The 133,531-nt window shown below is 42.3% G+C and overlaps 3 protein-coding genes and 1 pseudogene across 8 annotated transcripts; all 4 read right to left on the reverse strand.

Moving 5' to 3' along the window:
• Positions 1-8,215: 8,215 nt before the first annotated feature.
• LOC118365751 (calmodulin-regulated spectrin-associated protein 3-like) lies at positions 8,216-52,600 on the reverse strand (annotated as a pseudogene).
• On the reverse strand, positions 15,020-16,188 carry LOC118365126 (calmodulin-regulated spectrin-associated protein 2-like). Its single transcript, XM_035747084.2, has 2 exons — positions 16,119-16,188; positions 15,020-15,937 (listed from the first exon to the last, which is right to left on the reverse strand). Exon 2 carries the CDS (start codon positions 15,868-15,870, stop codon positions 15,022-15,024), a length of 849 nt encoding a protein of 282 aa, XP_035602977.1. The 5' UTR covers positions 15,871-15,937; positions 16,119-16,188; the 3' UTR covers positions 15,020-15,021.
• Positions 52,601-54,779: 2,179 nt separating the features above from the next.
• Positions 54,780-77,803, reverse strand: LOC118365088 (pre-mRNA-splicing factor SYF1-like). Of its 3 annotated transcripts, none has more exons than XM_035747030.2 (19): positions 77,637-77,687; positions 77,181-77,329; positions 74,430-74,553; positions 74,019-74,216; positions 71,871-72,005; positions 71,608-71,772; positions 71,129-71,273; positions 68,987-69,138; positions 68,357-68,476; positions 68,111-68,242; positions 67,562-67,693; positions 66,717-66,830; positions 66,253-66,415; positions 65,585-65,775; positions 58,306-58,428; positions 57,639-57,804; positions 57,277-57,403; positions 56,884-56,990; positions 54,780-55,375 (listed from the first exon to the last, which is right to left on the reverse strand). In XM_035747030.2, exons 1-19 carry the CDS (start codon positions 77,670-77,672, stop codon positions 55,308-55,310), a joined length of 2,547 nt encoding a protein of 848 aa, XP_035602923.1. In that variant the 5' UTR covers positions 77,673-77,687; the 3' UTR covers positions 54,780-55,307. The 3 variants fall into 3 exon arrangements, with proteins under 3 accessions (XP_035602923.1, XP_052346642.1, XP_052346643.1); XM_052490682.1 differs by lacking the exon at positions 54,780-55,375 and adding an exon at positions 55,399-56,450 and having other exon boundaries at positions 77,637-77,803; XM_052490683.1 differs by lacking the exons at positions 54,780-55,375; positions 77,181-77,329; positions 77,637-77,687 and adding exons at positions 55,399-56,450; positions 75,684-76,795.
• A 1,475-nt stretch (positions 77,804-79,278) lies between these two features.
• LOC118365093 (syntaxin-binding protein 2-like) lies at positions 79,279-100,275 on the reverse strand. Of its 4 annotated transcripts, none has more exons than XM_035747041.2 (18): positions 100,159-100,275; positions 96,241-96,290; positions 96,033-96,114; positions 95,582-95,658; positions 95,374-95,449; positions 95,057-95,160; positions 94,722-94,870; positions 93,090-93,174; positions 91,817-91,947; positions 91,404-91,511; positions 91,049-91,172; positions 88,810-88,890; positions 87,307-87,448; positions 86,838-86,944; positions 86,589-86,687; positions 84,451-84,536; positions 81,857-82,014; positions 79,279-80,131 (listed from the first exon to the last, which is right to left on the reverse strand). In XM_035747041.2, exons 1-18 carry the CDS (start codon positions 100,193-100,195, stop codon positions 80,052-80,054), a joined length of 1,776 nt encoding a protein of 591 aa, XP_035602934.1. In that variant the 5' UTR covers positions 100,196-100,275; the 3' UTR covers positions 79,279-80,051. The 4 variants fall into 4 exon arrangements, 2 of the variants coding, with proteins under 2 accessions (XP_035602934.1, XP_035602933.1); XM_035747040.2 differs by having other exon boundaries at positions 81,857-82,017; XR_008088495.1 differs by lacking the exons at positions 79,279-80,131; positions 81,857-82,014 and adding an exon at positions 84,632-84,769.
• Between the last annotated feature and the right edge of the window lie 33,256 nt (positions 100,276-133,531).

The raw sequence follows: 133,531 nt of genomic DNA on the forward strand, positions 1-133,531 counted from the left end.
CTAGAGTGCATCAAACATGATTTAGAGCTTGTTTATGGAAAAAAAGTTTTTTCTGTATTTCAATGTTGCAACTTGCTGAAAACTGTCCACAATGTTCATTTCATCTCAAATATACAGCACAGCAAAAATTGGACATCTAGAGTGCATCAAACATGATTTAGAGCTTGTTTATGGAAAAAAACGTTTTTTCTGTATTTCAATGTTGCAACTTGCTGAAAACTGTCCACAATGTTCATTTCATCTCAAATATACAGCACAGCAAAAATTGGACATACAGAGTGCATCAAACATGATTTAGAGCTTGTTTATGGAAAAAAACGTTTTTTCTGTATTTCAATGTTGCAACTTGCGGAAAACTGTCCACAATGTTCATTTCATCTTAAATAGACAGCACAGCAAAAAATTGGACATCTAGAGTGCAATCAAACATGATTTAGAGTTTGTTTATGGAAAAAAAGTTTTTTCTGTATTTCAATGTTTCAACTTGCGGAAAACTGTCCACAATGTTAATTTCAATCTCAAATATACAGCACAGCAAAAATTGGACATCTAGAGTGCATCAAACATGATTTAGACCTTGTTTATGGAAAAAAAGTTTTTTCTGTATTTCAATGTTGCAACTTGCGGAAAACTGTCCACAATGTTTATTTCATCTTAAATAGACAGCACAGCAAAAATTGGACATCCAGAGTGCAATCAAACATGATTTAGAGCTTGTTTATGAAAAAAAGTTTTTTCTGTATTTCAATGTTGCAACTTGCTGAAAACTGTCCACAATGTTCATTTCATCTCAAATATACAGCACAGCAAAAATTGGACATCTAGAGTGCATCAAACATGATTTAGAGCTTGTTTATGGAAAAAAAAAGTTTTTTCTGTATTTCAATGTTGCAACTTGCGGAAAACTGTCCACAATGTTCATTTCATCTCAAATAGACAGCACAGCAAAAATTGGACATACAGAGTGCATCAAACATGATTTAGAGCTTGTTTATGGAAAAAAACGTTTTTTCTGTATTTCAATGTTGCAACTTGCTGAAAACTGTCCACAATGTTCATTTCATCTCAAATATACAGCACAGCAAAAATTGGACATCTAGAGTGCATCAAACATGATTTAGAGCTTGTTTATGGAAAAAAAAAAGTTTTTTCTGTATTTCAATGTTGCAACTTGCTGAAAACTGTCCACAATGTTCATTTCATCTCAAATATACAGCACAGCAAAAATTGGACATCTAGAGTGCATCAAACATGATTTAGAGCTTGTTTATGGAAAAAAACGTTTTTTCTGTATTTCAATGTTGCAACTTGCTGAAAACTGTCCACAATGTTAATTTCAATCTCATATAGACAGCACAGCAAAAATTGGACATCCGGAGTGCAATCAAACATGATTTAGAGCTTGTTTATGGAAAAAAAAGTTTTTTCTGTATTTCAATGTTGCAACTTGCTGAAAACTGTCCACAATGTTCATTTCATCTCAAATATACAGCACAGCAAAAATTGGACATACAGAGTGCATCAAACATGATTTAGAGCTTGTTTATGGAAAAAAACGTTTTTTCTGTATTTCAATGTTGCAACTTGCTGAAAACTGTCCACAATGTTCATTTCATCTCAAATATACAGCACAGGATAAATTGGACATCCAGAGTGCAATCAAACATGATTTAGAGCTTGTTTTGGAAAAAAACGTTTTTTTCTGTATTTCAATGTTGCAACTTGCGGAAAACTGTCCACAATGTTCATTTCATCTCAAATATACAGCGCAGCAAAAATTGGACATCTAGAGTGCATCAAACATGATTTAGATCTTGTTTATGGAAAACAAGTTTTTTCTGTATTTCAATGTTGCAACTTGCGGAAAACTGTCCACAATGTTCATTTCATCTCAAATATACAGCGCAGCAAAAATTGGACATCTAGAGTGCATCAAACATGATTTAGAGCTTGTTTATGGAAAAAAAGTTTTTTCTGTATTTCAATGTTGCAACTTGCTGAAAACTGTCCACAATGTTCATTTCATCTCAAATATACAGCACAGCAAAATTGGACATCCAGAGTGCATCAAACATGATTTAGAGCTTGTTTATGGAAAAAAAGTGTTTTTTCTGTATTTCAATGTTGCAACTTGCTGAAAACTGTCCACAATGTTCATTTCATCTCAAATACAGCACAGCAAAAATTGGACATCCAGAGTGCATCAAACATGATTTAGAGCTTGTTTATGGAAAATGTTTTCTGTATTGCAACTTTTTTCTGTATTTCAATGTTGCATCAAACATGATTTAGAGCTTGTTTATGGAAAAAAACTGTCCTGAAAACACAATGTTCATTTCATCTCAAATAGACAGCACAGCAAAAATTGGACATCAGAGTGCATCAAACATGATTTAGAGCTTGTTTATGGAAAAAAAAAAAGTTTTTCTGTATTTCAATGTTGCAACTTGCTTTGTCCACAATGTTCATTTCATCTCAAATATACAGCACAGCAAAATTGGACATCCAGAGTGCATCAAACATGATTTAGAGCTTGTTTATGGAAAAAAAATGTTTTCTGTCAATGTTGCAACTTGCTGAAAATGTCCACCTTGTTCATTTCATCTCAAATATACAGCACAGCAAAAATTGGACATCCAGAGTGCATCAAACATGATTTGAGCTTGTTTATGGAAAAAAAAACTTGCTGAAAATTGTTTGTTCATTTCATCTATTTCAATTGACATCCAGAGTGCATCAAACATGATTTAGAGCTTGTTTATGAAAAAAAGGTTTTTCTGTATTTCAATGTTGCAACTTGCTGAAAACTGTCCACAATGTTAATTTCATCTCAAATAGACAGCACAGCAAAAATTGGACATACAGAGTGCATCAAACATGATTTAGAGCTTGTTTATGGAAAAAAAGTTTTTTTCTGTATTTCAATGTTGCAACTTGCTGAAAACTGTCCACAATGTTCATTTCATCTCAAATAGACAGCACAGCAAAAATTGGACATACAGAGTGCATCAAACATGATTTAGAGCTTGTTTATGGAAAAAAAAGTTTTTTCTGTATTTCAATGTTGCAACTTGCTGAAAACTGTCCACAATGTTCATTTCATCTCAAATAGACAGCACAGCAAAAATTGGACATCTAGAGTGCATCAAACATGATTTAGAGCTTGTTTATGAAAAAAACGTTTTTTCTGTATTTCAATGTTGCAACTTGCGGAAAACTGTCCACAATGTTCATTTCATCTCAAATATACAGCACAGCAAAAATTGGACATCTAGAGTGCATCAAACATGATTTAGAGCTTGTTTATGGAAAAAAAACGGTTTTTTCTGTATTTCAATGTTGCAACTTGCTGAAAACTGTCCACAATGTTCATTTAATCTCAAATATACAGCGCAGCAAAAATTGGACATCTAGAGTGCATCAAACATGATTTAGATCTTGTTTATGGAAAACAAGTTTTTTCTGTATTTCAATGTTGCAACTTGCTGAAAACTGTCCACAATGTTAATTTTTCATCTCAAATAAACAGCACAGCAAAATTGGACATCCAGAGTGCATCAAACATGATTTAGAGCTTGTTTTGGAAAAAAACGTGTTTTTCTGTATTTCAATGTTGCAACTTGCGGAAAACTGTCCACAATGTTCATTTCATCTCAAATATACAGCACAGCAAAAATTGGACATCTAGAGTGCATCAAACATGATTTAGAGCTTGTTTATGGAAAAAAGTTTTTTCTGTATTTCAATGTTGCAACTTGCTGAAAACTGTCCACAATGTTCATTTCATCTTAAATAGACAGCACAGCAAAAATTGGACATACAGAGTGCATCAAACATGATTTAGAGCTTGTTTATGGAAAAAAAACGTTTTTTCTGTATTTCAATGTTGCAACTTGCTGAAAACTGTCCACAATGTTAATTTCAATCTCAAATAGACAGCACAGCAAAAATTGGACATCTAGAGTGCATCAAACATGATTTAGAGCTTGTTTATGGAAAAAACGTTTTTTCTGTATTTCAATGTTGCAACTTGCGGAAAACTGTCCACAATGTTAATTTAATCTTAAATAGACAGCACAGCAAAAATTGGACATCCAGAGTGCAATCAAACATGATTTAGAGCTTGTTTATGGAAAAAAGTTTTTTTTCTGTATTTCAATGTTGCAACTTGCTGAAAACTGTCCACAATGTTCATTTCATCTCAAATAGACAGCACAGCAAAAATTGGACATACAGAGTGCATCAAACATGATTTAGAGCTTGTTTATGGAAAAAAGTTTTTTTCTGTATTTCAATGTTGCAACTTGCTGAAAACTGTCCACAATGTTCATTTCATCTCAAATAGACAGCACAGCAAAAATTGGACATACAGAGTGCATCAAACATGATTTAGAGCTTGTTTATGGAAAAAAACGTTTTTTCTGTATTTCAATGTTGCAACTTGCTGAAAACTGTCCACAATGTTAATTTCAATCTCAAATAGACAGCACAGCAAAAATTGGACATCTAGAGTGCATCAAACATGATTTAGAGCTTGTTTATGGAAAAAAAAAACGTTTTTTCTGTATTTCAATGTTGCAACTTGCGGAAAACTGTCCACAATGTTCATTTCATCTCAAATATACAGCACAGCAAAAATTGGACATCTAGAGTGCATCAAACATGATTTAGAGCTTGTTTATGGAAAAAAACGTTTTTTTCTGTATTTCAATGTTGCAACTTGCGGAAAACTGTCCACAATGTTCATTTCATCTCAAATATACAGCACAGCAAAAATTGGACATACAGAGTGCAATCAAACATGATTTAGAGCTTGTTTATGGAAAAAAAAGTTTTTTCTGTATTTCAATGTTGCAACTTGCTGAAAACTGTCCACAATGTTAATTTCATCTCAAATAGACAGCACAGCAAAAATTGGACATACAGAGTGCATCAAACATGATTTAGAGCTTGTTTATGGAAAAAAAAGTTTTTTCTGTATTTCAATGTTGCAACTTGCGGAAAACTGTCCACAATGTTCATTTCATCTTAAATAGACAGCACAGCAAAAATTGGACATCCAGAGTGCAATCAAACATGATTTAGAGCTTGTTTTTGGAAAAAACGTTTTTTTCTGTATTTCAATGTTGCAACTTGCGGAAAACTGTCCACAATGTTCATTTCATCTCAAATAAACAGCACAGCAAAATTGGACATCCAGAGTGCATCAAACATGATTTAGAGCTTGTTTATGGAAAAGTGCTTTTTCTGTATTTCAATGTTGCAACTTGCTGAAAACTGTCCACAATGTTCATTTCATCTCAAATAAACAGCACAGCAAAAATTGGACATCCAGAGTGCATCAAACATGATTTAGAGCTTGTTTATGAAAAAAATGTATTTGCAACTTGCTGAAAATTGCTTGTTCATTTGTCTCAAATAAACAGCACAACAAAATTGGACATCAGAGTGCATCAAACATGATTTAGAGCTTGTTTATGGAAAAAATGTTTTCTGTATGATGCAACTTGCTGAAAACTGTCCACAATGTTAATTTCATCTCAAATAGACAGCACAGCAAAAATTGGACATCCAGAGTGCATCAAACATGATTTAGAGCTTGTTTATGGAAAAAAGTTTTTTTCTGTATTTCAATGTTGCAACTTGCTGAAAAAACTGTAAACACAATGTTCATGATTTCATCTCAAATGAAAATTGTCCACAGTTCATACGAATAAACAGCACAAAAAATTGGACATCAGAGTGCATCAAACATGATTTAGAGCTTGTTTATGGAAAAAAATATTTTTCTGTATTTCAATGTTGCAACTTGCTGAAAACTGTCCACAATGTTCATTTCATCTCAAATAAACAGCACAGCAAAAATTGGACATCCAGAGTGCATCAAACAAGATTTAGAGCTTGTTTATGGAAAAAATGTTTTTTTCTGTATTTCAATGTTGCAACTTGCTGAAAACTGTCCACAATGTTAATTTCATCTCAAATATACAGCACAGCAAAAATTGGACATCCAGAGTGTATCAAACATGATTTAGAGCTTGTTTATGGAAAAAAACGTTTCTGTATTTCAATGTTGCAACTTGCTGAAAACTGTCCACAATGTTCATTTCATCTTAAATAGACAGCACAGCAAAAATTGGACATACAGAGTGCATCAAACATGATTTAGAGCTTGTTTATGGAAAAAAAATGTTTTTTTCTGTATTTCAATGTTGCAACTTGCGGAAAACTGTCCACAATGTTCATTTCATCTCAAATAGACAGCACAGCAAAAATTGGACATCTAGAGTGCATCAAACATGATTTAGAGCTTGTTTATGGAAAAAAACGTTTTTTCTGTATTTCAATGTTGCAACTTGCTGAAAACTGTCCACAATGTTCATTTCATCTCAAATATACAGCACAGCAAAAATTGGACATCTAGAGTGCATCAAACATGATTTAGAGCTTGTTTATGGAAAAAAGTTCTGTTTTTTCTGTATTTCAATGTTGCAACTTGCTGAAAACTGTCCACAATGTTCATTTCATCTCAAATATACAGCACAGCAAAAATTGGACATCCAGAGTGCATCAAACATGATTTAGAGCTTGTTTATGGAAAAAAGTGCTTATTTCTGCATTTCAATGTTGCAACTTGCTGAAAATTGTCCACCTTGATCATTTTGTCTCGAATAAACAGCACAACAACAATTGGACATCCAGAGTGCATCAAACATGATTTAGAGCTTGTTTATGGGAAAAATGTATTTCTGTATGATGCAACTTGCTGAAAACTGTGCACAATGTTCATTTCATCACAAATATACAGCACAGCAAAAATTGGACATCTAGAGTGCATCAAACATGATTTAGAGCTTGTTTATGGAAAAAACAATTTTTCTGTATTTCAATGTTGCAACTTGCTGAAAACTGTCCACAATGTTCATTTCATCTCAAATAGACAGCACAGCAAAAATTGGACATACAGAGTGCATCAAACATGATTTAGAGCTTGTTTATGGAAAAAAAAAAAACGTTTTTTCTGTATTTCAATGTTGCAACTTGCTGAAAACTGTCCACAATGTTAATTTCAATCTCAAATAGACAGCACAGCAAAAATTGGACATCTAGAGTGCATCAAACATGATTTAGAGCTTGTTTATGGAAAAAACTTTTTCTGTATTTCAATGTTGCAACTTGCTGAAAACTGTCCACAATGTTCATTTCAATCTCAAATAGACAGCACAGCAAAAATTGGACATCAGAGTGCAATCAAACATGATTTAGATCTTGGTTATGGAAAAAAAAGTTTTTTCTGTATTTCAATGTTGCAACTTGCTGAAAACTGTCCACAATGTTCATTTCATCTCAAATAGACAGCACAGCAAAAATTGGACATACAGAGTGCATCAAACATGATTTAGAGCTTGTTTATGGAAAAAAGTTTTTCTGTATTTCAATGTTGCAACTTGCGGAAAACTGTCCACAATGTTCATTTCATCTCAAATAGACAGCACAGCAAAAATTGGACATACAGAGTGCATCAAACATGATTTAGAGCTTGTTTATGGAAAAAAAACGTTTTTTCTGTATTTCAATGTTGCAACTTGCTGAAAACTGTCCACAATGTTAATTTCAATCTCAAATAGACAGCACAGCAAAAATTGGACATCTAGAGTGCATCAAACATGATTTAGAGCTTGTTTATGGAAAAAAAAACATTTTTTCTGTATTTCAATGTTGCAACTTGCGGAAAACTGTCCACAATGTTCATTTCATCTCAAATATACAGCACAGCAAAAATTGGACATCTAGAGTGCATCAAACATGATTTAGAGCTTGTTTATGGAAAAAACGATTTTTCTGTATTTCAATGTTGCAACTTGCGGAAAACTGTCCACAATGTTCATTTAATCTTAAATAGACAGCACATCAAAAATTGGACATCCGGAGTGCAATCAAACATGATTTAGAGCTTGGTTATGGAAAAAAAGTTTTTTTCTGTATTTCAATGTTGCAACTTGCTGAAAACTGTCCACAATGTTCATTTCATCTCAAACAGACAGCACAGCAAAAATTGGACATACAGAGTGCATCAAACATGATTTAGAGCTTGTTTATGGAAAAGTGCTTATTTCTGCATTTTAATGTTGCAACTTGCTGAAAATTGTCCACCTTGTTCATAACGTCTCGAATAAACAGCACAGCAACAATTGGACATCCAGAGTGCATCAAACATGATTTAGAGCTTGTTTATGGAAAAGTGCTTATTTCTGCATTTCAATGTTGCAACTTGCTGAAAATTGTCCACCTTGATCATTTTGTCTCGAATAAACAGCACAACAACAATTGGACATCCAGAGTGCATCAAACATGATTTAGAGCTTGTTTATGGGAAAATGTATTTCTGTATGATGCAACTTGCTGAAAATTGTCCACCTTGTTCATATTGTCTCGAATAAACAGCACAACAACAATTGGACATCCAGAGTGCATCAAACATGATTTAGAGCTTGTTTATGGGAAAATGTATTTCTGTATGATGCAACTTGCTGAAAACTGTGCACAATGTTAATTTCATCTCAAATAGACAACACAGCAACAATTGGACATCCAGAGTGCATCAAACATGATTTAGAGCTTGTTTATGGAAAAGTGCTTATTTCTGCATTTCAATGTTGCAACTTGCTGAAAATTGTCCACCTTGATCATTTTGTCTCGAATAAACAGCACAACAACAATTGGACATCCAGAGTGCATCAAACATGATTTAGAGCTTGTTTATGGGAAAATGTATTTCTGTATGATGCAACTTGCTGAAAATTGTCCACCTTGTTCATATTGTCTCGAATAAACAGCACAACAACAATTGGACATCCAGAGTGCATCAAACATGATTTAGAGCTTGTTTATGGGAAAATGTATTTCTGTATGATGCAACTTGCTGAAAATTGTCCACCTTGTTCATATTGTCTCGAATAAACAGCACAACAACAATTGGACATCCAGAGTGCATCAAACATGATTTAGAGCTTGTTTATGGGAAAATGTATTTCTGTATGATGCAACTTGCTGAAAACTGTGCACAATGTTAATTTCATCTCAAACAGACAGCACAGCAAAAATTGGACATACAGAGTGCATCAAACATGATTTAGAGCTTGTTTATGGAAAAAAACCTTTTTCTGTATTTCAATGTTGTAACTTGCGGAAAACTGTCCACAATGTTCATTTCATCTCAAACAGACAGCACAGCAAAAATTGGACATCCAGAGTGCATCAAACATGATTTAGAGCTTGTTTATGGGAAAATGTATTTCTGTATGATGCAACTTGCTGAAAACTGTGCACAATGTTAATTTCATCTCAAATAGACAACACAGCAACAATTGGACATCCAGAGTGCATCAAACATGATTTAGAGCTTGTTTATGGAAAAGTGCTTATTTCTGCATTTCAATGTTGCAACTTGCTGAAAATTGTCCACCTTGATCATTTTGTCTCGAATAAACAGCACAACAACAATTGGACATCCAGAGTGCATCAAACATGATTTAGAGCTTGTTTATGGGAAAATGTATTTCTGTATGATGCAATGCTTGCTGAAAATTGTCCACCTTGTTCATATTGTCTCGAATAAACAGCACAACAACAATTGGACATCCAGAGTGCATCAAACATGATTTAGAGCTTGTTTATGGGAAAATGTATTTCTGTATGATGCAACTTGCTGAAAATTGTCCACCTTGTTCATATTGTCTCGAATAAACAGCACAACAACAATTGGACATCCAGAGTGCATCAAACATGATTTAGAGCTTGTTTATGGGAAAATGTATTTCTGTATGATGCAACTTGCTGAAAACTGTGCACAATGTTAATTTCATCTCAAACAGACAGCACAGCAAAAATTGGACATACAGAGTGCATCAAACATGATTTAGAGCTTGTTTATGGAAAAAAACCTTTTTCTGTATTTCAATGTTGTAACTTGCGGAAAACTGTCCACAATGTTCATTTCATCTCAAACAGACAGCACAGCAAAAATTGGACATACAGAGTGCATCAAACATGATTTAGAGCTTGTTTATGGGAAAATGTATTTCTGTATGATGCAACTTGCTGAAAACTGTGCACAATGTTAATTTCATCTCAAATAGACAACACAGCAACAATTGGACATCCAGAGTGCATCAAACATGATTTAGAGCTTGTTTATGGAAAAGTGCTTATTTCTGCATTTCAATGTTGCAACTTGCTGAAAATTGTCCACCTTGATCATTTTGTCTCGAATAAACAGCACAACAACAATTGGACATCCAGAGTGCATCAAACATGATTTAGAGCTTGTTTATGGGAAAATGTATTTCTGTATGATGCAACTTGCTGAAAATTGTCCACCTTGTTCATATTGTCTCGAATAAACAGCACAACAACAATTGGACATCCAGAGTGCATCAAACATGATTTAGAGCTTGTTTATGGGAAAATGTATTTCTGTATGATGCAACTTGCTGAAAATTGTCCACCTTGTTCATATTGTCTCGAATAAACAGCACAACAACAATTGGACATCCAGAGTGCATCAAACATGATTTAGAGCTTGTTTATGGGAAAATGTATTTCTGTATGATGCAACTTGCTGAAAACTGTGCACAATGTTAATTTCATCTCAAACAGACAGCACAGCAAAAATTGGACATACAGAGTGCATCAAACATGATTTAGAGCTTGTTTATGGAAAAAAACCTTTTTCTGTATTTCAATGTTGTAACTTGCGGAAAACTGTCCACAATGTTCATTTCATCTCAAACAGACAGCACAGCAAAAATTGGACATACAGAGTGCATCAAACATGATTTAGAGCTTGTTTATGGAAAAAAACCTTTTTCTGTATTTCAATGTTGCAACTTGCTGAAAACTGTCCACAATCTTCATTTCATCTCAAACAGACAGCACAGCAAAAATTGGACATCTAGAGTGCATCAAACATGATTTAGAGCTTGTTTATGGAAAAAAACGTTTTTTCTGTATTTCAATGTTGCAACTTGCGGAAAACTGTCCACAATGTTCATTTCATCACAAATATACAGCACAGCAAAAATTGGACATCCAGAGTGCATCAAACATGATTTAGAGCTTGTTTATGGAAAAGTGCTTATTTCTGCATTTCAATGTTGCAACTTGCTGAAAATTGTCCACCTTGTTCATATTGTCTCAAATAAACAGCACAACAACAGTTGGACATCCAGAGTGCATCAAACATGATTTAGAGCTTGTTTATGGAAAAGTGCTTATTTCTGCATTTTAATTTTGCAACTTGCTGAAAATTGTCCACCTTGTTCATATTGCCTCAAATAAACATTGATAAATATTGATGTTGACTTATTTTCCCTTCTGTACTTTATCTATTTGCACATCGTTACAACACTTTATACAGACATAACGACATTTATTGAAATGTCTTTATTATTTTGGAAATGTAATATTTACTGTTCACCTTTTATTGTTTATTTCACTTTTGTAAACACATGTTTCCCATGCCAATTAAAGCCCTTTGAATTGAATTGAGAGAGAGGAGGTAAACGGGATATGAACAGAGGCAGTGGGGAGGCTCCAACCAGGTAGACTGACAGCCAGTCCAGCCAGCGGAGCGGAGAGGGGGTTTGTGTCAGGAGAATTCTATACTCCTGTTCATTATCCTCAGTCTGTTATATCAGGATTTGTAAGATACTGATAGAAACAGAAACAAAAACAGACAGAGGCCCAGTCTACCATCAGTATCTTACAAATCCTGATATAACAGACTTAGGGTAACATAATTTAATTGGTAAATGAACAGGAGTATAGAATTCTCCTGACCGTTAGAAATGTTGTTGATTTAAAGGGCTCTAACAGGGGTTGTTTGCATCCCAAATGGCACCCCTATTCCCTAAGTGCACTATAATGGATTATGGTGGTGCCATTTGGGATGCACACATTGATTTAAAAGGATCTAAGGGGAGTTGTTGATTTAAAGATTTCTGACCTCTTCAGTCTTGTTTTTCTGCAGTTTGTTGACCTTTGCCGGCAAGGCAGCAGTGGGAGATGGCGTTGTGGATGATGAACTTGTTGGACTTGAAGCTGGGCTCATTGTACAGCTTGGGCCCTGGAAGCCAACACAAATCAACACCGAAACACAATCAATACAAATAACATGCCATATATCAAAGACCAAGTACGTTCCCATATGGGCTTTCTGTTAATTTGTGGTGGATTGGTTCAAACAGATACTTATGATGACATCGTGTTCCCATATCCATACTAGCATTCCACTTATGATAAAGTAATCTATCGTAAACATAAATGGTAGCGTAGATCTGTCATGATTACAAAGGGATGCGTGAGATAACGAGCAGCATTAGTTCTGGTACTTTGGACAAATCACGATTTTGCAGGTCTTAGCATCTTTCCTTTCCATATTCGGACGGGGAGGGAAAATTTAAAGAGAGGGTTCTTTGTTCTGGTTCGCTTTCTTAATCGAGCATCTGGCCAATAACACAATACTTTAGTTCTGGGTTAAGTAAGATTATTGATTAATGCTAGTGTGGATATTATTGGAACAGGAATATTGGAAGAGGGTATGTCACAGTCATGGACCCCGAGTGATGGTTAACAGTAAGCTGTAATGTAAGGTAAACATACCGGTGTATTCTGGAATGGAGGTGGGAGACGAGGCCGTGGAGGCGTTCTCCCAGTCCTTCTCTCCGTTCTGATTGGCCATTCGTCCTGGTGACATCAGCCTTGAGGGGGAGTGAGATCGGCTGTAGGGAGGAGAGGAAATGTGTTGTGAAGCATAACAACAAAACAATCTATATACTGGTACATAAAACAGACAGACACTGAATCACATATTTATTTTAAAAAACAGGCCGATAGTGAGGACGGGAGCATAGTCGGGCAGCTACAGGTCCCTGTGGGGGGGGGAAATACAACTCGTTATGATTAACCAACTGTGCGGTATAGTTACCTGTGCAGTAAAATACAACTTGTTATGGTTGACAGTTAGTTACCTGGGAGATTTCCTGACGGCCAGTGTCCCGCTATTGCCAGTGTCGTTAGCCATTGAGGACAGGTTCATGGTAGAGTGGGAATAGACCTTGTTGAGTTTGGAGCCTAGTGAGTGAGTGAGTGAGTGAGTGAGAGAGAGACAGAGAGACTGAGAGAAACACAAACACAGAAAAAAAACACATTAATATGACAAATCGCAATCTACTGATATACGCAGCAACAACAAAAAAACAACAAGGAACAGCCCAGGACTGACTCAGCAACGGGAGAGCAGGCGGTGGAGTTTATATCTACCCATTAATCCCTTGGTGGGGCACCGGACAAGCACTGAGTCATCCCGGAACATGGTCTTGGGTCTCTGCTTCTTCACGCCACGCACCGTGGTGGGCTTCTGCCGCAACACCTTGTCCTCCATGATCTTCAGCTGCTGCCTCCGCTTGTACTCCTGCCTGGTAAAGGTGTCTCTAAGCTGGGTCGTGCTATCCGAAGAGTGGGTACAGGGGGTCCGGGGCTTGTCCTCACCTCCGCCACCACCACTCTTGTCTCCACATCCCTCGATGTTAAACCACTCAGGTCGGCTACAGGTATAGAGAGAGGAGAGGGGGTAACCAATTGATCAATCAAATCAAGAAACATAAGCAGCTCCATCTAGTTGATTCAGAGAGTCGACTATTGGACAATGCAGTTCTATAAGTGGCTTGAAAACACAACGCACATCGCATGCTCTTTCTCGCTCTTCTCCTCCTGCTCGAGTCTGCGTCTCTTCCGCCCTCTTCTGCTGTTTCTCCATCAGGGCTGGTTTCCTCTGGGCCATTTTGTCCTCCGGCCGTACCCTTCCATCCTGATGGAGGACACAAACATACAGATACAGAATTAGTCAGGCTTAAACACATACACAGACAAACAAACACACACACAGTCCGACTAACCTTAAAGAAGAAGCCGACCCCTCCCTTCATCTCAGGTTCGGTCACGTCGCCCATGGAGTCATCCATGACATTCAGGTCATCCTCGTCCCCACGCAAGGCTGATAGAGAAATCTCGATCAGGCTGCTGCGCTTGCCATTAAAAAAAAACGCCGCCAGAACATCACTCTCAAACGAGCACTCTGAGGGCGCCCCAGAGCTCCCACAACCCACACGCTCCTTTCTCCCCGAGGTGGAAGAGTTCTGGTCCCTGCACTGCCAGGGGGAGGCGCGGTGCAGGCGGGGGATAGTGTCCACATTCTTCGGGGGGGTGAGCACGCGCGACAGGCCCTGCACTTTGAGGTCCTGGGGGCGGATGTGGTGGTAGTGGGTGGCCTGGTGCTTGGGGCTCTTGGGAGGCACAGACTTGGCCCGGCGCTGGACCTGGGGCGACTTGGATGTTCTGGTGGGACTGGTGGCATTGCGGCGGGATGACGAGGGGGAAGAAGAGACAGAGGCGAGGTCACGGGGGGTGGACGCGCGGGACATGCGGGTCGAGGGAGGGGCCGAGGATTTGAGACTGGGCAGGATCACCCAGGACTTGTTGCTGGTGGGAGCGACGGGCTTCTCCCTGATGAGTTGGTCCTGTTGTTTGGAGAGGCGCTGCATGTCACTCTGCAGGGAGCTTAGTGCCGCGTTCAGCTTTGATACGGCGTTGTTGTAATCCCCCAAGGGCGCTGGCTGATGCCCTGCCACCCCGACCTGCTCTCCTCCTGGCCCTGCCACCCCTGCACCCTTCTCCCTTCTGAGTAAAGAGGCCTGCTTGTTGTCGAGGTGTGATGAAGGATTGACGTTCCCCTCCTGCTGATCCTCGTCCTCCACGCGAGCCGGCCCCCTTAGGTCCTCCTCTGTGGAGAAGGTGCTGACTTGACCGCCCTCCTCCTCTCTCTCCCCCTCTCCGTGCTCCTTCTTCAACTGCAGGAAGGCGCTCTTGCCAAGTCTCTGGCGGTGCTTGGCAAAGATGGCCTCAATACGTTTCTTCTGGGCCTCGATGGCTTTCCTCTTCTCCTCCAGCCGGGCTCCCAGCTCAAACATCTCGGTGGTCAGTCCAGGGGCTCTCCTCTGTCGACTTCTGGGGCTGGGCCACCCAGCTTGTCATCGGAGCCGTTTCTGCCGGGGCGACGGGTTCACTGCGGCTGGCGCCGCCGCTTTTAGGTGAATTGCCCACTGTCGACGGTTTCTTCTTGAACTCAGCAAAGCTGGTCATCCTCACGCCACTGTCCGGCACGTCGTCGTCCCCTCCCTGGCCTCTAGTGTGGACAGCAGGAGTGGACTGGGCATTGGGGAGGAGAAGGAGGTCCTCAGAGGCGTCAGAGTCCATGCTCCCGTCCCTCAGCACAGAGTCATCGTCTCGCGAGCCCTCCGAAGTGTGTCGGGTATGGGAGGAGGAGGGCTGATCCCTGGGTGCCTGTGTCTTGCCCCCCATGGGGAGGTGGGGGTGGGGGTGGTACATCATCCCAGAGCGGGACGGGGCGGAGCAGCTGAGGGGTATGGGGTTAGGCGGGTAGGAGGGGTGAGTGGCGTGACCGTTGTGTCTGGTGCTGGCCGGGTCATCGGGCGAGTGCAGGAAGAATCCGTCGGCCGCCCCGTCGGGGTGGAGCCGGGGCTCCATCTTGACCTCGTTGTGGATGATCTGCAGGGCCTCCTCGATGGTGGGCAGCTCCCCGTCCCAGTCTCCCAGGCAGTTCTCCTTCAGCAGCAAGGGCACCACAGAGGAGCTCTGGGTGGCCCAGGAGCCTCTGTGGGAGCCGGGGGTGGCTGGAGGCTTGTTGAGCAGATGGCTAAGGTCCTCTGGGGGAGTGTAGGGCACACGGGTCACAGTCTGGCCGGGGGCCACGTTGTCAGAGCTGACCGAGCAGGTGATGGCTCTGCCCATCACGACGTCCACGTCGCTGTCCAGGCCGAAGGGAATGCTAAATGACACGTCTGGGGACAGGGGATGACTGGACAGAGACGGAGGGAGACAGGAAGAGAGAGAGAGTTTACTTCCTGAATTGACCTCAACCGTTGTATTCTCAATACAACGGTTGAGGTCAATTGAAATATGGAGCTAACACAGAGACAGAGAGAGACAGAGAGAGACAGAGAGAGACAGAGAGAGCAAGACAATGAGATGGGGCCTACCTGAAAGGCTTCTTGGTCCATGTTATTCAAGCTCCCTCTACATGAGACATGGAGGCAGACTGAGTCAGAGATCCTGTACACATTCACACACACACACACACACCAACAAACAAACAAAAAGCACAAAAAACAGAGACAGAAAAATATTGCAGATAGAAATGTAATAACTAGAGCTGACATAATTCCCTATTCTACTTGACAGACCATCTGTTCTATAGGACACATTTCTACATGTCAAAGACCCCATCAATAGACTGTTCTCTCTACTACTGCATGGCAAGCGGTACCAGTGCCAAGTCTAGGACAAAAAGGCTTCTCAACAGTTTTTACCCCCAAGCCATAAGACTCCTGAACAGGTAATCAAATGGCTACCTGGACTATTTGCATTGTGTGCCCCCTTCACAAACCCTATTTTCTACACTGCTGCTACTCTCTGTTTATCATATGCATAGTCACTTTAACTATACATTCATGAACATACTACCTCAATTGGGCCGACGAACCAGTGTTCCCGCACATTGGCTAACCGGGCTATCTGCATTGTGTCCCACCCACCACCCGCCAACCCCTCTTTTACGCTACTGCTACTCTCTGTTCATCATATATGCATAGTCACTTTAACCATATCTACATGTACATACTACCTTAATCAGCCTGACTAACCGGTGTCTGTATGTAGCCTCGCTACTGTATATAGCCTGTCTTTTTACTGTTGTTTTATTTCTTTACTCACCTATTGTTCACCTAATAAATGTTTTGCACTATTGGTTAGAGCCTGTAAGTAATCATTTTACTGTAACACCTGTTGTATTCGGCGCACGTGAATTTTTTGTTGTTGATTTGATTGGAATGTTTTGTAACATTGCATCCTCCTGAACAGGGCCCAGCAAAACACTTACCAGTGGTGTTCAGTGGCTGAACAAACTCTGGCCTCCGTACCTCAAACCAACCCAATAGCTCTGCTAGGAAACTCATCACGTTGACCTGAACATACCAGAGAAACAGTTAAAGGGCCCCTGGAATGCTGTTTCGGGCTCCATAACAAATCATTCCTGGGTATCAATAAAGTTATATGCTCTAATAGTTTTATTTCATGTATGGCATCCAGCCCCAGGTGGCCAAACACTCTCTGTATAAGACAGTCTAGGCAGTGACCTATATTTAGCCATATATTTCTAAATGCATGGCTCTGAGGCAAAGATAATGTGTAGATCAGAGCTCTCCAACCCTGTTTCTGGAGCGCTTACCATCCTGTAGGTTTGTACTACAACCCTAGTCTAGCACACATAGTAATAAGCCAAATTAATCAGGTTAGTTACAACTGGGGTTGAAGCAAAAACCTACAGGAAGGTAACTCTCCAGAAAAAGGGTTGGTGTAGATGTGACTATATGGGCCCACAATGAGGTGGAGGTGTAGTACCTGGAGCTCCTGTGGGGTGTAGAGCAAGTCCTCCAACACCAGGGGGCAGCAGCTCTTCAGACAGCTGTCACAGAACTCTCGGATCAGCTTTGTACAGGCTGTTGTACAGGCTGTCTGCCACCGCCATGGACTCCTTCATACACACATCTGAAGAAGAAAACAAGGATTACTTTATTATCCAATTATACACGGAAGAGCGATGGAAATTCGATTCCTGCTTTATCCCAACCCCTCCGAAAGTCACACACAGAGGTTGGAGAGGCTAGGGCACAGGGAAGTCGTATTGCGACACCCATTTAACACAGGAACGGTACAATGAGCAGGTAGTCAGGTCATGGAGTCTAAACATCTAACACAGGACAATGAGAGGGTAGTACAGTAAGTGTTATGATACACTGCACACAGTATGTTGCTGTATTAAAGGTAGTGTGGTTTAAACCTAATTGGAACCTTGTGTGACATAGTAAGCCAAGCTTTTTAGACAAGCCCCCAGGCATGTACTATATTATATTGGACAACTGTACACTAGTCCAGTGTTTTTAATTTGTATTTTCATATCAAATACTGTCAAGTTCATTTTTATCATGTGGTTTTATGTATGTGCGTACCCTCTAGTCGCAACAGGCCGGGGCAGTAGTAGTGTACAATAGCAGCGATGGCACAACCGTTGGAGGTTTTTGACTTCAGTCACCACTGGAAATGTAGGCTTCTGTTTAGACAGCGTCTTGTCCTTTCTGTAGCGGATCTTAGATGGGGTGTGTGTATGTGTGTGAGAGAGAGGGAGAGAAAAGAGAGGGACATCATTGAGTGAGTATGTGAGAGTTAGGGAGATGTCCAGGTTGTACAGTTCAATGAGAGTTCAATGCAATACCTTTGATGTTTGCATTTGGAGAGCTCGTTCAAGTCCAATGTTCTTAAAAAACACAGGTGGACATACAGCGCAAACAGTACACACAATCGTACGTACATGTATGTATGTACAGCATGCATGCATACATGCATACATACATACACCACCCAGAGTCCAGAGACAGCGAGGCCTTTGTCAGTGGAAAGTAGGCCAGGAGAGAGAGTCTCATCGGAGGAAGATATTTAACCCAACCTGACGCAGGTGAGACTATTCAGGTTGAAACTATTCAGGTATTAGACAACGACTGAACTAAACACAGCCAGCACAGTGTCAACGCTATCAGCAGACTAATTACTGGGGTCTGTTCAGGAGAGTGTAATGTTACACAATAGTCCCAATCAGATAGCTGTTTCACATTATACGTTTCTATGATTATCAGCCATGTTAGAATTGGGAATCTGTCACATCTACTTGTTGTATCTGCACTGTTCATAATGTTTCACCTCACATAAAAGGCCTACACCACAAGCTCATTACTTCTTACTCTATGGGCCCTGGCTAAAAGTAATCCAAGAAATAGGGAATACGGTGCCATTTGGGACTCAAAACAATGAGTGGCTGGTGGCTAGAAACTAAAACCTCCCTCACACAAGGTCCTTTTTAAGACAGAGCCGACCAGAGGGAATGGTTTCTAGCAGGAACGTTTTTTTCACATTGACGATATAGTGCACTACTCTTGACTAGGATTACATGTGAGTTATGTCCAACAACAATTCCCTACCCTTCTCTGCCACACCCCTGTGACATCAGCCCAAGGAAATGTACAGAGAAGCAGTATGCCTGCATTATTTATTGTTCCAACAGGGGGAGAGGCAGAGAGAGAAAAACAGAACAGACCTTTAACTTGAAAATCTAATAGAGAAAATATGAAGATGGAGAGAAAGATAAGAAATGACAACAGAGGAGAAGAAATAGGAGGAACTTACAGGGACAAGTTTCCAGTACCAGCGAGTGGGACACTGTCAGAGAGGAGGAACGCGTGAAGGAAAGGAGGTCGGAGAAAGAGAGGAAAGTGGGGAAGGAGAAGACAGGAGGATAAGTATGGCTGTATTAAGGCTACTTTAGTAGGATAGTTAAGAGGAAATAGACAGTTTTGAAGAAGGTAAAAATCATATAACCAGTTAACGTTAGGTTGAGATACTGGTAACTGCCAAAAAAAGGAAACACTTGAGTAAATGAGGGATACGAAAGCAGGTGCTTCCACACAGGTGTGGTTCCTGAGTTAATTAAGCAATTAAAACATTCCATCATGCTTAGGGTCATGTATAAAAATGCCCAGCTGCCTGTTATTCTGGCTATCATGGCTAGAAGATATCTCAGTTACTTTGAAAAAGTATTTGATGTCAGGCAAAGCATTTTCCAGGGTTTTCACCTTGCCCCTATCACACTTGAGTTGAGAGTTAATGCCATCTAATTTTATGTTGAGTTCTGTACATTGAGATCTCAGCTCAGAAAGGATGCCTTCGACAGAGTGCGAGGTTGACATTTGTTGTGCCTGGGGGGTCCTCTTGCTCCTGGCTAATGGCGCTAGCTTTTTTTGAAGCTAGCTGCTTCTTGGAGGTTTTTTTCCATCGCTGATGCTCGAGTCTGGGTAAAAATGTCACCTGTAGTGTAGCCTTTTTTTAGCCGCAATGACTTTTTGACTAAAGCTAAAGGAGTTAACTTGAAGTGGAGGTAAGATTAAGAATTGGAAACCACTTGTGCGGAGCTCTTTGTTCATGCGGCCATCACGATCACGTGATCCCCGGGTGCCATTTTTGACACAGACAATGTGTAGTACATGTGTGGTGTAATACTTACTAAAGGCGGAACAGGCTGTGGCTCTGTGCTGTCCTGAGATGGGTCACACCACTCTGTTTTCTCTCTCAGCCTCTGATTCAACTGGGGGGTAGAAAGCCACACGTTACAAGTAGCTATATTTTGTACTCGCATATAAATTGGGTTATGAAATCATGACTCAGCGACAGAGAGCGAGACAAAGAGAACGAGAGAGACAGACAGTGAGTCCTCCTTGTCCTTACCCCGTTGACCCAGTGGAGCAGGGTGTTCTCCCAGCTGGCTCCTCCCACTCCACCCAGAAGCTCCTCCCCCGCACCGGACTTCCTCACTGCGCTCACCATCTCCATGGCGCCAAACGACATCAGGGCATCCACCACCGCCAGGTGGGCACTCTGCACCAATCACAGCAAAGAGAACAGGAAACTGTCAGCATTGGAACAGTCAGGGGAGGTAGCTGCGGGATTGGTAGCTGCGGGACACAGCTCTGAGTCAGCAGAAAGCGTGGCAGTGACAAGAGGAGAGGAGTAGAGAGAAAAATAGAAAGTGAGAGCTTGTCTGAGTGAACTTTGGAACATCTGTGCTATCACGATAACAGCCCTTTTTATTCTGTGTACTTTCTCCTCTCTGCCCCATCACTGTATACTTTCTCTTTCTTCCTCCTCCTCCTAATCATTGTGTGAGTGTGTTTTCTTCCTCCTCTCTGCTATGAGATATGGCAGCATGACTCATGGATGACAGGTGGTTCTGTTACAGTGTTGTTCTGTAATCAACTCACTAGGGATGGGTCAGTGAGAAAGCAGCAGGAATCCCAGGAATCCTGTGGCACAGTGTGTGTGTGCAAAACTATACACTCAAACCCCCTTTCACCCCTTTCACACCAAGAGAGACAGAGACAGGGGTTGAGGGAAGAGACGGAGACAGGGGCTGAGTGAAGAGACAGGGGCTGAGGGAAGAGACGGAGACAGGGGCTGAGTGAAGAGACTGGGGCTGAGGGGAGAGACAGGGGCTGAGGGGAGAGACAGGGGCTGAGGGGAGAGACAGGGGCTGAGTGTATCAAATTACACAACATTTAATTTTTTACCTTTATTTAACCAGGCAAGTCAGTTAAGAACACATTCTTATTTTCAATGACGGCCTGGGAACAGTGGGTTAACTGCCTGTTCAGGGGCAGAACGACAGTACCTTGTCAGCTCGGGGGTTTGAACTCGCAACCTTCCGGTTACTAGTCCAACGCTCTAACCACTAGGCTACGCTGCCGCCCCATAAAACATAAAAAAGGGCACAACAATAGCTTCCCTTGACACATCCCTAACTGAAACTGGGGTATTTCAAGACAACCCCCAGTGCAACCCCCAGTGCAGGGTGCATTGCTTCTCTTCCTCTCCTTCTCTCCTTCTCTCAAAATAATGATAGTTCCGTTTCTCAAAAGCTCAAAAGGTAGCTGGAGCCCCAGTACCTTTTCTCATAGCCAAACCTATTAGTGCCTTTAGTTCTCATGGCCAAACCAATTACATTGTGCTCTCATGGCCAGAGCCCATTAAAACACACCAACACACCAACAACATGATCAGCTCACTCAGGGGAGAGCTCCTTAGCGCCCATAAGAGGGTTAGCTCGTTATCGGTCTACTGCTGCCTCCCTCCATGCTTTCCATGGGGCTAGGTCAGGGATGGGCAACTTTGATGGGATCGGGGTCCAAAAAAGTCTGAACTCATCATAAGGGCACACAATTTGCCATGAGGCGGAGAGAAGATTTTGCAATTTTATAAATCCCTCAATGCAATTCTATTCATTTTGCAACTCAACAAGAAAAACTGCCCTTTTCAGGACCCTGGTTTTAAAAGATAATTCGTAAAAATCCAAAAGACTTCACAGATCTTAATTGTAAAGGGTTTAAACACAGACTCTTGTTCACAGACACAGATGCTTGTTCAATGAACCATAAACAATTAATGACCATAAACCTGTGGAACGGTCGCCAGGGGCTGAGTGGAGAGACGGGCTGAGTGGAGAGACGGGGGCTGAGTGGAGAGACGGGGGCTGAGTGGAGAGACGGGGGCTGAGGGAAGAGACGGAGACGGGGGCTGAGGGAAGAGACGGAGACAGGGGCTGAGGGAAGAGACAGGGGCTGAGGGAAGAGACAGGGGCTGAGGGAAGAGACAGGGGCTGAGGGAAGAGACGGAGACAGGGGCTGAGGGAAGAGACGGGCTGAGGGAAGAGACGGGCTGAGGGAAGAGACGGGCTGAGGGAAGAGACGGAGCCAGGGGCTGAGGGGAGAGAGGGGCTGAGGGAAGAGACGGAGACAGGGGCTGAGGGAAGAGACGGAGACAGGGGCTGAGGGAAGAGACGGAGACAGGGGCTGAGTGGAGAGACAGGGGCTGAGGGAAGAGACAGGGGCTGAGGGAAGAGACGGAGACAGGGGCTGAGGGAAGAGACGGAGACAGGGGCTGAGGGAAGAGACGGAGACAGGGGCTGAGGGAAGAGACGGAGACAGGGGCTGAGGGAAGAGACGGAGACAGGGGCTGAGGGAAGAGACGGAGACAGGGGCTGAGGGAAGAGACGGAGACAGGGGCTGAGGGAAGAGACGGAGACAGGGGCTGAGGGAAGAGACGGAGACAGGGGCTGAGGGAAGAGACGGAGACAGGGGCTGAGGGAAGAGACGGAGACAGGGGCTGAGGGAAGAGACGGAGACAGGGGCTGAGGGAAGAGACGGAGACAGGGGCTGAGGGAAGAGACGGAGACAGGGGCTGAGGGAAGAGACGGAGACAGGGGCTGAGGGAAGAGACGGAGACAGGGGCTGAGGGAAGAGACGGAGACAGGGGCTGAGGGAAGAGACGGAGACAGGGGCTGAGGGAAGAGACGGAGACAGGGGCTGAGGGAAGAGACGGAGACAGGGGCTGAGGGAAGAGACGGAGACAGGGGCTGAGGGAAGAGACGGAGACAGGGGCTGAGGGAAGAGACGGAGACAGGGGCTGAGGGGGAAGAGACGGGCTGAGGGAAGAGACGGAGCCAGGGGCTGAGTGGAGAGGGGCTGAGGGAAGAGACGAAGACAGGGGCTGAGTGCAGAGAGGGGCTGAGTGCAGAGACGGAGACAGGGGCTGAGTGCAGAGACGGGCTGAGTGCAGAGACGGGCTGAGTGCAGAGACGGGCTGAGTGCAGAGACGGGCTGAGTGCAGAGACGGGCTGAGGGAAGAGACGGGCTGAGGGAAGAGACGGGCTGAGGGAAGAGACGGGCTGAGGGAAGAGACGGGCTGAGGGAAGAGACGGGCTGAGGGAGGAGACGGGCTGAGGGAAGAGACGGGCTGAGGGAAGAGACGGGCTGAGGGAAGAGACGGGCTGAGGGGGAGACGGGCTGAGGGGGGAGACAGGAGCTGAGGGAGGAGACAGGAGCTGAGTGGAGAGACAGGGGCTGAGGGAAGAGACGGAGACAGGAGCTGAGTGGAGAGACAGGGGCTGAGTGGAGAGACAGGGGCTGAGTGGAGAGACAGGGGCTGAGGGAAGAGACGGAGACAGGAGCTGAGTGAAGAGACAGGGGCTGAGGGAAGAGACGGAGACAGGGGCTGAGTGGAGAGACAGGGGCTGAGGGAAGAGAAGGAGACAGGGCTGAGTGGAGAGACAGGGGCTGAGGGAAGAGAAGGAGACAAGGGTTGAGTGGAGAGACGGGCTGAGGGAAGAGACGGAGACAGGGGCTGAGTGGAGAGACAGGGGCTGAGGGAAGAGACGGAGACAGGAGCTGAGTGGAGAGACAGGGGCTGAGTGGAGAGACAGGGGCTGAGTGGAGAGACAGGGGCTGAGGGAAGAGACGGAGACAGGAGCTGAGTGGAGAGACAGGGGCTGAGGGAAGAGACGGAGACAGGGGCTGAGTGGAGAGACAGGGGCTGAGGGAAGAGAAGGAGACAGGGCTGAGTGGAGAGACAGGGGCTGAGGGAAGAGAAGGAGACAAGGGTTGAGTGGAGAGACGGGCTGAGGGAAGAGACGGAGACAGGGGCTGAGTGGAGAGACAGGGGCTGAGGGAAGAGAAGGAGACAGGGCTGAGTGGAGAGACGGGCTGAGTGCAGAGACGGGCTGAGTGCAGAGACGGGCTGAGTGCAGAGACGGGCTGAGGGAAGAGACGGGCTGAGGGAAGAGACGGGCTGAGGGAAGAGACGGGCTGAGGGAAGAGACGGGCTGAGGGAGGAGACGGGCTGAGGGAAGAGACGGGCTGAGGGAAGAGACGGGCTGAGGGAAGAGACGGGCTGAGGGGGGAGACAGGAGCTGAGGGAGGAGACAGGAGCTGAGTGGAGAGACAGGGGCTGAGGGAAGAGACGGAGACAGGAGCTGAGTGGAGAGACAGGGGCTGAGGGAAGAGACGGAGACAGGGGCTGAGGGAAGAGACGGAGACAGGAGCTGAGTGAAGAGACAGGGGCTGAGGGAAGAGACGGAGACAGGGGCTGAGTGGAGAGACAGGGGCTGAGGGAAGAGAAGGAGACAGGGCTGAGTGGAGAGACGGGCTGAGTGCAGAGACGGGCTGAGTGCAGAGACGGGCTGAGTGAAGAGACGGGCTGAGTGAAGAGACGGGCTGAGTGAAGAGACGGGCTGAGGGAAGAGACGGGCTGAGGGAAGAGACGGGCTGAGGGAAGAGACGGGCTGAGGGAAGAGACGGGCTGAGGGAAGAGACGGGCTGAGGGAAGAGACGGGCTGAGGGAAGAGACGGGCTGAGGGAAGAGACGGGCTGAGGGAAGAGACGGGCTGAGGGAGGAGACAGGAGCTGAGTGGAGAGACAGGGGCTGAGGGAAGAGACGGAGACAGGAGCTGAGTGGAGAGACAGGGGCTGAGGGAAGAGACGGAGACAGGGGCTGAGTGGAGAGACAGGGGCTGAGGGAAGAGAAGGAGACAGGGCTGAGTGGAGAGACAGGGGCTGAGGGAAGAGAAGGAGACAAGGGCTGAGTGGAGAGACGGGCTGAGGGAAGAGACGGAGACAGGGGCTGAGTGGAGAGACAGGGGCTGGGGGAAGAGAAGGAGACAGGGCTGAGTGGAGAGACAGGGGCTGAGGGAAGAGAAGGAGACAGGGCTGAGTGGAGAGACTGTGCTGAGGGAAGAGACAGGGGCTGAGGGAACAGACGAAGACAGGGGCTGAGTGGAAAGCTGTCATGATGTCTGCATGGTCTAGGTTGAGCTGGGCTGTCTGAGGGGGGATGGGGATGCCATTTCCAGCAAGCAGCTCTCTCTAAATGGGGAGAGAGATTCAGTCACACTTATTCAGTCAGAACACCACTCTCTGACATTGATTACACACAACAGATCAACTGGAATGGATGTGGAGCTGAGCCATTTGCCATCATGTAGCAGCAATGGCTGCCTTTTCAAGTGTTCAATTTATAAACACAAAAAGTAGGGGGAAATGCAGTAAAGCATCCAAAGAGACTCCGACACAGTTCACAAACAAAAGGACCATTAACATAATGTTCATGTTAAAATTAGAGAGTCAGAGTGTGGTATTTTGGACAGAGAGAGAAAGAGAGAAGGACTGAGAGTAGAGAGGAATGTGAGAGAGTGACAGAATGGGAGGAGGAGGAGACTGAGGTCGGTTTCACATTGACAATAGCAAAGGGACATTCGAGAAGGATCGATTCAAGAGACTTACTTCCGAAGGTCACACTTGACAGTTTCCCCCCTCTTAGCAGGGCAGTGTAAACAACTGTCTCGTTGAGCTCAACACTCCAACATTATAAAATGGTAATAGCAGAGCAATGTTTTTGAAATGGCTGAAATTGAAATTTTCCTCATATTTGAGTTTACATTAAATATTTTGTTTTTACCTTACATTTCCTGTTACATTCTGAAATTGTCTCAGTAGCTGCTGCCTGCTGAGCCACGTAAAACTATGGGCGCCCATTCCCACCACCATAAAAAGTCTATGTCCACAAAATGTTGAGATGTGCAAGTCAAACTACATAAGTCAACATTTTTGAGATAGAATAAATGTTGTTTCATTTGAAACATGTGGTGATTTCGGGGGTGGCACCACAAGTCCCAGAGTGGGGGGAATTGTTTTCCTGGGGCCCAGAGTTGTTCTTGGTCTGGTAGGCTAACCTAACCAGGTAAAACTCTGGGTATGATATAGTAAAAAATCAGCTGTAAAAGAATATTTAAAAAATACGATTTGATCTGATAAGAAAAAATCTGGTCCTATGGTTTAAAAAAAAAAACTCCTGGAGAATGAAAACATTAAAATCCTGTCAAACAAATCATGAGGCAAAAAAATAAAACATAAAACATTATTTTGTCCCTCTTTTTTTCAACACTTTGTGTCAATATTTTGTATTAAACCTAATTAAAAGTGCTGGGGCAAATGCCAGGTTGCCGGCGGACCTGCTGTGCTGATCTCTACAACATGGATAGATTGAAATCGGCCACACAATGCTACAAATGAAGAAAAATAACCTATATGTAAGATCTATATGCATTTTATTTTTGGGTGACAGGAATGGGCTTCCACATAAAACAGGTCAACAACTCCCCGGTGAATTATTCCAATCGCAATTTTCTTGTACCACATGTAGCCTAATGATTTGTATGATATTGATACAAAATTACAAACCATGCTACTGTACTTTTATATTCGTATTAGAGGGGTAATCGTTAATTTTGATAGTCTAATGTTACTTGATGAAGACATGTTAGCTTTTGATTTTGTCTTGAAACAAAAATGTAATACGTGTACAGTAGACAAAATAAACCCTTTAAAATTGTCTGCACATGCTTCCGAAATGTTGCGTAAGCAAGAAAGTCAACCAAACCCTCTCGGCTCGTGACATTCCCGTAGATAAGGTGAATTGAAAATTGTATGTACATATTAGGGTAATCAACATTTTGTCCAGATAACTCTATTCAGTGAGAATAAGCCCTGAACTGGTGGGGCTGGGACTATTTTACTGTGGTGTAATTGTGATCATTCAGGGGGGAGCAGACTACAGGGTCATTCACAACAAAAGCATGGAATGAGAGCAGAGTAAAGAGGAAGAGAGGAGGGGTTGGGGTCACATATTTCCCGTCCTGACCAGGAGCTCGCTAAGCCAAATCACAAGTTCACCTTAATGAGAAGGGAGAGAGAGGTGCAAACCTGGAATATTGGGCACACACTCTCCCAGCCAAATCGCCATAACAACCAACAATCTGACCCACAATGCTCCTCAGCACCCAAAATCGTGGGCGTGGAGGTGGTGCTCTACTCCCCCCACCGGCTTAACACCGGGTCGGTCTGCTCAGAATCCTCCTGAGCTGACCGGACATAACATATCCTCCAATAATTAAATAATATTATGCTATATATTAACCGGTCTATAAGGAAGTCATTAATTGCTGCTTTGGGAATACTGCGACGATCATCCATATCAATAATAACAACAAGAGGAATACAAACACCAAATGAGGGGAAATCTGATTATATCTGAAATATGACAACCCTCTCAACCCCTCCCCCCCAGCCCCCATGAAATCCAGGGTTAGACAGAGGGACAAACAGAAGGATCAGACAGCCAGCCAGCCAGGACGGGGGGATAAGTGGCGTTGGTGTGTGCAGAGTGTTCTTGGGGTGCAGAGTGCTCCTGGGGGGGGCAGTGCGGCAGGGTTGGGTGGAGCTGGTGCGCTACCCAGCACCTCTCCACCCCTCTGACAGAACATGGCTCCCTGAATATTGACATGTCAAGTTAGATACTAAATACTGAAGCAGCAGGAAAACCACACCAATCTGTGCCGTGCCAGCTTTTTACAACCTCCCCATCTGGATAACACTGTTGTCCCCTCCCCCCAACAAAAAACATATTACAAGACCAATGTTACGATCTCAGGCAGCTTTCCTTTGTTGACTATGTTTTATTATTTTTTAATTTTTTATTTTCACCTTTATTTAACCAGGTAGGCTAGTTGAGAACAAGTTCTCATTTGCAACTGCGACCTGGCCAAGATAAAGCATAGCAGTGTGAACAGACAACACAGAGTTACACATGGAGTAAACAATTAACAAGTCAATAACACAGTAGAAAAAAAGAGAGTATATACATTGTGTGCAAAAGGCATGAGGTAGGTGAATAATTACAATTTTGCAGATTAACACTGGAGTGATAAATGATCAGATGGTCATGTACAGGTAGAGATATTGGTGTGCAAAAGAGCAGAAAAGTAAATAAATATAAACAGTATGGGGATGAGGTAGGTAAAATTGGGTGGGCTATTTACCGATAGACTATGTACAGCTACAGAGATCGGTTAGCTGCTCAGATAGCAGATGTTTGAAGTTGGTGAGGGAGATAAAAGTCTCCAACTTCAGCGATTTTTGCAATTCGTTCCAGTCACAGGCAGCAGAGAACTGGAACGAAAGGCGGCCAAGTGAGGTGTTGGCTTTAGGGATGATCAGTGAGATACACCTGCTGGAGCGCGTGCTACGGGTGAGTGTTGCCATCGTGACCAGTGAACTGAGATAAGGCGGAGCTTTACCTAGCATGGACTTGTAGATGACCTGGAGCCAGTGGGTGTGGCGACGAATATGTAGCGAGGGCCAGCCGACTAGAGCATACAGGTCGCAGTGGTGGGTGGTATAAGGTGCTTTAGTAACAAAACAGATGGCACTGTGATAAACTGCATCCAGTTTGCTGAGTAGAGTATTGGAAGCTATTTTGTAGATGACATCGCCGAAGTCGGGGATGTCAGTTTTACTAGGGTAAGTTTGGCGGCGTGAGTGAAGGAGGCTTTGTTGCGGAATAGTAAGCCAATTCTAGATTTGATTTTAGATTGGAGATGTTTGATATGAGTCTGGAAGGAGAGTTTACAGTCTAGCCAGACACCTAGGTACTTATAGATATCCACATATTCTAGGTCGGAACCATCCAGGGTGGTGATGCTAGTCGGGCGTGCGGGTGCAGGCAGCGAACAGTTGAAAAGCATGCATTTGGTTTTACTAGCTTTTAAGAGCAGTTGGAGGCCACGGAAGGAGTGTTGTATGGCATTGAAGCTCGTTTGGAGGTTAGATAGCACAGTGTCCAAGGACGGGCCGGAAGTATACAGAATGGTGTCGTCTGCATAGAGGTGGATCAGGGAATCGCCCGCAGCAAGAGCAACATCATTGATATATACAGAGAAAAGAGTTGGCCCGAGAATTGAACCCTGTGGCACCCCCATAGAGACTGCCACAGCATGCCCTCCGATTTGACACACTCAACTCTGTCTGCAAAGTAGTTGGTGAACCAGGCAAGGCAGTAATCAGAAAAACCGAAGCTACTGAGTCTGCCGATAAGAATATGGTGATTGACATAGTCGAAAGCCTTGGCAAGGTCGATGAAGACGGCTGCACAGTACTGCCTTTTATCGATGGCGGTTATGATATCGTTTAGTACCTTGAGCGTGGCTGAGGTGCACCCGTGACTGGCTCGGAAACCAGATTGCACAGCAGAGAAGGTACGGTGGGATTCGAGATGGTCAGTGACCTGTTTTGTTGACTTGGCTTTCGAAGACCTTAGATAGGCAGGGCAGGATGGATATAGGTCTGTAACAGTTTGGGTCCAGGATGTCTCCCCCTTTGAAGAGGGGGATGACTGCGGCAGCTTTCCAATCCCTGGGGATCACAGACAATATGAAAGAGAGGTTGAACAGGCTGGTAATAGGGGTTGCGACAATGGCGGCGGATAGTTTCAGAAATAGAGGGTCCAGATTGTCAAGCCCAGCTTATTTGTACGGGTCCAGGTTTTGCAGCTCTTTCAGGACATCTGCTATCTGGATTCGGGTAAAGGAGAACCTGGAGAGGCTTGGGCGAGTAGCTGCGGGGGGGCTGTTGGCCGAGGTTGGAGTAGCCAGGAGGAAGGCATGGCCAGCCGTTGAGAAATGCTTGTTGAAGTTTTCGATAATCATGGATTTATCGTTTGTGACCGTGTTACCTAGCCTCAGTGCAGTGGGCAGCTGGGAGGAGGTGCTCTTGTTCTCCATGGATTTCACAGTGTCCCAGAACTTTTTTGAGTTAGAGCTAGAGGATGCAAATTTCTGCCTGAAGAAGCTGGCCTTCGCTTTCCTGACTGACTGTGTGTATTGGTTCCTGACTTCCCTGAACAGTTGCATATCGCGGGGACTATATGATGCTATTGCAGTCCGCCACAGGATGTTTTTGTGCTGGTCGAGGGCAGTCAGGTCTGGAGTGAACCAAGGGCTATATCTGTTCTTAGTTCTGCATTTTTTGAACGGAGCATGTTTATCTAAAATGGTGAGGAAGTTACTTTTAAAGAATGACCAGGCATCCTCAACTGACGGGATGAGGTCAATATCCTTTCAGAATACCGGGCCAGGTCGATTAGAAAGGCCTGCTCACAGAAGTGTTTTAGGGAGCGTTTGACAGTGATGAGGGGTGGTCGTTTGACTGCGGATCCGTTGCGGATACAGGCAATGAGGCAGTGATCGCTGAGATCCTGGTTCAAGACAGCAGAGGTGTATTTGGAGGGCCAGTTGGTCAGGATGACGTCTATGAGGGTGCCCTTGTTTACAGATTTAGGGTTGTACCTGGTGGGTTCCTTGATGATTTGTGTGAGATTGAGGGCATCTAGCTTAGATTGTAGGACTGCCGGGGTGTTAAGCATATCCCAGTTTAGGTCACCTAACAGAACAAACTCTGAAGCTAGATGGGGGGCGATCAATTCACAAATGGTGTCCAGGGCACAGCTGGGAGCTGAGGGGGGTCGGTAGCAGGCGGCAACAGTGAGAGACGTATTTATGGAGAGAGTAATTTTTAAAATTAGTAGTTCGAACTGTTTGGGTATGGACCTGGGAAGTATGACATTACTTTGCAGGCTATCTCTGCAGTAGACTGTAACTCCTCCCCCTTTGGCAGTTCTATCTTGACGGAAAATGTTATAGTTGGGTATGGAAATCTCAGAATTTCTGGTGGCCTTCCTGATCCAGGATTCAGACACGGCAAGGACATCAGGGTTGGCAGAGTGTGCTAAAGCAGTGAGTAAAACAAACTTAGGGAGGAGGCTTCTGATGTTGACATGCACGATCACAGAAGTCAACAAATGAGGGTGCCTGGGCCTGGGATTACCTCCACATCACCCGCGGAACAGAGGAGGAGTAGTATGAGGGTGCAGCTAAAGGCTATCAAAACTGGTCGCCTAGAGCGTTGGGACAACGAATAAAAGGAGCAGAAGCATGGTAGAATATATTCAGGGCATAATGCGCAGACAGGGGTATGGTGGGGTGCGGGTACAGCGGAGGTAAGCCCAGGCACTGGGTGATGATAAGAGAGGTTGCATCTCTGGACATGCTGGTTGTAATGGGTGAGAGATGTGTGGGAGGTGGGACAAAGGAGGTATCAGGGGTATGAAGAGTTGAACTAGGGGCTCCATTGTAAACTAAAACAATGATAACTAACCTGAACCACAGTATACAATGCATATTTTGCATTTGAGAGAGACATACAGCGAGGCATACAGTAATCACAGGTGTTGAATGGGAGAGCTAGCTAAAACAGTAGGTGAGACAACAGCTAATCAGCTAGCACAACAGCAGCCGGTAAAATGGGGTTGACTAGGCAGAGAGGGTCGGATTAACTACACACAGAGCCTGAGTGCGGCCGACAGATAAAACAAACAAACAGAATGGAGTACCGTGATTAATGGACAGTCCAGCAGGCATCAGCTATGTAGCCAAGTGATCCAGGGGGCAGCGGTGGATGGGACTGGGAAGCTAGACTGGCGAGTATTATCCAGGCTAAAAAAAACTGTCTGGCTGTGCAGAAGGTAAAAGCCGCTAGCAGTGGCTAACAATGACTAAATAGCTTTCACATTTAAAATAATAGCGATTCCGTATCACATTGGGTGAGGCAGGTTACCGCAATGTATAATCTAATTAAAAATCAAAAAGAGATTGAAAGTAAATATGCGTCCAGTGAGTGGTTGGGCTGGCTGGGGACGCGGCGATTCAGACAGTTAGCAGGCCTGTGCTAACAAGCTAACAGTTAGTAGGCCGGGGCTAAACAAGCTAGCAGTTAGCAGGCCGAATTAGCAAGCAAGCAGATAGCAAGGGCTAGAAAGTTAGCCTTTGGGGGACGTCGCGATGGGGTTAAGTCTCTTTAGGCCTCTTCATGCGGTGACATCGATAGACCGGTCGTGGGTCCGTATATTGTAGCCTAGGAGTATGCTTCGGTGGTAGCACAGGAGCTCTGGCCGGGCTAGCTTCAAGCTAAGTGGATGGAAACACTAGCCAGGAGTAGTCATCCGGGGTTGCGGATAGCTAGTTAGCTAGTTGTGTAGATCCAGATGAAAATGTTCCGTTTGCGGTGGGAATCCGGGGATAAAAATAATAGGTCCGTTATGCTCTGGTTAGAGTCGCGTTGTTCAAACTAGCGAGAGCTTTCCGAGCTAAAGGTTAGCTGATGACCGCTAGCAATGGTTTGCTGACTGATAGCTGGTAACTACCTGGCTAGCTTCAGTTGAGGGGTTCCGGATCCGAAGTAAATATAAATACTTTAGGGAAAAAAAGCAGATCCACGCTACATTGGGTGAGGTGGGTTGCAGGAGAGTATTTAGATGTTGAGGTTTAGCAAAATGTTTTAAAAGATATGCAAAGAAAAATATGTTTAAAAATGATATATACAAGCGACATGACAAGACGTCTGACTGCTACGCCATCTTCTCTGTAACAAACAAAAGAAAAACTAAAATTGTATTTCTCCCCTTGGCTGGCCTGGGAGGTCCCGTGACGGGCCAAATGTTGCGAGACGATGTTCAGCAGCATTCCGTTTTTTGTCCTAAATGGCACCCTATCTCCTATATAGTGTATCTTTTGACCAGAGCCCTATGGGTGAACTACTGGGGCCTGGTCAAAAGTAGTACACTAAATAGGGAATAGGGTGCCATTTGGTACACAGCCTGTGCCACTTCTCATTCCTACTGAGCTCTAGACGGATGCTAACTTGAGCGAAAACTTGCGTACCCAGCAGTATGACTTAAGTCAACAAGTCAGCGACTCACTAACCAAAACCAACCATAGACACAGGCAGGGATTTCTGGAACAGGGCAATCCTGTGACCACCCCCACTGCTCCCCTTAAGTACATTCATGCCTTTGTCATATGTCGGCTACATAACATTTGAATGAACTTCACTGACTGTAAGTCACTCTGGATAAGAGTGTCTGCTAAATTACCAAAACATAAATGTAACAAACAAGGATTCATTTTAAAAACACTTGTCTGTGACTGATACACAGCAACCAGATGTGAAATACACAGAGTATGGCTATTGGTGCATCATCAATATCACGGTGCACAATGATATCTGGGGTCTGTTCAGGAGGGTGCAACGTTACAGAACGTTCAGATGGGACCGACTGTCAGGTATAGCTGGGAATCACATCAGCTCTAATTCAGTGTATTTCTATCTGTAACATTCTGAAATGTTTCAGCTCACTGAATACACCCCTGACGATGATAGATAATATATACTGTGTATGGTATGAGTCAGAGGAGGTCAAAAAGTAGTGCACTATATAGAGCGTCGGTATTCAACTCTTACCCTACAAGGTCCGTAGCCTGCTGGTTTTCTGCTCTACTGGATAATGAATTGCACCCACCTGGTGTTCCAGGTCAAAAATCAGTCCCTGATTAGAGGGGAACAATACATTTTTTTAAACATAGCAGAACTGGCTTTGGAGGTCCAGAGTTGAGTTTGATGGACATAGGGTGCTATTTGGGACACAGGCCCAAGACCAGGTGTAGGATAGCAAGACTGGCTGAGTGATCTAGAAGGCTTCAGTGACAGAGAAAGTATCCTATTTCTTCAGCGCCCTAGAGAAAGTATCCTATTTAAAATATATATTTAAATGTAGCTCTTTTTTGCCCAAGCTTCATTTAGGAGCTGATGGTGTAAGCTGTGAGGTTATTGAAAAGAGGCTACCTCACAAATGACACCATATTCCTTCCATAGTGCACTACTTTGACCAAGGCCCATAGGAAAGATGGTTCTATTTGGGATTTGGGACATAACCAGAGAGAAGAGTGGTCAATATCACACAGTGAAAGCGCTTTAAAGGCAATACAGATGTTATCTGTAAGTAAACAATAATATATTCTGTTTACCCTTGCTGTGTGTGTGCGCGCATCTGGTGTGAAATGGCTAGCTAGTTAGCAGTGCACGCTAGTAGCGTTTCAAATTGGTGATGTTACTTGCGCTGGGACCTTGAAGTGTTTCCCTTGCTCTGCAAGGCTTTTGTGGAGCGATAGGTAACGATGTGTCTTGGGAGGCAGTTGTAGATATGTTCACAGGGTCCCTGGTCGAGCCCAGGTTAGGGGCAAGGAGAGAGATGGAAGCAATACTGATTACATGTGTGCGCTTTGAGTGGTGTGTGAACATGCTTTGTGAGTGCATGACTGCATGCATACGTGTATGACACAGATGAGCCTTATTATAAAACAGCACATTACAGCAGCAGATTGCTGTTGCTTCAAAGCTGTTTACTGGCCAAGGCCCACATTGTTACACTGCTCCATCCTCTTAATGCTGTGCATGTTGCATGACCCACTTTCCCCCCTGACAGAGCCAGGCAGTGGCGGCCCAACTCAGACAGCAGCACTGTCCCAAAGCTCAAGCTCAGAGAGCACTACAAGTGCAAGTTGAGTAGCAGCAGTAGCAGCAGCCTAACAGTGGCAGCCAAGCAGTGAGTGTCACTATCAGCTCTTGGCCAGCTGAGGCTGAGGCAGCCTCCCAGGTCTGGCGGCATGGCAGCAACACCATCACCAGCATGGAGCTGAGACCGCACCAGCTGAGCACAGAACACAGCACACAATGTACTAGCTGACCACAGAACACAGCACAGACAGTACTAGCTCCACTATTCCATCGGTTCCACTGTGCCAGCCAGGCAAGCTCAATTGATCGCAGCTTAAGTGTTTAAAAAAAAGTCAATACTATTTGAACCTAGGTCTGGATGAGACATAACAGCACACTTCTCCCCTCACACACCACTGGTCCAATTAGTACAAGGACCTGCAGACAGCGACACCACCAGGTGCCCTGGCCAACAGGTAGAGAGCTCAAGGCAGTTTCGCGAAGAGGCGTGTGCTGCTCAGCATAATATTACACTCTGGTTCTATTTTCAAGAATTGCTCACAGCCGAGAACACTTCATAAAGTGACTCGACAGCCCAGTGTAGCTCCCCTGTTAGAGACACCAGGGAGAGTTAGTGGCAGAAACAGGGGCACAGGCAGAGAGGTAGAAGTAGAGAGGCAAAGGCACCAGGCAGAGAAGCAGAGAGGTGGAGTGAGAGAGAGGTGGAGTCAGGGGTAAAGGAGCATTCTACTTTTCACCTGACTGACTACAGCTACACAGGTTCTCCAGAAACAGAATTCAGGGCACTCAAGTCACAGAGTTGTTGGGCTGGTGTCTGCTAGAGGAGCTGGGCTGGCTGAGGGTGAGAACATAGATGTTGTAGTGAAGATTATATATATAGTATAGGGGGGGTAATATGGTCAAAGCCACAAAGTATGCTCATGCAGCCAAAATGTAGTTGGAAGTTGGAATTCCATTAATTGTTTACAAAATGTTCTACATCTCATTAAGATATATTTTTTTTAAATCGAGAAGGTATAATATTTAATTAGTTAAAGACCGTACACAGACTAAATTGGGTCACAGTGAATTCAGAGAAATTAAGATGTAATACATCTGTTCCTATTTGAACAAGCTCAGGCCTCCGGAACCATGCGGGTTCCCCTTCTAATTGGCTGCTGAGAGAGATCATTTGGCGAATTGAATGGGAATATGGTTCTCAGACAGAGCAGACATGATCAAGCTTCAATGACCACATTACAATGCAAGAGTGAGAGAGAGAGAGAAACAGGCAATAGTTAGATTTCCATCCAATTGGCGACAGATTTTCTTGCAAATATTCTAAAATCTGCATAAAGACTTGTTATAAAAATCAGTGCATGATGACATAGTGCATTTTTATTTTTCACTTAAGTTTTCATGTACCTAATAACATTTCAATAGGTTTCCATTGCATTTTCAACTCTACCACTAACTTTAACAAAAACTGTTGCGTTAAATCGCAAATGTGCCCAATCGGGTCTTGGCACGTGCACTCCAGCCAACAGCTCATAGTTACAGTGCGGGTAGGCTAGTCTATATGATGAGATTATTATGGATAAGTGTCCGAATATTTGTATGTCAAACAGCAGTCAAGCATCGATCATCAAGCTCATCATCTTGCACTTTCACCACTCTGAAGTTCATCATAACATACAGTGCCTTCAGAAAGTTACAGCCTGAATTAAAAATAGATTTTAAAAAATGTTCTGACCCATCTACACACAATAGCCCATAAAGACACAGAAATACTAACTTACATAAATATTCACACCCGAGTCAATACATGTTAGAATCCCCTTTGGCATCGATTACATCTGTGGGTATTTCTGGGTAAGTCTAAGAGATGGGCACACCTGGATTGTACAATATTTGCACATTAATTCTTTTGAAAATTCTTCAAGCATTGTCAAGTTGGTACTAGATCGACATTTTCAAGCCTCGTCATAGATTTTCAAGACGATTTAAGTCAAAACTGTAACTAGGCCACTCAGGAACATTGAATGTCATCTTGGTAAGCAACCCAAATATTTGGCCTTGTGTTTTAGGTTATTGTCCTGCTGAAAGGTGAATTTGTCTCCCAGTGTCTGTTGGAAAGCAGACAAGTTTTCCTTTTGGATTTTGCCTGTGAGTAGCTCTATTAGATTTATTTTTATCTTTAAAAAAATGAAAAACATTTCTTTGGCAATTTCTTTTGTGCCTTTTTGCAAACCGTATGCATGTACAGGCTTCCATCTTTTCACTCTGTCATTTAGGTTAGTAATTGTGGAGTAACTACAATGTTGATCCATCCTCAATGATATCTTATCACAGCCATTAAAAACAGTTTTAATGTCACCATTGGCCTCATGGTGAAATCCCAGAGCAGTTTTGTTCCTCTCCGGCAACTGAGTTAGGAAGGACGCATGTATCTTTGTAGTGACTGGGTGTATTGATTCACCATCCAAAGTGTAATTAATAACTTCACCATGCTCAAAAGCGATATTCAATGGCTGCTTTTTTTTATACCCTTCTACCAATAGGTGCCCTTCTTTGCAAGGCATTGGAAAACCTCCCCGGTATTTATGGTTGAATCTGTGTTTGAAATTCACTGCTCAGCTGACGGGCTTTACAGATGTGTAGGGTACAGAGAGGCAGTAGTCATTCAAAAATAAATTTTAAACACTATTAATGTACAGGTGTGGCCAAAAGTTTTGAGAATGACAAATATTAATTTTCAAAGTTTGCTGCTTCAATGTCTTTATATATTTTTGTCAGATGTTACTATGGAATACTGAAGTATAATTACAAGAATTTCATAAGTGTCAAAGGCTTTTATTGACAATTACATTAAGTTGTTGCAAAGAATCAATATTTGCAGTGTTGACCCTTTTTCCGAGACCTCTGCAATCTGCCCTGGCGTGCTGTCAATTAACTTCTGGGCCACATCCTGACTGATGGCAGCCCATTCTTGCATAATCAATGCTTGGAGTTTGTCAGAATGTGAGTTTTTGTTTGTCCACCCGCCTCTTAAGGATTGACCACAAGTTCTCAATAGGATTAAGGTCTGAGGAGTTTCCTGGCCATGGACCCAAAATATCGATGTTTTGTTCACCGGGCCTGGATGGTTGGGAGAAGATGCTCTCGGAGAATGTGTTGGTACCATTCTTTATTCGTGGCTGTGTTCTTAGGCAACATAGTGAGTGAGCCCACTCCCTTGGCTGAGAAGCAACCCCACACATGAATGGTCTCAGGATGCTTTACTGTTGGCATGTCACAGGACAGATGGTAGCGCTCACCTTGTCTTCTCCAGACAGGCTTTTTTCCAGATGCCCCAAACAATCAGAAAGGGGATTCATCAGAGAAAATGACTTTACCCCAGTCCTCAGCAGTCCAACCCCGGTACCTTTTGCAGAATATCAGTCTGTCCCTGATATTTTTCCTGGAGAGAAATGGCTTCTTTGCTGCCCTCCTAACATGAGGCCATCCTCCAAAAGTCTTCGCCTCACTGTGCGTGCAGATGCACTCACACCTGCCTGCTGCCATACCTGAGCAAACTATGTACTGGTGGTTCCCCGATCCCGCAGCTGAATCAACATTAGGAGACGGTCCTGGCGCTTGCTGGACTTTGTTGGGTGCCCTGAAGCCTTCTTCACAACAATTGAACTGCTCTCCTTGAAGTTCTTGATGATCCGATAAATGGTTGATTTAAGTGCAATCTTATGAGCAGCAATATCCTTGCCTGTGAAGCCCTTTGTGCAAAGCAATGATGACGGCACTTGTTTCCTTGCAGGTAACCATGGTTGACAGAGGAAGAACAATGATTCCAAGCACCACCCTCCTTTTGAAGCTTCCAGTCTGTTATTCGAACTCAAATCAGCATGAGAGTGATCTCCAGCATTGTCATTGTCAACATCCACACACCTGTGTTAACGAGAGAATCACTGACATGATGTCAGCTGGTCCTTTTGTGGCAGGGCTGAAATGCAAATATTTTGGGGGGATTCAGTTAAATTTGCATGGCAAAGAGGGACTTTGCAATTAATCTGATCACTCTTCATAACATTCTGGAGTATATGCTATTTGCCATCATACAAACTGAGACAGTATACTTTGTGAAAATTAATATTTGTGTCATTCTCAAATCTTTTGGCCACAACTGTCTTTTAGCCACAGAGTGAGTCCATGCAACTTGTGAAGCAAATTTTTACTCAATTTATTTAGGCTTGCCATAAACAAATGTTTAATATTTTTTAACTAGGCAAGTCAGTTTTAACTTCTTATGGGCAGGTGAGACGGTAACTACAGAATTATCAATATTTAACTTAATAAAATCACAAGTGTAATACATCAAAATAAAGCTTAATTTCTTGTTAATCCAGCAATTGTGTCAGATTACAAAAAGGCTTTATGGCGAAAGCACACCATGCGATTATCTGACGAAAGCGCCCCGCATACAAAACATATTTCAACCAGGCAGGTGCGACACGAAAGTCAGAAATAGCAATATAAAAAAATGCCTTACCTTTGATGATCTTCTTCTGTTGGCACTCCAAAAGGTCCCAGTTACAACACAAATGGTCCTTTTGTTCAATAATGTCCTTCTATAAAATCCATAAAAACTCAGTTTAGCTGGCTCGCTTCAGTCAATATTCCACCCATCAAAATGCATACAAAATTAACCCCAAACATTACTGATATACTTTTCCAAACAAGTCAAACAACATTTATAAATCAAACCTTATGTACCCTAATACGTAAATAAACGATACAATTTCTCTCCGGTTATTGTCTTTACCGGAGAAAAATACCAAAGAACGCGCTCTCATTCACGCACTTGGAAACACTGGGAGCCACCTAGAAAAACTGCAATTTCTGTCTCATTATTCCAAAAACCAGCCTGAAACTTTCTAAAGACTGACATCGAGTGGAAGCCCTAGGAACTGCAATCTGGAAGGACTTTGCGTTATAATAAAAGTGACATCCATTGAAAATAGTGGTCGGCTGCATTTCTTTAGGGGGGCATGGTTTGTCCTCGGGGTTTCCCCTGCCATATCAGTTCTGTTATACTCACAGACATTATTTTAACCGTTTTAGAAACGTTAGAGTGTTATGCATATCCTAGCTTCTGGGCCTGAGTAACAGGCAGTTTACTTATCATCCTGACGTGAAAATACTGCCCCCTACCCAAGAGAGGTTAATTAAGAACAAATTCTTATTTTCGATGACGACCTAGGAACAGTGGGTTAACTGCCTTGATCAGGTGCCGAACAACAGATTTTTACCTTGTCAGCTCGGGGGATTCGATCTTGCAACCTTCCGGTTACTAGTCCAACGCTCTAACCACTATGGAGTATTGTGTGTAGGCCAGTGACAAAATCTCATATTAATCTATTTTAAATTCAGGCTGTAACAGAACAAAATGTAGAAAAAGTCATGGGGTGTGAACACTTTCTGAAGGCTCTGTATTGCATCTGTAGTCTAATAAACTGCATGGTTTCCCCGAGTCTAGTGGGAGGACCAAACACCATATCATCGTGTGACTCCATGTTTACTTCGATGTGATGGTTAATTATATCAATATTTGCACATAAAGTTGTTTCCACCGCTGTTTCTCACATAACACATTTTACCGACACAAACAAAACCCGAATGAATAACGTATCTGTTGGCATTTATAAAATTGTACCGAAACTTCCTGTTTCCATCGCAGCTGTTTTTTTTTATTCAGTATGACTTTACTCGCATAAAAACAATGGACAGCAACGTGGTGAGTGAATAAGACCAAAATATTCATTGTGAATGACTAGAGATGACAAACCAGTTTATCTTGCTTCAGAAGCTTCATTGACAGCCAGCTACAGGGAGCTCTGGTTTCACTGGTGCTGCGCAGTTTGCTTATTGTTCTAATCTAAGGCCTAGTCAGAGCCACCGATTGTCTAGTAAACTCTAATCAAAATCAAATCAAATGTATTTATATAGCCCTTCGTACATCAGCTGATATCTCAAAGTGCTGTACAGAAACCCAGCCTAACCCAGCCTAAAACCCCAAACAGCAAGCAATGCAGGTGTAGAAACACTACCTTCTCCAGGCCTCCAAGCTCTCCCTCCCAGTCCCACCCCTACCCCCAGAATTAAGACTGAATCCCGCTGGAGTTGCTCTGACATCCCCCTGGTCCTCACAGCTGAATCCACTCATCTTCAGGAGATCGGCTTGGGTGAAGGTGGGGGGGTTGGGAAGGACCAGGGAATGGGTCCAGAAAGGGGGTATTTTTTAATGTTGTCTAATCCGTGGAATCAAAGCATAAACAAGACCCACAGCCCAATCCCATCCACAGCTTTAACATCCCCACTCCCCCATGGCCAGCAGTCATGGCTGAGGGTGACCAGACAATACCTGTGTGTGTCCCTATGAGGCAGACCGTATGCCCAGACGACCAGATCGATCACTGCTGTATGGATTATTGTGACACCAGGACCGGTCCAGTGGCAGTTTCCAGTGCAGCTTCGATCTTACCTCAATTGAACCTGTGTGTTGTGGCAGTCGTCCCCAGTCACCTCAATCCCATCCCAGGGGCATTACTAATACTGGGAGACTGGTGGCCAACAGTAAAACAGGAATCCTTCTCCTTTTACATATTTCCATAACTCGAATCATAGTCTCACAAGTCAGACTAAAAACATAACACAATACTTGATTCTGGGTACCAAGATTACCCAAAATCACAATGGACTAAACCATGTCAACATGCCATATGCCACACCCACTCCCACCTCTTACCATTTTGATTGGTTTATGCCGGAGGTCCACGTCAGACACGGGGACGTCTTGATCTTTGGGGACCACGCCCCTGTTGGCGAGGAGCTGCAGCAGGGTGGCGTTGTCTTTTGGGGCCCCTGACCCCCCCTGGTCCCCCTGCAGCAGACCGTAGGTGTGGCAGGAGAGTTCAGACGAGAGCAGGAGGCGTGTGACGGGGGGGCTTCAGGTGCTCCTGCTCATACTGGTCACAGTAGAAGGGCTCCCGCAACTCCACTGGAACATGCTCTACGGACGGAGAAGAGGGACAAAAACAGTGAGTGAAATAATCATGTTGTGGGAGACGAGTACACGATTAATAGGTCAAACAAGCGCATCAATAGAATGCGTTTCCACTGAGGGAGAAAATACTAAAAAGATACCCATACTGCATCCAATATACATGTGAATTCACAATGCAGCTGTGCTGCTGCATGCAACGTTTTGGGTTTCACGGTGCGTCACTTTCAGATGGTTAAGCATCGCACCTGTACCACCATTACTGTACCTCAATTTCACCTCGCAAAGTTTGTATTTCATTCTCATTTAACATTTAACTCAAAGTATTACCATACAGGACTTAACAGCTGCCATTAGTCGTCGTGGAGTTGACTCCTTGCACGGCTCCTTATATGTTGACTCCCATTTCTGAGTGTCAAGATTCGATTCCGGTAGGATTCAGTATTTTTGGAACGAAGTACGAAGTTCTTCGAAGTACGGCAACTACTCGAACACTCGCATCTTTCATAGCATGCTAGCGAGGGACGGAGAATGAAGGAAGGGGCACAGTATAGGCAGTAGGGTCGGGAACGATACTACTATAGTGATACACTACATTAACAAATGTATGTGGACACCTGCTTGTCGAATATCTCATTCCAATATCATGGGCATTAAAATGGAGTTGGTCCCTCCTTTGCTGCTATAACAGCCTCCACTCAGTTTAATCTGCTTCATGTTTACATTTTTGATATGGAAAAAAATATTGGCATCATCCCGGCCCTAATGGGCATGTCGGAACAGTGGACTATTTGCAATCAAAAGCTTTATCTCACAATGGCATACTGTATATCGCAGATTTCTTGGCTTGCCATGTCTCATAACTTCAGTAAATCAGGTCCTATCATGATGAATAGGCTAGGATATTGAGATGAGCAAGATGCAAAACAAAGTATCTGTGCATGTGAACAGGTTCGCTTCAAGCTGTTCAGTGTGGTAGCAAGGGCACCAAAGCTCTTAGTTGTTGCGAAAATTGACCCGCTATGCTGTTTACTTTCTGCATTTACAAAAACATTAACAATTATAATTAGGTTCAATTTTTCTTAACATTAAGGATCACAATTTAGTTAACGTTTAAAATTTCACACCCTTAATACCAGAGAACATTAAAAGGAATAGTGTGCCATTTCAGATGCAGCCACAATCTCTCAGCAGTGTGTTGTGGATATAGGTTACACAGAACATCAACGAAAAACGCTGTTCAAAGTCCTAACAAGATCATTGACAAAACACAGTTTAAAGTCCTATTGTCAGATAAACAGAATGTGTGTTTATCTCTTAGTATATAATAGAAACAAACTTAAAGAAGTGGGTGTTTCCTCATCAGTTACAGAGTATACAAAACATTAGGAACACTAGCTGTCACCTGGATTCATCCTGGTCAGTCGATGATCCTTTGTTGATATCAATTGTTAAATCCACTTCAAAATCAGTGCATAATGAAGGGGAGGAGACAGGTTAAAGAGCATTTTTAAAGCCTTGAGACATGGATTGTGTATGTGTGCCATTAAGTGCCTTTGAACGAGGTATGTTAGTAGGTGCCAAGCGCACCAGTTTGAGTGTGTCTAGAACTCCTGACGCTGCTGGGATTTTTCCTGTGCGTATCAAGAATGGTCCAAACCCAAAGGACATCCAGCCAACTTGATACAGCTTAGGAAAGCATTGAAGTCAACATGGGCCATCATCCCTGTGGAATGCTTTCGACACCTTGTAGAGTCCACGCCCTGACAAATTGAGGCTGATCTGAGGGCAACAGGAGGTGCAACTCAATATTAGGAAGGTGTTCCTAATGTTTTATACACACAGTGTATAGTGAAGGTATAGCGTTTAGTTACCTTGACAGTACTATGGGCATAGTTAGATATGGATAGGCTATGCTTGTCGTGCATTTGTGTGGCATGTGTCTCTGTGTTGTTTTTCACAGCAAATCCAGCCAGCCAATCATAGGGTCTGCAGGAGTCATAAGGTTACAGATATAGGCACGATACACTGGTTACAATTTGATATTTTCTGGGGGGCTTGTATCAACTCCTCCCTCCATTTCCCTGTCTAAATGTTCATTCAGCAGTTCAGGTCTCATGGTGACAGTGTCATTCTCCCCCCACGGGAACGATACTGTGGTGCATTCCATTTCCAACCCCACGTCAGTCCGTGGTTACGTCCCAAATGGCACTCTATTCCCTACCTGTATTTTTTTCCCCCTGCCCCTATTTCGAGACAGGTGCATGATAATGGTCCATTCTAAATCAAAACAAATTTCACATATATTATTTAGTATATGTAAAGACAAGATTAAATCAAGAACAGTCTGATGGGTGACAACATTAGCCTATCACTTGTGAATTATATATTATCACTTGCCCAGCTTGTGTGCAGTAAGGCAAGAAACAGCACATGCCTATTTTATTGTTTTCCTGCTAATTGATTGAATTATGGAACATTTGCCTTTGCATACTGCCATGTGCGCATTGCTGCGCTTATGTGAAGAAATAGCCTAATAGTTTATCAACATTTTAAGCGAAACATTCTGACCTGTTGCATCAGCCTCAATGCTTTAAAAAAGTTACAAGTTTTAGGGATGGTAGTGGTAGTACTAATTTGGGATCTATCGCATCCCACAACTGTCCAAGAATATGTTTGGAATATTACTTTCTCGCACAGAATAGGTCAACTTTTGTAGATTGATATACAGTGGGGCAAAAAAGTATTTAGTCAGCCACCAATTGTGCAAGTTCTCACACTTAAAAAGATGAGAGGCCTGTAATTTTCATCATAGGTACACTTCAACTATGACAGACAAAATGAGAAAAAAATCCAGAAAATCACATTGTAGGATTTTTTAAGAACTTATTTGCAAATTATGGTGGAAAAATAAGTATTTGGTCAATAACAAAAGTTTATCTCAATACTTTGTTATATACCCTGACAGAGGTCAAACATTTTCTGTAAATCTTCACAAGGTTTTCACACACTGTTGCTGGTATTTTGGACCATTCCCCCATGCAGATCTCCTCTAGAGCAGTGATGTTTTGGGGCTGTTAGTGGGCAACACGAACTTTCAACTCCCTCCAAAGATTTTCTATGGGGTTGAGATCTGGAGACTGGCTAGGCCACTCCAGGACCTTGAAATGCTTCTTACGAAACCACTCCTTCGTTGCCCGGGCGGTGTGTTTGGGATCATTGTCATGCTGAAAGACCCAGCCACGTTTCATCTTCAATGCCCTTGCTGATGGAAGGAGGTTTTCACTCAAAATCTCATGATTACATGGCCCCATTCATTCTTTTCTTTACACGGATCAGCCGTCCTGGTCCCTTTTCAGAAAAACAGCCCCAAAGCATAATGTTTCCACCCCCATGCTTCACAGTAGATATGGTGTTCTTTGGATGCAACTCAGCATTCTTTGTCCTCCAAACACGACGAGTTGAGTTTTTACCAAAAAGTCATTATCCCAATCTTCTTCTGGTTCATCCAAATGCTCTCTAGCAAACTTCAGACAGGCGACAATGGGGTAGACGTGCTTTGCTTGAGCTCCGCTCCATTTTGAAACAAATTAGTATTTATCTTAACCTCTCACGACCTATATCTTCAAACAAATATGACAAAGGGAAAAGGCACCAGAAAAGGGAACGCTAAACAAGATAACTTGAATGAGATAGACAGCGAACCAATTTCAACGTCGCCAACCCATGAGGAGTTAGCTGAAGAGGCTAGCTTCCAAGAGTCCCCCACAGAGCCTACGCAAAGTGACATACTGGCTGCCATAAACTCACTAAGCAAGAAGGTGGACACAAGGTTGGCTGATATCTCAAAGAGTATTGGGACTTTGGCCGAAACTGTGAAGGCGCAACTCAGAGAAGTGTGCATGAGGTTGAGCAAACAACAGTCGATCACGAGGCCAGGCTACAGGACATAGAGAAACAGTGCGCAACGTTCAAAAACGTCAACAAAACCCTGAAAGCCCGACTGGAAATGCTCGAGTCGCATTCAAGACGCCAGAACATCCGAATATGTGGCATCCAGGAGGACACTGAGAAAGGGAAACCCACTGAATTTGTCTCGGAGCTGATACCGGCCTTGCTGGGTAGTGAACACTTCAAAACGGCCATCTTGATCGACCGCGCACACAGATCTCAGGCAACGAAGCCGGCCAAGGGCAGGCCACCAAGGCCATTCATTGTACGGCTGCACTATCCCCAGACCAGGGATCTCATCCTCAAGCTGGCTAGTCAAAAGTTCCCCCTTAACTTCAACGGAGCCAGGGTGTCTTTCTACCCAGATCTTAGATTGGAGGTGAGGAACCAACGGAAAGAGTATGATGAGGTACGCAACAAATGCAGGGCGGCTAACATCCGATATGGATTCCTCTTCCCAGCCCGGTTTAAGGTGACAGTCGAAGGATCAACACATACGTTTGACAACCCAAAAGAGGCCGATCTGTTCTTGACAAGCAAGCTCCCTGGCTGAGGATACAGAAGGGCTGTGTCAGCCGTTTGTGTGTTAGCCAAGGAGTGCTTCGTTTGGGGAAGTCACTCAGTAAAGGGACGGGAGGGGGGATGGGGTATGTGTTTTATGTTCACGTTTATTATTAGTACAGGTGGCATGACAAGCTCCCGCACGGCAAGACATTTTTCTTCTGAGTTTTGTATGACAGCAACAATTTGCTCTAAAATAAGAAATGCCACAGTGACAGAGCACAGAGTAGACCAGGTGGAATAAAGATAGTCAGCTGGAACTGTAATGGCTTAGGGCATGTGGTGAAGTGAGCTATAAGGTTCTCTCTCATCTTAAAATCACTGGGTGCTGACATAGTGTTTCTTCAAGAAACTCATATTAAACGCTCCGCTCAGGCCAAGCTACGAGTCGGCTGGATCGGTCAGATATACCAGTCTAACTTTGATGCAAAAGCGAGAGGGGTAGCAATCCTGATGAGGAAAAACATTCAGTTTGTTTACTCATCCTCGATTTCAGATCCTAATGGTCAGTATATTATTGTGGTTGGTACACTGAATTCGAAAGCAGTCACCTTGGTCAATTTATATGGACCCAACTTCGATGATCCATTATTTTTTCAAAGGGGATTTAAGGACATACAAAATATCTCGGATGCAAGTGTTATTGTTGGAGGGGACTTTAACTGTACGTTAGATCCTCTTTTAGATAAACAGCTATCAAGGTCACTTCAACAATCAAATGCCAGTGTCTGTCTAAATACGTTGATGACAAACCTTAACATTGTCGATATTTGGAGACTGACGCACCCAACAGACAGGGATTACTCTTTCTTTTCATCAGTTCATAAATCATAATCCAGAATTGACTATTTTTTGTTGGACTCCAAACTAATTTCAGCAGCTGAGTCGGTTACCTATCACCCTATTCTAATTACGGACCACTCTCCTGTGTCCATGGTGCTGAAACTCGACAATATGTCGACAGGTCGGCGACCGTGGCGCTTAGATGCATACCTGCTGAAAGATGAGGCTTTTTGTCAGTATTTGAAGGAGCAGATTGCCTTTTTCCTCGGAACTAACGACACGGGGGATGTTGACGACTCCACCCTTTGGGAATGTCTAAAGGCTGTGATTAGAGGTTAAATTATTTCTTATACATCAGAGAGGAAGAAACGCGCCAATACTAGGCTAAGAGAAATTGAAAGAGAGTTAGGGGAACAGGAGAACGTTTTTAGGACGAATTCCTCGTATACAGTCCTTGAGAAGATCACAAAGTTAAAATAGGAATACAATTACCATCCTTTCGAAACGGGTGGGCTCTTTACTTGCTAGAATGCAACAAAGTTATTTTGAACTGGGTGACAAACCACATAAATTATTAGCAAGACAGCTAAGGCATGTACAAGCATCTAGAACTATTCACAAAATAAAAGACAAGGGTAAAATAGTAACAGATCCGCAGGATATTAATAAATGCTTTGCGCAGTTTTAATCAGAGCTATACCAATCAAAATGCGATGCTACTGATCCACAAACTATGGAACGCTTTCTCGCTGAATGTGAACTTCCTAAACTAGACGGGGGCAGCTTCTCCACTCGATGCAGGGATAACTTTGGAGGAAATTAACACAGCGATAGCACAATTTCCAAACAGCAAGTACTGCGCCAGTCTAGCTCCACTTATGTTGCGAATGTTTAAACAATCCAAAGAAAATGCCAAACTCCCGCAAACACTGTATGAGGCTACAATAGCACTGATCTTGAAAAAAAGACAGATTCCATGGAGATGTCGTCTTATCGCCCCGTGTCGTTACTCCACATAGAAAACAAGGTGTTGACAAAGATATTGGCAAACCGATTGAAAACATACAGTGCCTTGCGAAAGTATTCGGCCCCCTTGAACTTTGCGACCTTTTGCCACATTTCAGGCTTCAAACAAAGATATAAAACTGTATTTTTTTGTGAAGAATCAACAACAAGTGGGACACAATCATGAAGTGGAACGACATTTATTGGATATTTCAAACTTTTTTAACAAATCAAAACTGAAAAATTGGGTGTGCAAAATTATTCAGCCCCCTTAAGTTAATACTTTGTAGCGCCACCTTTTGCTGCGATTACAGCTGTAAGTCGCTTGGGGTATGTCTCTATCAGTTTTGCACATCGAGAGACTGAAATATTTTCCCATTCCTCCTTGCAAAACAGCTCGAGCTCAGTGAGGTTGGATGGAGAGCATTTGTAAACAGCAGTTTTCAGTTCTTTCCACAGATTCTCGATTGTTGCCAAAAAGTTTGATTGTTGCCAAAAAGTTTGATTTTGGTTTCATCTGACCAGAGCAAATTCTTCCACATGTTTGGTGTGTCTCCCAGGTGGCTTGTGGCAAACTTTAAACAACACTTTTATGGTTATCTTTAAGAAATGGCTTTCTTCTTGCCACTCTTCCATAAAGGCCAGATTTGTGCAATATACGACTGATTGTTGTCCTATGGACAGAGTCTCCCACCTCAGCTGTAGATCTCTGCAGTTCATCCAGAGTGATCATGGGCCTCTTGGCTGCATCTCTGATCAGTCTTCTCCTTGTATGAGCTGAAAGTTTAGAGGGACGGCCAGGTCTTGGTAGATTTGCAGTGGTCTGATACTCCTTCCATTTCAATATTATCGCTTGCACAGTGCTCCTTGGGATGTTTAAAGCTTGGGAAATCTTTTTGTATCCAAATCTGGCTTTAAACTTCTTCACAACAGTATCTCGGACCTGCCTGGTGTGTTCCTTGTTCTTCATGATGCTCTCTGGCCGAATACTTTCGCAAGGCACTGCATATTTCTGACATCATACACCCTGACCAGACAGGTTTTTATCCCGGGCCGACATATATACTACAATTTGAGACGTCTTTTCAACGTAATATATCACGATCATAAGGTTGAGGCAGTGGTAATAGCTCTTGATGCAGAGAAGGCGTTTGACTGGATTGAGTGGAAATATATGATGTCGGTTCTGGAGCACTTTGGGTTTGAAGAATCAAGAAATGTCGCAGTCATTCCGCTTGTTCAAGGGGTGCCGACGGGGTGCCCTATTTCGCCTGATCTCCTCGCTATAGCCATGGAACCCCTTGCTACTCGCATTCGGGCATGTGCTGATATAGCTTCTGTTAAAATAAGGACACAGCACAAAATTTCCCTATATGCAGAAAATGTTCTTTTGTTTTTGTCCAAACCTAAAACTTCTATTCCACCCTTGCTTAACTTGATAAACACATTTGGCTCCTTCTCTGGCTACAAGATAAACTGGCAAAAAAAAGTGAGTTGATGCCAATATCACGGCCTGTGGATATGCAATTTCTGCAATCTACCCTGTTTAGAACAGTGATGGACAAGTTCACAAGCCTTGGCATTGTAGTGACAGGAGACCTTGATCAGCTATTGATAGCGAATTGGGACATGAAAATATCAGCTTAAACAAAATATAGATTTTTGGATCTCCTTGGTAGATCTCCTTGGTTGGTCGTATAAACGCTATTAAAAATGGTTGTCCTACCCAGGTACCTCTTCCAATGTCTACCCAATTTCATACCACAAAGCTATTTTAAGAAACTGGATTCAATAGTAACTCAATTTTTATGGGATAACAAGGCAGCCAGAATTTCAAAGAAGCATTTATGAAAGTACAAGGATATGCCTGCATGGCTTTTGATTGATTGACTCCCTGCACTTGTTAATAGCCCATCATATGTGAAAAAATCCACTTATGACTCTAACCCAGTCATTTGTCATACGCTTAGGATCTGGAAACAGATGAGGTATTTTCTTAACATACCCACTGTATACATTGACAGCCCGATTTGCCTAAATCATGCTTTCCAGCCCACATTGGATGATGTGGTGTTTTCACAGTGGAGGGAGAAGGGGCTCACAACAATTGGTTGTTGGTCAGCTCTCAGGAATATAAACCACAGTTCGGTGAATGCCAGACACAACCTTGTACAGTTTAAGGTGATACACAGGTTACATTACTCAAAAGTAAAACTGCATAAAATATTCCCGGACACCTCACCACTGTGTGAGAGGTGCAAGCAGGATGAGGGGACGTTGACCCACTTATTCTGGACATGTCCTAAGTTACATGTTTACTGGGCTCTCATTTTTGATTATTTATCTAGAGCCTTTGATTGGGTCTGGGGCTAGAACTCTTTGACCGCTCTGTTTGGTACAGTTGATGGGAATAACCACGAAGGGAAAGCTGTCTCTCTTTGTACTCTATTAGCCAAAAGGCTCATATTGCAATTTTAGAAACTAGAGACTGTACCTACCTTTGAAATGTGGTTACGGGATTTAGGGATTTAGCGAAAAAGATTCGATACAATACCTCCAATAGAAGTCCAATGTTTTACAAAATATGGCAGCCGATACTGGATAAATGGTCTAGTCCCGCTTCATAACTGGGTTGATGATCTGCTGCTACTCTGTGCTGTACTCCACTCAACATTTATTTTTGGCTTAACTACACTGCTTGTAATGACTATATGCTGTCTTCATATACATGTACCACCTAATAGGATTTTGTTTTATTTTGTGTAAGTGAGTTAAGTTTTGTTTTGTCCTCTAAATTGGCCATCCCATTCAACAGTACAATGAATGTCATTGTTAGTATTGCTGTCTTTTTTATTAGATTTTTTATTGTAAAATAATAAACATAATATTAAAAAAAATTAAAACTTCAGACGGGCCTGGACAAGTCTGGCACTGCAGGATTTGAGTCCCTGGCGGCGTAGTGTGTTACTGATGGTAGGCTTTGTTACTTTGGTCCCAGCTCTCTGCAGGTCATTCCCTAGGTCCCCCCCGTGTGGTTCTGGGATTTTTGCTCACCGTTCTTGTGATCATTTTGACCCCACGGGGTGAGATCTTGCGTGGAGCCCCAGATCGAGGGCTATTATCAGTGGTCTTGTATGTCTTCCATTTCCTAATAATTGCTCCCACAGTTGATTTCTTCAAACCAAGCTGCTTACCTATTGCAGATTCAGTCGTCACAGCCTGGTGCAGGTCTACAATTGTGTTTCTGGTGTCCTTTGACAGCTCTTTGGTCTTGGCCATAGTGGAGTTTGGAGTGTGACTGTTTGAGGTTGTGGACAGGTGTCTTTTATACTGATAACAAGTTCAAACAGGTGCCATTAATACAGGTAACGAGTGGAGGACAGAGGAGCCTCTTAAAGAAGAAGTTACAGGTCTGTGAGAGCCAGAAATCTTGCTTGTTTGTAGGTGACCAAATACTTATTTTCCACCATAATTTGCAAATAAATTCATTAAAAATCCTACAATTGTGATTTTCTGGATTTTTTTCTCATTTTGTCTGTCATAGTTTAAGTGTACCTAAGATGAAAATTTACAGGCCTCTCATATTTTTAAGTGGGAGAACTTGACAATTGGTGGCTGAATTGAATTGGTGAATTGGTGGCTCAATGCACCAGTCGAATTTGGCAAGCAGCGAGCTTGATCTTAAATCGGTTTAAGTCAACTACTGTAGATCAAATAGGCTGCTGTGATCCAAACAAAACAATAGTGCCTCTGTTTTTAGGATGTTGTTAATGATATATTTTAGAAGTTAAACAATATTTAGGTAGAACACCTGGGAATCTGAGGAAGGACCGCTATTCGTGTTAAATGGGGTGCAGAGTAGGACTTACACACCACACACGCTCTCTGTCCCACCGCTCATGTACTCGCTGAGTTTACACAACGCGCAGTCAGTTCAGCTTCACGCACACGCTTTTCAATACACTGACAGTCAGGGAACAACGCTGGATTACATAGGAGGGAGGGGATGTAGGGAAAAACAGAACACAATATAAACGTTTGGCCACAATAGCCTAAGCCACATACCTGCATTGCCGTAAGATTTCGCCAAGAGCCATCCCACACTTGCGCATATTTTTGCCCTGGTACAATCATACAGATCCAAAGGTTTTATCTCCGGGACTACAAAAGTCTTCCTCGTCGCGTCGGAGTCCACCATAGCAAGTCCGCAGACAGGCCGTGATAATGGGAGGGGCATAGAGACCTAGAAAAATAGTTGGTGGTGAAAGAAGCTTCAAATCAAGCATTCATTGTTTTATTCATCCTATTTCATAACACTGGGGCTGAGGCACACGGGTGTGGGTAAGCGTTTTCTCAGGAACTATCCTGACACTATGGGCCCCAGCACATAGTGTCAGCTCCCGTTTCTCTCCTAATTCCAGACCAAAATAAATGGTCATAAAATGAAGGTGCGCGCAGTCTTAAAGCCCCACAGAAGCCCCCAACACATCGGGTTATAAATTGTATTCATATATATATATTTATTTTTAATTTTTTTAATTTTATAAAAAAAATTTTTTAAGGCGTATTATTTTCCGTTTCGCCGTCCCCATTGCTACCGTTTGGTTAGCGCTCTACAGTAGGCTAGAGCCGGGCCGATGACTGATTTCCAGGTGCTCCACAATGGCATCACTCACTCAGCCGACTGGCCAATCGTGTTTGAGGAAGAGTGAAGGGGCGGGATCTTGGTCGTGTGAACGCGACCAGCAGGTATGATGACAGCTCTCGAGACAGGTGCATTCGGTTGGTGAAACTTGCCGTGTTGAGTTGAGCAAGTAGCCTACAGGAGGTTTTCATACACTTGTCTCCAAATATTGTCCTCTGACCATGAAACATACCATACAGATAAAAGAAAACACCAACGATGCATTTTGAGAATTATATGCCATGTATAGGCTTTTACGTTTTAATTAAATAAGTGCATAAATGGCCTAGGTGCGATAAATTATAATGCAAGTAGGCCTACTCTGTGGGGTGTTGAACAAAAAGTAGCCCATCAAATTATAAGCAACTTCTATCAAAACAAAACACATGGACTGCCACAAACCATCAAATTGTACTAAAATAAACATGTGAAGTAGGAGACTAGGCCTTAATTTCTTCTCTTTACACTTTCCAGTCAACGCTCAAGCTTTGCAAACCACACAGGAAACACCGAATTCTCAGCAGGCACACAGATCTCCCAATCACATCACAGCCTTGAAAGTTCCAAGAGCTCTTTCAGCGTCCCTCAGCAGTAACATTGGGGTGCGTCCCAAATGGTACTCTATTCTATATATAGTGCACTACTTTCAACCAGGGCCCATAAGGCTCTGATCAAAAGTAAAACACTATGTATGTAAAAGGGTGTCATTTGGGACATAACCTGTGAGGATTAAATCAACTATTTTGATCTAATTATGAAAAAGTATAATGCTAAGGCCTACTATTTTCCATTCCAGGTTTATTCCCTTCTCTGAATAACTAATCGATCACTGAAAACAGAAGATGGAAGAGAATGCTAGGTCTATTTCTTTTTCCGTTCTAGGGTTATTAATTTCCCTTCATAACAATACAAACTTATCAGTAAAAAACTGGTTTAAGGGTTAGTTTAGGTGGAAGTTTAAATTATATAACTTTTGGCTACAAGACTCAGATCCAGTCTTGGATACATGATTTTTTTCCTAAATCCTAAGAATTTTTTAATGCCACCTAGAGTGAGTGCTAAGCAGTTTTTAATCAAAAACAATAAGCCAGGGAGCATGACAAGGCTGTAAAATATGGCTCTTGTTGCTTACTACAACTCCCAGCTCTAGTATCAATGAAATATTCCCTATTCACCCAGCGTAACTACTCCCTCTGTTTTTCTAGGGAAGTAAGCTCCTCTTTCTGCAGTAAAGCACTGCTGCACAGACTCTGTCAGTCATGGTGTTGGACTTACAGTGAGAGTTGTCAGCAGTTTACACATCAATTTCATTGAACCATTGAACAGACTCAAATGTCATGCAGGTTGAAATAATCGCAATGGCAAGACATACAACAGACTCAAAAATATGTGCAAGTGTAGGGTGGTAGTGGTGGAGTAGGGGCATGAGAGCACACAGTGTGTTGTGAAATCTGTGAATGTATTGTTTCGCTTTTAAAATTGTATGAACTGCCTTAATTTTGCTGGAGCCCAGGAAGAGTAGCTGCGCTAATGGGGATCCATAAAAATACAATACTGTAGCAAACAGTGATTTCAACTGTAGAAAGAGTGCCACCTTGTTGCCAATGCTAGTTTTGCTTTAATGCATCACTACATCAAGAAGGAGCATTTGTTGAAAAAAAGAATAGGAAGCGCTGCTAGGATACACTACTAGTAGATCTTTGTATGTTGAAGGCGCTCTTTGGTTAAGGGGTTAATTTGACATAAATAACAAGGAGGACCAAGGCCCACATACAGAGCATGTTCAATAGAAAAATCTTAAAAACTACCTGACAACTTGTGCCAAAACACGTCATTCGTTTTTACGATTTTGTTATTGAACATGCCGTCGTAATTTAAACATTTTAACTTCATGAAACGTGCCTTGGTCCTCATGTTTAGAAGGAAATTGAGCATTTACATTGTTTTTAGAATAAGGAGCATTTAAACTTTATTCACAAATCTCATTTTTATTCACTGATCGAGCAAAACACTTACAGTCGACAACATACAGTGGCAAGAAAAAGTATGAACCCTTTGGAATTACTTGGCTTTCGGCATAAATTGGTCATCAAATTTGGTCTGATCATCTAAGTCACAATAATAGACAAACAGTGTGCTTAAACTAATAACACACAAATTATTGTATTTTTCTTGTCTATATTGAATACATAATTTAAACATTCACAGTGTAGGTTGGGAAAAGTATGAACCTCTAGGCTAATGACTTCTCAAAAAGCTATTGCAGTCAGGAGTCAGCTAACCTGGAGCCCAATCAATGAGACGAAATTGGAGATGTTGGTTAGAGCTGCCTTGCCCTATAAAAAAAACACTCAAAGTTTGCTATTCACAAGAAGCATGCCTCGAACAAAAAAGATCTCAGAAGACCTAAGATTAAGAATGATTGACTTGCATAAAGCTGGAAAGGGTTACAAAAATATCTCTAAAAGCCTTAACGTATTCAATCTTCTCCTTCTTTCAGCCCTCCAAAGACAGCAGTGGGGACACTTTTCTGTTCCAGCTGCACCTCTGGAGAGAGACAAACATAATCAAAGCAGACATTTACATAAACACCATGGTAGTGTCTCAAATGGCACCCTATCCTCTATATAGTGGACTACCTATGACCAGTTAAAAGTGCACTATATAGGGGATAGGGTGCCATTTGGAACATTGACACCACTCTCAAAGTAAACAGGTCACATGCTTGTTGCAGCCATCACGCTGTGCCTGCAAGGCATCTCTCACTCTCTCAAAGTATGTGGACACACACCTGCTCGTTCAAAAACATTTGGGATGAATTGGAACCTAATTGGTCAACATCCGTACCCACAGCAATGTTCCAACATCTAGTGGAGTTGGTCCCCCCTTTGTTGCTATTACAGCCTCCACTCTTCTGGGAATGCGCTCCACTAGATGTTGGAACATTGCTGCGGGCACTGATGTTGGGCGATTAGGTTCCAATTCATCCCAAAGGTGTTTGATGGGGTTGAGGTCAGGACTCCACCCTGATCTCGACAAACCATTTCTGTATGCACCTCGATTTGTGGACTGGGGCATTGTCATGCTGAAACAGGAAAGAGCCTTCCCCCAAATTGTTGCCACAAAGTTGGAAGCACAGAATCGTCTAGAATGTCATTGCATGCTGGAGCGTTAAGATTTCCCTTCATTGGAACTAAGGGGCCTTGCCCAAACCATGAAAAACAGCACCAGACCATTAATCCTCCTCCACCAAACTTTACAGTTGGCACTATGCATTCGGGCAGGTAGCGTTCTCCTGGCATCCGCCAAACCCAGAATGTGAATCGTGATTCATCACTCCAAAGAACACATTTCTACTGCTCCAGAGTTCAATATTGGCAAGCTTTACACCACTCCAGCTGATGCTTGGCATTGCGCATGGGGATCTTAGGCTTGTGTGCGCCTGCTTGGCCATGGAAACGCATTTCATGACGCTCCCAACAACAGTTCAGAGACAGTTTAGAACTCAGTAGTGAGTGTTGCAACCGAGGACAGATGTGTGGCCTACCTCTTCGCGGCTGAACCATATTGCTCCTAGATGATTTCACTTCACAATAACAGCACTTAGTTGACCGGGGCAGCTCTAGCAGGACAGAAATTTGACAAACTCACTTGTTGGAAAGGTGGCATCCTATGACGGTGCTACGTTGAAAGTCACTGTGCTTTCATCAAGGCCATTCTACTGCTCATTTTTGAGATTGCATGGCTCTATCCTCAATTTTATACACCTGTCAGCAACAGGTGTGGCTGAAATAGCCGAATACACTAATTTGAAGGGATGTTTATATATTTATTAATATTTTTTATTATTAGGTCTGTCAAGAAAACAGCTAGAACATATTAAATCAAGTGAAACATTCAAAACATTGCAGATAGAAATGCAATGTATAGAGTTGTCATGCTTCTATATTATATGACAGAATAATTTTCTATAATCTACACAGTCCATTTCTATGTGAATGTTCTGTAGCATTGCTCCCTCCTGAACAGCGCCACCTGGTGGTGTTTTAACTCACCCTCTGGGCCCTGGTCTTCATCATCACCATCCTCATCATCAATATCAATCTCATCGGGGTTGGCTTGTTTGGCCAGTTCAGCCAGCTCACTGCGAGATGTGTCACTCCTAAACAAACAGATTCACAATGACACAGAGTGGTTAAGACCAGTATTGAACCATTTCTGCATTGTTGTATTTATATTAAATGACTGGCCACTTACTGGGCCCGTACCCACGCAGCATCTAAAAATAGGAGTGCTGATCGAGGATCTGTCCATATTATCTTATTCATTATGATTTAAAATCTTAGATCAGCGCTAATATTCTGAGACGGTTTGTGGATACGGGCCCTGGTCTGCAGTTGGGTTTTCGGAGGACAGTGGAAAGGATGCTAAGTGGATGGATGACAGACCTGACGAAGAGGATCTTCTCTTTGAGTTTGGGTTTGTCCTGTTCAGCCTCGGCGGCCAGCTGTTGGGCCTGCTGCTCCAACAGCTTCATATCATCCAGCCCCAGCTGACCCGGGGCAAGGTCTGAGACTGCACAGACATAAAATAACAGAGGTACACCCTAACCCTGATTCAGCCCTAACACTAACCAAGCCCCATCTGGCCTGTGTTTTTCATGAAAAACATTTACAGCTGTAAGCATGACACTACAAAATCATGTTAAAAATCAACATGGAAGATGACACGAGATTAATTGATTCATCATTAGAGACCAAAGGTGTGGGTGCGTATAGGTTTGTATGCGTGTGTGTGTGTGCATTCTTACTGGTGGCGTTGGTGGTGGCCTTCATCATCTGTGAGGACATGAAGTTGACCTGTGTGTTGTACGTGGCCTGGACGCTGCGCTTGATCCTCAGCATCTCCCGGATAGTGTCTTCGTTCCCATGGCGGATCTCAAACTCCTTCCACGTCTGCCAGAACGTGGCCGTCATCTGAAGCAAACACACACACAGGAAGTAAAACTTTTTATCGCTACTGTGCACAAACCTGTGTTTCCACAAATTGAGGAAAGGACTGAAACAGGGAAGGAGTACGTGGATTGTCCAATAAGAACAGCTAGTTCTGTTCAATAACAGTTTCCTACTGTGTGCTCGGACGATAAACCACAAATTATTGTCACCGACCATACCGATAACTTATCGCAGGCATTTTGCTTATATCATTAATTATGATAAGTAGCGTACACTAGAGAAATGTGAAGTTTGAAATTAAATAAGTTTGCAGAGTTAATGGCACAATTTGTGGCTACAACCATCAAACTAGTAGTAGTTAGTAGTAGTAGTAGTAGTCACATTAATGTTATAAACGTATCACTCTATTTATTGTTATCACATCAATTCAGGCAATTTATCGCAATATGGATTTTTGTTCATATTGCCCAGCTCTAGTGTGCACTAATGAAGAGGACCCTGGGTCAGAGAGTGAGAGCTCACCCGTGGGTCACAGATCTGAGAGCAATAGGAGTATATGGCTCTGCCCCGGTCGATCTCGCCCAGTTTGCTCTCCATGTCAGCGAAGCGCAGGCACATGTCCCTGGAGTGTTCGTCTGGAAGCACCTGGAAGAAAACAACATATGATATTATATATTCGAATATATTAGTTGCACCATCTCAATAAATAAATATTATTATTATATATTCGAATATTCGATATTATATATTCGAATATATTATAACCATATACACCATCTCAATAAATAAAAATCACATGATTAATTTAGGGGTGTCTAACTCATTTTGCCATGGGGGCTGCATTCGTTCTTCAACGAGGTCCGGAGAGCCGAAACAGAAGATGTGCTATCTTTCTTCGCCGTCAGAATTAGCAAAACATTTTCCAATATCCATCTTTTAGGAAATGTTTTATGCTCACTGATTGTCTAGCTTTCATTTCAGTGATTATTAGCGAGCTGGAGACAGTCAAGAAATGGCATGAATGTAGGTCTCTTGTCATTTTTACAACATTTCTATTTGGTTTTAATCATTTGAAAGTATATTGAGTTTGTTCCCCCCTCACAATTTTTTTGAATCTATATAAGGTTGGACACACCTACTTATTCAAGGGTTTTTCTTTATTTGTACTATTTTCTACATTGTAGAATAATAGTGAATACATCAAAACTATGAAATAACACATACGGAATCATGTAGGGGAAAAAAAGTGTTAAACAAATCAAAATATATTTTAGATTCATCAAATAAGTGCCCTTTGCCTTGATGACAGCTTTGCACACTCATGGCATTCTCTCAAACCGCTTCACGAGGAATGCTTTTCCAACAGTCTTGAAGGAATTCCCACATACGCTGAGCACTTGTGGCTGCTTTCCTTTACTCTGCGGTCCAACTCATCCCAAGCCACACTCTTCTAGGGTTACTTCCGGTCACAACTTGCAGACTTGTTTACGTGTTGCTGTGCGTTTTGTTGCCAACCTTACTTTGCTACCTGACAACTTTACGGTTTTTACTTTTTAATTACTGTTTATATTTTTTGTTTTTCCCCTCACTCAACTTTTTCACTCCGGACGCTTTATCTGGACATTGTTCGTCAGGACCTCCAATAGCCGAAGCTAAGTAGTAACATTAACATGATGCCCTCTAATTGCAGTCGCTGTACTCATAATATACAGGAGAACGATCGCCTTATGGTGAGGATAGCTGTGCTGCAAGCCCAGCTTCAGACGCAATCGTTAGGCAAGGGTAATTTCAGTGTAGGAAAGGATGAAACAGCGTCTGTGCCACCAGTAAGTACAGATAGTAACGTTAGTATAAATCCCCTCGCACGGTCCCCGCAGCTGGACAACTTTCTCACGGCTTCTGGAGGGAAATGCTGTAGGAATGCTCAACCGGTGTCGCTCATTCAGCCGACAGAAACTTTCAACCGGTTTTCCCCATTAAGCAGCGAGTTGGAGTCAGAGGCCGAGCCATCTCCCGTTACGGGGTCTGAGACGCCAAAGCTTCCCACCATTAGCTCTGACAAATTGAAAACCCTAGTCATTGGTGACTCCATTACCCGCAGTATTAGACTTAAAACGAATCATCCAGCGATCATACACTGTTGACCAGGGGGCAGGGCTACCGACGGTAATGCTAATCTGGAGATGGTGCTGGCTAAAGCTAAAACTGGCGAGTGGAGAGAGTATAGAGATATTGTTATCCACGTCGGCACCAATGAGGTTAGGATGAAACAGTCAGAAGTCACCAAGCGCAACATAGCTTCAGCGTGTAAATCAGCTAGAAAGATGTGTCGGCATCGAGTAATTGTCTCTGGCCCCCTCCCAGTTAGGGGGAGTGATGAGCTCTACAGCAGAGTCTCACAACTCAATCGCTGGTTGAAAATTGTTTTCTGCCCCTCCCAAAATATAGATAGATATAGATAATTGGCCCTCTTTCTGGGACTCACCCACAAACAGGACCAAACCTGGCCTGCTGAGGAGTGACGGACTCCATCCTAGCTGGAGAGGTGCTCTCATCTTATCTACCAACATAGACAGGGCTCTAACTCCTCTAGCTCCACAATGAAATAGGGTGCAGGCCAGGCAGCAGGCTGTTAGCCAGCCTGCCAGCTTAGTGGAGTCTGCCACTAGCACAGTCAGTGTAGTCAGCTCAGCTATCCCCATTGAGACCGTGTCTGTGCACCTTAGCAAACTCACTAGGATAAAGACCTCCTCCATTGATGCAATCATTGAAAGAGATCGTGATACCTCACATCTCAAAATAGGGCTACTTAATGTTAGATCTCTTACTTCAAAGGCAGTTATAGTCAATGAACTAATCACTGATCATAATCTGATGTGATTGGCCTGAATGAAACATGGCTTAAACCCGCTGAATTTACTGTGATAAATGAGGCCTCACCTCTTGGCTACACTAGTGACCATATCCCCCATGCATCCCGCAAAGGCGGAGGTGTAATTAAAAATGTAACTGCAGCTAATGTCAATTTACACAAAAAAAGGGTGTTTTCGTCTTTTGAGCTTCTAGTCATGAAATCTATGCAGCCTACTCAATCACTTTTTATAGCTACTGTTTACAGGCCCCCTGGGCCATATACAGCGTTCCTCATTGAGTTCCCTGAATTCCTTTCGGACCTTGTAGTCATGGCAGATAATATAATAATTTTGGTGACTTTAATATTCACATGGAAAAGTCCACAAACCCACTCCAAGGGGCTTTTGGAGCCATCATCGACTGGGTTTTGTCCAAACATGTCTCTGGACCCACTCACTGTCACAGTCAGACCTAGTTTTGTCCCATGGAATAAATGTTGTGGATCTTAATGTTTTTCCTCATAATCCTGGACTATCGGACCAACATTTTATTACATTTGCAACAAATAATCTGCTCAGACCCAAACCAAGAAGCATCAAAAGTTGTGCTATAAACACAAGATTCCTTGATACCTTCCAGACTCCCTCTGCCTACCCAAGGACGTCAGAGGACAAAAATCAGTTAACCACCAAACTGAGGAACTAAATTTAACCTTGAGCAATACCTTAGATGCAGTTGCACCCCTAAAAACATTTCTCATAAGAAACTAGCTCCCTGGTATACAGAAAATACCTGAGCTCTGAAGCAAGCTTCCAGAAAATTGGAATGGAAAAGGCGCCACACCAAACTGGAAGTCTTCCGACTAGCTTGGAAAGATAGTACCGTGCAGTATCGAAGAGCCCTCACTGCTGCTCAATCATCCTATTTTTCCAACTTAATTGAGGAAAATAAGAACAATCCGAAATGTATTTTTGATACTGTCGCAAAGCTAACTAAAAAGCAGCATTCCCCAAGTGAGGATGGCTTTCACTTCAGCAGTAATAAATTCATGAACTTCTTTGAGGAAAAGATCATGATCATTAGAAAGCAAATTACGGACTCCTCTTTAAATCTGCGTATTCCTCCAAAGCTCAGTTGTCCTGAGTCTGCACAACTCTGCCAGGACCTAGGATCAAGAGAGACACTCAAGTGTTTTAGTACTATATCTCTTGACACAATGATGAAAATTATGAAAATAATCATGGCCCCTAAACCTTCAAGCTGCATACTGGACCCTATTTCAACTAAACTACTGAAAGAGCTGCTTCCTGTGATGGCCCTCCTATGTTGAACATAATAATCAGCTCTCTATCCACCAGATGTGTACCAAACTCACTAAAAGTGGCAGTAATAAAGCCTCTCTTGAAAAAGCCAAACCTTGACCCAGAAAATATAAAAAACTAGCAGCCTATATCAAATCTTCCATTACTCTCAAAAATTTTAGAAAGAGCTGTTGCGCAGCAACTCACTGCCTTCCTGAAGACAAACAATGTATACGAAATGCTTCAGTCTGGTTCAGTCTGGTGTTTAGACCCCATCATAGCACTGAGACTGCACTTGTGAAGGTGGTGAATTACCTTTTAATGGCATCAGACCGAGGTTCTGCAGCTGTCTTCGTGCTCCTAGACCTTAGTGCTGCTTTTGATACCATCGATCACGTTCTTTTGGAGAGATTTGAAACCCAAATTGGTCTACACGGACAAGTGCCGGCCTGGTTGAGATTTTATCTGTCAGAAAGATAGCAGTTTTACTCTGTGAATGGTTTGTCCTCTGACAAATCAAATGTACATTTCGGTGTTCCTCAAGGTTCCGTTTTAGGACCACTATCGTTTTCACTATATATTTACCTCTTGGGGATGTCATTCGAAAACATAATGTTAACTTCCACTGCTATGCGGATTTACATTTCAATGAAACATGGTGAAGCCCCAAAATTGCCCTCGCCAAAAGCCTGTGTTTCAGACATAAGTGGATGGCTGCAAAAGTTCGACTTTTAAACTCGGACAAAACAGAGATGCTTGTTCTAGGTCCCAAGAAACAAAGAGATCTTCTGTTGAATCTGACAATTAATCTTGATGGTTGTACAGTCGTCTCAAATAAAACTGTGAAGGACCTCGGCTTTACTCTGGACCCTGATCTCTCTTTTGACGAACATATCAAGACTGTTTCACGGACAGCTTTTTCCATCTACGTAACATTGCAAAAATCATAAACTTTGTCCAAAAATGATGCAGAAATATTAATCCATGCTTTTGTTACATCTAGGTTAGACTACTGCAATGATCTACTTTCCGGTTACCCGGATAGAACACAAAATAACTTCAGTTATCCTGACTAGAATTTTTTTAAAGTATCATATTACTCCAGTGCTAGCCTCCCTACACTGGCTTCCTGTTAAGGCAAGGGCTGATAAAGGTTTTACTGCTAACCTACAAAGCATTACATGGGCTTGCTCCTACCGATCTTTCTGATTTGGTCCTACCGTACATACCTACACGGATGCTACGGTCACAAGACGCAGGCCTCCTAATTGTCCCTAGAATTTCTAAGCAAACAGCTGGAGGCAGGGCTTTCTCCTATAGAGCTCAATTTTTATGGAATGGTCTGCCTACCCATGTGAGAGACGCAGACTCGGTCTTAACCTTTAAGCCTTTATTGAAGACTCATCTCTTCATATGATTGAGTGTAGTCTGGCCCAGGAGTGTGAAGGTGAACGGAAAGGCTCTGGAGCAACAAACCGCCCTTGCCGTCTCTGCTTGGCCGGTTCCCCTCTCTCCACTGGGATTCTCTGCCTCTAACACTATTACAGGGGCTGAGTCACTGGGTTACTAGTGCTCTTTCAAGCCGTCCCTAGGAGGGGTGCGTCACTTGAGTGGGTCACTGACGTAATCTTCCTGTCTGGGTTGGCACCCCCCTTGGGTTGTGCCGTGGCGGAGATCTTTGTGGGCTGTACTCGGCCTTGTCTCAGGATGGTAAGTTGGTGGTTGAAGATATCCCTCCAGTGGTGTGGGGGCTGTGCTTTGGCAAAGCGGGTCGGGTTATATCCTTCCTGTTTGGCCCTGTCCTGGGGTATCATCGGATGGGGCCACAGTGTCTCCTGACCCCTCCTGTCTCAGCCTCCAGTATTTATGCTGCAGTAGTTTGTGTCGGGGGGCTAGGGTCAGTCTGTTTTATCTGGAGTACTTCTCCTGTCTTATCTGGTGTCCTGTGTGAATTTAAGTATGCTCTCTCTATTTCTCTATTTCTTTCTCTCTCTCGGAGGACCATGCCCCAGGACCACCTGACATGATGACTCCTTGCTGTCCCCAGTCCACCTGACTGTGCTGCTGCTCCAGTTTCAACTATTCTGCCTTATTATTATTCAACCATGCTGGTCATTTATGAACATTTGAACATCTTGGCCATGTTCTGTTATAATCTCCACCCGGCACAGCCAGAAAAGGACTGGCCACCCCACATAGCCTGGTTCCTCTAGGTTTCTTCCTAGGTTTTGGCCTTTCTAGGGAGTTTTTCCTAGCCACCGTGCTTCTACACCTGCATTGCTTGCTGTTTGGGGTTTTAGGCTGGGTTTCTGTACAGCACTTTGAGATATCAGCTGATGTACGAAGGGCTATATAAATAAATTTGATTTGATTGGGGTCAGGGCTTTGTGATGGCCACTCCAATACCTTGACTTTGTTGTCCTTAAAGGCATTTTGCCTCAACTTTGGAAGTATGCTTGGGGTCATTGTCCATTGGAAGACCCATTTGCGACCAACCTTTAACTTCCTGACTGATGTCTTGAGATGTTGTTTCAATATATCCACATAATTTTCCATCCTCATGATGCCATCTATTTTGTGAAGTGCACCAGTCCCTCCTGCAGCAAAGCACCCCCACAACATGATGCTGCCACCCCTGTGCTTCACGGATGGGATGGTGTTCTTCGGCTTGCAAGCCTTCCCTTTTTCCTCCAAATATAACGATGGTCATTATAGCCAAACAATTCTATTTTCGTTTCATCAGACCAGAGGACATTTCTCCAAAAAGTAAAATTTTTGTCCCCATCTGCAGTTGCAATCCGTAGTCTGTTTTTTTTATGGTGGTTTTGGAGCAGTGGCTTCTTCCTTGCTGAGCGGCCTTTGAGGTTATGTCGATATAGGACTCGTTTTACTGTGGATACTTTTGTACCTGTTTCCTCCAGCATTTCCACAAGGTCCTTTGCTGTTGTTCTGGGATTGATTTGCACTTTTCTCACCAAAGTAGGAGATAGAACGCGTCTCCTTCCTCAGCGGTATGATACCATGGTGTTTATACTTGCGTACTATTGTTTGTACAGATGAGCGTGGTACCGTCAGGTGTTTGGAAATTGCTCCCAAGGATGAACCAGACCTGTGGAGGTCTACAATTTTCTGAGGTCTTGGAAGATTTCTTTTGATTTTCCCATGTCAAGCAAAGAGGCACTGGGTTTGAAGGTAGGCCTTGAAATACATCCACAGGTACACCTCCAATTGACTCAAATGATGTGAAATGATCAGAAGCTTCACATAAAAGCATGACGGAATTTTCCAAGCTGTTTAAAGGCACAGTGAACTTAGTCTATGTAAACTTCTGACCCACTGGAATTGTGATACAGTGAATTATAAGTTAAATAATCTGTCTAAACAATTGTTGGAAAAATTACTTGTGTTATGCACAAAAGTATATGTCTTGCCAAAACTATAGTTTATTAACAAGAAATGGAGTGGTTGATAAACAAGTATTAAATGACTCCAACCTATGTAAACTTCCGACTTTAACTGATATATATATATTTTTTCCCTCAAACCATCCACAGGCCGGATTGGACGCCCCTCGCGGGACACTGATTTAGACTATTGAGATGCACCTGTGTGTGTGTGCATAACAAAATGAGCCATAACACTCTTACCTCGATGGCTTTCTGGTAGATCGCTCTGGTGTAGGTGACACCGTAGATCTCTGCAGCCCTCTTGATGTATATGTTGAACATGTGATGCCTCTCCGTGTTGTCCACCGCCTGCGTAGCTCTCTCGTACACCGCCATGGCGTGACGCGCCAACCCAAACTCCTCTTCCAGTTTGGCGTACAGCAGGTAGATGGCTGTCAATCACAACAGAAAATAGTTAACATATCACTCGTCATTCCTGTAGCTGGGGGGATAGTACCACATAAATAAGGCCATTATTACAAATAGAACCCAGCAACAAACTGATTATAAAAACTGACTGAGGCTGAAAGATACTTGAACACCCTTTTCATACTATTATGCCAACCTGAACCGTACTGAGCTGGCTCGGTCATGGTCTTTTAACATCTGTCAATCCCAGCACGGTTCCTGCAACTGTGGTGGATGCTTAACCAGGCCAGCACAGTACAGCTTGGCTTCGTAGTGTGAAAATTATTGTATTTTCCTTGGTGCTTCTCAGTATCTAAAAAGCAACTGTGATGATGACTTTATTGTATAAGGAAATTATTTTTTCATTGTACAGCATGTCAGCTTAGAGTCTAGACAGATGTCACAAACATGCATTAGACATAAAGACATACAGAAGTAACGTAGACAACAATGTCTCTTACTCTTGGCGAACTTGGCTGGACAGCCATCCAGCGCCTGCTCAAACAGGTCCCGGGCCCTCTCCAGCTTTTTGCCCCCGTAGCGGTCGATGAATTTGGTGAGGTAGGTGTTCCAGATGTCATAGACGTTGGGCCACCTGAAGAGGGCGATGCCACGCTCGTACGCCTGCAGAGAGCGCATGAAGACCATCAGCAACAGGAATTTACAACTGATCAAAATGCTGTAGTTAAGGGTGAAGGCCTTGTCAGGGTCGTGTTCAGTAGGGAACTCGGCCCTAGACATGACCCAGTTGTAATGTAACAGTTTGAATGCAGTATGAGTTAGCGTTTATATTCTAGGCTGTGAAATGTTAGACTGGTCCCAGTTCAGGCATCATGACAATGACCATAAGAGTTGTCAAGACAGCACAACAGAACTGGGACCAGGCTAGTGAGATGTGTGCAGCAGGGCAGGTGGTTGGTGTCACCTTGAAGCTCTCCTCAAAGTAGTTGTGCTCCTCCAGGAACATGGCGTAGTTGATGATTATCTGGGGCGTGGCTATGCGCAGGTCAATGATGCGGTCGTACACCGCCTTGGTGGACTGACGGGGAGAAACGACCAAGACAAAAGGTAGGGTTGTTAGTTACATCGTATGGTCGTTACATGTTTGTTCCCTAAAACTGGGTCATCACTATGCACAAGATGCAATTTTCAGTTTCTCCTATTCTAACAAGATTTCATCTGAGAGAAGAGCTCATGGAATACATAAAACGTATAAACCTAAACAATGTTAATTAATCCAATCCAGAAACACTAATGAAGGATTTTTGGGCTCCCGAGTGGCGCAGCGGTCTAAATGTGGCGCACTGCATCCGAGTGGCGCACTGCATCTCAGTGCAAGAGGCGTCGCTATAGTCCCTGGTTCGGATCCAGGCTGTATCACATCTGGCCATGATTGGGAGTCCCATAGGGCGGCGCACAATTGGCCCAGCGTAGTCCGGGTTTGGCCAGGGTAGGCCGTCATTGTAAATAAGAATTTGTTCTTAACTGACCTGCCTAGTTAAATAAATGTTAATTTTTTTTTTAAATGAAAGCTTCTTGCGGCCAAAAGGTTAGTTGACTATTGCGTATACACAGGCAGCTCAATTCTGATCTTTTGACCAATAAGAGCAGATATTTTGCCAATAATGGGGCAAAAGATCAGATTTGGGCTGCCTGTGTAAATGCAGCCTTAGATGTGTTGCATCAAAGCAACCTTCTTTTCCTTTCTAAATCAGTGCAATTGAAATACAACGAAGACAGAAACCATAGAGGGAAACATGAAGAAAGTACCTGGAATGTTCCCATACTCTCCTCCAGGTCAGCCAGCATGGACCAGACCTTCAGAGACTTGTACACTCTGTTCTGCACGGGCTCTGACACGTCAAAGTACTCTGCCTTCTTGGACGGGATGGCAGTTGCTTTCTACATATTTGGAAAGAGAGAAAGTCGAGGGATATTTGCACAGACATGCATCCAGTATTTATTCATCCCCCTGTAACTATTCCCCAGGTCGTTGCTGTAAATGAGAATGTGTTCTCAGTCAACTTACCTAGTAAAATAAGGGTAAAATAAAAAATGTACATCTATAGAAAGAATAAGAAACTATGAGAAGAGCGGTCTGCATCATAGAATTTGAGATTAGATGATTAACTTCATTTCTTGAAGTTATTAAATAAAAACATTAAAAAAGCAAGTACAGGTCAGCCGCCCACACAGCAATGTGTAGCAGTTTAAACGCATAAGAAATAATTCAGGATTACAGAAAAGTAAAAACAAAATGTACGTGTCTTTGGAGTGTGTGACAGGTCAGTATTTCTTGTGCCTGTATCTCCGTCTCACCCTCAGTATACGTAGCGCCTGTTCGTAGTTCTCATGGCGTAGCTCCATCTCTCCGTATTCACACCACACGCCAGCCAGGTCGTCAACCTGCTTATAGTTCACCTTGGTGGCTTTCTCAAAGATGGTCCGCGCCTGATGGTGGGGAAAAGTGGAAAAAGAACATTTAAAACAATAAATAAAACTTAACTTCCTCTTGGGTTGAAGGAGTAAATCTCCTAAATGGGGAAACCTTAGTTTGAGACTCACGTCGTCTAGCTGCTCGTTCTCCTCGTAGAACTTGGCGAAGGAGACCCAGAGAGAGCTGGGTTTCCCAGTAGCCTTCATAGGGTCCACTGTCTGAACTGCCTCTGTGTAGGTGTTGATGATCTGAAAAAAGGGGTTAAGACACACATTCTATACACTGTACATGTATGTGAGGAAGAGCATGCAAGGTACCTATTGCCAGCTAGAAAGACTAAGAAGCCATGTTAAATGTGAAATCTGTAAACATGTATTAATTGCTACTCTCTACCAATAACACAGATGTAAACTAGCTCGGATTTTTCTCAAACCCTTTTCACATAATTCCAACCTGAACAGTACTGTGCTGGCTCGGATATTTTCATTTCACATCACGGTTCCAGCTACAACAGTGGACACGGAACCAGGCCAGGGCAGTACACCGCAGTTCAGTAGAATAAAATGGGTATTAGAGACAGTGCCAAAAAGATGGCACAGTAAGACTAGGGCTAAGAGCTCAGGGCCTGTATCCACAAAGGGTCTCAGAGTAGGAGTGCTGATCTAGGATCTGGTCCCATCTGTTCATATAATCATATTCAGGCAAAACTGATCCTGGATCAGCACTTCTACTACGTGTCCACTTCTGGTTTCAGCTACCTGTCGTGGTTTCCCCTCGTACAGTTTGACCCTCTTATGCCACTCGTGGACGTTGTGGGGATTCTGTCTCAGCAGCACACTGTTCAGCAGGAGGGGCCTGCGGGCGATCAGCTGCTCAAAGCGGGCCAAACGCAGTTCCAGGTCTATGTCCTCTGAGAGGGAAAGGGAACACGAGTTGTGCATGACGACAAAGGCAAAGCATTCACTTGCGGCTGTGATTCCCCCCCTTGTAATATTTATTTACACACATCATTCTCGTTGAGATCAAATCTATTTTTGCGAGAAATTGTGATACACCCAGTGTGTCTGGATTGTAGAGTATCTCAATACTCTAAAATGGCTGGCTTCCAAAGACTACTCTCTTCAGTTACATTTATGTTGAAGGAACTAGCGTACAAGCATTTCTGTAAACTGTGTACGTGACGAATAACATTTGATTTAATTATATTTTTTTTACTCAAAGTCGCAGCCAGGATTGGGAAAACAGTAACATGGATACCTAGGTGAGGAATCGATTTCCCTTAACCTTTTTAGGATAGGGGGCAGCATTTTCACTTTTGGATAAATAGCGTGCCCAGAGTGAACTGCCTCCTACTCTGTCCCAGATGCTAATATATGCATATTATTATTAGTATTGGATAGAAAACACTGAAGTTTCTAAAACTGTTTGAATGATGTCTGTGAGTATAACAGAACTCATATGGCAGGCAAAAACCTGAGAAAAATCCAACCAGAAAGTGGGAAATCTGAGGTTTGTAGTTTTTCAACTCAGCCCCCATAGAAGATACAGGGTGATATTAGTTATGTTTCACTTCCCAAGGCTTCCACTAGATGTCAACAGTATTTAGAACCTGTTTTGAGGATTCTACTTTAAAGGAGGTGCTCATAAGGGCTCTTTGAGTGAGTGGTCTGGCAGAATGCCACAGCCTCGGTCTGGCGCGCTCACGTGAAAGGTAGCTACGTTCCACTTCATTTGTACAGACAAAGGAATTGTCCAGTTGGAACATTAATGAAGTTTTATGTTAAAAATATCCTAAAGATTGATTCCATACTCAGGTTGGCATGTTTCTACGGAATGTAACAGAACTTTTTGTCCGGCGTTCGACGTGTACCTGAACGCGCTTTTGGATTTGTTTATCAAATGCCCTAACAAAAGAAGATATTTGGACCTAACTGATGGACATTATCGAAACAAATCAAATAATAATAATAATAATATAATAATAATATATGCCATTTAGCAGACGCTTTTATCCAAAGCGACTTACAGTCATGTGTGCATACATTCTACGTATGGGTGGTCCCGGGGATCGAACCCACTACCCTGGCGTTACAAGCGCCATGCTCTACCAACTGAGCTACAGAAGGACCACAAAAATGTATGGTGGAACTGGGATTCCTGGGAGTGCATTCTGATGAAGATCAAAGGTAAGTGCATATTTAAAATGCTATTTCTGAGTAATGTTGACTACCCAATATGGCGGGTATCTTTTTGGCTGCTTTGTTGTCTAAAGGCTGTACTCAGATTATTGCATGGTTTGCTTTCTCCGTAAAGTTATTTTGAAATCTGACAACGGTTGCATTAAGGAGAAGTTTATCTAAAGTTCCATGTATAATAGTCGTATCTTTATCAATGTTTATTATGAGTATTTCTGATGTGGCTCTCTGCAATATCACCGCATGTTTTAGAACTACTGAATGTAACGCACCAATGTAAACTCAGATTTTTTTTGATAAACATGCATGTATTGTGTAACATGAAGTCCTATGAGTGTCATCTGATGAAGAACATCAAAGGTTAGTGATTAATTTTATCTCTATTTCTGCTTTTTGTGACTCCTCTCTTTGGCTGGAAAAAATGACTTTGTTTTTCTGTGGCTTAACATAATCGTGGTGCTTTCGCTGTAAATCCTTTTTGAAATCAGACACTGTGGCTGGATTAACGAGAATTTTATCTTTCAAATGGTGTAAAATACTTGTATGCTTGAGGAATTTTAATTATGAGATTTTTGTTGTTTTGAATTTGGCGCCCTGGCTGTTGCGGGGTGGTTCCGCTAGTCCTAGACAGGTTAATAGAGTTATTTGAGATCTGAGCAAGAGACAAGGAGAGTAAGACACTTTAGACTATTGAGATGCACCCACCTTCTTCATCTTTCCCCAACTCTGAGGTAGTCTCCATCTTGGCAGCGATCATGCTCTCCTCAAACTGGGCGTAGCTGTCGAACACCTGGGTGAAATCTCTTACCGTCACCACCGTCAAGATGGCCTCCTCATACACATCACGAGCCTGGTGGGCCACAACACACAAACATTCAAATTAGTCTGTGTGTGTGCATCCCAAAAACTGAATATATTTATTAACACTTTACTTGCACTACATAACAATGTTGTAAAGCTTCATAACATGCATAATAGCTAATCAAAATGTGTCAAATATATATTATGACAATGTTATGGTGGTGAGTTACCCTATAATCCTACATAATTTCTAATGACCCTGATGCATGACGACAAAGTCAAAAGTGGACTATGAAGATGATCGTCTATAGGGCTCTGGTCACAAGTAGTGCAATACAAAGGGAATAGGGTGCCGTTTGGGATGCATCTATCCAGACCAGTACCTTTTCAAAATGTCCACTGCGGATGTAGTAGTCAGCCAGGGAGCACCAGAGTTTGCCCAGCTGGTCTGTGAAGCGAGTGAGGCCTCCACGGATGATGGCCCCAACATTCAGAGAGTTCACCTTGTCTGGGTTCTGAGAGATCAGGTCACACAGCTCGTGCCATAGCTGTTAGATATTAACCAAACAAACAACATGGAGACAACGTTAGATATCAACCACACAACAACATGGGGATAAGGAGGATGAGCCAGACGTGGTCTTACCTGGTAGTTAGACTTTCCCTCCTTGGACACAAAGCTCTCATCGTTGACAACGGCTGCCAGACGTACTGCTGCTTCATCCAGCTTGCCACAGGAACGCAGGTAATCTATGTACTCCTCCGCATTCTCTGGGGACAGCTGCAGAGAAAGAGAGAGTCAAAACCAGGGGGCTGTTGCAGAAATAACTGTCATTTTATGAAATATAGACTTTTGGCACTTGACAACCAATATATAAATGTAGCTTTCTTTATCAACCACGTATCTAATAATTTTGGAATACGGGCCTCCCAGGTGGCGAGGTGGTCTAAGGTACTGCATCGCAGTGCTAGCTATGCCACTAGAGATTCTGGGTTCGAGTCCAGGCTCTGTCGCAGCCGGCCGCGACCGGGAGGCCCATGGGGCAGCGCACAATTGGCCCAGAGTCATCCGGTTTAGGGAGGGTTTGGCCAGCAGAGATATCCTTGTCTCATCGCGCACTAGCGACTCCTGTGGCGGGCCGGGCGCAGTGCTCGCTGACCAGGTCGCCAGGTGTACGGTGTTTCCTCCGACACCTTGGTGCGGCTGGCTTCCGAGTTGGGTGGGCATTGTGTCAAGAAGCAGTGCGGCTTGGTTGGGTTGTGTTTCGGAGGACGCATGGCTCTCGACCTTCGCCTCTCCCGAGTCTGTACGGGAGTTGCAGTGATGAGACAAGACTGTAACTACAACCAATTGGATACCACGAAATTGTGAAGAAAAATATATATATAATTCTGGAATACCACACTGCTGCTTGTGTGGAAGAATAGAAAACATATTAAGCAGAGAGAAAATATATCCTGTCCATTCCTTCAAATATTTACAAGAGCTAAATAAATATCTAGGGTTATCAGGGTAATGCATACAGGTAATTCCAATATGAATGCTAGAGGTCAGAGATCTCTTGACCCAAATATTCTGAAAATGTTTCAGATTTATAATGATATATGATTTGGAGATGACATACACAACATGACATTGATGCAATGTTATCACACGTTAGTAAACTCTAGGAACAGGGCCAGTAAGTAAGCTTTGTCCAAGCCAGAAAAGCACACTCTAGGTACAAAATCACAGACAAGTAAACAACAAAAAAATCACAGCCCCAGATGGTACCGACAGATCAAATTTGGGGGTCTGACTTATGGACTAAGGTTGAATAGTTAACTATAAAACCAACAAGGACTAACTTCCAGTGAACTGGATCACGTCAAACCTGGCTGCTTGAAAAGAAGCTGAGAGAAATCTGGAATCAAAAAAAGGTTATGCCGACCAATACAGGTTACTCAGAGAGGTATCAGAACCCAGGTGAAGGATGAAAACTACTGCATTTCTGATGGTGTCTCTGAGCTGCAGCCTGTCTGTGGCACAGGACGACACCCCAATGACTGAACATGAGGTGGAATGCGCTGCAGAACTCATGCTACATGTTGACTCTGATTACAGAATTCGGAGTCATGGAGGAGAAACCGCAAACCACAGTGGAAAAACTGCAAACCACGATGGAAAAACTAGGAGTCAAAGGTGCTCTTCTCCAATGTCCTGAGAGAGACTGGAGAAATAGGGCCCTTCAGCCAGGAACGAACCTGACCTACAGCAAGGTCATCCCTAACATTGTCAATGCCTACCACTCCCACATAGGAGAGTTAACAGCCCCTGTAAGAGGGGTCTACTACTTCAGCTTCTTCTTTCATGCTGGAGGATCTGAAGACTCCCACACATCCCTGTACAAGAATGAAGAGTGTATGCCTATTTCATCTGATCACAAGTCTAGTACTGATACAGCAGATAACGGGGTAATGCAGTCACTCTACAGCTGAAGGTGGGAGATCAGGTCTACATACACCTAAGGGCAAATGCACACTGTCATCTATTCCAGGCCTACCTTCTATGTTAAGTGATATATTGTAGGTTTCTGATGTGACGTGTGGTTGGTGTTGTTATAATCTCATAACCAAGACAAAATCTTATCACCATTGTTGAAAATAAATAGTGTGTATTAATGTGAATTCTGATTTTGTTTTTATTTATTTTTTAATCCTGTGACTATCTTCCATAAGGTGAGGCTTCCGTGGCATTCAGCTTTGGTTGTAGTTCAATCACAGAGGAGCAAATCTTCTAGAAATGTCCTCTTACCTTGAGGTACCTGCGGTAGACACGGATGGCGGTCTCAGGCAGGGGCAGGTTCCGGGCAAAGCGGAGGTACAGGGGCCAGATGCGAGGGTGCTGAGTGACGGGAAGGGCTCGGAGCGCTCGGTCAAATGTGCGTCTGCTCCTGGTGATCTTACACTGAGACACCAGGAACTGGCAGTAGTCCAGCCATATCCTCGGCATCTAGGACATCCACAGGAAGAACAAGTTATGTGGGATACTATTCCTACAATCTCAGACGACAAAATCTACTTCCAAGTAAAAAATACTCTCACACATAAATGTACTCTGTGATAGTCTGTGCCAATGAATGGACAATGATATTCCTCAAAGTTTGTGCGAGTATTTTCTCTTAACAGGGGATGGACGGACAGCGGGACATAAGCAAATGCCTACCTTGTGCATGAAAACCAGTGCTCTTTCATGGCAGTTGTTGATCTCCTCGTAGGCTGGCTCCATGATGCACTTCCCTTTGACCTGTTTCCGTCTCTCTCTCAGGTAGTTGTACCATAACTTGTAACTGCAAGGTCACATATGAACAATCCGTGAACACACAGTCATGACATTTAGCAATGCCTAAAATCATAACCCAGACACTAGTATGGTATTCAATAACCATTCTATGATTTTCAAATAAGCCTAGATTTTGGGCCGATTGGCCATGCTGTTGCTTCTTTTGGTGGTAGGAAGTAGAAATAAGGTAACCACAGGAAAGCGTTGTTTACCTCACTTTTTTGAGGGCCGGAAGGTTCTGTTGCTTGCATTTTCCATCTCTTGACGCATTTCACGCGATGCACAATATGTGAACAATAGCCGGATGTAACCGAATGCTGTCGACCAAAGCGCGTTCCCTCAGAGTCAGCTGGAAGTTTTTGTGATATTTGCTAGCTCTTTGCATGGGACAACATGTGGACTGTGCTTCGGTTAAACTCGGCCATTGTTGACATATTGTGTAAGTTGCGTGCAAGTTGTGTCAGCATTGAAAATACAAAACAGAAAATACAAACCGACATACAGACCAGCGTACTGGAAGTCGGGTTAATAACACTACTCTGTGGATATTTTGTCTCAGAGTAACTCCTACATTAAGACAAAATCAGCAGACAACAGGTCAAGCAGGTTCAAATTAAGTTTATTCAACAGTCTGACTTGTGATGGGACTGGTCACAAAAATTAGTTTACATAAACTTCCGACTTCAATTGTAGGGCTGATTTCCAGGACACATGTTAAACTAGCCTTTCAACTAATCTGAATCTCGTCTCTTAACATGTAGTCTCATTTTTGTGACCAGTCCCATCACAAGTCAGACTGTTGAATAAACTTGATTTGAACCTGCATGACCTTAGGTTGGAGTCATTAAAACGTGTTTTTCAACCACTTCACACATTTCTTGTTAACAAACTATATGTTTGGCAAGTCGGTTAGGACATCTACTTTGTGCATGACAAGTAATTTTTCCAACAATTGTTTACAGATTATTTCACTTATAATTCACTGTATCACAATTCCAGTGGGTCAGAAGTTTACATACACTAAGTTGACTGTGCCTTTAAACAGCTTTATGTCATGGCTTTAGAAGCTTCTGATAGGCTAATTGACATCATTTGAGTCAATTGGAGGTGTACCTGTGGATGTATTTCAAGGCCTACCTTCAAATCAGTGCCTCTTTGCTTGACATCATGGGAAAATATTTTTAAAAATCAGCCAAGACCTCCGAAAAATAATTGTAGACCTCCACAAGTCAGGTTCATCCTTGGGAGCAATTTCCAAATGCCTGAAAGTACCACGTTCATCTGTACAAACAATAGTGCACAAGTATAAACACCCTGGAACCAAGCAGCCGTCATATCGCTCAGGAAGGAGACACGTTCTGTCTCCTAGAGATTAACGTACTTTGATGCGAAAAGTGAAAATCAATCACATAACAGCAGCAAGGGACCTTGTAAAAATGCTGTAGGAATCAGGTACAATCAGGTACAGGCACAGTAAAACGAGTCCTATATCGACGTAACCTGAAAGGCTGCTCAGCAAGGAAGAAGCCACGGCTCCAAAACCGCAATAAAAAAAGACTACGGTTTGCAACTGCACATGGGGACAAAGATCATACTTTTTGGAGAAATGTCCTCTGTTCTGATGAAACAAAAATAGAAATGTTTGGCTATAATGACCATCGTTATGTTTGGAGGAAAAGCGAGAGGCTTGCAAGCCAAAGAACACTATCCCAATAGTGAAGCACCAGGGTCGTAGCATCATGTTGTGGCGTTGCTTTGCTGCAGACGGGACTGGTTCACATCACAAAATAGATGACATCAATGAGGGAGGAAAATTATGTGGATATAGTGAAGCAACATCTCAAGACATCAGTCAGGAAGTTAACGGTTGGTTGCAAATGGGTCTTCCAAATGGACAATGACCCCAAGCATACTTCCAAAGTTGTGGCAAAATGGCTTAAGGACAACAAAGTCAAGGTATTGGAGTGGCCATCACAAAGCCCTGACATCAATCCTATAGAAAATTTGTGAGCAGAACTGAAAAAGCATGTGCGAGCAAGGAGGCCTTACAAACCTGACTCAGTAACACCAGCTCTGTCAGGAGGAATGGACCAAAATTCACCCAACTTATTGTGGGAAGCTTGTGGAAGGCTACCCGAAATGTTTGACCCAAGTAAAAAAATTTAAAGGCAATGCTACCAAATACTAATTGAGTGTACGTAAACTTCTGACCCACTGTGAATGTGATGAAAGAAGCTGAAATAAATCAATCATTCTCTACTATTATTCTGACATTTCACATTCTTAAAATAAAGTGGTGCTCCTAGCTGACGTAAGACAATTAATTTTTACTAGTATTAAATGTCAGGAATTGTGAAAAACTGAGTTTAAATGTATTTGGCTAAGGTGTATGTAAACTTCCGACTTCAACTGTATATATGTGCAACAGTAACTGTCTGTGGAAATGTTCCTGTCTCTAGTTAGAGACAGACTACAAACATTAGTCTGGGACACTACAGTATTTTCCATGAACCTTTAGCATTGTATTCTTATTCTGGCCCTGGGGGCCAAGGGGGGTGTATTTCGGGGCAACAACAAAACTATGCATGGCACCCCTTTGCCCAGGACCAGGATTGGGAGAAACGTTGCCTCTACCTGCCAGGTAGCTCTTTCAGAGCTCGTTCATATATCATGTTGAGGATGGACATTGTGCAGTTTTGTTTGAACTCGATGTAACGCATCCAGCACTTGACCGAGTACGGATTCCTGATGATCTCCTCCTCGTAAGGCAGGTCATCTTCCTCCTGAAAAATACCATCACCAACCCAGCAAAATGGTCAACAGGAAGCCTTCTCTCCTTCGGAAGTTGGACACTTTTCTCTCATTCGAAAAACGCGGCACTGTTCTCAAAACTAGTGCAACGTTGCTCGAAAAATAGACAGGGCAACAATATGCTGTAAATTCACACACAGTAGACTGTACAGAGTATCTCAAGGAAGAGTTTGCCGGGACATTCAAATCGACACAGCCGAGGTCGAGGAGGCCGCATAAATATTACAGCATGCTGAGAGAATTCCACAAGGAAATATCAATATTCATGAAATAACTTACAAATATTACGTCCGGTTTCCCATTTAGAGACGCCATTTTATATTTTAATACCAAAATAAACGCCCGTAGTGTCAAACGTTCCCAAAAATGTAGGTATTGTTACTAAACTTCCTGACTCCTCCAACGTGTTCAGAATGTAGAATAAACCCCGCCCCGTGTGGAAATAGTATTGGGTAGTACTACGATCACTCAACAGACTATCCAATCATTAGTCACGAAGAAAACAGCATATGTTAGCACTCCAGCCCAGCAGGTGGCGACAGTGGAAAATCTGATATGCTCGTGCATGGCCAAAACTAAATGTGAAAGGTTATCAAAACGTCGACAAACACAAACGCCCTCGCCAGCCGCGTAGGGTACTTGTTGACCACAATAGTGGCGTACTGTATGTCCACACTTTTGAAACAAGTAGACTGTAACCAACACCATGCATAGGCTTACCAGTTGTGGAGTGAAGCACATGAGCAACCTCAATGTTACCTTCAGAGAGAAGATATTGTCAGTTGTCATTTAAAAAACAATACAGACAACAATAAAACTATTCTTTCAGAGTTCAGATGTTGAGTATAGCAAGCATAGAATAAACTGATTTAATCATGCTTTAATCATGCTTTCAAAATACAAGCGTCTGATGGTGGGAATGTATAAGAAGCCAAGTGAATAAATCAACATGCATCCATAATCAATAGACAACTGTTTATCAAAATGAGAATGAAAATATATAATGAAAATGAAATATAAAACATGAAAACATTATAAACATATATTTACTTGGTCTTCCCTGTTGCGTAGTAACTTGCCTGTCTAACCCACATATGAATACCTCTGAATTTGTTTTCCTAAATGTGCATGTGATGTTATCCCACAAAAGCAATAAACATTTCAAGTGAATTTATTTACTTGAGCTGGGGGATCCTGTATGGTCTATTCAGAGCCAGGGCTAAAGGTGGCTGATCTCAGTGTGTCTCTGGGAGTATGCTGGTTCAGGAAAGGCGCGCCCTCAGAGCATCTGCAGCTGTTGTGTTTTCAGACATTTTCAATCTCTATCTAGCCCAGGCCGTTATCCCCAATTGCTTCAAGACATCCACTATCTTCCCAGTGCCCAAGAAAGGGAAAGTAACTGAACTGAAGGACTGCATCACCTCCTCTCTCCCCGACACACTCGACCCTCTCCAATTCGCCTATCCCCCGACAGATCCATGGACGACGCAATCACCATTGCACTGCACACTGCCCTCACCCACCTGGACAAGAGGAATGCATACCATCGTGTCTTAGCTCGTCACAATGCTCACAGCATCCCGGACTGAACTCCCAAAGCCACTGGGTCCTGGACTTCTTGACGGGCCGACCCCAGGTGGTGAAGTCAAGATTACCTCCTCCACACTCCACATCGATTGTGAAAGCCATAGAAATGGCCATTTGAATCCATGTATGCAATAAATATAGGGACAGTTTCTTGGACACATTATGCCTAGTCCTGGACTAAAAATAATCTCAACCAAAAGTGTTTTCCCAGGCTTAATCTGCACCCAGACTAGTACTGCTTTTTTCTCCTAGCTTCAAAACCAGGGATTCTATAGGTATTCTCATGGCAGCTAGAACATATGACATTTCAATAAGACACAATGTACAAAAAGAGTAAAATGTATGCATATTGTTTATTCATAATTGACTAAAAGACAAAGGCCCAAACATGAAAGTGCATGATTTCAGAGGCACACTACAGTAGTAAAGACATTTAGACATATGAAAAGAAATGTAACTTGGGAGAGGCACAAATATTTAATGGTCCCAACACAAAAGTTGCATCTCAATTATGTCCTTTAGTTCATCTGCACTAACAGGACAAAAGGAGAAGAAGTCACTTTAGACTTGAGATGCAACCCATATTTGTAACTCAATTACAGTTGAAGACAGAGAGATTTAAAATGATCCTCATAATATAAGGACTGTTTTAATTTAATATTCAGAGCAAAAAATGTCCATCACAGCATTACATTTATACATATGTACATAATTTATTTTACTTAAACCGTAATTAAAGATAAATTCAATAATAGATTGAGAATCAAAAGATACTATCCTTTAATGACTACATCTTAAACCGGCACTTAGTTTTACAGTTAGACAAGTACACAAGCGTCTCATAATGAGAAGACCAGGGTTCAAATAGTATTTGTTCTCTTTCAAATACTTTAACTGTGCTTAATTGAACTTGTCTAACCCAAAAGAACCACTGGAACAGTCCTAAAAGTGCAAACTGCAAATCCCACTGATCTGGCACTCCCAGCAGGCTTAATCAAAACACTCAACATATTTGAAAGAAAACAAGCACAATTTGAATCCAGGTTTGTGTTCAGATCCATTCTCTCTGCAGACTCAGAACAGCTCCCTTCCAGGCCGAGGAGATATCTAGGTTTCAGGAGTTGGATCCAGGTCCAGCTTCTTCAGATCATTTAGGAAGCTGGTGGGTGTGACAATGTGAGACGAACCTATAGAGAAAAGGGGAACAGACAACACAGAAACATTAACACTATAGTATTACTTTTCTGAAACCCAAAAGACGCTTACATTCGTTGTGAAGATTCACGACGAAAATGTATGGAGAGAGAGACTTAGCGGTGCATTTACCAGACATAAAAAAACATGCATGCTGGGGAATATACAGTGCCTTCAGAAAGTATTGACTTTTCCCACATTTTGTTGGGTTACAGCCTGAATTTAGACATGTTTTGTTACTAGCCTACACACAATACCCCATGTCAAAGTGGAATTGTTTAAAACAAAAATGTTTACAAATGTAAAATATTTAAGCTGAAATGTCTTGAGTAAATAAGTATTCAACCCTTTTGCTATTGAACGCCTAAATAGGTTCAGGAATAAAAATGTGCTTAACAAGTCACATAATAAGTTGCATGGACTCACTGTGTGCAATAATAGTGTTCATCATGATTTTTGAAGGACTACGTCATCTCTGTACCCCACACATACAGATAATTGTAAGGTACCGCAGTTGAGCAGTGCATTTCAAACACAGATTCAACCACAACAACCAGAGGTGCCTCACAAAGAGACAACCAATGCCTCAAAGAAAGGCACCTATTGGGAGATGGGTATAAAAAATATTAAAAAATAAAAAGCAGACATCCCTTTGAGTGTGGTGAAGTTATTAAATTACACTTTGGATGGCGTATCAATACACCCGGTCACTACAAAGATACAGGCATCATTCCTAACTCAGTTGCCGAAGAGGAAGGAAACCGCTCAGGAATTTCACCATGAGGCCAATGGTGACATAAAAACAGTTAGAGTTTAATGGCTGTGATAGGATAAAATTGAGGATGGAGCAACAACATTGTGTACTGAAAATAAACACAACATGCAACAATTTGAAAGATTTTACAGAGATACAGTTCATATAAGGAAATCAGTCAATTGAAATAAATAAAATTAGGCTCTAATCTATGGATTTCACATGAATGGTTTGGGCACAGCCATGGGTGGGCCTGGGAAGGCATAGACCCACCCACGTGGGAAATTTTTTTGTGCCCGACCTGGTTCAGTCTGCTTCAACTTGACAGCAGTACAATAACCTAAAACACAAGGCCAAATCTACACTGGAGTTGCTTACCAAGAAGACGGTGAATGTTCCTGAGTGGCCGAGTTACAGTTTTGACAAATCTACAGCAAGACCTGAAAAATGGTTGTCTAGCCATGATCAACAAACAATTTGACAGAGCTTGAAGAATTTTGAAAAGAACAAAACATACAAAATGCACAATCCAGGTTTGGAAAGCTCTTAGAGACTTACCCAGAGGTGTAAGGTGCTTCTACAAAGTATTGACTCAGGGGTGTGAATACTTACGTAAATTAGATATATTTCTATACATTTCATTTTCAATACATTTGCAAAAATGTCTGAAAACATGTTTCCACCTTGTCATTATGGGCTATTGTGTCTAGAGAAGAAAACAGCCTGAATTGAAAATGGATTACATATAACACAACAAAATGTGGAATAAGTCAAGGAGTATGAATACTTTCTGAAGGCACTGTAGGATCTTTTAGCGCCACCAGCAGGGGAATTCCAAACGAGGGTACACATTGTGTGTCATCATTGTAAATAAAATGTAAAAATTAAACTGCCTTGCCTGGTTAAAGAAATGTTAAATAAAGTGTACACTATTAAGGTTCAGTCCAACTATTGTGTTCCTTACCAATCAGAACCTCCCATTTTCCGTCGGTGGCTCGAGTGACCTCGTAGGCGGAGCGCATCTCGGAGTGGGACACACCTCCGATCATGAAGATGATGAGCCGAGGGCCGGAACGATACTCCGGTGGAGACTTGTTCTTGTGCCATTGTCCAAACCGAGCACTGCTGCAGGATGATATAAATGTAAACATATAGATACCTAATTATGTACAGATTATCTGCGGCAGCAAAATAAAATAACACATGTAGACTACTATTCAAAAGTTGAGTCACTTTGGCATTTTTGTCCATCAAAATAACATAAAATGTATTACAAATACAGAGTAGACATTGTTAATGTTGCAAATGACTATTGCTGGAAACGGCATATTATTTTATGGAATATCTACAAAGGTGTACAGAGGCCCATTATCAGCAACCATTACTCCTGTGTTCCAATGACACGTTCTGTTAGCTAATCCAAGTGTATAATTTTAAAAAGGCGAATTGATCATTAGAAAACCCTTTTGGAATTACAGTTGAAGTCAGAAGTTTACATACACCTTAGCCAAATAAGTTTCACAATTCCTGACATTTAATCCTCGTAAAAATCCCATTTTAGGTCGATTAGGATCACCACTTTATTTTAAGAATGTGAAATGTCAGAATAACAGTAGAGAGAAAGATGTATTTCAGCTTTTATTTCTTTCATCACATTCCCAGTGGGTCAGAAGTTTACATACACTCAATTACAAGCTTCCCACAATAAGTTGGGTGAATTTTGGCCCATTCCTTCTGACAGAGCTTGTCTGAGTCAGGTTTGTAAGGCCTCCTTGCTCGCACAAGCTTTTTCAGTTCTGCCATTACATTTTCTACAGGATTGAGGCCAGGGCTTTGTGATGGCCACTCCAATACCTTGACTTTGTTGACCTTATAAGCCATTTTGCCACAACTTTGGAAGTATGCTTGGGGTCATTGTCCATTGGAAGACCCATTTGCGACCAACCTTTAACTTCCTGACTGATGTCTTGAGATGTTGCTTCAATATATCCACATCATTTTCTGTCCTCATAATGTCATCTATTTTGCGAAGTGCACCAGTCCCTCCTGCAGCAAAGCACCCCCAGGACATGATGCTGCCACCCCCGTGCTTCACTATAGGGATGGTGTTCTTCGGCTTGCAAGCCTCCCGCTTTTTCCTCCAAACATAACGATGGTCACTATGGCCAAACACTTCTATTTTTGTTTCCTCAGACCAGAGGACATTTCTCTAAAAAAGTACAATCTTCGTCCCCATGAGCAGATGCAAACCGTAGTCTGGCTTTTTTTAAATGGCGGTTTTGGAGCAGTGGCTTCTTCGTTGCTGAGCGGCCTTTCAGGTTATACTTTTTTACCCGTTTCCTCCAGCATCTTCACAAGGCCCTTTGCTGCTGTTCTGGGATCGATTTGCACTTTTTGCACCAAAGTACGTTCATCTCTAGAAGACAGAACGTGTCTCCTTCCTGAGCGGTATGACAGCTGCGTGGTCCCATGGTGTTTATACTTGCGTACTATTGTTAATACAGATGAACGTGGTACCTTCAGGCATTTGGAAATTGCTCCCAAGGATGAACCAGACTTGTGGAGGTCTACAAAGTTTTTTCATGAGGTCTTGGCTGATTTCCCCATGATGTCAAGCAAAGAGGCACTGAGTTTGAAGGTAGGCCTTGAAATACATCCACAGGTACACCTCCAATTGACTCAAATGTCAATTAGCCTATCAGAAGGTTCTAAAGCCATGACATCATTTTCTGAAAATTTCCAAGCTGTTTAAAGGCACAGTCAACTTAGTGTATGTAAACTTCTGACCCACTGGAATTGTGATACAGTGAATCATAAGTTAAATAATCTGTCTGTAAACAATTACTTGTGTCATGCACAAAAGTAGATGTCCTAACCGACTTGCTAAAATTATAGTTTGTTAACAAGACATTTGTGGAGTGGTGGAAAACCGAGTTAATGGCTCCAACCTAAGTGTATGAAAACTTCCGACTTCAACTGTATGTTAGCACAGCTGAAAACTGTAGTTCTGATTAGACTAGTTGAGTATCTGGAGCGTCAGCATTTGTTGTAGAAACATCAAGGATGATCAATGAAAACAGGATGGACCTGAGTTCAATTTCAAGTCTCATAGCAAAGAGTCTGAATAGTTATGTAAATAAGGAGTCTTAGCAAACATCTCTAAAAACCTGTTTTTGCCTTGTATTGTGCGTGTAGATTGATAAAAATGTTTTGATTAATACATTTTAGAATAAGGCTATAACATTACAAACATACGGAAAAAGTCAAGGGGTCTGAATACTTTCAAAATGCACTGAACAACATGAACAAGCTATGTCAACGAACTAAAAATAAAATAACTCCTGGTATGGGGCAGGGGAGATTATTCACAGGCTGTCTAATGGCAGCTTGGATCAACTAACCTTTCACCTCTCCAGCTCACATAACTACAGCAAAGCTCTATTTTCAAGATGACAAGTGAGGATAAAGTGTTAATGTATGTGACCCTTCTGTCCCTGGCTCAGCCCCACCCCTTCCATGTTGTGGCTCCAACCCCCCCCATGGTGTATACACACACACCTGACAGTCGTCTGCATGGTGTTAATGGGGGCAGGGTCAGAGATGAACGGCCACTGCTTCCTGTCCAGCTTGTCTGTTATGGCATTCTGGGAAAATAGACAGACAGGGTTGGTCAGACTTGGGCTGTGACAGTCATGGACTTTGGATAACCTTTCAAATAGCAAAACATATAATAAAATACTTTCAATACTCTCCTTCTGACTGCATGTGCTGCCCTATTCAAGTCAATGATGGCATAATGGGTGGACTGGCGGCCATTGCCAATGTACCCATAGAAGCAAAGCAGGAAGTGTACCCATCAATTGTTGATTCAACTCAGCTGACCTTACAAAAAACACATTCCATTGCATAAGCAACATCAGTTAACATTTTTTGAATGAACATTATTATCATGGAAATATTGCCTCAATAGTACCAGTCAGTTCTCATGTAATAAGGAATTCGACCACGCCCATAAATTGGGGAAAACCAACCTTCTTTCCTGTTATTCCCCATTGTACAGGATTTTTTTTGTTATACAGAAAAGCTGCTGTGTTGCTCAATGTACATGTAGCCAGGTCAAAAAGTAGGCTACACGTAGCTGTGTGTGTGGAAAACATTTAATCACAAGACATTTAACTTGTTTAGTACAGTCCGTTTGTAACTACACTCTACTTGTATAGTCTGTTTGTTTGTGTTGTTGGTCTTGGCTAGCTTAATGTTCCAGTCGGTAGCTAGTACTCTCACTCAAGTCGCTGCTGGCTAGCAAGCATCGTCAAGACAGAAAAGGAGGATGTGGGAAGCCTTGCGTTTTTTTTCTAATTAGTGAGAATGCAAGAGAGTAGGCAATGTTGAAACGTAATCTTTAGACATGTACTTTTCTTCAATGTATTTTTGTAATTGACTAAAACAAGGAAATTGTGGTTGAAAAATGTTTTTGCTGGGAGCCACTGGGGTAACCACAGGTTGTCTTCCACACAGACGGGCAGGGTCGCGACGTTCTAATACCGACTGGGTCTATATCAGGAAATCATTGAGAGTGTACCCATGAGTTTACTAGTCAAATTGCCAAGGCTATAGGTTCCAAGCCACTTCTATTCATTCTATTTGTGTGTGCTGCTGCATTGTGGGGGTTGTTTTTGTTGCTTGTTTCAGTAAGGAGCAACAAAGTTTAATCACTTTGTTTAGAATCCACCAAAACGGACTCAACTGCACTACTGCCCGGCCATCCTGTTTTCAATCAGCTGTTCACGGATCCACCTGTATCAAAATACCCGATCCGGATCCAGAACTCTAAATAATGTCACGGATCTTATCTTATATTATTGTTACAGTATAAGTCATTTTAACAGACTTGTCCAGAAGGACCCATACAAGTCCGAATGGTGCGAATGTGACTTCTCAGAAATTGTATAATTGATATTGCTTTCCACGAGAGCGGCGCCTGGAGCTTGTTGTTGGCCAAGCATAAGTCATCAAAGCGGCAATTGGCTACAGTCAGAGCCACCGTGTCTGGCAGAAGTTGGGAGATATCTAATCAATGGAATTAAAATGACGGAATTCATTGTTAAAGGAGAACGAAAGGCTACAACGACCAAGAGGTAGTCTGCTACGTAATAATCTGAATGGAGTTATTTGTAACTGTGTAGGACGAGAAAGTGCATGCAGCCTCAATTAGACTAGCTTCATGTTTGATGCAGTCAAGACAGGTACTATGTATATTGAACTATATCATATTGAATAATAAATAACCTAACTATGGCAGCCATTAAACTACTATAGTACTTAAACTACTATAGTACTATAGTAAAGTCTTTCTTGGAGTCTCTCCTTCCCTCACAGTTCAGACACACAGCACGGCCCCTGCTAGAGAGCCACCTCTCTTCCTCACACTTTATCAGCTCTTGAAGTATCTTAAAAATGTACTTTTCTGCTGCTTCCCTCATTCGGATCTGACCGGGTCTGGATCTGACCAGGTCTATATGGAACGGGTCTACTTGTCCCGGGTCCATTTGGAAAGTGTCTCTATATTGAAAAAAATATATACACATATCGGGTCCGGGTGGGAAAGCCCCAGGCCCATTTCAGAACAGGTCCAACATTTTGGACCAGTGAAGTCCTCTACCACACTGTCTGTCTATCCTTCTCCTCTTCCATACCTCCATCACATCTTTGATGGTGGGTGTCCATCGGGAGAGCTGGTACGTGCTCTCCTTGCGCTCTTTCTTCTCAGGCAGTGTTTTCCCAGCATTGGGAGCCTGAAACAACATTTCACATAATTCAAATATAAACAAGGGAAAAAAGGCTTCACTGTAAAGAGATGCAATTGGTCAATGTGTGAGAGAGAGCAACAGAGAGAGAAAGTTGGACAGAGCGAGAGAGGGACGGACAGACAGAGCCCTACTGACCCCTGCGATGATGGGGCAGCCCAGGTGCTGTAGGTTGGTGATGATGTTGCTGTTTGCCTGCACGTTGGCGTGCTGGATTAACTTGGTCAGGTTCTCCTCTCCAATGCCTGCATGTGAGGAGGCCATCGTTATACAGAGTAGAGCTGGAGAATGTAATGACGACTCATCACCAAGTTAGCCTAATCAAAACTGCTTCTTTAGCTAGCCTGTCGTCATTCCACGAGGATCAACAGTAACCACATATATCCTTACAGAGACCACCATTATATACAGAGTAGAGCCAAGTGCTCAACCTAAAGATCCCCATCTGCTCCTCTAATTTCAATAGCAGTCATGTGGAGAGTAGTAGCTGTGTCGTACCATATTAGAAACTCTCATATTGCTGTACCTGCTGTGTGTATCTTAACAATGCACTGGCAGAAAGCAGACACATTGGGATCATGCAGCCAGTGCCATTCTGTTGACCTACCCTTCTTCTTGTGGAAGATATAGAGTAGTATGATGCGGATCTTGTCGTAGGGGTCGATGTCGGTGTTGAGGAGTACAGGGACGATGCTCTTCATGGCATCCTTCAGGGGTTCCCCATCTACATCAGTCCCCATGGCCAGGTCCTGGGAAACATATGGGGGAAAACAATCAACAAAGAATGATGCCTTCAAGTTCTCCCAAGCTACATCACTGCATTAACACTTCAGATCATAATCCCACAACCAGACCCAGATTACATCACTCCTGGACATGCTAGGAATGTTTCAAATGATCGACCACTAAACCTACTATATTAGAGATGATCAAAAACAAACCTGTGCGGAGCTATTACAACTATTAAGACCAAAGCAATGCTTGCATCCCAAATGGCACGCTATTAGTAATGCACTAAATATAGACTAGGTGACATTTGGGATGTAGTAATTGTGTTGAGGGAGAAAGTAGGAGCTGTTCTGGGAACGAGGAAGGGAAAGAGGTTAGAGATGTTTGATGCCTTATGGTGTAAGATTTCTGGAAGACATGGATGGATGTAGTAATAACAGCATGGCAACATGAATGGTCTTTAAAAGACTTGACATAATGGCATAACAGCTTCCTGTGCATTACTGTAGGTTCAGAGAGGGACAGTTGATCAAGGTGTGTGACACGTCTCAAGCCCTTTACACAACATTAGTGAAGTGGATGCCCACTAGGCCGCCAGAAAATGTCTGAGTCTCAAATGGCACCCTATGCCCTATATAGTGCACTACTTTTGACCAGGACACATAGGGCTCTGGTCAAAAGTAAGCGCTGGTCAAAAGTAGTGCACTAGTGAATAGCGTGCCATTTGGGAAGAAGCAGCCTATGAAGCTTTTATGAGACTCAGAGAGGTAAAAATAGAGATGGGGACGTGGGGAGGTCAGCACCCCAGTGTAGGCTAGATGGGGTGAGTGGGCGAGCATTATTATATGATACGGTAGTACTAAATATTAAAATATATTTATATTAAAATATAAAATAACATCATGGTGACCTGGTCATTCATGGTTTAACCACCTAAGGCTAACAACCAGGGATTTGATTATTCAAGACAGACATTCTTTAAAAAAATATTATATAGAAAACAAGGATGAGGATATCAGTTTGGGAAAATAAACATTTCAGTGTAGAACAGATGTCAGGAAAGATGGGAAAATTACAGAACACAAACATAATTAAAATGCTATAGGTCACTCTTGAAAAAGAGATGATTCATCTCAAGAGTCTTGCTGGTTAAAAGGTTGAATAAAAATAGGCTGTTTTACACTTCCGAGAATCAAAAACATGCTCCTGGGAGTACCTGCCAGGTCATTTGCATATGGTTTCATAAGAGGGAGGGAGCTTGACAGCACCCTATTCCCTATATAGTGTACTACTTTTGATCAGATCCCTGTGGGTCTTGGTCAAACGTAGTGCACTATATAGAGAATAGGGTGCCATTTGGGACTTTTGTGGCAACACTGACCTGTTCCACCTCACACAGCTTATCCACCGAGGCTTTGAATTTCTTCATGCAGGCCTCAGCCAGGTGCAGGTGAGTGGAGTACTGCAATCAAACATTACTCATTAACTAATAAAAAGTTGATGTCATCACTCCACACTATAATTAATACTCCACTTTGTTGTTACAGCCTGAAATTCAAATGGATAAATTGTAGTTTCTCACCCATCTACACACACACTACCCCATAATGACACAATCAAAACATGTTTTTAGAAATATTTTAATTGTTTGTGGGGGGTGAAATACAGTATCTCATTTACACAAGTATTCACACCCCTGAGTCAATACTTTGTAGAAGCACCTTTGATTATACAGCTGTGGGTCTTTCTAGGTAAGTCTCTACGAGCTTTCCAAATCTGGATTGTGCAACATTTCCCAATTATTAATTTCAAAGTTCTTCCAAGATCTGTCAAATTGGTTGTTGATCATTGCTAGACAACCATTTTCAGGTCTTGACAGATTTAAGTCTAAACTAACTCGGCAACTCAGGAACATTCACTGTCTTCTTGGTAAGCAACTCCAGTGTAGATTTGGTTTTGTGTTTTAAGTTATTGTCCAGCTGAAAGGTAAATTAACCTCCCAGTGTCTGGTGGAGACCAGACCGAACTAGCTTTTCCTCTAGGATTTTGCCTGTGCTTAGCTCCATTCCATTTATTGATTAATCCTGAAAAATTATCCAGTCCTTAAAGATTACTCTGTACATGCTTCCTTCATTTCACTCTGTCAATTAGGTTAGTATTGTGGAATAACTACAATGTTGTTGATCGATCCCTAATTTTCTTATATAACAGCAAATAATTTCTGTAACATGGTGAAATCCCTGAGCGGTTTCCTTCCTCTCCAGTTAGGAAGGACTCCTGTATGTATGTAGTGGCTGGGTGTATTGATACACCATAAAAAGTGTAATTAATAACCACCATGCTCAAAGGGATATTCGTGTCTGTATTATTTTGTTTTTTTACCCATCTACCAATAGGTGGCCCTTCTTTGCAAGGCATTTGAAAACATCCCTGATCTTTGTGGTTGAATCTGTGTTTGAAATGTACTGCCCAACTGAGGGACCTTACAGATAATTGTATGTGTGGGGTACAGAGATGAGGTAGTCATTCAAAAATCATAAACACTATTATTGCACACAGAGTGAATCCATGCAACTTGTGTAACTTAAGCAAATGTTTACTCCTGAACATATTTAGGCTTGCCATAACCAAGGGGTTGAATACTCAACACAATTTTAAATTATGGAGTATTGTGTGTAGGCCAGTGACAACATTTTAATTTAATCAATTTCAAATTCAGGCTGTAACAAAACAAAATGTGGAAAAAGTTCATGAGTGTGAATACTTTCTGAAGGCACAGCAGAATGAAGAAATGCTACTGGGCATGCATTATAAAAGTGGCCTGCTTACACCGGATGCGCAACGTATAATACGCTCCTATTCATTTAAATTAAAATCAGGCTCACAACCCTTGAGTGTAAAATTCATTTTTTTTTATGTGCAGCTCACGCCCGAGAACAATGACTTGCCCTTTTGGGTGAGGATCATAGGCGACATTCAGAACAAGACTGATGGTAAATAAGAATTGACTGACTGATGTAAGAGATATCTATATCTCGGGAGATAGTAACGCGTTAAATAACTTTCTGTGGTGCCCCAGATTACTACTTAATTGTTAAATGATTAATTTAATTGCGTAATAATTGAACGTGGTATGTAATCATGTTAGAAAATAACAGCCAAACACATTAATGATAGTCAAGACACGAGTAGCTTGCACTAAGCTTTCAGCGTAGCAGGTAAAGAACATACTGTTTGTTTGGAACATGGCCCATGTGGTGGCAGCGTAGCCTAGTGGTTAGAGCGTTGGACTAGTAACCGGAAGGTTGCGAGATCAAACCCCCGAGCTGACAAGGTACAAATCTGTCGTTCTGCCCCTGAACAGGCAGTTAACCCACTGTTCCCAGGCCGTCATTGAAAATAAGAATATGTTCTTAACTGACTTTCCTGGTTAAATAAAGGTAAAATTAAAAAATGTAATGTCTTTGACCCCGGTGCACCCAGGTGCTTTTCTATATGCTATTAAATGGGAATAGAACACATGTTGACATTTAGACTGACAGTATGTGATCACTGGAGAGACATGAAAGCCAGTCTCAACCAATCAACTGATTTTAGATGGAAAGACGAGGAATACCCACCAAGCTGAGTTCCTTCTGGTACTGTGGCATCTTCTTCAACATCTGAGACAGGTCTTTGATATTGGCCTTATCAGTGGACATCCTCTTGCTCTCACAGAACACACGCAGCAGCTCCGTCACTTTCCTGGAACACGAACAATGAGCATCAACATCTGACAAAGACTATACCAGGGTTGGGTTCAATTCAGTGTTCAATTAAGAAAGCGTATTCACGATATACATTTCTATAATTCACTTCCTGAATAGAACACGAAACTTACCTCAACCAACTCTGGATCATATCACCTCTTATTGGTCGAGGTTAGATTAGTTAAATACACTAGTTGTATGCAATCTTAATGATTGTGTGTCTTACTTGGTGACGTCAGCTATGTGCATGTGTCTCAGCTGGATCCACAGCTCATCGTCTTCGTCCAGGAGAACCTCCTTCTCCTTAGAGTCCCCGATCCCAGTCGTCTGATATCTACAACACACAGGGATTGTATTATACAGGGATACCATTTGAGAGATACATATCATAATTAGAAGAAGGTAAATATACATTCGTACTATGTATAGCTACATTAACAATAATAATGTCGGAGAAAGGTTATACTCCTAACCTGTAAAATGACTAACTGAAATGTAAAACTAACCCTTAAACAATTCTGAAATTAAGAATTGTTTTGCAGGTCAGGAGTGTCTGTATAGCATTTTCCATATGTTCATCATAGGCCCTGGTCAAAAGTAGTGCACTATATTGGGAATAGGTTGCCAAACTAAGCCTACTTGTAGATGTCCTGTTTGATGTCCAGAAGGTCATAGACCATGGCCTGGAAAGTCAGCTCGTGCAGAATGGGAGAGATGGGGTCAAAGCCACGATCCACAATTAATAGCTGTGACCTGGCCTTGTCAGGACCCTGAAAACGCATTAGACATTTCATGTCAGGGCAAGAAATGACACCTAGAAATGTAACTAATTGCCTCCCGGGTGGCGCAGTGGTCTAGGGCACTGCATCGCAGCACTAGCTGGGCCACCAGAGACTCTGGGTTCACGCCTTGTCTCATCGCGCACCAGCGACTCCTGTGGCGGGCCGGGCGCAGTGCGCGCTAACCAAGATAGCCAGGTGCACGGTGTTTCCTCCGACACATTGGTGCGGGCTGGCTTCCGGGTTGGATGCACACTGTGTTAAGAAGCAGTGCAGCTTGGTTGGGTTGTGTTGTGTGGAGGACGCATGGCTTTTGACCTTCGTCTCTCCCGAGCCCGTACGAGGGTTGTAGCGATGAGACAAGATAGTAATTACTAAAAAAAAAATAATTGGATACCACGAAATTGGGGAGAGAAGGGGGTAAAAAAAAAAAAAACATTAATCACTTCAATGCTTTGGCAGAAAGGACATTGTTTTAGATCAAATCTATTGCCTCTAGCTCCACAATAGAATGTCAGGAATGCTTTTGGGTAACAGGTTTAACCTGTTAGTGCCACTATCAGACTTTCCCACATTCAGAATAGTCCCCCCCCCCCTTAAAGTACAACCCCAATAACAACAAAATATCTATTCCTTGTGCATTCTAATACCCATTTCACACTGTACTGCACTGGCCTGCTTATGCACCCACCACAGTGGATATCTTGTTGTGAAAAAAACATATCCAAGCCAGCATAGTACAGTTCTGCACGATAGTGTGAAAATGGTATTACTGTGCTGGTACTGAGGCAGAGAGACCATGGAGAAGATAAGAACAGAAATAATATCAAATGAATACATGCCTTCAGAAGTCCAACACAGGCTTAAGGAAATGCCAGCTAGGAAAGACAGAAAAGGAGAGAAAATGCAGCTGAGCAGAGAGTGTGAAAGATAACAGGAAGTCAGAAAGTAGAAGTAGCTATGAGAAACTCACAGATGTAAGACTTCCAAAATGTTTCAATAATCATATATTAAGCCTAGTATCATAAAGACAAAGTGAATGGTAATTTTGAGCCAAGCAGACATGGTACTATTAGTACTGTAAAGAAGTGTTGTGTATTGCGTGAGGTGGTGAGGCATTGGTGTCTCCTCACCTCTCCCATGCTGGGGTTGTCTGCTTTATGGGCGTTCAGACGCTGATACACCTCCTCAGCCAATCTAGCATTCTCCTCAGGACCGCTATGACAGAGGGAGGGAGAGAAAGAGAGGGTAACTTGCAACTGAACTAGCAGAGACACAGTGGCTTGTGAAAGTATTCATCGCCCTTGGCATTTTTCCTATTTTGTTGCCTTACAACCTGGAATTAAAATGGATTTTTTTGGGGGGGGGGTTTGTATCATTTGATTTACACAACACGCCTACGACTTTGAAGATGCAAAATACTCATTGTTAAACAAACAAGAAATAAGAATTGAGCGTGCCTAACTATTCACCCCCCCCAAAGTCAATACTTGGTAGAGCCACCATTTTGCAGCAATTACAGCTGCAAGTATCTTGGGCTACTAGGCCATTCCAAGACATTTAAATGTTTCCCCTTAAACCACTTGAGTGTTGCTAAACAGTATGTTTAGGGTCATTTTCCTGCTGGAAGGTGAACCTCCATCCCAGTCTCTAATCTCTGGAAGACTGAAACAGGTTTCCCTCAAGAATGTCCCTGTATTTTGCGCCATCCATCATTCCTTCAATTCCTACCCGTTTCCCAGTCCCTGACGATGAAAAACATCCCCACAGCATGATGCTGCCACCACACCATGTTTCACTATGGGGATGGTATTCTCTGGGTGATTTTAGGTGTTGGGTTTGCGCCAGACATTGCGTTTTCCTAAATTTTAGTCTCATCTGATCAGAGTACCTTCTTCCATATGTTTAGAGAGTCTCCCACCTGCCTTTTGGCAAACACCAAACATGTTTGCTTATTTTTTCATTAAGCAATGGCTTTTTTCCTGCCTCTCTTCCGTAAAGCCTAGCTGTGTGGCGTGTACGGCTTAAAGTGTTCCTATGGACAGATACTCCAATCTCCGCTGTGGAGCTTTGCAGCTCCTTCAGGGTTAGCTTTGGTGTCTTTGTTGCCTCTCTGATTAATGCCCTCCTTGTCTAGTCCGTGAGTTTTGGTGGGTGGCCCCCTCTTGGCACGTTTGTTATGGTGCCATAATATTCTATACATTTTTTAATAATGCTCCGTGGGATGTTCAAAGTTTCAGATATTTTTTTATAACCCAACCCTGATCTGTACAACGTTGTCCCTGACCTGTTTGAGTGAAGGTAATTGGTTGTACCAGATCTTATTTAGGGGCTTCATAGCAAAGGGGGTGAATACATATGCATGCACCACTTTTCTGTTTTTTAATTTGATTTCACCAATTTGGACTATTTTGTGTCTGTCTGGTACATGAAATCCAAATAAAAATACATTTAAATTACAGGGTGTAATGCAACAAAATAGGAAAAACGCCAAGAGAGATGAATACTTTAGCAAGGCACTGTACCCAAGAGAAAAAGATGAGCAAAAAGACCATTTGAAGACAGGCTCTCTATGCAAGACCTGTGTGATGAGCTTTGAAAAAGTGACAATTCACGATCCAGTTGAGGTATTGCTATATTTTTACACTATTGGAGGAGCAAAAGTATCTCAGATGAGCACCCAATTGCCACTGAAACCTCTGGTTGCACTTGCATGCCTGTAATTATCTAACATGTCTAAATTAAGGTATGGTGTGTATAGGTACCTGCGGTAGCAGATTGCAGGGTACTCCTTCAGGGTGTCACAGAGGGTGGCGATCTGCTCTGCCAGAGTCTCCATCATTCTGTCTTTATTCCCATCTCCAACTGGACTGTAGAACAAGTGCAGGGAGCTGGGATCGTCAAGGGAAAATACCTAGAATAGTGAAGGGAGAGGAAGGGCATGAGGGAGTGAGACCGAGAGCTTACTTACTGGGCATTTTCACAGGATACTCCTTAGAGCGATCAAACTACCATAAAATGTGTCTTTTTCAATGGAAGGCGGCAAGATGCGACCAGAGTTGAGTGAAGTTCAAAGAAGGTGCTGTAGGCAGTTACCCACCTGGGATTCGTACGGCAGGAAAGCCACGTTGATCTCCTTCAGAGTCTTGATGACTCTGGCAACTCTGGACCTCCCAATGTCAGCAAACAGAGCATCTGGGCAATCTGCAGGATAGGTGATTGGCACAAAACCAACAGTTACTTAGAATTATTTTAAAACATTCATGCTTTTAGTCAATTTACAAGGTTCATCTCATTAAGATTTAGAATCTCCTTTCGAGACATGACCAGAATGACAAAACACTAATTATTTTGTATCAGACGAGGGAAGAGTAGTTTTGATTAAGTTTTATAACACTTCAAAACAAATGGTCTTACTGTCTGTAAAGAAGATGTGCGCCGCTTTGTAGGTGAAAGCAATCTCTTTGAAGTCATTGATAAGAGCATGAACCGACTGAGAACATCCACGCACACACACACAGGTGAGAGAGGAAAAAGAGGAAGAGCGTGAGATGGCTTTACAGCAATACAGGATCTGGCAGTTGATGACAGTGAAAGTAGGAATGACAGGGGAAACACTTCTCACCTTCTTTGAAGGAGAGATCAGATAAATGGCCTCCAGGCTGGAGATGGGTTCCCTGCGCTTGTTGATGTCCTCCACAACTGTGGGAGGAAAAGGAAGATAAGTTAGTCACTGTACATCCTAACTGAAGAACACCTCCACAGACACTCACTTCCTCACACTATGACCCATACCGGGCGTTCAAATAGTTTCTTTCAAATACCGTTTAATTGAGCCTGTCTCAAGTGCCAGATGGGAGGGGTTGGGTTTATACTTTTGGGGCTATTTATTCCATTGCACCAGACAAGCTCAGTCAAGCACAGCTTAAGTATTTGAATGAAAACAAACACTGTTTGAACCCAGGTCTACTCTGACCCTAGTTTAGAGTGAAGTCTGGGGTGTCCCTTGATATAATAAATAGTTGTTGACAAATACAAGTAGCCTAGCCCACTGGCCATCTGATCCCAAAACTTACTAGTCACCCCCTCTGCCATGATATCTGACATCTTGCAGCAGGAGGACAGGATTCGCATGCTGATGTGGTCCACAATGAGCACCTGGACAAACAGAGATGGCCGTTATCAATTAATATTCAATTGATCATTAGGGTATCATGAATGACAATTTAACAGAGTAAGTGACCTGGATCTTTTCAGAGCAACGCTAAATACTTTTTACAATACCTTCCATTCTCCATCCTTCTTCACACTTTTGATAACTCCATTCAGGATTTCTTAAGAGATGACGAAAGACAGAGAGGAAGTATGAAATATTACAGTACCAAAACTGAAATGTGTCCCAACAACTCAGTTGCATTTTAGAGTTAGAATGCGTAGTGGTGTTTATTTTACCTGGGGGCAGTCAATTAAGAACTAATTCTTATTTACAATGACGGCCTGGCAAGAGGCAAAAAAAATAAGGAAACAGACAACAGTAGTCTAGGGTCTGGAATCTTTTTTCCTGGTTCATACAGAGATCTCTTAAAGTTGACCCAATTGACCAATGTTTTTTCAGATGGCATTTGTTAGCCAGTGTCAAACAGTAACTAATTGGGTAGTAAAAAGGCAAAGGAACAAACTTACACACAGGTAGTAGGTACACATTGTCTTCCTTCACATGCAAAGTTGATCACAATCAAGTTAGTGTACAAATATTTGGGTGTGTGGGTTGATGATAAGCTGAGCTTCAGCCGTGCATGTAGAGAACTTGATAAGGTAGCTCAAGCTGAAAATAGGATTTTATTACCGGCATAAGGCTCGCTTTTCTTTTGAGGCCACGATGTACATTACTGTCGGTTTTAGATTTTTGTGATGTGTGTGTGTGTATATATATATATATATATACATACACACATACATATATATATGCAGGCCTCAGCCACTACCCTGAGAGCACTTGATTCAGTGTATCATGCAGCCCACAGGTTCATTACAAATCAGAAACGTCTAACACATCATTGTGATCTCTACAGCGCTGTTGGCTGGTCGTCATTGACCTTGCGTAGGCTTAAACACTGGTATACACGGATTTATAAGGCCATATTGGGTAAAATGCCATTTTACCTCTGTTCTTTTCTAGTCAGGTCAGTAAATAAATGTCAATTACGGTCCCATTCTGATTTGCTTCAAACAGTACCAAAAATTAGGACAGGTCATGGTAGAAATAGTTTTAGTTACTTAGCACCGTGGTCCTAGAATTCTCTCCTGAACATTTTAAAATGTGATGATCTAGTTTCATTGGTGGAGTTTAAACACTTGTTCGATGTATATATCATAGAAGAGTGTAATTGTTTTTAGGCCAGCTGTTTTTAGTCAAGATGTTTGTGTTATTAATGTAATATGTAATTGTTGTACTGTATGTGTGTTTATAGTTGTTTAATGTAGTGTTTAAGTTGTTTTTTTCTGAAAAGTTGTTCCCCCTGCTGCTATTGGACCATGTTTCTTGGAAAAGAGATATTATCTCAATGAGAAAAAAATCTGTATAAATAAAAAGGTAAAATAAAAACATTTTATCAACTAGCTACACCCAACTTGACCTATTGTTCCAATCACAGCTTCCTTAATAAAGTCAGCAGAACATTGTAAAAATATGACCCAGGATGACAGCATCACGCACAAAACTTCCCACCCTCCTGAACAACGCATTCAATGTTTCCTTCAATACTCCTCACTGAGTAAACAGTTTGACCACATCATAAAAAACACATCTCGAGCACTGATCCACAACTGGAAAAGACGTTTAAAGGAACCCGAGGGTAGGTCTTCAGACGCGCCCCCAACATCAGTCACATGGTGGTGGGGTCTGATCTTCCACCAGTGCCACGTAGTATCTTTCTAGACAATGTGCCAAACAGTAACTATAGATGTGGCAGATGTACCCAGTGTAACTTTACAAACAAATGCACAATGTTCAATTATCCTACTGTGAAGGCCATTGAGATTAAGGGCATCATCACGTTTGAAAAATTGTGATATACCTGATCAAGTGTATGTGTGGTCTATGCAATGTAGGAGCAACAAAACAAGCTTTGAAAACAAGGAAAGCAGAACACAGGAGTAATATCAGGACCCTTGACCAGAGAAAGCCTTTGGCTGCGCATATCATGGTGACTCGTCACAACATTAGCTCTTTGAGACACATTGTCATCGAACATGTTGAGACTCCTAGGATGGGGGGCAGATACTGATAATCTATTATTGAGAAGAGAATTGTACTGGAGTCATCATTTCTGTACCATGTCTCCTAGAAATCTGAACCAGGAGTTTGATAACAGACCATTTCTTACATGAATGCCATTTTGATTTGTCTTGCCTTCCAGGTCATCTACTTGGTAATTTTGTAAATATATACTATTTTCTGGAACTACTACATGGACCCATCTCATTGTTATTACATTATTAGAGATAAATTGTTTTGCATCCACCATGCATCATGACCATGATGGTCATGTGAGGTGAAATATGTATATTTTGTGATTTTTTTTAAACAACAAATCAATACAGAAAGTACATGAGGGAACACAAGTATATATAGATTATATACAATGGACAATCGAGCTAGGGGGTACAATATCACATTACAATTACACAAGGACCTTAAGGGACATACATACACTTACAATTCTAACAGCTTTTTTGTTAGTAGAGTATTTAACTCTTAAAATACAGTTACATTTATTTTTGTAGGGTAAGAAAAAGGTTTTTTTGTTTGTAAATTTACAATTGTGTATATGAAATTTGGCCAAAAGAACAATGAAATTAATTACATAAATGTTTCAGCTTATTTCTATCGTATGTAAAGAATCAAAGCAGTACATCTCTCCACAATAGTGTAAAATCTTCATAAATGTGTTCAATTATAAATCTACTGTGATGTCTTGCCACAGTTACATGAATACAATGCCAAAAAGGATGCAACACTGTTTCTGGGTGGTCATTACAAATGGAGCAATTTGAGTTGATGTTTTCCTTAAACTTCTTCATATAGTGGTTGGCAGGATAATATTTATGAATAATTTTAAAGGAAACTTCCTTAATTTTGTTAACAAGTAGGTGTGTGGCAACATCCAAACTTTTTTCCCAACAGTTATTATCAATAAATCAATTCCAATAAGGCATGACATAAGGTACAACATCCTGCTGAAACAAGGTTTGTATCACTCTGTTGAATGGACCAAAAGAGAAACAACTGATGAGTCATAAGGGTCAATAGAAGGTAGGCTCTGAGGGTCAGGTCTTGACAAGTTCTGAATAACAGAGCAACACCGGAGGGAATGGCATCTAAAACAATTGCAACATCTTTAGGTGTTACAGGGACCTTGTAAAGTGATAAGAATTCCTTATAACTAAGTAAGAAACCCTCTGCATTTACAAGTTGGCTCACGAATAGGATATTATTTCAGAACCAATATTCTAAAAACAAATTAGTATTTTTATACCATATATCCAAATTATTCCATATATAATATATGTGTGGAGAAAAATGATGCTTATAAATTAAGGACCATGACAAGAACCTGCCGATGAAAAGCAGTTTCACTGGAACTTTGTCAATATTATAATTGCAAAACAACATGAAGTTAAGACCACCAAAAGTAGAGAAGACATGAGGAATATGTATATTTTGGGATGTGAGCACTTAGTTTGTTCGACACGACGAGGATCCGTTTCGAATCGAAACGTTGTCAATAAAGCGGTGAATTGGGAGCTTTAACCCTGTGCGGGACTTCCTGTTCTTCAGTATTCTTCATTAGCCCAGCACCTGTTTTAAAGGATGTGCGTATGACCACAAACTTTTCTTGAGTCAGCAAAACACTCAAGTTTTAGAGCCTACTTGAAATACTACTACTATAAGGCATACCCTTCCCAGTCACATTTTACATTTTAATTTTAAATAGCCTAATGACAGATAACTATCAACCATGGCCAGGCATTACTAGGAAGCAACTTGCTTGAGTGACGAACCAGGCAGTTTGTTTGGATGTTTTCTGTTCTTAATTTGTGACAACAAGCTAAAAGCTTGATGATATAAAACGTTCAACATTTCTACCGCCGAACAATAGAGATTTGATAGTTATAAAATGAACACATTTCTTGACTTACTCTCTCCGACTACCGCCTTCAGTCCACTTGGAGCCATCTTGACACTTCCGTGTTGTCGATATTTTTTCCTGCAACTTTTTAACTGGCTGACACAATCATCATAACACCTACGTCGTGTCCGCTTCGTTTATCAAAGCAAGAAACGTGTCCAAATGCACTCAAAATTAATAAGCAAAGAAGAGTGTAATTAACATTCTTCATGAGTGTATTTGCATTAAAACAATAGTAATTTTCAGTAGGTCTCTGATATACGGTAGGAGCAAAGAAAATAAGATGTTCTTGTGGTTTGGGGGCGAAACATCTTTATTTCAATATATTTATTTCAGCATAAGAGTGAGTCCCTGTTGATCATCACTAGAAATCCAATTTAAAATCGGAATCTCATTAGATTAGAACCAACATATGGCAATTAAAGGATCAGTTGAGATCCATCTCCAATAGGTTACCTGTTCTGTATATGAGTGACACCAAGGGTTGTGGTGCCGTCCTGACCAATAAAGAGTGCAAGTCCAGCTTCTGTAATAGATATAGATACTAAGCATTAGCATTCTCTATTGAGTAATATGTCATGCTTTACATCCTACATAGGCTAGGATTAATCTGTGTTCTTGAAACCAGCATCAAGTTCAAAGCACCTTCCATGGGAGGAGGGAGCTCAAATACTGAGCACAAGCTCTCCAGACAGAGATTTTCAACCACATCCTGGCCATCCAGCCGTGTTTTCTTGACCCGAGTCAACTGACCGGCAACTCTGACTCTCTCCTTTGCCTCCGGGTTCTGACTGGCATGGCATCCAGTCTGGATGCCCCGCTTCATCGCCAGCTGCCTTCTCAGGGTGTCCTCTGATGAATCTGAAATATATTGTGGGGTTCACTTAGTTGTCCAGCTTGTTGCCCTTGTTCACACTCTAGGAGGCAGTGGCGGGTCACATACCCAGAGCCTGAATACTCAGACAGGTTGAGGTCGACCCACCTAATACAAATAACATGGAAATTGGGGAGATATTATTACTGAAGGTGTGAGAAAAAGTGATTCCTTACTCAAAAAACAACCCTCATGCATCTATACCTTCCATGTCTGCCAATCTAAAGGGTCTGGATAAGTGTAAGTAAGCCCTTACTATGCTCAACGTTTTGCATTTGTATTTATTTTGGATCCAAAGCAGCAGCTACTCCACTTTCAACCAGGAGAGATTGACATGCATATTACTAATATTAGCTTTCTGTGTACATCCAAGGGCCAGCCATGCTGCCCTATTCTGAGCCAATTGCAATTTTCCTAACTCCTTTTTTATGGCACCTGACCACACGACTGAACAGTAGTCAAGGTGCGACAAAACTAGGGCCAGTAGGACCTGCCTTGTTGATAGTGTTGTTAAGAAGGCAGAGCATCGCTTTATTATAGACAGACATCTTCCCATCTTAGCTACTACTGCATCAATATGTTTTGACCATGACAGTTTACAATCTAGGGTTACTCCAAGCAGTTTAGTCATCTCAACTTGCTCAATTTCCACATTATTTATTACAATATTTAGTTGATGTTTTATGGTTTAGTGAGTGTTTTTTTCCAAATACAATGCGTTTAGTTTTAGAAATATTTAGGGATAACTTATTCCTTGCCACCCACTCTGAAACTAACTGCAGCCCTTTGTTGAGTGTTGCAGTCATTTCAGTCGCTGTAGTAGCTGATGTGTATAGTGTTGAGTCATCCGCATACATAGACACTAGCTTAACTCAAAGTCAGTGGCATGTCATTAGTCAAAATTGAAAAAAGCAAGGGGCCAAACAGCTGCCCTGGTGAATTCCTGATTCTAATTGGATTATATTTGAGAGGCTTCCATTAAAGAACACCCTCCGTGTTAAGTTAGACAAGTAACAAGTAACTTTATCCACATTATTGCAGGGGGTGTAAAGCCATAACACATACATTTATCCAGCAGCAGACTATCATCAATAATGTAAAAAGCTGCACTGAAGTCTAACAAGACAGCCCCCACAATAATTTTATCAGCAATTTCTCATTTGTGTAAGTGCTGTGCTTGTTGAGTAAGTGCTGTGCTTGTTCCCCATAAGCATGCTGAAGTTCTGTTGTCAAGTTGTTTACTGTGAAATAGCATTGTATCTGGTCAAACACAATTTTTTCCAGAAGTTTACTAAGGTTTGGTAATAGGCTGATTGGTTGGCTATTTGAGCCAGTAAAGGGGGCTTTACTATTCTTGGGTAGCAGAATGACTTTAGCTTCCGTCCAGGCCTGAGGGCACACACTCTCAGTACCGTGCAGTATCGAAGAGCCCTGCTCGATCATCCTATTTTTCCAACTTAATTTAGGAAAATAAGAGCAATCCGAAATTCCCTTTTGATACTGTCACAAAGCTAACTAAAAAGCAGCATTCCCCAAGAGAGGATGGTTTTCACTTCAGCAGTAATAAATTCATGAACTTCTTTGAGGAAAAGATCATGATTATTAGAAAGCAAATTACGGACTCCTCTTTAAATCTGCGTATTCCTTCAAAGCTCAGTTGTCCTGAGTCTGCACAACTCTGCCAGGACCTAGGATCAAGAGAGACACTCAAGTGTTTTAGTACTATATCTCTTGACACAATGATGAAAATAATCATGGCCTCTAAACCTTCAAGCTGCATACTGGACCCTATTCCAACTAAACTACTGAAAGAGCTGCTTCCTGTGCTTGGCCCTACATCGGATATGTACCAAACTCACTAAAAGTGGCAGTAATAAAGCCTCTCTTAAAAAAGCCAAACCTTGACCCAGAAAATATAAAAAAACTATCAGCCTATATCGAGTCTTCCATTCCTCTCAAAATGTTTTGAAAAGGCAGTTGAGCAGCAACTCACTGCCTTCCTGAAGACAAACAATGTATACGAAATGCTTCAGTCTGGTTTTAGACCCCATCATAGCACTGAGACTGCACTTGTGAAGGTGGTAAATGACATTTTAATGGCATCAGACCGAGTTTCTGCATCGGTCCTCGTGCTCCAAGACCTTAGTGCTGCTTTTGATACCATTGATCACCACATTCTTTTGGAGAGATTGGAAACCCAAATTGGTCTATACGGACAAGTGCTGGCCTGGTTTAGATCTTATCTGTCGGAAAGATATCAGTTTGTCTCTGTGAAGGGTTTGTCCTCTGACAAATCAACTGTAAATTTCGGTGTTCCTCAAGGTTCCGTTTTAGGACCACTATTGTTTTCACAATATATTTTACCTCTTGGGGATGTCATTCGAAAACATAATGTTAACTTTCACTGCTATGCGGATGACACACAGCTGTACATTTCAATGAAACATGGTGAAGCCCCAAAATTGCCCTCGCTAGAAGCATGTGTTTCAGACATAAGGAAGTGGATGGCTGCAAACTTTCTACTTTTAAGCTCGGACAAAACAGAGATGCTTGTTCTAGGTCCCAAGAAACAAAGAGATCTTCTGTTGAATCTGACAATTAATCTAAATGGTTGTACAGTCGTCTCAAATAGAACTGTGAAGGACCTCGGCGTTACTCTGGACCCTGATCTCTCTTTTGAAGAACATATCAAGACTGTTTCAAGGACAGATTTTTTCCCATCTACGTAACATTGCAAAAATCAGAAACTTTCTGTCCAAAAATGATACAGAAAAATGCATCCATGCTTTTGTCACTTCTAGGTTAGACTACTGCAATGCTCTACTTTCCAGCTACCCGGATAAAGCATTAAATAAACTTCAGTTAGTGCTAAATATGGCTGCCAGAATCCTGACTAGAACCAAAATATTTGATCATATTACTCCAGTGCTAGCCTCCCTACACTGGCTTCCTGTCAAGGCAAGGGCTGATTTCAAGGTTTTTCTGCTAACCTACAAAGCATTACATGGGCTTGCTCCTACCTATCACTCTGATTTGGTCCTGCCGTACATACCTACACGTACGCTACGGTCACAAGACGCAGGCCTCCTAATTGTCCCTAGAATTTCTAAGCAAACAGCTGGAGGCAGGGCTTTCTCCTATAGAGCTCCGTTTTTATGGAATGGTCTGCCTACCCATTCGAGAGACGCAAACTCGGTCTCAACCTTTAAGTCTTTACTGAAGACTCATCTCTTAAGTGGGTCATATGATTGAGTGTAGTCTGGCCCAGGAGTGTGAAGGTGAATGGAAAGGCTCTGGAGCAACGAACCGCCCTTGCTGTCTCTGCCTGGCCGGTTCCCCTCTTTCCACTGGGATTCTCTGCCTCTAACCCTATTACAGGGGCTGAGTCACTGGCTTACTAGGGCTCTTTCATACCGTTCCTAGGAGGGGTGCGTCACTTGAGTGGGTTGAGTCACTGATGTGATCTTCCTGTCTGGGTTGGCACCCTCCCTTGGGTTGTGCCGTGGCGGAGATCTTTTCAGGATGGTAATTTGGTGGTTGAAGATATCCTTCTAGTGATGTGGGGGCTGTGCTTTGGCAAAGTGGGTGGGGGGGTTTTCCTTCCTGTTTGGCCCTGTCCGGGGTTGTCATCGGATGGGGCCACAGTGTCTCCTGACCCCTTCTGTCTCAGCATCCAGTATTTATGCTGCAGTAGTTTATGTGTCGGGGAGCTAGGGTCAGTTTGTTATATCTGGAGTACTTCTCCTGTCCTATCCGGTGTCCTGTATGAATTTAAGTATGCTCTCTCTAATTCTCTATTTCTCTCTTTCTTTCTCTCTCGGAGGACCTGAGCCCTAGGACCTTGCCTCAGGACTACCTGACATGATGACTCCTTGCTGTCCCCAGTCCATCTGGCCGTGCTGCTGCTCCAGTTTCAACTGTTCTGCCTGTGATTATTATTATTTGACCATGCTGGTCATTTATGAACATTTGAACATCTTGGCCATGTTCTGTTATAATCTGGCCACCCCACATAGCCTGGTTCCTCTCTAGGTTTCTTCCTAGGTTTTGGCCTTTCTAGGGAGTTTTTCCTAGCCACCGTGCTTCTAAACCTGCATTGCTTGCTGTTTGGGATTTTAGGCTGGGTTTCTGTACAGCACTTTGAGATATCAGCTGATGTACGCAGGGCTATATAAATAAATTTGATTTGATTTGATTAATTAACGTAGTTGGCAATATCAGTGGTCTTTGTGATGAATGAGCCATCTGATTCAATGAATGAAGGAGCCGAGTTGGCTTTTTTCCCCAAACATTTCATTTCAGGTGCCCCAAAGCTTTTTACTATCATTCGTTAAATAATTTATCTTTGTTTCATAGCGTAGTTTCTTTTTATTTTGTTTTGTCACATGATTTCTTAATTTGCAGTATGTTCCTCTGATACACTATATTAGGCCCAGGCTTTGGAGCTTTGGTTTTCCTAGATATGGCTATTATTTTGTGATCACTACATCTTATGGACTTGGATACTGCTTTAAAGCAAATATTTGCAGCGTTAGTAAAGATGTGATCAATACATGTTGATGATTTAATTCCTGTGCTGTTTGTAACTACCCTGGTAGGTTGACTGACAACCTGATCCAGGTTGCAGGCACTGGTTACAGTTTGAAGAGTGGGCAGCTTGATGATAGCCAGTCAATATTTAAATCACCCAGAAAATATACTTCTCTGTTGATATCACATACATTATCAAGCATTTCACACATATTATCCAGATACTGACTGTTAGCACTTGGTGGTATATAGCAGCTTCCCACAAGAATGGGCTTTAGGTGAGGCAGATGAACCTGTAGCCATATTACTTCAAGAGTATTTAACATTAGATCGTCGCTAAACTTTACAGGAATATGGTTCTGAATATAGACCACAACACTGCCTCCGTTGGCATTTCTGTCTTTTCGGTAGATGTTATAACCATGTATTTCTACCACTGTATCATCAAAGATATTATCTAAGTGAGTTTCAGAGATAGTCAGAATATGAATGTCATCTGTTACAAGCAAGTTATTGACTTCATGGACCTTGTTTCTTCGGCTACATATGTTAATATGGGCTATTTGTAGCACTTTTCTGAGTTGCTTGATTGTTTTTAATGCTTTTACTAGGAAGCTTATCAGAGGTATACTTACTCATGTTATTTACAATGGAGCTGATATTGCAGGATGAGCTGCATAAAGTGGTCTTCCTACTATTGCACACTGCCTCAGTGCTAACAGTGTAACTCTGGTTTATAGGCTCATGATTACTGCTTACAATAGCTGTAGGATAAACATATGTATTCGGTGCAATTAGGGGTACATAAATTCAATTACTTTCATTGTGGTTGCCAATGCCCCAAATATCATGTACATTTGATGCAGCATTATGATGACTCATTGTCACAATGGTAGGGATTAACTGAGCTGGTTTTGGATCATTTATGGGACTAGTGTTTAGAGTGTTGGGCCAGTAATCGCAAGGTTGCTAGATCGAATCCTTGAGCTGACAAGGTAAAAATCTGTCGTTCTGCCCCTGAACAAGGCAGTTAACTCACTGTTCCTAGGCCATCATTGTAAATAAGAATTTGTTCTTAACTGATTTGCCTAGTTAAATAAAAAAATAAAAAACATTTACTAATAATTGTTTCAACCAAGCCTTGAATGCGTGGACAGGAGCCAAGATGATTTGGATGGACTCTGTCATTCCGACAGAGTATCTTCTGTTTCCAGAAGTTATCAATAAAAGTGACTCTAGCAAGTCTTTTAACAAGATGTGTAATGCCAGCAGTCCGCTGAATCTTTCACACCCGCGGCCCAACGATGGTACTGGACCTGAAATTATTGGCCATTTTTTTGCCTTGGGGACCGAGTTTCTCACTTTGATGACAGCAGGTGTTGTTGAATGGGCCGATCTCTCAGCGAGCCACATGGCTGGGAGCTCCGAGGATCCGAACATGAGGTAGAGGCCACTGGAGAGGGAGACAGAGCCGAGGACGAAGACACTGGGTTTGTGCCCATAGGCGACGTTGTTGCCGGTGATGTCTGGTGAGGACCTGCCTTACAACAGGCCTACAAGCCCTCAGTCCAGCCTCTTTCAGCCTATTGCGGACTGTCTGAGCACTGATGGAGGGATTGTGCATTCCTGGTGTAACTTGGGCAGTTGTTGTTGCCATCCTGTACCTGTCCCGCAGGTGTGATGTTCGAATGTACCGATCCTGTGCAGGTGTTGTTACACGTGGTCTGCCACTGCGAGGTCAATCAGCTGTCCGTCCTGTCTCCCTGTAGCGCTGCCTTAGGCATCTCACAGGACGGACATTGCAATTGATTGCCCTGGCCACATCTGCAGTCCTCATGCCTCCTTGCAACATGCCTAAGGCACATTCACGCAGATGAGCAGGGACACTGGGCATCTTTCTTTTTGCGTTTTTCAGAGTCAGTACAAAGGCCTCTTTTAGTGTCCTAAGTTTTCATAACTGTGACCTTAATTGTCTACCGTCTGTAAGCTGTTAGTGTCTTAACAACCGTTCCACAGGTGGATGTTCATGAATTGTTTATGGTTCATTGAACAAGCATGGGAAACAGTGTTTAAACCCTTTACAATGAAGATCTGTGAAGTTACTTGGATTTCTATGAATTATCTTTTTTAAGACAGGGTCTTGAAAAAAGGACGTTTCTTTTTTTTGCTGAGTTCAGATGGGGGATTTTATCTCATTTTACTCCACTGAGCAACAATTGTCATATCTTTATCCTAAATGGTACCCTATTCCCCATGTCGTGCACTATATAGGGAATAGGGTGCCATTTGGGACAAATATACAGTTTTAAGGCAAAGCCTCTTATTTATGATAAGTTAGCGAACCTTACAAACTGACAGTCTATGTTTATACATGTAGTCGTCCAGGACTCCAGACAAGAGGAATCGAGGAGAGTTTACAGATTCAACTACAAGCTCCCTTGCACTCTAGAGTTGGTGACAACACCATATTTCTGTACCACCCTCCATGCTCACCTTGGAGATTCCTCTGTAAAGGAGCCATCAAGCAAGAAAACTTTGCAGAAAAATCAACAGTAACTCGTGACACATTTCCCAGCTCATCCAAGAAGTAGGGAGACAGAGAAGTTGTGCATCCAGAAGTGTTTCCCGAGCACTGTGCGGGTATGCAGGCAAGCTGCCAACCGCCTACTATCCTCCATAGTCCCGTTTCCAGAGGCACCTATACAATTTGACTTACTAGAGGGCAGAGACAGTAGATGACGACATACAGGGTTGTGTTCATTAGAGCACACCATTTTACAATGATTTCATGGATGATTTCAGCTAGTACCTGCCAGATTCGAAACATTTTCTCCCAACTGAACACGACTCAGCAATAAAATGACATGTCACAGCATGGTCCAAATCACAACACAGGGGCTTTGTGACATCATACTGTTTCTAGACCAGACTCATATTCTAGACCAGGTCATATTCCAAAGTAAGTCATCACAAAACAACATTTAACATTTAACATTTAAGTCATTTAGCAGACGCTCTTATCCAGAGCGACTTACAAATTGGTGCATTCACCTTATGACATCCAGTGGAACAGCCACTTTTACAATAGTGCATCTAAATCTTTTAAGGGGGGTGAGAAGGATTACTTTATCCTATCCTAGGTATTCCTTAAAGAGGTGGGGTTTCAGGTGTCTCCGGAAGGTGGTGATTGACTCCGCTGTCCTGGCGTCGTGACCCCCACCATTGGGGGGCCAGAGCAGCGAACAGTTTTGACTGGGCTGAGCGGGAACTGTACTTCCTCAGTGGTAGGGAGGCGAGCAGGCCAGAGGTGGATGAACGCAGTGCCCTTGTTTGGGTGTAGGGCCTGATCAGAGCCTGGAGGTACTGAGGTGCCGTTCCCCTCACAGCTCCGTAGGCAAGCACCATGGTCTTGTAGCGGATGCGAGCTTCAACTGGAAGCCAGTGGAGAGAGCGGAGGAGCGGGGTGACGTGAGAGAACTTGGGAAGGTTGAACACCAGACGGGCTGCGGCGTTCTGGATGAGTTGTAGAGGTTTAATGGCACAGGCAGGGAGCCCAGCCAACAGCGAGTTGCAGTAATCCAGACGGGAGATGACAAGTGCCTGGATTAGGACCTGCGCCGCTTCCTGTGTGAGGCAGGGTCGTACTCTGCGGATGTTGTAGAGCATGAACCTACAGGAACGGGCCACCGCCTTGATGTTAGTTGAGAACGACAGGGTGTTGTCCAGGATCACGCCAAGGTTCTTAGCGCTCTGGGAGGAGGACACAATGGAGTTGTCAACCGTGATGGCGAGATCATGGAACGGGCAGTCCTTCCCCGGGAGGAAGAGCAGCTCCGTCTTGCCGAGGTTCAGCTTGAGGTGGTGATCCGTCATCCACACTGATATGTCTGCCAGACATGCAGAGATGCGATTCGCCACCTGGTCATCAGAAGGGGGAAAGGAGAAGATTAATTGTGTGTCGTCTGCATAGCAATGATAGGAGAGACCATGTGAGGTTATGACAGAGCCAAGTGACTTGGTGTATAGCGAGAATAGGAGAGGGCCTAGAACAGAGCCCTGGGGGACACCAGTGGTGAGAGCGCGTGGTGAGGAGACAGATTCTCGCCACGCCACCTGGTAGGAGCGACCTGTCAGGTAGGACGCAATCCAAGCGTGGGCCGCGCCGGAGATGCCCAACTCGGAGAGGGTGGAGAGGAGGATCTGATGGTTCACAGTATCGAAGGCAGCCGATAGGTCTAGAAGGATGAGAGCAGAGGAGAGAGACAAAACAAACTGAAGAGGTTCAACAAAGAGATATTTAAACTTTAATTATTAAGGACAGAGTTGAAAACATACATTTACAAAAGACACATATTCTAAATCATAAAAAATAAATAGCATTCCAAGCCATATGATTCCGTCCTCATATTTCATTCACACATCTTTTGAGACAATCACACACACAAGGTTTACCATCACAGAGCAGATCATCGACAGTCAAGTCGTGGTTTACTGCAGTGAAATAAAGCATTTAAAAAAAAGCTTTTCAGTTCAAAGGGGTAACTTTAAGGTCCCCCTCCAGCACAACCTCCCAAAGGGTGTATAGTTTATAGTATAGCCTACATGCTCCACGACATCCAAAATCCTCCAAACCCAAATGGCACCCTTTTTCCTATAAAGTGCACTACGTTTTACCATAGCCTTATGGGCCATGGTCAACGTAGCATACTAAATAGGTAATGGGGTGCCTTTTGTGACAGAGAACATTTTTTATTTTACCATTATTTATACAGGTTCTCTCTCATTGAGATAATCTGTTTTCCAAGAGATATAGTCCAATAGCAGCAGGGGGAACAACTTTTCAGACAAAACAACTTAAACACTACATTAAACAAAACTATAAACACACATACAGTACAACAATTACATATTACATTAAAAACACAAACATCTTGACTAAAAACAGCTGGCCTAAAAACAATTACACTCTTCTATGATATATACATCGAACAAGTGTTTAAACTCCACCAACAAAACTAGATCATCACATTTTAAAATGTTCAGGAGAGAATTCCAGGACCACGGTGCTAAGTATAACTAAAACTATTTCTACCATGACCTGTCCTAATTTTTGGTACTGTTAAAAGCAAATCAGAATGGGACCGTAATTGATATTTATTTACTGACCTGACTAGAAAAGAACAGAGGTAAAATGGCATTTTACCCAATATGGCCTTATAAATCAGTGTATACCACTGTTTAAGACTTACGCAAGGTCAATGACGACCAGCCAACAGCGCTGTAGAGATCACAATGATGTGTTAGACGTTTCTGATTTGTAATGAACCTGTGGGCTGCATGATACACTGAATCAAGTGCTCTCAGGTTAGTGGCTGAGGCCTGCATATATATAACATCACTAAAATCAAAAACCGACAGTAACGTACATCGTACCAGCTCCTTCATGGCCTCAAAAGAAAAACGAGCCTTATGCCGGTAATAAAATATAACATTTTCAGCTTTAGCTTCCTTATCAAGTTCTCTTACATGCACAGTTGAAGCTCAGCTTATCATCAACCCACACACCCAAATATTTGTACACTAACTTGCTCTATAGTATGTCCAGCCAACATACTTGTGACCGCTCTTTCCTGTGCATTTCTGAACATAACGCGACAAACAAACGGAGGTATTTTGGATATAAAAATATTATTTATAGAACAAACAGAACATTTGTTGTGTAACTGGGAGTCTCGTGAGTGAAAATATCCGAAGATCAAAGGTAAACGATTAATTTCATTGCTTTTCTGATTTTTGTGACCGAGCTACCTGATGCTAAGTGTACTTAATGTTTTATCGCACGAAACATCTGACACGACAGGTGGATTAACAAAAGGCTAAACTGTGTTTTCCTATATTGCACTTGTGATTTCATGAATATAAATATTTATAGTAATATTCATTGTATGTAGCGCTATGCTATTCAGCGGTTGTTGATGACACTTATCCTGATAGGGGGATTGCAGCCATAACAAGTTAAATGGATATTCTACTCAAAATAGTATGTTAAATTGTATTGGGAGTGGGATATTCCTTTAATCTCAAATCTTTACCCTCCAAAAGTATCACTATTAGTAGGCATTGATATTCGTCATACTTCATTGTTCCTAACTTATGAGAAAATGTGTTACTTTTATTTCTTATTCATGGGGGGTATTTTTTTTTAAATGCATTGTTGGTTAAACAACCTCTTTGGGCTAGGGGGCAGTATTTTCACGTCCGGATGAAAAGCGTGCCCAGAGTAAACTGCCTGCTACTCAGGCCCAGAAGCTAGGATATGCATATTAGTAGATTTGGATAGAAAACACTGAAGTTTCTAAAACTGTTTGAATGAGGTCTGTGAGTATAACAGAATTCATATGGCAGGCGAAAAACCTGAGAAAAATCCAACCAGGAAGTGGGAAATCTGAGGTTGGTTAGTTTTCAAGTGATTGCCTATCCAATATCCAGTGTAAATGGGGTCAGATTGGACTTCCTAAGGCTTCCATTAGTTGTCAACAGTCTTTAGAAAGTTGTTTCATGCTTCTATTGTGAAAGGGGAGAGAATAAGACCATTCGGAGTAAGTGGCTCAGCTGAAAGCCATGAGTTGTTTATCGTGCGTGGCCGTGAGCTCCATTCCCTTTCCTTTCTAATGACAACGGAATTGTCCATTTGGAATATTATTGAAGATTTATGATAAAAAAAACATCCTAAAAATTGATTATATACATTGTTTGAGATGTTTCTACGAACTTTAATGGAACTTTGACTTTGTCTGGACTTAATGCCTACACTTTGTGCATTTGGATTTGTGAACTAAACGTGCAAACAAAAAAGGAGGTATTTGGACATAAAGATGTACTTTATCTAACATTTATTGTGGAACTGGGATTCCTGGAAGTGCATTTCGATGAAGATCATCAAAGGTAAGTGAATATTTATAACGCTATTTCTGACTTTAGTTGACTCCACAACTTGGCAGATATCTATATGGCTTGTTTTGGTGGGTGAGCGCTGTACTCTGATTATTGCATGGTATGCTTTTGCCGTAAAGCTTTTTTGAAATCTGTCACAGCGGTTGCTTTAAGGAGAAGTGTATCTTTAATCCTATGTATAACACTTGTATCTTTCATCAAAGTTTATGATGAGTATTTCTGTAAATTGATGTGGCTCTCTGCAAATTCACCGGATGTTTGAGGCAAAACATTACTGAACATTTACGCGCCAATGTAAACTAAGATTTTTGGATATAAATCTGAACTTTATCAAACAAAACATACATGTATTGTGTAACATGAAGTCCTGTGAGTGTCATCTGATGAAGATGGCCAAAGGTTAGTGATAAATCTTCTCTCTATTTCTGCTTTTTGTGACTCCTCTCTTCGGCTGGAAAATGGTTGTATGTTTTTTTGTGACTAGGCACTGACCTAACATAATCGCATGGTATGCTTTTGCTATAAAGCCTTTTTGAAATTGGACACTGTGGTTGGATTAACAAGAAGTTTATCTTTAAAATGGTGTATAATAATTGTATGCTTGGGGAATTTTAATTATGAGATTTCTGTTGTTTGAATTTGGCGCCCTGCCATTTTACTGGCCGTTGTCAAATCAATTTGGGATTTGATCCCTAAGACGTTTTAAGGGCTTGTAAAGCATTTCACTGTAAGGTCTACACCAGTTGTATCCGGCACATGTAACAAATAAAATGTGAATTGATATGTTGGCATGATAACATGACATTATTCACACACTCACATGCATCTTCTCATCAGGTGGGAAAATCTCCATCTGAAGCTTGTAGAAAAGATCACCATGAAAGAGGAAAGTCAAGTTTAACATTGATGAACATCAGATAAAAACTACTTATGACATGGTCACACAAAATGTCAGAATTTGCTTTAGTTTGTCAGAGAGTACTTTCAACATTTTCAGACTGTCTACACAATATAATAATGTGTAGCCTAAACAAAGTTTAAAGTACTGAAATAATGAACCAGAGCCTAATAACCCGTTGGACTGTATTATGTATTAGCCTCAACAATTGTTATGCATGTAGCAACTGTTGTCTCCGGCTGAAGCAACCTTAGTTCTATGTACTTTTAATCATGAAATAAAATAAATGAATCAAATCAACCAATCAATCAAGATAAGACAACACTAACCTTCCTCTTCACAATATATTCTTCAAAATACTCTGCTTGGTTGGAGATCCAGAACATGGTCACAGGGAAGGACAGATACTGCATCATCTGACTACAAAAAAATGCAGACACAATAAACTACTATTTCAAATCACTACCATCTCTTTGTTAGACATGTTACATGAGTCAATATAATAGATAACTACATTGATGTGTGTATCAGTGAGCATGAATGTCATCAGTCAACAATCAGGCAGTTGGTGCTTTAAAGATAACTGGAACCTCAGAGGAAAAAAATGACGTCAGTGATCTTCAAGTCGGAACTCTAGAAAGATGCCATTGTTTCCATCTTGGAATTCCGAGTTGTATGCTGCTTCAAAGCGATTTTTCCCCAGTAGGAGCTCCCACCCCCCAAGTACTATTTTACTGGGTGTACTAACCGGCTTCAAAAAACACAGACCACGTGTAACCATGCCAGTCCAGGACCTCCACACCCGGCTTCTTCACCTGCAGGATCCTCGGAGACCAGACACCGAGACAGCAGATGAAACTGTGGGTTGGCACAACTGAAGTATTTCTGCACAAACTGTCAAAACCCATCTCAGGGAATGTAATCTGCATGCTCTTCGTCATCACCATATTCTTGCCCTGACCGCAGTTCGGCGTCCAACTTCAGGGGGTTAATGCAGTTCCATTTACCGCAGTCACGGCTACCAGACGGCACTCAACTTCCTGCTGCAAATGCTCACCTTCGATGGCAACTTGCATGCTGGAGAAGTGTGCACCTCATGGATATATCCCGGTTTCAACTGAACTGGGCAGATAGCATATATGGCGTCACGTGGGCGAGCAATTTGCTGATGTCAACAATGTGTACAGTATGCCCCATGGTGGCAGTGGGGTTATGATATGTGTGGGCAGGCATAAGCTACGGACAACAAACACAATTGCATTTTAATCAATGGTAATTTGAATGCACAGAGATACCGTGATGAGATCCTGAGGCCCATTGTGATGCCATTTATCCACCACCATGTTTCAGCATGATATTTCACAGCCCCATGTCTCAAGGATCTCTACACAGTTTCTGGAAGCTGAAAATGTCCCAGTTCTTCCATGGCCTGCATACTCACCAGACATGTCACCCATTGAGCCTGTTTAGGATGCTCTGGATCGACATGTATGATGGCATGTTTCACAATCAACAGCCTGATCAAGTCTATAAGAAGGCGATGTCGTGCTGCATGAGGCAAATAGTGTTCACAACAGATACTGACTGGTTCTTATCCACACCCCTACCTTTATTTTATATGTATCTGTGACCAACAGTTCCATATCTGTATTAGCAGTCATGTGAAATCCATAGATTTGGGCCTAATGTGTCAATCGACAGATTTCCTTATATTAACTGTAACTCTGTAAAATCTTTGAAATTGTTGGATGTTGCATTTACATTTTTGTTCAGTGTATATATGGAGGACACAGGTATCTGGATTGTTTTTCTAATTTGAAATATATATTTTGTACACAATAAAGAAAATAATTTACGGGTCACTATCTTATGTTGATCTGACTGAGTTCTAATCGTGCCTGCCTGTTTGCAAATGAGTGGAATCATGAACAGTGTTTTGTTCATTATTTTCGGCTGTGTCCCCCAGATTTGCCTTTAAGCAGCACATTCACAACTCTCTGGAATGGCTAATTCCGCCCTCTCGCGTGTTGGGGAATAATCAGAATTAGTTGGTAACATAGGTAAGATGTTTTATATTCATCATATGTTTGTAAGTTACTTCCCATCAGAATGTTTTTGTATAATACTGTGGCGGGGTTTGCAGTCATCTGGTCTCTGTCAAGACTAAGTTACGTGGGCCGGAGAGAGGGGAGAGGTAAAGCGTGGATCTCTTGGCTCCACAATGTCTGTGTGCCAGTAAATGTGTCTCTGTGATCTTGTCAAGATAGGATGGATTTGAAATATGCCTGTTGATATGGAGGATTTGTTTATGGTTCTGAGTTTGAGAAAATAACATAGTTTAGGAGACAAAGCTGAACGATAAATTGTGCCTATGCTGTCTGGCTATGTGTGTCTTTGCTATAAAGGATCTCAGTTGCAATGTGTAAGGGACTCTCAGAGAATTCATTGATAGACACTGAATTCATCTGAGAGTCACAGGGTTGTGATGGAGCTCATATAATTAAAGATGGACTTTGTGATAACTAACTCTGACTTGTGTGTGGTTGTTAGAGGAATTCTAAATTCCTATATGTTTTGTAGCCAAAACCAAATTCACACTCTTATCTATTTCATAATAAGTTGTAAGTTTATCATTTTGCATGAAATAGCAAGAGACCAGTCTTAAAAACAAGTTCAGCATTTATTCTTGATGAGTACTGACCCAAAATACAAATAACATTACATTTTAAAGAGAGAACATAAAATGACGTCATCAGTTTCTCACACCCTCTCCAATCCACACAATAGTGTCTTCAGGTCTGGAAATTTCTTCTATTCCCCTCATAAAACAAACATTCCAATCTGTCTAAAATATATACTTTTCTCCACTAATGGAACATCAAACAATAAAATGACGTCATCAGTTTCTCACACCCTCTCCAATCCACACAATAGTGTCTTCAGGTCTGGAAATTTCTTCTATTCCCCTCATAAAACAAACATTCCAATCTGTCTAAAATATATACTTTTCTCCACTAATGGAACATCAAACAAACATTCTCATCTGTCTGAAAAGATATATGCCCTCCTTTCTCCCTTAAACCCGCAAGGTACAGACAATTAATTTGTTTTACCTACAGAACCCATACATGTAATACCATAACATAATAGTATTAAAATAAATGGTTCTAATTTAAATGTATACATAATTAATCATTTCAACCATCATTTCCTCCATTTCCTCCAACAGTGGTTTGCTCTCATGATTTGGTAAATACAGGAAATTTCCACGACACGCGGCACAGGCCAATGGCCTGACGCCTCGATCACACTGATAGCGTCAATGCATTTTGGCACACCAGAAGTACATTAATTTCCAATCGAACACTGTGTTCACGTTGGAGAGGCAGTTCCTGTGCATTCTGTGTGGTGCATTAGATGTAAGAACGTACGCATCAAAATGTATGCGTAGACGGCTTGACAGAAATGGTAGCAGAAGGTGAATGTTGAACTTTTGTTGCACACATATCCAGATGATGCTGCGGACCATTTTGCGCAATAACGCTATCGGTGTGATCGAGTCGTGAAGCAAACTACCCCAGCACACAGTAAGCTCAATTAGACAACTTGAGATGCTGCTGACAGTGTTTACGAGATGCCGGACAAAATACATTCCCCAAAAGAAACAAAAACATACTGAGAATGAGTGCAAAACTGGTAAATAGTCACTTTGATTATATATACACTGCTCAATAAAATAAAGGGAACACTAAAATAACACATCCTAGATTTGAATGAATGAAATATTCTTATTAAATACTTTTTTCTTTACATAGTTGAATGTGCTGACAACAAAATCAAACAAAAATTATCAATGGAAATCAAATTTATCAACCCATGGAGGTCTGGATTTGGAGTCACACTCAAAATTACAGTGGAAAACCACACTATAGGCTGATCCAACTTTGATGTAATGTCCTTAAAAACAAGTCAAAATGAGGCTCAGTAGTGTGTGTGGCCTCCACGTGCCTGTATGACCTCCCTACAACACCTGAGCATGCTCCTGATGAGGTGGCGGATGGTCTCCTGAGGGATCTCCTCCCAGACCTGGACCAAAGCATCCGCCAACTCCTGGACAGTCTGTGGTGCAATGTAGCGTTGGTGGATGGAGCGAGACATGATGTCCCAGATGTGCTCAATTGGATTCAGGTCTGGGGAATGGGCGGGCCAGTCCATAGCATCAATGCCTTCCTCTTGCAAGAACTGCTGACACACTCCAGCCACATGAGGTCTAGCATTGTAATTGCATTAGGAGGAACCCAGGGCCAACCGCACCAGCATATGGTCTCACAAGGGGTCTGAGGATCTCATCTCGGTACCTAATGGCAGGCAGGCTACTTCTGGCGAGCTCATGGAGGGCTGTGCGGCCCCGCAAAGAAATGCCACCCCACACCATGACTGACCCACCGCCAAACCGGTCATGCTGGAGAATGTTGCAGGCAGCAGAATGTTCTCCACGGCGTCTCCAGACTGTCATGTCTGTCACATGTGCTCAGTGTGAACCTGCTTTCGTCTGTGAAGAGCACAGGGCGCCAGTGGCGAATTTGCCAATCTTGGTGTTCTCTGGCAAATGCCAAACGTCCTGCATGGTGTTGGGCTGTAAAGCACAACCCCCACCTGTGGACGTCGGGCGCTCATATCACCCTCGTGGAGTCTGTTTCTGACCGTTTGAGCAGACACATGCACATTTATGGCCTGCTGGAGGTCGTTTTGCAGGGCTTTGGCAGTGCTCCTCCTGCTCCTCCTTGCACAAAGGCGGAGGTAGCGGTCCTGCTGCTGGGTTGTTGCCCTCCTACGGCCTCCTCCATGTCTCCTGATGTACTGGCCTGTCTCCTGGTAGCGCCTCCACACTCTGGACACTACGCTGACAGACACAGCAAACCTTCTTGCCACAGCTCGCTTTGATGTTCCATCCTGGATGAGCTGCACTACCTGAGCCACTTGTGTGGGTTGTAGACTCCGTCTCATGCTACCACTAGAGTGAAAGCACCGCCAGCATTCAAAAAGGACCAAAACATCAGCCAGGAAGCATAGGAACTGAGAAGTGGTCTGTGGTCTCCAGTATCCAAACCCACTTGAGACACACATACATTACAAACACCTACTGAGAAGTTGGAAAACAGGGCCAGTCACAGTGTCGTGCCCATAGAGCAGTTGAGGGTTAACTTTGCTTAAGGGCACAACGGCAGGTATTGTAGTGGCCAATTGATTCAAACATGACACGACCAAGAACTTTGAATTCAATGATAGACTTTTAATACACCCATATCATAAGTCAGAGAGCCCCGCGGGACTCACAGGACCCACGGGACCCACTCCTTTTCCAGAGCCCTGGCTCCAGTATTTATCCACATATTACATATAAGCCCATCCCACATGTAAATTACGTTACATTCCAATCCGTGCGTCTTGTTTGTTCAGCCCAGTAACGCCCACATCTGCTTTCGGCAGATTACAAGACCCTTGCTGTTCCTGCACTTAGCTAAATGCATTATTTTGTTTGTGTACTATCCAGGATCAGCAGACTGTGTCTCCTCAGTTTCTAGCGTGTCCAGCTATACTAAAAATACTATACATTCCTCTATTTTACAACCCTATGTTCTGGCTCTGTAATTAACTCTGTGTCCCTTTTGTATGTGTCTTTCATCTGTTTTAGCTTTAGGGTGCCCAGCTGTTCTGGTCGCCTTCTTTTCATATGGTTGTCTATGGTCAAACAGACTTGTTTCCCCTGTGATGTGATTGATATCTGTAATCCATCAGTTGGTCCTTTGGCTGACCTCCTCCTTATACAACCTCTGACCTTTGTATGTCCAGCTGGACTAGGCGTCTATGTGTCTGCATTTTTAGTGTCCCCATACCCCCATGGCCCCCAACTGCTTCCTGCCCTATACAATAGAAAATGCATTTTACCAGAACAGGAAAGAACCCATAAGTGTAACCTTCTCTTTTGTTATCAAATCATGCACATAATCTCCCACAGTATCTAGGATACTGATTCGAACCTGTGACCCTCCGGTAACTGACCCGCCTCTCTAGACTACTGTCCGCCCTACCTGATGGTCCAGGGCCCTGTGTTGAGCACGAGGTTGGTGTAGGCCAAGCCAGCGAACAGGTCCGCAGTGGCCATGTTGGCTAGCAGGTGGGGAAGTGGAAGCGTTGGTTGATCAAGATGGCCACCATCACCATTATGTGGTGATGGTCAGGCCCAGGACCACTACCACACAGTCCCTGACACGCCAGTCTCTGTTGATGTCCTTACCTACATACTCAGAGAAGGTGACGTTGTGGCTGTAATCGCACTCGTTTCCCCCGCCCCCAATGGCGGCTGGAGACAGAAAAGAATGGAATTCGATAAAAGTAGGTGCGAGTCCCTTGGCTCCAACTAGGAGCCGAAAGGAATAAGTAAAGTCAAATGAAGGTCTCTTCTCTGCATGGCACTACTTAGCCTATTCATAGATGCTAACTACCTTTAGCGGCTATTGATGAAGGTATCCGGGGGACTTTTGTTAATATCCCAGACGCTTGCTCTAAAAGTTTACATGGGATCACTTGCGGTACAGTTTGGAAACGTATCTTCCATAATAATAAAAATAAGAAAAGGTTATATTACTACACACCTTTATAGGGTTATTCTTCCCACACAGTCATATATCCATGTTACAGTTCTTGTTTACGGAAGACGGAGGCGACCACCTGTGCTAATTAGCCATCTGGCGTGCTCCGAACACCTGTGTGTAAGCGTAACTGGGGAGGAAGCGTAGTTCGTCAACTGGAGGCAGACAGGCAATTCCACTACAAATGTATACCAAACATACATATATATATATTTATGTATGTCTACTATGAACAATTTACACTGAACATTTTTACAAAAAAACACATTTACTTAAAGAACTGCAAAGTTTGATAATATTTAATTCAATCTCCGTTTATGTTTCCACATTTTCCAAAAACTCGTACATTTTTGTTTCGAATTAAGATTCAAAGTTGTCTGCAAAAATAATGGGGTGTCAGTTATGAATTTCATCATGGGCCTCCTGATTTATATTACACAGAAATGCATAATTATGGGTATGAATGTCATTCTCTTCATGGTAATGTATCCTAAATAGGTACACAAAAAAATGTAGAAATATGTACTATCATCCTTTGCATATTTGAGTATTATTTTGTATGAGCTCTGGCATCAAACAAGAACAAATTTGGTTGGTCCTGCCCGGACCAATTCTGAACCAATCATAGACGTCTATCAAATCAAATCAAATCAAATCGACTTTTATTTGTCACATACACATGGTTAGCAGATGTTAATGCGAGTGTAGCGAAATGCTTGTGCTTCTAGTTCCGACAATGCAGTGATAACCAACAAGTAATCGAACTAACAATTCCAAAACTACTGTCTTATACACAGTGTAAGGGGATAAGGAATATGTACATAAGGATATATGAATGAGTGATGGTACAGAGCAGCATACAGTAGATGGTATCGAGTACAGTATATACATATGAGATGAGTGTGTAGACAAAGTAAACAAAGTGGCATAGTTAAAGTGGCTAGTGATACATGTATTACATAAGGATGCAGTCGATGATGTAGAGTACAGTATATACATATGCATATGAGATGAATAATGTAGGGTAAGTAACATTATATAAGGTAGCATTGTTTAAAGTGGCTAGTGATATATTTACATCATTTCCCATCAATTCCCATTATTAAAATGGCTGGAGTTGGGTCAGTGTCTATGACAGTGTGTTGGCAGCAGCCACTCAATGTTAGTGGTGGCTGTTTAACAGTCTGATGGCCTTGAGATAGAAGCTGTTTTTCAGTCTATGTTCAACAAGTTCCGACATCAAAGTAAAGCATAGTACAGTATAGCACAGAACAGTATTGATTTGAGTACATTGTTTACTCAACTCTAGTGTGCTCTACTTTGTACTGAACTCCATTATCCTACTGTACTGAACTATACTGTACTCTACCGTGTAGCAAAGACAGACCTAGCTCAAAATAATGCAGCTCGCCTTGCCTTTAACTGCACACACAGAACTAACATCAACAACATGCATGATAGTCTTTCATGGTTGAGGAGAAATGGACTACTTCTCTTTTAGCCTTTTTCAGAAAAATGTGTTGAAAATGCCTAACGACTTGTATAATCTACTTGCATACACTTCAAAAGGTATGTACAGTACCAGTCAAAAGTTTGGAAACACCTACTCATTCAAGGGTTTTTCTTTATTTTTACAAATGTCTACATTGTAGAATAATAGTGAAGACATCAAAACTATGAAATAACACACATGGAATCATGTAGTAACCAAAAAAAAGTGTTAAATCAAAATATATTTTAGACTCTTCAAAGTAGCCACGCTTTGCCTTGACAGCTTTGCACACTCTTAGCATTCTCCCAACCAGCTTCATGAGGTAGTCACCTGGAATGCAGACCATTCCACAATGACATTGCTCTATACATAACTGAGTGACGCATGCATTCTGCTTTTGGTTTGGGTACCGTGAAGAAATCCATAGTAGCGTTTCTCGTGGGGTATGTACAGTACCAGCCAAAAGTTTGGACACACCTCACATTCAAGGTTTAAAAAAATATATATATTTTCTATATTGTAGAATAATAGTGAAGACATTAAAACTATGGAATAACACATATGGAATCATGTAGTAACCAAAACATCTAAGCCAGGGTTGATTTTTCAATGTCCATGGACATCCAGTGTCGGTCGGTGATCAGTGGGTGAGGATGGTGTTTACAGTAAATGGAAAGAGAACAGGCTCGTGGGTAGGTGTCAGTAAGAGCAGAGAGAGGTGACATTAATGGTGAAGGTGCATAACGATGGAGGAATTCAGATATGAGGTCATCGTTTGAGCACTATCCCCAGAGTTTTTAAACTACAAATTTAAACATGGTTTAAATTTGCCTATACAAATCAGCACAATCTACTTGCAGCTAGAATTGGGATCATGTACACTGTGCTAATGCCGATACAGAAAATTAGTAACGGAGAGCACTGTACAATACTGTGAACTTAGCAAATTAGGTGTTTCTGGTAAGTACATGGGGGCCGCCATCTTTATGCACCTTTGCCATTGGAGAGAGAGCAAGAGCGAAAGAGGCGGGTGGGGAGATAGGAGGGCTTGTCCAGACTTTTCACTCTTGCTTTGTCCACCAGACAACAGAAAGAAAACAGTTATCAGCTGAACATAAGAGTATGCCAGTGGAATGGAGGATAGTAGCAGGATACCCAACTGTGATTTGTGACTGCTAGGATTTCCTATTATAGCCAATTCAATTGCAGAACTTCCGTTACCGATTTTTGGCAAATTCTGTTACCGATTTGGTAATAATAAGACCCCTTTTCCATCTGACAATAAATCAATGCCTTTGCTTATTTCAACATTTTTTGAAAAATGTATACATGCCTTAATAAAAAAACAAGACTCTTAGCTTTCGTTTAACAGCCAATTCGATATGCTCCTATAAACTTTTACATGGAAATTACCACACACATCATATGGATCTGTTCAAATCTGGCATGTCTAAACCAGCAGAGTGCGGGTTGAGTGTGTGAACTCAACCTGGTCTCAGAGCATTTTGTATTTTTCCGGATGTTAATCCAAAACACTCCTTTTAGTAAGATGTTACATTTGGTATGGTTACATAAGACAGATGGTTTCTTAAGTCAAAAACAAAAGGAGGGTGTTTGGTCAGGGTGGATGGGTATAACGCAAATGTCTAGCAATCCAAATGTTGAGAGTTCGAATCTCATCACGGACAACTTTATCATTTTTGCAACTTTAACTACTTACTACTTAGCATGTTCGCTAACCCTTCACCTAACATTTACCCTAACTCCAAAACTTATCCATAACCCATAGCCTAGCTAACAATAGCGAGCTAGCCAATGTTAGCCACCTAATCACCTACCTAGACTTTTAAACATATTGTACGTTACCAAATCCATAACATATATGAATTGTAATTTGTAACTAATCGTACGAAATGGGTGATCGGCATCCACAAACTAATTCATACCATAAGAAATGTAACGTACTAAAAATGGAGTACTCAGATTTAAATACAGAATAATACGAAGTGCTCTGACACTAGGTTGCTGAACTGTACTATAATAAGTTGTGTGCTAATAAGCAAACAACTATCTGATCGCGCCGCGCACTGTTGCAAAATAACAATTTGACAGATATCCAGTTTTAGAACATTGTGCAAGACCAAGACACCAAACCTCCTTAACGTTAAACATGACATTTTCTTGAACAAACAAAAAAGATCTACGTGACATTGTTTTATTCCCTCTGTTAAATCAGGTGTAAAAAAAGGTACAAGGTACAGTAAAAAAAAAAAAAAGACTGAAGGTACAGTGGAACTAGAACAATATCAGAAAGGTTGACAGAATGAGCCTAGGACAATGTAGAAGTTTCATCTTTGTTTTAGTTGTTTTAACTCATGACAAAACAAGTGCTGACTTTTCCTGAATAAATACAGGGGTTAAACGTAGGCTACTTGTCATATCGACTGACTACACACAATTTGATCAGCGGTGGACCTGACGTGAGTTTAATTGAATTAGCGAAACCCACATTATACAACCAATAATAATCATGCGTAGGCCCATAATAAAACATTCGGTTGCTTACCGCTGTTTTAGAACAAAGTTTATCCAAAGTTTCCCTCCACTATAACCCCAAATGTAACTTATATTTGGAACACTTCCAACAGGTAAATGTCACCCCAAGAGGCCAGGGTTCCTGTCAATAAGCACTGTTTTGACTGCTCATACAGTTTTGCTTCGGTACTGCAGATTAACTGACGCCCGGCCCAGATAGACAATTTCCATACACCACCACCTAAGTCACATTCCTAGTAAGACATCACCTACAGCCAGAGTTATTAAAGCTGCAATATGTACGTTTTGGGGCACCTTGAAATGTGAGTTATAGATCTGTCACTCGTTGAAAGCAAGTCTAAAAAGCGCCAGATCTGTTCTATGTGCGTTATTTCTATGCTTCCCAGTTTGTGATAAAACAAGCAGTGTATAGAATCATTGTACCATCTAAACCGCTGTGAAATATATTTTTAATAACTAACATTTATTGTATAGGTTTTTGAAGCCGGTGTACAAAATCCAAAGTTAAAGACTCGAACATGAACCCTTAGGACTTGCACAATTTGTGGCTGACTAAATACTTTTTTGCCCCACTGTATGTGTGGCAACATCCAAACTTTTCCCAACAGATATTATCAATAAAACCGTTCCAATAAGGCATGACATACAACATCCTGCTGAAACAAAGTTCGTATCGCTCTGTTGTTGAATGGACCAAAAGAGAAACAAATCTCTCCTACTGATGACTCAACAGGGTTAATGGAAGGTAGGCTCTGAGGGTCAGGTCTTGCTTGACAAGTCCTGAATAACAGAGCAACACCTGAGGGAATGGCATCTAAAACAATTGCAAAATCTTTAGGTGTTACAGGGACCTTGTAAAGTGATAAGAATTCCTTATAACTAAGTAAGAAACTCTCTGCATTTACAAGTTGGCTCACCAATAGGATAACATTTTTGAACCAATATTCTAAAAACAAAGAGGTATTCCATATATAATATCTGTGTGGAGAAAAATTATGTTTATAAATTAAGGACCATGACAAGAACCTGCCGATGAAAAGCAGAGTTTCACTGGAACTTTGTCAATATTATAATTGCAAACCAACATGAAGTTAAGTCCACAAAAAGTAGAGAAGACATATGAGGAATCATATTCCACATAGAAGTGGGTATTCTTAGGAATTGTTTTATCCAATTGATCTTTAAAAGTATTATTTAAGGTAGTCCAGAAAGTCCAGAAATTTCAGCCCACCATAATCATAAGTGTTGATTACAACAGATCTCCAAATATAATGGGTACGATTTCTCCACAGAAAGTTGAAAAGCCCATCTCCTTGCTTATTTTACCGTCAAGATATAAAGAGAGAGACATATTTTAGCCTAGAGATACCTTCAGCCTTGGTTATTAGGACATTTCCTTTAAAATATAAGTCCCTCTGTAGCCATTGATTTAACAAGAGGGTTAAAATGTATTAAGCCTCTAGACTTCTGATCCTTAGTAATGGTTATGCCTAATTATGTACAGCTGTTTACATACACTTAGGTTGGAGTCATTAAAGCTTGTTTTTCAACCACTCCACAAATTTCTTGTTAACAAATTATAGTTTTGGCAAGTCGGTTAGGACATCTACTTTGTGCTTGACACAAGTCATTTTTCCAACAATTGTTTACTACAGACAGATGATTTCACTTATAACTCACTGTATCACAATTCCAGTGGGTCAGAAGTTTTCATACACTAAGTTGACTGTGCCTTTTGGGATAGGGGGCAGCATTTTCACTTTGGATGAATAGCGAGCCCAGAGTGAACTGCCTCCTACTCTGTCCCAGATGCTAATATATGCATATTATTATTAGTATTGGATAGAAAACACTGACGTTTCTAAAACTGTTTGAATGATGTCTGTGAGTATAACAGAACTCATATGGCAGGTGAAAACCTGAGAAAAATCCAACCAGGAAGTGGGACATAGTTTCTCAAAGCTTGGCCTACCGAATACACAACTTTGCACTTCCTACGGCTTCCACTAGATGTCAACCATCTTTTGAAACTTGAATGAGGATCAACTATAAAGGAGGGGCTCATGAGACCTCTTTGAGTCAGTGGTCTGGCAGAGAGCCTTGGTCTCATGACGTGCGCTCCCGACAGAGTTACCTGGTGAGCCAGTGGTTTTCTGAAGAAAAAGGAATTCTCCGGTTGGATCATTATTGACGTTTTATGTTAAAAACATCCTAAAGATTGATTCTATACATTGTTTGACAGGTTTATAAAGGACTGTAACAGAACTTTTCGAGTTTTTGTCTGGATGAAGTGCCTGCACCTCATGAAGATGGATTATTGGGCTGAACACGCTAACAACAAGTGGCTATTTGGACATAAATGATGGAACTTTAGGGAACAAATCAGTCATTTATTGTCGAACTGGGATTCCTGGGAATGCCTTCTGATGAAGATAATCAAAGGTAAGTGAATATTTATTGTGTTGTTTCTAACTTTGTTGATTCCAAAATGGCGGATATTCCTCTGGCTGTTTTGGGTTCTGAGCGCCGTTCTCAGATTATGCTTTTTCCGTAAAGTTTTTTTGAAATCTAACACAGCGTTTGCATTAAGGGGAAGTCTATCTTTAATTCTGTGTATAACACTTGTATCTTTTATCAATGTTTATTATGAGCATTTCTGCAAAATCACTGGATGTTTTGGAATCAAAACACTACTGCACGTAAGGCGCCAATGTAAACTGAGATTTTTGGATATAAATATGCACATTATCGAACAAAACATACATGTATTGTGTAATATGTCCTATGAGTGTCATCTGATGAAGATCATCAAAGGTTAGTGATTCATTTTATATATATTTCTGCTTTTTGTAACTCCTATCTTTGGCTGGAGAAATGGCTGTGTTTTTTCGACTTGTGACCTAACATAATCATATGATGTGCTTTAGCTGTAAAGCATTTTTGAAATCAGACACGATGGGTAGATTAACAAGATGTTTATCTTTCATTTGCTGTATGTTAATGTGTGAAAGTTACATATTTAAAAAAAAAATGTTTTGAATTTCACGCGCTGCCTTTTCAGTGGAATGTTGTGCACTAGAAAGGTTAAACAGCTTGGAAAATTCCAGAAAATATGTCTTTAGAAGCTTCTGATAAATGATGTCAATTAGCCTGAGTCAATTGGAGGTGTACCTGTGGATGTATTTCAAGGCCTACCTTCAAACTCAGTGCCTCTTTGCTTGACATCATGGGAAAATCAAAAGAAATCAGCCAAGACCTCAGAAAAATTGTTGTAGACCTCCACAAGTCTGGTTCATCCTTGGGAGCAATTTCCAAATGCCTGAAGGTACCACGTTCATCTGTACAAACAATAATACGCAAGTATAAACACCATGGGGCCACGCCGCAGTCATACCACTCAGGAAGGAAGTGTTCTCCAAGAGATGAACATACTTTGGTGCGAAAAGGGCAAATCAATCCCAGAACAACAGCAAAGGACCTTGTGAAGATGTTGGAGGAAAAGGCTACAAAAGTATCTATATCCACAGTAAAACAAGTCCAATATCGACATAACCTGAAAGGCCACTCAGCAAGGAAGAAGCCACTGCTCCAAAACAGCCATAAAAAAAGCCAAACTACGGTTTGCAACTGCACATGGGGACAAACATCGTACTTTTTTGGTGAAATGTCCTCAGGTCTGATGAAACAGAAATATAACTGTTTGGCCATAATGACAATTATGTTTGGAGGAAAAATGGGGAGGCTTGCAAGCCAAAGGACACCGTCCCAACCGTGAAGAACGGGGGTGGCAGCATCATGTGGGGGTGCCTTGCTGCAGGAGGGACTGGTGTACATCACAAAATAGATGGCTTAATGAGACAGAAAAATTATGTGGATATAGTGAAGCAACATCAAGATATCAGTCAGGAAGTTAAAGCTTGGTCACAAATGGGTCTTCCAAATGGACAATGACCCCAAGCATACTTCCAAAGTTGTGGCAAAATGGCTAAAGGACAACAAAGTCAAGGTATTGGAGTGGCCATCACAAAGCCCTGACCTCAATCCTATAGAACATTTTGTGGGCAGAACTGAAAAAGTGTGTGCGAGCAAGGAGGCCTACAAACCTGGCTCCATTACACCAGCTCTGTCAGGAGGAATGGGCCAAAATTCACCCAACTTATTGTTGGAAGCTGTGGAAGGCTCTCCGAAACGTTTGACCCAAGTTGGACATGAGCCTTCACAACAACCGTTGGGAAAAAAGTGGCTAAAGGAATGAACACAGCAACATAAAAATTGATCAAAATTACATACAGTTTCACTTCAGTTCCACAGGCTAGACCTCCTCCACCTCCACCACTAGAGTGATGCCAAGGGGCCCAGGATTTCCTTCTACCTCAACCACAGGGTTGGCAAAGGGTATTTCCTTTCCTCTACCACCACCACCACATGGATGCCAAGGGCCCCGGGATTTCTTCCCTTCACCACAGATGCCAAGGGACCCAGAATTTCTTCCCTATTCCTCCACCACAGGGATGTCCAATATGGAGTAAAGCAATTATGCTTTAGCGAGCTCACATTTCAGAGAGAGAGAGAGAAAGCGAGTGAGAGACAGAGAAAGATTTGTTTTAGGTGTGAAGCTCTCTTCCAGTTTCCAATTAGTTACAGCTATGTTACAGCTATTCATATCTGTGAAATTATTTAAACACCGATTTCCATTTGTGACAGGTGCTATGATGAGCACCTGTCCATTCCTTTACTTAGATCTGTGTGTTTGTCATGGAATTGTGAGATTACTTGTTTGATATTGCTGAACTGTCGGAACTAGAAGCACAAGCATTTCGTTACACTCGCAATAACATCCACTAACCATGTGACCAATACAATTTGATTTGTAATTTTACTACTGCTCTTTAATTATCTGTTACTATTTATTTATTTTCAGGTATTTTTCTTAACTGCATTGATGGTTAAGGGCTTGTAAAGTAAGCATTTCACTGTAAGGTCTACCTACACCTGTTGTATTAGGCGCATGTGACAAATACAATTTGATATCTTGGTTATCCAGGTGAGAAAACTACCCATGTTAGGCCTGGAATATCAGCCTCTGAGCTGGCTCAAATGATCAGAACCCTCTCCCTGATCCGTGTGCCTGAGGGTAAGTGCCCTTTTGGACAATAAATATTCACTCTACTCTCATAAACAAGCCCGATTGGGCTGTTGAGGAAAATAAAGGGTCCACTCTTGTCCATTCTAAATCCTGTCATCAGGCTTCCAACCATGCTTTTTCTTTGTTCCTCTAGCTAATGGAACAACAGTGCATTCGGAAAGTATTCAGACCACTTGACTTACCACATTTTGTTACGTTATATCCTTATCGGGGCGGCAGGTAGCCTAGTGGTTAGAGCGTTGGACCAGTAACCGAAAAGTTGCTAGATTGAATCCCCGAGCTGACAAGGTAAAATAAAAATATGTTGTTCTGCCCCTGAAGAAGGCAGTTAACCCACTGTACCTAGGCCGTCATTATAAATAAGAATTTGTTCTTAACTGACTTGCCTAGTAAAAGGTCAAATAAAATAAAATTGTAAAATGGATTCAATTATGTTTTCCTCATCAATCTACCACAATACCCCATAATGACAATACAAATCAGGTTTTAATACATTTTTGCAAATTATATCACATTTCCATAAGTATTCAGACTCTTTACTCAGTACTTTGTTGAATCACCTTTGGCAGTGATTACAGCCCCAAGTCTTCTTGGGTATGACACTACAAGCTTGGCACACCTGTATTTGGGGAGTTTCTCCCATTATTCTCTGCAGATCCTCTCAGGCTCTGTCAGGTTGGATGGGGACCGTTGCTGCACAGCTATTTTCAGGTCTCTCCAGAGATGTTCGATCAAGATCAAGTCCGGGCTCTGGCTAGGACTCTCAAGGACATTCAGAGACTTGTCCTAAAGCCACTCCGAATTTGGCTTTGCTGTGTGCTAAGGGTTGTTGTCCTGCTGGAAGCTGAACCTTCACTCCAGTCTGAGGTCTGTAACGTAACAATCTCTGCTGGCATCACAATCACATCTTTCTTGTGAAATTCACAGCTTGTTTCTAGCCTAAAGCGTCAATGAGTTAAACATCACCATACACTGAATGTACAAAATATTAGGAACACCTTAATATTGAGTTTCACCCCCGTATAACCTCAGAACAGACTAAATTCTTTGAGGCATGGACTCTACAAGGTGTCGAAAGCGTTCCACAGGAATGCTGGCTCATGTTGACTCCAATGCTTCCCATGGTGATGTCAAATTGGCTGGATGTCCTTTGGGTGGTGGAGCATTCTTGATACACATGGGAAACTGTTGAGCATGAAAAACCCAGCAGCATTGCAATTCTTGACATACTCAAACCAGTGCGCCTGGAACCTACTACCATAAAGATAGGATAGCAGCAGCGTAAACAAGGGTGGGGGCCATGCAAATAGTCTGGGTAGCCATTTGATTAGCTGTTCAGGGAGTCTTATGGCTTGGGGGTAGAAGCTGTTGAAGCCCTTTGGACCTAGACTTGGTGCTCCGGTACTGCTTGCCGTGTGGTAGCAGAGAGAACAGTCTATGACTAGGGTGGCTGGAGTCTGACAATTTTTAGAGGCTTCCTCTGACAGTGCCTGGTATAGAGGTCCTGGATGGCAGGAAGCTTGGCCCCAGTGATGTACTGGGCTGTACGCACCACCCTCTGTCGTGCCTTGCGGCCGGAGGCGGTTGCCATACCAGGCAGTGATGCAACCAGTCAGGATGCTCTCGATTGTGCAGCTGTAGAACTTTGAGGACCCATGCCAAATATTTTCAGTCTCCTGAGGGGGAATAGGTTTTGTCGTGCCCTCTTCACGACTGTCTTGGTATGCTTGGACCATGACAGTTTGTTGGTGATGTGGACACCAAGGAACTTGAAGCTCTCAACCTGCTCAACTACAGCCCTGTCGATGAGAATGAGGGAGTGTCTTCCTTTTCCTGTAGTCCACAGTCATCTCCTTTGTCTTGATCATGCTGAGGGAGAGGTTGTTGTCCTGGCAACCACACCACCAGATCTCTGACCTCCTCCCTATAGGCTGTCTCGTCGTTGTCGGTGTCATCAGCAAACTTAATGATGGTGTTGGAGTCTTGCCTGTCCATGCAGTCATGAGCGAACAGGGAGTACAAGGAGGGGACTGAGCATGCACCCCAGTCTGTGCTAGCAAAACAGTCCTGTAGCTTAGCTTAGCTTCTGCTTCATCTGAGCACTTTTTTAATTGACCGAGTCAATGGTGCTTCCTGCTTTAGTTTTTGCTTGTAAGCAAGAATCAGGAGGATAGAATTATGGTCAGATTTGCCAAATGGAGGGCGAGGGAGAGCTTTGTATGTGTGTGTGGAGTAAAGGTGGTCTAGAGTTTTTTTTCCCTCTGGTTGCCCATTTAACATGCTGGTAGAAATGAGGTAAACAGAGTTAAGTTTGCCTGCATTAAAGTCCCCAGCCACTAGGAGCGCTGCCTCTTGATGAGCGTTGTCCTGTTTGCTTATGGCCATAAACAGCTAGTTAGTGCCAGCATCGGTTTGTGGTGCTAGACAGCTACAAAGAATTTAGATTAAAAACTCTCTTGGTAAATAGTCTTGTCAACAGCTTATCATCAGATACTCTACCTCAGCCGAGCAAAACCTTGATAGTGCACCAGCTGTTTACAAATATACATAGATCGCCACACCTTGTCTTACCAGAGGCTACGGTTCTATCCTGCCGATAGTTTAGAAACTGCCAGCTGTATGTTATTCATGTCGTTATTCAGCCATGACTCGGTGAAACATAAGATATGACAGATTTTCAAGTCACATTGTTAGGATATACGTGCTTGTAGTTCATCTATTTTATTAGCCAATGATTGTACGTTGGCTAAGGAAAATTACTCACTCGCCGCTGTCTCCTCACAAGGCACCCCGATCTTTGTCCTCTATTTCTGTCTCTTTCTCCTGCGAATTACGGGGATGAGGGCTTTGTCAGGTGTCTGGACTAATCCCTCTCGTCCGACTCGTTAAAGAAAAAAAATTGTCTTTTAAAACGAGGTGAGTCATCGTTGTCCTGATTTCTAAAAGCTCTTTTCGGAGACAGTGGAATAAACTTTATGTACAAAACAAGTTACAAATAAGGCAAAAAAACACAATTGCACAATTGGTTATGAGACTAAAACGGCAGCCATTCTCTCTGGCGCCATTCTTTGTCCTCACAGCATGATGCTGCCACCATGCTTCACTGTACGGTGGAGCCAGGTTTCCTCCAGATGTGACGCTTGGCATTCATGCCAAAGAGTTCAGTCTTGGTTTCATCAGACCAGAGAATATTTTCTTATGGTCAGTCTTTATGTGTGTTTTGGCAAACTCCAAGCGGGCTGTCAAAAGCCTTTTACTGAAGAGTGGCTTCCGTCTGGCCACTTTACCATAAAGGCCTGATTGATGGAGTGCTGCAGAGATGGTTGTCCTTCTGGAAGGTTCTCCCAACTCCACAGAGGAACTCTGGAGCTCTGTCAGAGTGACCAAGGCCCTTTCCCCCCAATTACTCTAGGAAGATTCTTGGTGGTTGCAACCTCATCCATTTAAAAATGGAGTCCACGGTGTTCTTGGGGACCTTAACACAGTGGTACAGCATTGAATACGCTTCCCCAGATCAGTGCCTTGACACAATCCTGTCTCGGAGCTCTTCGAACAATTTCTTCAAACCTCATGGCTTGGATTTTGCTCTGACATGCACTCTCAACTGTTGGACCTTGTATAGACAGATATGTGCCTTTCCAAATCATGTCCAATCAATTGAATTTACCACAGGTGGACTCCAATCAATTTGTAAAAACATCAGGGATGATCAATGGAAACAAGATGCACCGGAGCTCAATTTCAAGTCTCATAGCAAAGGGTCTGAATACTTACGTAAATAAATGATCTATTTTATTTTTAGTGACCTGTTTTTGCGTCGCCATTTTGAGGTAATGTGTAGATTGATGAGGAAAATGTTTTATTTAATACATTTTAGAATAAGGCAGTAACGTAACAAAATGTGCAGAGTTAAGGGGTCTGAGTACTTTCTGAATGCATAAAAAAATTATTAACACCCTTGACTTTTTCCACATTTTGTTATTGAATTTAAAATGTATTAAATTGAGATTGTGTCACTGGCCTACACACAATACCTCATAAGTGGAATTATGTTTTTAGAATTAAAAACAAAAACTGAAATATCTTTAGTCAATAAGTATTCAACCACTTTCTTATAGTAAGCCTAAATAAGTTCAGGAGTAAAATGTTGCTTAACCAGTCACATAAATTGCATGGATTCAATGTGTGCAAGTGTTTGACATGATTTTTTAAAATGACTACCTCATCTCTGTACCCCACACATATAATTATCATCATTGAATTTGAAACCGATTCAACCA

Source organism: Oncorhynchus keta, chromosome 32 (assembly GCF_023373465.1).
Source record: "Oncorhynchus keta strain PuntledgeMale-10-30-2019 chromosome 32, Oket_V2, whole genome shotgun sequence".
NCBI classification, from domain to species: domain Eukaryota; kingdom Metazoa; phylum Chordata; class Actinopteri; order Salmoniformes; family Salmonidae; genus Oncorhynchus; species Oncorhynchus keta.

Bases quoted from the DNA above. Each gene is read 5' to 3' on its own strand.
- LOC118365126 (XM_035747084.2), bottom strand. From the start codon at position 15,870: ATGGGCAGAGCCATCACCTGCTCGGTCAGCTCTGACAACGTGGCCCCC.
- LOC118365088 (XM_052490682.1), bottom strand. From the start codon at position 77,672: ATGGCGTCTCTAAATGGGAAACCGGACGTAATATTT. The intron at 74,554-77,180 runs GTAGAGGCAACG...GTGACCTTGCAG, and splicing joins CTGAAAGAGCTACCTGGCAG to TTACAAGTTATGGTACAACT. The intron at 68,243-68,356 runs GTGAGTCTCAAA...CCCCACCATCAG, and splicing joins AGAACGAGCAGCTAGACGAC to GCGCGGACCATCTTTGAGAA.
- LOC118365093 (XM_035747040.2), bottom strand. From the start codon at position 100,195: ATGGCTCCAAGTGGACTGAAGGCGGTAGTCGGAGAGA. The intron at 93,175-94,721 runs GTACCTATACAC...CCTCTGTCATAG, and splicing joins CCTGCAATCTGCTACCGCAG to CGGTCCTGAGGAGAATGCTA. The intron at 88,891-91,048 runs GTGGGTATTCCT...GTTTGATTGCAG, and splicing joins ACCAGAAGGAACTCAGCTTG to TACTCCACTCACCTGCACCT.